Here is a 122,432-nt window from a genome sequence, read left to right as displayed (position 1 = left end):
TGAAATTCTGCTGAAGAAAGTACCCTATATTTCACCGGAGTGAAACAACAGACTTATTTATTCTAGCATAATACAATTCGGCTCCCCAAAACCATCTCATAAATAACTTAAAGACATCCGGTACGATGGTTAGTAAGTTTCAAGTACTTCTTATTATCTCGAACAAAGGATTAAATGCCTTCCTTCCGCCGAAAGTAATCCCATTGCGAAGTTCGAGCACAATGTTCCACGCAAACACAGCCCATAAGCCGCGTTCGCGAAAGGACGGCGAAGAAACGCGCAAGCTACCTAGCAGCAGCAACAGTAACAGAAGCAACGGAAAAGCAGTAGCCGTGCTGGGTTTGGTGAAATGAGAGGATTATTTCCGCCATCACGGCCATTGTGCTGTGCAAACTGATACAGTAATTTAGCGTCGTCGTTTGCAATGCCAAGCACACACACACAAAAAAACGGCTCGTCTTTCGACGAAAACTGTCCGCGTGGGACGGCTGGGAAACACCCCGTGCTCGGAAGTGTTTGTTCGTGAAAAACGGGGACAAAAAGTAAGACACCACCAAAAGCTTGGCATTCTGCGTGCAGCGCGAGCGCGCGAGGGCATCGTAAACGGCCATTAGTGTCGCGTAATTTGAGCAACCGTGGCACGTGTCCGCGCGGTGCAATTGTTGCCACGTGATCCGGGTTCGAAAAACGGGCTTCAGGAGATCCGTTCGCTCACGTCCGAGGCGGAAAAGCGACTGATTCAGCGCGCTGCCCAAGGAAGCGCGAGACAATTTTTCGCGCGATACGACACGCTGGTATCATAATTACGGCAAAAAAACAAGATATTGCATCGTTTCGTAGCGCGTGCAACATGCGATGCAAGTGGGTTTCGTTTCAGTAAGTAACGCCAAAAACCTTCGCGATGATTTGGGTCATTCGCGATATAATGACCCACCGAGGTTTTAGGGGGTGTGCTTTTTATGGCACAATTTTTTTTTCACGTTCCATCCGCGTCGGCAACGAGTTCCGTTTGGCAGCTGTGGTGCTAGAGACGTTTTCTTTGAGCATGTCTTCTCAAGCGACAGTGGAAGCCAACTATTTGCGCGACCTTTTATCCGGGCACTTTACCGGAAAGACAGTGAAAGTTTTCCAATTTTAAATCAAATAAGAACCCCCTTTCTCTCACTTTTTCTCTCTGTTCGGATCGTTTGCCCACGGATCTACTTAGCTTGAGCCGGCTTCTAGAGCGCTCCTACAGGATTGCTTGACAACTTTCGTGCTGGGAACGGAGAGTTTCGTTCGCTTTTCTTTCGGCTTTATTTTTGGGTCCACTCATTCCCGGAAGCTTAGTCAACAGTCCTGGAGAGCGCCGTGGAAAACAATGCGCGAAGAAACGAGCGAGGTGTCGTTTTTGGAAAGAAACGTTCGACAGCGAGCTTTCTCAGACCAACCGCCCTATAGGTAAGCATTCGAAATAACCAACTTCCGAGCGGCCTTTAAAATGTAACCAATAAGTTGCAGTTGCAAGAAAGACGAGCGCCCGAGACGAATGGTAAACCAAACTCAAACCGGTTTATCTACTGCCGTGCCATTTCGTGTTGCTGCGCGCAAGCAATTTAATCCAACGATCAACAATTTGTCAGCCTTTTTGTGTTGCATTTGTGGCGCCGATGGAAGTCGTATATCAATTAAGCATTTATACGGTACCGTGGCGTGTTCGTTATCACGTGTCATACCCGGGATTGGGTGATAAGAAGGTGCCTTCGAAATGTGCGTCACCTCACACCAGACAACCGGTACATTGGGCAATAAAAAAAAAGAATCAAGTGCTTTCCCACTCACGAGAGCGAAGAACAAATTGACGGCACTTAACAAACGCCTAATGACTGGAGCGCCCAGCCCCGGAGTGACATTTTATTTCGGCTTTTTATTTTCGGCAAGCGAGTTTCGGCGCTAATTCGATTGCCGCCAAGCGGATGTTGAAACCGGAAAAAGCTTCGCCCCCCGTAGGGTGTGAAGACGCCGTGCCGTTCCAGAAGCACCGAAGCTTACCGGTCGGTGGCAGTATGGTGAGAGTTTTTATGGCACGCGTTACGTGCTCGCAATTGAGCGTCTAATACTGTTCGCGCGAGATCGTGTGTTTGATTTTTTTTCGCATGCACGCGATCCGTGGGCGATGAAGCTAACCATTTTCGACAATCCCTATCGTGGCAATCATGTTCGGAAAGATACGTTCCCACTTAACTGTTAGCTATGGCTTTATTTGTGCAAGTGCTTGAAGGCAAAGCAACTGCGAGCTGAAGCGAGTTGTTCAAGACAAACACAATTAACGAGCAGTCCGTTGGCATTGCGCCAAAAAGGAATTTAAACCCCGTCCCGGTAAGGGATTAGTTTTGCGGCGAGAAAAAAAAAACATCCACTTTCTTCCCCAGGGTACGCTAGAAAGAATGTCTTTTTTGAAGGAGATTCGTGAGTATTGCTCGCTCACCATCTCCCGAGATAAAGATAGTTTTTTCTTCAATTTTTAAAAACGACTACTATTTATTGCAAAAAGCTAAGAGGTCGTTCAAATATCGCATGCAACATGTAACACGCTCAAAGGAAGCAACAACGGCGCATTGCTGCGTAGGGAAATTGTCGTCCTGAATCACTGGTAATGTCTTCAGATTAGAATCGTTAGAGCCAATCATCATGCAAATAACCGCCCATAAAATGGCTCGATTTGTTGGCAGAAGAGCATACGAAGTCCGTTGTCTAGATCGCTCTCTCGCCCGTCTCTTATAACAGCTGCAAGCTGAGAGATATATATATTCTTTCCACCCCAAAAACCCCCGTTCAACGGTCTGTGAAGTCACATCAGATTAATGGAGGCAAGACTGGGGATGATTTGTGCTCGTGTTATTGCTCGTTTCCCATCGAATTCCTTTCGCTTTCACCGTTCTTCTGCTTCATTTGTCAATGGAATGAACGCGCCCGAAAAGGGTTGATAACTTTCGGTTAAGAACGAACGAAAAAAGAGAAAAAAGGACGAAAGAACGGGACACTTGGGGAGAGGATTTCCCTTGACATAGTTCTATCGGCAGTTGGAAAAGCCAGTCAGCTCTAACCGTACATCGTCCTTGCGGCTTTGCAACCACGTATGGGTGTTTGTTGTGCGAGCCAAAGGAAATGCCTTTCCCGCCAAGTCCCCTTTTGGGTCCCTTCCTGCCATTATTATTCCCCCCTTTCGCTCCCCGAAACGTGCCACGACCACCACGAGCGTTTGCTTTTGATCTTGGCCCGTGAGCACGCCGTCTACGTTTCGCTTTCAACGCCAAACGCCACGCTGAAACTGATCCAGAGATTTTCCCCGACTGCTTTGATGAGATAATCTTCTCGGTTGAGGAGTTTTCCTTCCTTTTTAAACGTCAAAATTGTTATTCCAAGGATTAGTTTGTGTGTGTGTGTGTGCCTTTGTGTTTGTTTGGCAACATTGTGGCAACATCGGTTGCGTGATGGCCTGTCCTGTCTGGAAAAGGACGAGTTTGGATGTTATTTCCTGATTTTGCTCAAGATATTAGGCGATGTGACGGCGCTTCCATGCCAGGCGGCTGGTCCGTCGCAGGATTAGCTAATTTCATCTAATTTGTTTTTCGAGACGTGAATGATAATTTCATGTCAAGCAAGTGGAGATGAAAATTGTAATTGATCATTTCGAAGATGATTCGTTTCTCTTCCATTGCTACATTCCCAGTTGCTACCGCCGCGGCGGCAGGACGAATGATAAATAATCGACAAATAAAGACCGGCATCACAAACGGGAGTCTGCCGCGAAGCAATCAGCTTGGAAAACAAGTTTCCACTTTCCCAAAGGAAATAAAGGAGGACCGAAACGAATAACGTTCCATTTTTCATCCCCCTCTCACCAGCCACCAGCCTTGCCATCCTTTATCAGGATGTCTTCCACCTTCGAGTGACCCTTCCAATGGAATGGAGAAGGAACTCGTCTCTCGGATCGGCTTGGAGTAAGATTTATACGCTTCAACCATTTCTTGGGCGCACTTGGGTTGAAGAAAGAGTGTCCCTGCGTGGTTTTTCTGCACTGTCCGGACCGAGGCCACGGGTCATTCGATAACCGCGGTGGAAAACTTTGTCACCGGTTGCGAGGAAAAGTGGCTATTAAGAAAGCAAAACCGGATGCAGTGGCGAAACAAAACGGCGACTAAAATAGTGGTATAATTTATGGCCACCCTCACCCGGCATTACTTCATTGTGCGAACGGTTGATTGATTTTGGTCCATTTTTTAGCTGACGAGCGGCTCAGAAATTGCGTCCCCTTTGGTCCTCATTTGGTGGCACGAGCCGTAACGCGAGTGAGTAGGGCAGAGTGAGAAAAATGAGTAATAAACCCAGCGGTTGATTTATTCATGGTCATGTTTTTCAATCGCTGTTTTATGGGCTCACTACGCACGGGGGGCAGAACCCCGTGGGGTGAGAAAACGCATAAATTTGCAATGTATTCAAATATTTGCATAATAAACAAGCCACTTCAAACGAGCGCTTCGCTGACGTCAATCGGATGCTGCAATTTCGAAAGCTCACGTACCAGCCGGTTTGAAGTGATGCGTCCCGCTGACCCTTCAGGATTGCAGGATACGTCTGCGGAACAGGACATCATGCCGAGCGGACCCAAAAGGCCTCGATGGCTCTTGTGGGCGGAATTCGGTGTGGAAACACGCGAAAGTGTATTACATTAATTCCGAATTGGTGCAATGCTTCAATTTGACTGCATTATTTGCTTCCTTGCCGTACCGATGGCCATCATGTTACAAATTAACGAGCATTCGTTCTTTGATCGTGCCCATTTTAATTGCTTTAGCCATCGTTCGCCTTGCCATAAGTGGGCTTACTTGGTATAAGTATGTTGGCCATCGAAATTTGATGTTTAAATTGAATGCATTGCGTATTGAAGAATACTTTGTGTGAATTGCATTCACGCACAGATAGAACTCTCATCTGATCTGATAAGATTGAGTGATATTTAAAGTCACTTTCATTATTTGTTCTCTCAACACTCTACGTTTGAATGGTGAGTACAAATAAATTACAGCCGTTAATGAGTTTGAAAACAATGCCCCTCTCGAAAAGCTGTGTCAAAGAAATTAAAAATAATGCGCGACACGTTTCGCTTGCGTTGCTATCACGGCCGCGTTTGAATCAAGTCCATAATCTTTTTTTTAAAGTGGCTCCCGCAGCGAAATTAGCGTACGCTTGATTGGTGGAGATTATGGTTATGTCAAATTAAAACTTCCTTCCCGACAACCCCTACGCGCGCGATTGCGGCTCGCGAAGTAAGCGAAATTAGCTTTTTTGCTCGGTAAAACCTCCAACCAGACAGCGAGAGGCCACGTCCTGTCACGGAAAGCTACCAAAAATGGGAAGTTTATTATAACGAAGCGTCACCTTACGCTGGCCCCCGCTTGTCAAACGTTCGGTCGGCCGTTCGGTTGATGTCCCTTCCGGTTGGGATCCATCCGAAGACAGCTCTGAGGCTGACAGTTTTCCACAAAAAGGAGGCAGTGTATGTGAGAGAGAGAGAGCGAGAAGAGCCTTGTCATAAAAATGCCAACACCACGGGCGCCCGCGAGGCATTCCGTGCAGCGGAAATGGAGCGAGAATTAATACTCCCGCTATCCGGTTTTGGTGCGCCATCGGTAAGGGGGCTATATATTTTTCACCCACCCTTCACAGCCCACCCAAGCGATGGTGGCTTACATTTTACGTTCCTTGGCGCCTGCGCTAACCCCGAGACCGGTGCTTCGAAGCTGTCGGCTGTCGCGACCCATCCTTCAAAGCGCGTCCGCGTCTGTTTGGTTTATTGTTTCCAAAATTTGAATCAAAGAAAACCCTCGGAACGCCCACACGGACGGCTTCTCAACCACCCACAACGAGGTCTGTTGACGTAAGGAAAACGAACACGTGGAAAATGTATATATATTTATTGTCAAACTGTCCCGTGTCAGCCAATTTCGCCCGGATCACCTGCCGATCTCGCACCGTGTGCAAATAGAGGCGGAATATTAATGGGGATCGCTGAAGGATGTCAACGCGGCGTAGGGACACAATTTACAATTTGTAATTTATTACCGTTTTCAGTGGCGGTAAGCGATGAGAACCGGGTCGTGCGGATGTCCTACAAACAAGGCGTGACGCATGCTGCGATGGTGCGTTCAGAAAACTTGGTTGCTTTTATCGAAAACTGTCATTCCACCGCGAAGAGCCTTTTCAGGTTGTTCGTGTGTTTTTAGGGGCGCTTTTTACCACAAAGGTTTTCTAATAGGGATTGAAAATCACATGAATCGCCCGGTTCGGCGAGCCAGCCACCAATAAAGAGACCAGACGAACATTCTTCGCACAAAACTTTCCGCCCCGAAACACGCCCGCAAACAACTTCGTAAACATTTATCCCTCTCGGTTGTCGCCGTTTTAAATTGTCGTCTGTCGCGTGAGTAATCTCTTTTCCGCCCATTTCCACGGCAACGGATCACACGCCGGGCTGGCAGTTGCAACGGTCCATTGCGAAAGCGTAATGAGGAGACGCCGGCACGAAAGTATGCGAAATGAAAACGCCCCGACGCGCCCGAAAGTTATGCGAGATAAATGTGCCAAATTTCCGTAATCGTAAATTAAGCGTGGGGTGATAAAACTGTACCTTTATTGGATGATTTAAAGTTCGTCGAGCATTCGGCAGTAAAACGGCATTAAAGCCCGGCGGAAAATTGTCTCCCTAGTGCCGTTGGGCCTTACGGGTGGGATGCGTGCGTGTATGGAGACGAGACAAAAGCAAACAAAAGTAAAGCTGCAAAATTCCACCTAGACCTTGCCATTCCTGCACTGGGGAGAGTCCAGTCAAAAAGTCAGGCGATGCGGCGACAGACGGTATCGGAGACGGAATCGGGTAGAGCACACCATAAACTGGTCTGATTACAGTGGTGCGATTATCTGGAACCGTTTCGTAATCCAGAGAATTGAAACCAATTGCTCGTGGTCTGTTTGTTTGTCTCCGGGGGAGCCCTAAGCCGTGTGTGAGAATATACGGATCGGTCATCGTACGTGAGAGTGTTCCGGGAAAGCCACAGATTCGACCGAGGAAAGCATCACCATCGGGATGCGGTGTGTGTGTATGTGCTTCTCATTCCGCACACTTACAATAAATAATGCTGCTCGCTTTGTACTGAGAACCATCCCTGGTTCCTCCTGGAGAACGATTTGAAGTAATAGCTCTTTGGGAAGCAGTTACAAAGTACGTTCGTGCGCTCGACTAATCCCACTCTGACCCCTAATCCGGTGGAAATTGTGCACCGAGAGTAAATAAAGCTCAATTGGTTGATTGCACAGGCGAGCACCGAACAAGCTCCAATCATTTCCGGTATTACCGGTTCTAAGCGCGTGGCTTCGATGCTTAATTTTCCACGACGAATGACAACAGGCAAACGTCGAATCGCAAAATGCCCAAGGCACAAGCCCTCTCGTGCGCCGATATCAGTCGCGTTGCTTACAGACAGAGTATTTTATGATTTACGAACGGTAATAGATGCATTTCCGATGCATTCTCGATGCATTCACAACGACTTTTACGAAGGGGCGTATTGGGCGAGTGCAACAATGTCGCGTGCAATGAATTCGAAACACGACGTCGATTTAGCAGCCCGGGAGGCGGAGGAATCAATTTTCCCCATAAATGGTGAAATTTGTGCACAAGCGTGTCGTAATGAATGCAATTTTTCAATCGCACGAGCGGCCGTATATATATTGTAAGAAAACAGCAATCAAATCCGAGGAGCCGCAGAGAAAATCACGAATAAAAATGTGCGCTCGATTGAGGTTTGGGATTTATTTTTAAACCACGCAAATCGATTTCCAACCGATGCACGTGGCAGGAACCGATACGAAGGCCACATTGTCACGTACATCACGTATAGGTTTGCGAGGGAGAGCCGTTAGAAGATCGATCGTTGATTCAAGAACACGACGCTACGACAACCCCAACCGGGGATTCATTTGCCTTCGTTGAGGGTGTGTGAGCGATTCTTGTTTTTTTTTATCTAGCTTATTTTGTATCTATGTGATCAATTTGTAGCTAACCCAGGGTTGTTATGTAACGCTATGGATTCATCAAGTCGAGGAAATGATATCCAATCTCGTACTGATGCACTGACACAGGCCTTGCTTTTGAAACTACCCAGGAGATAGATCACTGGGACTTATCTAAAATAGCTCGTGCTCATCTTGCGTGTAATCATTTCAAGTGCTATTGCTGCGAGAAAACATTTTTTTTTAATTATGCAAGGTTAACTTCCACCTTGCTTCAAGCTGATTTCAATTTCTACAACTACCAGTCATGAGTTTACTCGCTTATTAATTAGCAACACCCATTTGAAGGCACAGTTCCGCTTTACCAAAATCGATATAATGCATCAGATTTCAGTATGCTCGCCCGCACATTTGGCATCGCAAACAGCCTCTCCTTTAATTAGAAAATCGCTTCTAATACGTCCGGCAAACAGCACCGGGCGGCACCCCAACAAGCCCATTACTTATTAAAACCGTTGTTTATACGGTTGGTTTGTGGTGTCACACTGGAAATGATTCATGCTCAGGATACGATGGGCTTCACTTGCACTGGCCACGGTCACCAAAAGTGTGTGCGGTTGTCGCAAACGGTATGACCGAACCAGCGGCCAGATTAGCGATCTAAATCGGTCCCAGCTGTGATTGCATTACGCGCCACAATTTGACCGTATCCGGTCGGTTTGTTAGAAGTCGTTTCATTTGTCCGTTTATCGTTGAATCTGTTCCGCGTGCCAGCTTGCCACCGGGGCGGTTATGGATTTTTATTCTCGCAGATTTTATCCGCAACGCAAGAGGCGGAATAAAAATGTGTTTTAACTTCAAAATTTCAACTTTAATTTTTTCCAAACTCATAAAGTATAAGCCTCAAATTGCCCATTATCATCGAGCTGATTATTTATTCAGTGGTGCTCGTGTATGAGCTTTTCTACTTGGCAGTAACCTGTAACGACCTTCCGTGCTTTTCGACACCTGCCACACCTGCTGTCATTATCATGTGCTTAGTGTGCGTGTCGCGAATCTAGCACGCTTCAAAAACAAAGACCGGACCTAAGTAATAGCGATTTTGCAGTACTAACGACTACACGATTAGACGGGTCTTTTGCACTAAAACGGCATGCTTGGAAGACTACCCGTATCGTCTTACTAACACACACCCGCTCGCTCTCAACAGCCCTGAAAAGGCATAGCAGACGGCCTTCTCACTAACGTCGTTTTGCCAAACTCACCTTGATCGCGTTTGCAGCCTCCAAATGTCTCTCGAAGGGGCCAACCAGCTGGCAGACGATCAGCACCGTTTCAGCTCGCCTCGGGTGACTTTCCAACCGGGAATCTCCGGCAACTCACGCAGCTGAACCGGTTCGCAGTACGTGGGGTTTTCTGTTTGTTTGTTTATTTGTTTGCAACACTTACGCGTGCCGTTACCGCGTAACGCCCGGCAGGGGCTCTTGGGAAGCGCGGGTTAACAAAAACAACTGCTCACTTCCGCACGTTCGCACTCGCCGTCGGAGTCGAAAGGGCCACCGCACTCTCAAATGGTGGCAATAATCGCGACCTAATCAGTATGAACCGCGTGGTTGGAGGCCGCAACGAGCTTTGAACGAGGGAACGTCAGTGGCACGGAACAACTGAGTGAATTGCGGAATCATTCGATGCCGATATTACGCTTATCAGCTAAGTGTCTAGTCGGTGGTTGGCTGGCGACGGTCTGACTCGATGGGGTTACGTTAGCCGATGAGCACAATAGTCGTTTGGTGTGGTTCAGTTGATCACACAAACAACGCCCGGTGGAAGATTTATGTATGCAGCCGATCTACGAGAATCCATGGGCATGATCGAGACACGATCGCGAAGGACTCGAAGGAGGAGCACGAAGAAAAAAAAAGATCCACACACAATCACACTCCCGAAGGGCGATAAAACAGCTGGTAAAATGCACGTACTCCTTCTCTGTGTCTTTCTATTCGTTGGTGGTGCTGAATGTATCACAGATCACTCTTGAAACACTAAGCTAGGCGAAAACGGTTTAATCAGACAGTCCCTCCTGCAACCGATCGTGGTGTTTCCGTGGCACTTCACTAACTGTCACTTTGAGCGTTGAAAAAGGTTAGTTTCACTTTCTAACACAACCGTTAACGGTCGGCAAAGCGATTGTGGAGACAAACAACCGGACCGGCCTGTTGTCGTCGAAAGCCCAAAGCGTTGTGGAATGTGGGTGTCTATTAACGACGACAACTGAACAGAGGTTTACGAGTCTGCTGCCAGCAGGTAGAGAGACCGAAAGATAGCTAGACAACGATGGGGACAGGTGCGGCCAAAGGCCGTTCGAAAACGCCGATATGCAAGTAAATGCACGTGCGCATCGGTTGACAGTCCGGAGGTGAGTGTTTGTCACCACACACTCGTGGGAACCGAATCGCGAACCGGTTGATGACCCGCACGTGGGGATTTTCCTGACCGTCGGGTGAATTGCACTTGACCGCGAGAAATAAGCTGCTGAGGTTGCTGGTGCTGGTGCTGGCGCTGCTGCTGCTGCTGCTGCTGCTGGTGTACCGAGCCGGACGAAGGCGTGCAGTCGAATGCTGGCTTCGTCTGTTGCGCGATTCGTTCTTATCACGAACGATACGGTGTGCCGAGTTGGCTCAAAACGAGGTGAACTATTTGATCCGCTTGCTCTCGGGCTATCTCACGCACTTCAACTGCTGCTTTCTGGCCAGCCAAACCATGCTCATACTCAACTCACTACGGGTTAGGCGCTAGCGTGAGGTATATCAGTGTCACGGTCACGAACGGCTCACCGAGTGGAGTAAAAGCTTTCCACTTCGGGTGCGTACGGTCGCAATCTCACAGCCTCCAGGGATGGGGTTTCTCACAGAGGCGAGCTGTAGCTTTGTTCGCCCGGCATCAACTCACCAGCTCGAGTGAACCAGCTGCACGGGGGTTTGTCGTTGCGTTTTGCTAGGCGGGAAGCGGTTGTTTCGCGAGAATGCACTTTTGCCCCTAAAAGTATGCAACCGCATGACATCTCACGACGGGTTGCTGCATTTTAGGGAAGCTGCGTTAAACCTAGTAGTCGCTAAAACTGAAACACTAATCACACTGCAAAACTAAACATCGTGCCAACAACGACCACATGGACGCGTCTGGCGTACCATTTGGGATGTCATTTTCTCTTCCCTCACGAGGACGAGCTATCGCCGTTGTGGACCATGCGCAGCTAGCAATTGCTCCCTTTTTATCTCACGCTCTCGCTCGTTCTCTCGCGCGTCCGCAAGAGGAAAATTGTTGATCGTGCCTGAGTCATCGTCAGCATCGTTTAATCGAACCGCTTCCACCGTCACGTGTTTATTCGTGGATAGCATAAGTACTCGCTCCGTTTCCTCTGTCTTTCTCGTTCGCACTCGCATCGGCATCGGCTCGCAAGGAAACCTCGTGTCTTGCAGCATCCGACAGGGATCGAGATTTCCCTTTGATTTACCCGTCCCCCGTGCTCTGGTACGTTCCTGCTCAGCACGATGCTTTCTGCTGCATGCGCTCGACGGAAGCTGGGAGCGAAATTTATGCTTATGTTGTTCGTCGGTGCTATTAGCCGACCGGCGGTTCCTCTTGCTGCCGGGTTTTTGGGCTAAAAATAAGCGAATAAAAATACACCCCGGGCTCACGGGGTGCGTTCGTCGGTTACGTGTCGTGGTGTGCCGTGGTCGTAGCACGACCCATTATGCTCCTGTTTGCCTGGCCGTTGCCACCGAAGGGCTGGTAAAAATTTTCCCACACCAATCGAACGGCGAACGAAGTCGTCCCCCGGGGAGGGCTTTCAATCCGTTCACGGGAGCGACAGAGCTGACGGGTTGGTGGAGGGTTTTGTTTGCCGTTGGAAGGAAAAGGGATGTCTGGCCAAGGACGACGGTAATTTATGTTTATTCTCAAGGACACCGTTATCCCGCTGGGTGGTGTTTGTAGTTGTTTAAAAAGTGGGGTTGTTTACGTCACGGAAACCGAAAACTCCCGAATTGTCTGCGCGTGAGCTTTGAGGACGATAATGAATTGGCTATTGAAAGCGGGATCTTTCCTTTTACTGGCAAAGTTTTGCGTGAGCTGAGCCCATGAAATGATTGTATTTGTTTCTTACTGACGTTTTGCTACGCCTCATTGATACTACACACAATTCCATTTTCCTCGTCCTTCCGTTTTCTTTTTAACGCTAACCTTTGAAGTCAGCGATAGACATCGCGCATAAAAGCGTTCAAACGTGTATCAATTTAGCTGATTTAAAAAGCTCATTATTATAAGAGAAGTTTATTACCACGCAACGAAAACGCAAGCCAATTACAACGAGGGTCGTCATAAACCTACCCATACTGTTCCTATCGGCAACAAAAACCCCAAAAGAAGTTATTTTATCACCATTCCCCAACACATGGTGCTTTAGCTTCACGCATGGTGCGAAAACACTTCGCTGAATTCGAGGCGCGAGTATGAATGGCACCAGCATCTGCCCATTACGAAGCTCCATTATGTTGTTACGCCGGGAAAGAAATGAACAAATCGCGCACCAGCAGCCTTCGAGGGATCGATTCACGACCGAAAGGAGACACGACATGATGTACCATGCCCCGTACGCGCGTTCGGAAAAGCTGTTGAGCATCCTCGGTTTACGAGCGTCCATAAATCTCGTCATCGCCCTCATTCATCCGGTCTGTTTTGGCAGCTTATTGGAAGCATTTCACTCTATATGGTAGTATATATTTGTACCCCGTGGTACCCGCCGATCGGATCAGACTCGTAAGCTGTGATTTTGACAATGACACTCGAAGTAAGCACTCTCTTCACAAACGTAATTCGATCAGAAATGCGTGCTCCAAGGCCAGTGGCAAGTGCTGTACCTTTAGGAGGCGTTTTTATTTCTTTTCTTTTCTTACTCAAACGTGTCTTGAAAAATTTGCATGAACGAATAACAAACTGCACGACGGCGTAAAATAAACATGATTGTATTTTGCTCTTATTTCCATTTCCCCTTACACTCTGATTTGCTCATTTTTCACTGCAACATGACAGAGCATCTGATAACCTTTCCCCAAGAAGCAAAAGCATTTCCCAATAGGGAGCTTTTTCTATTTTTGGACGAGAAGTTTTGCGCGCGGAAATCCCGCCACCCTCTTAACGTAAAGTAGCTTTCTTAGGGTGGGTGCGCTTGTTGGCTGTGCATTCCGCTGGATATTCATCTCGGCCAGCGTACGTGTGTTGGTATCGTAAAAAGCGTGGTTGCTTCTTTTGAATTTGCGAGTTTATTTTTCCACCCACTCGTCGCTCTCAAACGGGCGCTCTTAATCGAAAGCTTTTGCACCCTCGCACTCGCAACGAGCCAGAGCGGACGTGTGGTTTCCCCGCCACTAATCAACGCTTGTACAGCGTATATAGCGTATTTTCTCTCGTCCAACATCGCTACCAGGAGCGCAGGGCCGGCGCCCATCACCGGCTGCAAGCGATAAGCAACGAAGCGGCAAGCTTCGACACACGAACAGAAATACAAGAAAAAAAAACATTCGTCCCACGTGACGCCAGCATTCAAGCGCGCACGAGCGTAGCTGGTAGTGAGACAAACGCGGTGAGACGTGAACCCGACCTCACTGAGCAAAGGTTTTCACGCCGTCACCATGGAAACGCGTCCACGTTGGGTTGAGGCACGCGAGCGACCAACGATGACGAACGGCCTTCTCAACCGGACGCGTAAACAATGCGATAGACGGAGTTGACGATTAAACGCCTGCTTGGAGCCATTTTTGGTGAATTATGGAAAATCATTTGATACATCTTTTTGACAGCACGTGTTTCATTGCGCCATTTGAAACATTTTTGCCGGCGTCACATTACCGGGAGCATAATTTAGCAGGTAATATATTCCAATTGCCGCGTTGATTTACGCGCCACGTAGAAAGTAAACGAAGCAATTAGATTGACCCATACGTCACCGTGGTTAGAAAATCCACGAGGAAAAAAAACGAGACCCCATCGGAGGCTTACGTGAAATGTGACGGCCCTCGCGTTCGGTTGGTTGCAGCTGCGTGAAGCCTTTGCGTAAGCGTGTGTGCTATCGCCCCCTCACCCGGAAAGTGACACTGTAATACAAAGAAACCGCGACCGCGCAGGAAAGTGATGAGGAAAGTGTAAAAACGCAAAGAAAAGGCCCCGCTACCGGAGAGATAAAAGGAAAAGCTCGCCAACGGCTTGCGGGGACCGAGCCGGGCAATTAGCTCGCCCATAGTTACTGCCCCACTAATCCGCAACGGGGCATCAGCTGCACCTTCACCGGACCCCAATCGTAGTGCCGTAACTACCCACTGCGCTTTGACAGCATATGATCAGCCGGTTTGTGGAAAAGGCATGATGACTGTGGAGTTGGTGCGCATCATCAGACCCCGGAATTGGAGCTCGGACCGGCTAGTTAGCTGGCGCAGGCCACACTTTAGCGAACTCCGGAGCGACGCCATACACGGTCAACCGACCGGTCATCACGTTGGGTCTCACAATAATCACGGTTGCGAGAGATTGATTTGTGGTTCGAGATAAAACGAGCATGCGATCCGTTGGACGGAAGGGAACTTTGCAAAGGCATGGCACAAAAAAAAAAGCATCATCTCCCCGGTTTTCCTCACTAACGCTCACAGCGGGTCGCGAGGGAAATGCTATCGTGTGCCCTTATCAGGATCTATAACTACGCGCCCCTGCCGTCCATTTGCGTCCATTTCTACACCTTTACCACCTTCGTTCCAGTCCCCATTGTAATTCTCTCACCCTGGCCACCACACACCCGGGGGGCAATTTATTTTCTCACGTCAAGCCACCCCCGTCCACTAGCGGGGCGAATTCTTACGATCGACGCTCGGTGATCCTGCGCGCGAGAGCGCAAAGAAACCGCACTATCAACCGCAGGTGGCCAATCCCTAGTGCGGTCTTTTCGACCGGCGGGTGGCGCGAGGCTGACGATAATGATGATGTACCCTCTTTTTTATTTAATTTTCCACCCCTCTTTAATGTGCCGTTGTAAAACTTAATAGTTTACGATGTTGGGATTCATTTCATTTTCCGCGGCGGCTTTTCTGGGGGGGCCCAAGGTCTGTGTGTGTGTTTTTTTTTGCTTCGCTTTCGCTCGGCCATCCACCGTTTGCCGAGCCCCTAATTGGTTGTGGATGTTTGCGCGGCGTAAAGTGCGAGAAACCAAGAAGGGAGGTGGGCCGAGACCGCGCCGAGATGACCCCTTTAAAAGGCAGGGGAAGGGAAGAATCAAACCGAGAAAATCTTAATCATCCTCCCCAATGATGGAGTATTGGATCAAAAAATGTTTATTGCTCAATGGAGACGCCCGAAATGAAGTCATCGTTTGGTTCAGATCGTCCCACGGGTCTTAGATCTCCAGCTAAGCAGCCGGTGATATGTTGCAATGAGTTAAATTGCATCGTTTTTTTTTAGGGTAAACTATCGTCAAAGCTCATTTGGCAAGCCTTATTGACCGCCTTATCGAAGGGCACGCGTAACCACCGAAAGGAGGCTGATGTAACTCGCATTAATGCGCCTCTTCAAGAGGGGGCTTATGATTCACTTTCACGTGATGCCTCCCGCGTTGGCTAATTTCGTTCCGTTGCGTTTTGTGTGTCGACACAGGGGTGTGAACTGGCCAGGTGGAGGGGGGGCACTCGGGTCGGTCTAATAACACGCGGATCTAACTCATCAACACACTCATACGTGCGTGCGAGCTAGCGCAAGATGAACGAAGCCTCATCTTATTTGCACAGCGTGTAGGCTCCGGTTAGTGAAAGATAGAGAGAGAGAGATAAAGAAAGAGAGAGAGAGACTCTAGGGCTGGTAGCAGCAACAGTAGCTAAACAAGTACACGATCAACGCCATGTTTTGCACCGTGGCCGTGACCATGTGAAACAATGCGCCTTCCGACCCACACTAGAAGGTGTTCCCTACAAATCGCACACGCGGCGCCTCACGGCTAATTGGCCGGGAATGTACTAATGGCGCATGATTGTAGTTACATTCCCGACCCACCCGTTCCCGGCCAGCGGGAAAGAGAGGACCCAAGCAGTGCCTGGGACTCGTGGCTTCGACAAACGGTACATTTGTCTTGTTTGCATTCACATTCCCCTACGAGCAGCGGTGAGGTTCGGTTCGTCGCTTTAAACTGTCGGTTTCTTATCTTTCCTGCGGAACATTCCCTGTTCGTTGGCTTCACACTTCCATCTCAACCTCCCCTCCAAAAACACGCAAGCATTTTTGGGGGACCTTGCAAAATAATCAAAAAAAAGTACACAAAAAAGGGTGGCCACCATCTTGCTCGTTGTCTGCCGCTTCTTCATTAGCAGCACCGAGGTCTGAGAAGAAGAAAAAAAAACACTCAAAAAACCCCCCCGCCACGGGTACGAAAGGTGAGGGAAAACAACACCGAAACGGCCGCATTTCGGAGGTCAGAAGCTGCCCGACCGTACGCCGGTGTGGACGTGAGTAGTCGTGGGGTCGTTGCGTCTGGTGGTGGGATTCAGTGTGAAACGTAAACGCGCAGGACGCGCAGAAGTGTCGTGCGCAATTCGAGCGTGAAAGTGTGAAAAAAAAGGGTAAACAAACAGAAGCGAGTCACAGGACACGCGTGAAATATGATCGTTTTTGGTTAAAAACGACGCGAAAAAGCAACCATTTTTGCTGTGCCGGAGAGAGCGTGTCAAACGGATGCGAACGTAACGTTAGTGTGCGTGTGGAGTGCTGCTGGGACGGAAACCTCGAATGGAGGCAGTTCTCACGTTATCTTGCGTCACGCTGGAAGATCGCAGCATTATCGTTCAATTAGCGGAAGCGTAGGTTGGATCGATTTCGATAGTGATCGCTAGAATGACCTTCACCGTGGGGTGCGGGAGTGAGAGCGAGCTTGTGTGTGAAAGAGAGATGCTTTTGGTGCTGGATACGGTGGAAATGATAAGCTGCCGGTGTATGGGCGCAGTGTGAGCGATCGGTCGTGCCAAGTGCCGAACGTAGCGAAGATAAACGACGACGACGACGACGTGCAGACAGCTGTCAAAGATAACCGGAACTGTCCGGGACGTGTCGTGGCCGGTCTGCATTTATCTCGTGTGCGGGCGTAGTGTTCCTGTTGTTTGTTTACTCGCGGTGATCGTACGTGTGCATTTCCCTCCCGAAGGGCCACAAGCTGCTTTTGTTAAGTGTCGTGACCGCCGTTGGTGCGTTTTAGAGTGCGTTTTCCGTTGGTTGGGAACGGGTCACCGTAGAGTTCCGAAAGATGCTGCGTTGTGATGAGTGAGATTGCTGATGAGTGAGTGCGCTTAGTACGATACGATCGCGGCTCGTGAGACAAGGACGGAAGAATGACAAAAGGAAGGAACTCCGGCATCCGGTCTCGCATTGTGTGCTCCACTTTTTTTTCCCCTTCAGCCAGTTAGCGGTCACCTGCCAGAAGAGGTCTCACACCGCGAGACCGACGTCTGGCCGGTTTCATGATCCGGCGAAGGTTGCGACCCCCGACACGGCGCGAAATGGAAATTCGGTCGGCCTCTGGTCGGAAAAAGCCACCTCCCACCCTTCTCCTTTCGTAAGGCCACGCCGCCTTTCCTTGAGCGCAATTTGTCCGCGTCGTGGCGAGTGAATGTAGCGGCAAGATCTTACCACGGCTCATTATTGCATTTAGGTGGAGTCGGCGGTCTCTCTCTCTCTCTGTCTCTCTTTTTCTCGATCTTTCTGTCTCTCTTTATTCCTCGCACGATCGTGTGCCGGAGCTTGCGCGAAATAAGATCATCTTGATCGTTTTTGTTGTTGCTGTTGTTGTTGTTGTGCGATTTCTTTTATTGAGCTCCGTTTTTCCGTCCCGGTGATGTTACGTTTATTTTTTTCCGCAACCGCCCCCGGGCTGCTGTTGCGTTTGTGGGTGGTGGTGGGTGGGTTTCTCTTTCTTTCCAAACTCACCCGCCCAACCCGAGGGAGGGTGGTGGCGATTTAGCAGCTCCCATTTTTCATGCTCGTGACGAAAACGTGAGAAAATTGCTAATCGCCCAGGTCTGGGCTCTGGTCCGTCCCTGAAAGTGCATTCGCCAAAGCCGTTTCGCGGGTGCTGGCAGAATAAGGGCGAAGAATCGCCACCAGTGCCTCCCGTGGGTTGGAAGTGGCATTAGTGAAATCGTTAAATCAGTCGGGCTCATTGGCCACAGACTGAAGTGGCTCGTATAGGGGTAGTTAATGTCAACCGGTCGGTTAAGGTGGACGCATCGGAGGAGTCGTTCGTCGAACTCCCCGTTTCGAAGGGCCGTTAAATTCCATAGCCGGCCTCGCGCTCTCATTACACGGCCACACGGTGTTCGGTGCGCTATGCGTGGAGGAATGTTGCGTAGTGTTAGGTGTATGTGCGTGTGTGCGTGTGTGTCTGGTTTCTTTACCCACGCTTTCAATTTGGAACGCCAGCTGATCAACGGTTCCTTTGCTACCAGCAACTCGAAAGCGGCTTCTTCGGCCAACGGTGTCAACAGGCGGCTTTAGTAGAACAATTGCTGTTGTGCACCGTTCGTGACATTGATAATCCCGCGTGAAACAATGTGCTGTGTGATTGTGGTTTAGGGAAGAGCTTTACGCGTGCCAAAAAGGGCCAAGAATACTAAGGCGAACGTGCTCGATTGTGGTCCTCGCAGTAGGTTTATGTGATATTGTTTAAAATAAAAAGCTCCAGCTTGTTGCGCGCGGCCCTCTGCTCCAGGAAGTTGGAGCTTTGAATAACTACGGCTGGAACGAAGATAAATGGAACAGCAAACGTATGCTAAATAACGCCTTTAAATGCCCTCAACAGCAGCCAACGACCGAACGACACCGAAAAAAGATGACTTCCCTGTGCAAAAAGCCAACGAAAAGTGCCCCACACGAATCGACGCAGTGCAGTGACATTTTTTGCGGTTAACAACGTGCCCAAACGTGCTTAAATTCATTCCGGCCGACATCGCGTCGCATTTACGGCGAAAAAATGCTAATCGAACTGTCCAAGTTCAGTGATAAACTGCGCCAGTATAGGCTGATTCTGGAGAAGCTGACCGCCGAACAAAATGACTACCAGCGGCGCCGGGAAAAGTTAAGGTAGGTGGCAAATATTCATTCCGCTTCTATTGCAATCGGGCGGTGGTCGAGATTGGAGCATGCTTGGTTTCTACTTGTTTTTTTTGTTGGGGAAAGGAGAACCCAAAATGCGGCCTTTCCATCGTGTGAGGAAAACCCGTCGCTTAAAGTTTGCTCCACCGTTCAAAAACGAACACCCGAAGCTCGACGTTCACCAACGCCGTCATCGTTTTGCGCCTATTGGTATGCAAAGTGCACGACACCATCGTCGATGAAACCGCCAGCGAATGTGCCGGGGTTTCGGTGCATCTATCGATTTATGCTGCGAACGGGCGCATCCCGTTCCGTGGACTGTTTGATGGGACGTGACGGGGCGAGGAAGATTTATGAGCTTCTGGTCAAATCGTGACTTCCGCTGAACGCTTGATGGAGTTCCGGTGGGGGATGATATTTAAGCACTCGATTGCTTAATGTTCCAAAGCCACAAGTTTCTCATCGGAACAGATTTGATGGATGATTTTTTTTGCTTTCGTTCAGATTAATTCTGTTCGCGTTGACGTTGAACTTTGAACTACTGATCGAAAGAGTACATTAATGTGAGAGTAAGAGTATACTAAACCTGCCTTAATGCGTGGTTTGATTCAAAATGCTCGAGACTTACTTTAAGAAATCAAAAATATCTCTTACACTAACGTTTCCATACTATATTTATCACATATTCCTGCTCGCATGATACCCCGTTCCCCATCCAATCAATCAACATATCAAGATATGCCTGCCAATTACACGGTTGACTGCGTTTGCTTTTTCTCTATCTCCACGGCCAGCCTATCGTAATCGCATCTACGCTGCCCGTTGGCAAAGTGTCATAACGTGTGCAAAAAAAAATCCCCACATTTCGTTCCATCGTTTCCCTTTCTTTCACTGTCCCTGGTTGCCTTCAAATGGAAATGTACCCTACTTATTATTATTATGAGTTATGTCGTGTTACACGATTGAGAGACGAACATTTATACCTTTCCCAGCAACAGGCTATCAATTTTCGACTGTCTTTCGCCCGAATTGGTCCTTTCCCGTTGCCCAAAAACAGGTGCCCGCATGCAATCACCAAGCTGCTCCCAGTTTCAACCGCCAAATCATGCCCAAAACTCACCCACCTGCCTGCCGGCTTTGGCACCACATTCCGTGCAGTCCTTTCGCCGACCACTTTCGCTCATTTCCAATCCCAATTAAAAGCGAAAGGGACTGCCCAAACGCGATCGAATGGCACCGGTGGCGGCGTGTGGCCCCGGCGTTTGTCGCAGTGACATGCGATTTAGAGGGCCCCTTCCGAAAACAAAACACACACTCTCATCGGAGAAGCATGATCCGAAGGAAAGTATGAAAAGAGAGAAAGATCCATTTATGTGGTCCCACTTCCCTGGGCAAGCCATCGATAGCCTGCGATCGGTGGCAGCCCATTAACGGTTCAATCAAAACCCGCCCCAAACGGAGCGATTGTTTTTTTTTGGGAAGGAGGCAAAAACAACCCTACGCCCTCTTCTCATCGCCCGAGGGCACTCATTCGGAAGAAACAGATTGACGCAACCGACGGCCCTAACCCTCAACCCCTTTGTGGGGTTAAGCTGGGACCCAGGGTGCCTCGTGAATCTTGCGCCAGAAAGAGAGCATCGTCACCAACCAGGTGGCAGGTAAAAGCTACTTTCAGCTCGATCGACCAACCCGCAAGATGGATCAGCGAGTTTGTCCACTGCGTCACCGATGCGGTGGTTTAAATCATGCACCGAAACGGTAACGGTGCCAACATCGACATCAGTCGCCGAGTTCCGACCGTCGGGAGAAGTTGTTCCGCGTGTTTGGTTGAATTTTTGCACCTTCTTGCCTTCGCAACTGGAGGAAGTTATCGCGAGGCGCGCTTGAAACCCGATATTGTTGTGTGTGGAACTAATTGGTACGTTCGCGGGCCTCCATTTTTCCCGAGCACCCCAATTCTCGCGAAGATGGTTCTTCTCGTACGCCCCACCCCATGGTGGAGGTGTTAAAATATGGCGTGTTAGTTTGTGCCGAGGTGCTGAAACATGGCCACAAAGGTGATAGTGTTGGTGCAGGAGTTGCTGTTGCTGGTGATAATGTGCAATCACGAAACGCCAACAGATAAGCGCAGGTGGAGCGGTGGGAGTAGCCCCCAAACCGAGCCTGTCGAGACATTGAACGAGGTGTTCCGGGGGTTCGTTCCGTTTCGCGTGCCAACGTACGGTTTCAGTACACCAGTCGCTTGTGGGCGTTTGAGGAGGCCTTTCAGGTGCAGGATCACTGTAGCGACTCCGTGTGCTTCAGTCTGTATCGGGTTACAAGCGTTCTCGCTTGATTTGGTTCTACCTCGTGAGGTGCGATCGTATGTGATCTTCTGGTGTGGCTTTCGAGCGATCATCCATTTGTGTTAAGATAGCTTAAACTGCAAAAAAGCACTTGCAATCATTTTCCTTAAATCGAGTGGCCTATTCTCATGTGCTCGAACAAGAGACGTAATCGACGCGACATTATCATGTGATCGTCTCGCTAACGCAATGTGTACGACCTCGAATGCAACCACCTGACGTCGTGGAGGGTTGAAGCGGTGTAACGTTTTGTTAGGGGTAGATTCATTATCACGGCCTGGCACTCGGTGCCGAAGGGGTGCTTAAACAATGCGCCAAAGCGAGCAAATATCACGTGCCGGATACTGAGGAGAGATCTGCGAGTGTAGTGCGGTTGTTATCAGCGAGAATCTGGAACATCAGATGAGCTTGTAGCGGGTGTGTTCGTTTGGCGTTTCGACTCATAAGAGCCAGTTCGGGTGAAGAAACTTCTGAGTGGAAAGATCGCGGTTCAAAAACGCTTCCGAACGTGTGTTAGAGGCGTTCAACATACTTTGTTGCAGGTTTATAGGCGTAACATTGACATTGGAAATATTATCTCTTTCGTCATCAGAAGTGCATTGTACAATGATATCATTTACATGCGTTAAATGAGTCATATGTTTTTGAGGATTCTTTTGCGCATCTGTATTTTGAAATTATTCTAGCAAGGTTTATAGAACTTTTAATGTTTCCTAATCACATTAAGAAACACATTGGATCAATGTCAAAATGCACCTACGTACATAAAGGTACGCTTTCTCCTAACCTTATCTCTGCATTCTTTCATATGGATCAAGTAATCGATAATTTGATAATAGTGATAACTGATTGCACTTCATTCTTAAAAGCGCTACATTGAGTGACATCATGCACCATGTCATATTTGATATATACGTTTATGGGTTTTACATTTCCGTTATCACGGCACTTCCCGATAATCTAAGTACATTCAATGAAATACTTGAATGATATCACGCCCTTATCTTTATTCAATCGGATGCCACACGATTGAGAATTCATGTGAAGTGCAGTGATAGTGGACAGGCAGAGCAGAGAGATAAAAGAAGATTTTTTTACCTTATGGACGTTAATTAAAAAAATAAATTGAATGCTTTTGTATTGTATTTTGTGTGAAATCGAAAATCGTTCACATGAAACCTTAGGACTCAATCCAAGCAACCCAGTTGGTTGATGACAAAAACGCGACCCTACATGACGCCATCGCACACAGCCTACCCATTGTGGTCGCGCAAATCGAAGCAAACCGTGGTCGGTCAATTTCAACACCCTTCTTTGCCAAAAATGTCTCGCGATTGTACTTTTTGTGTTTCTCCAAAAGAGTTACGTATTAATTAAACCGTGTGAGCGTTGATAGAGGACGATCGATAGCGCGCCTTCATGCCAGTGGGAACGCGATTTGCCCACCCCTATTCCCAGCGATGACACCCACTGATTGTCCGCTTTGCTTTTGATCAGCACCATCATCTGCACCCTGCGTGCGTGTGAACAGATTCGTCTAGGAAGGGATACGAGCCTCACCAACATCGTAATCGTAAGCATCGAACCGAAAAGATCGGTGCAAAATGGACAATTAATGTGAAAGTGATGAGACGGCTACTTGTGCGAAATTTTCCCACTCCTTGCGGGAATCAGGCCCACGTTCGCCTACTATGAGACCCGCGTAGTGCATCCGGTGAGACAGTTGGGAATCGGATCCATCTCGGTTTCTCCAAAGCTCGCCAAAGGTGCCAGTGATACGCGGTGAAGGACAATCTCTACGGATACCATAGCCACCGGTTGGAATGTCACCGGCGGACCTGTTTCTGAACAGTCCGGGCCTGCCAGGGTCAACGATGAAGCTAACGCCCGGCGTCGGTTTGACGCTGCTGATCGGGCTCACCGGCAGCATCTTTCTCGTCGCTCAAAGTCATCGATTGTGGCGCAGGTATGCGGGATCAGGTTACGGGATCTGGTGTTGTGTGGGCACGGAATGTATCATCTGATTTTGTATATTTATGCCCGGTGCGTTATGAAATATCGCGTCGCCTCGCATCCAAGGAGCCATTGTATTTCGTCCATCGCCACAGGGTTTACACCCGTTAGTTTGAAGGCTAGGCACCTGTGTAATGCAGCTGCAGCATTGCATTTCGGTGACCCATTGTTCGGATGCTAAAATGCAGGGTAATTGATCGGAATCTGCCCAAATGTTTATTCAACAGCCGCAGTTATGAAAGTGAGGTCAGCACAAGGACAAGCGAAACCAAAACGCATAGCTATCCCGTCGTTTTGTGGCAATATTGCTACCCTGAGACACTTACTTTGAGATACTTTTGGCCTCTGTTATTGTCTCCGAAAGACAATACATTAGAATGCCTCGGGAGATATATTTTATCCTTCAACACCTTTTTTTCAACTCTCATCAAAATATTGTTTCCCTTTTTGGTTTTGTTTGTTTTGTAAAACGTCCTACTCTCTCGTAATATTTTCCTTTTTGCAATTATTGTTTGTATCGCCTTGCCACGTGCCCTAAAAGCATCACACAATCAGCCCTGCCGCCAAAACCAAAAACAATCATGACCTTCACCAACAGCGAGCCGTTGAATTGTATGCAGTGTTGTGTATTTTTTAAACTCTGCTCGCAATAATTTGTTGTGGGGAAAAAAAATATTTAAAAAAAAACAATACACCACCGATGTAGTGGTAGCACTGGTCCAGCATTTCGGCCACACAATGGCCCACCTCCCTGTCCGGCACGAAAAGCGGAAGTAAATGCTAACGCTCCCGCCACCGGCTGCGTGCATAGGGAATTGGTTTCGCTCTCACCGGTGTGTGTGCGTGGTACGCATTAGCGCTGTATGCGTACTCGTCGTCACACATGAAATGAGCCGTCCGCTAGGGGTTGATCTCACATTTTCATCCCCCCTCTCCTTTCCCGTTTTCGACAAATTCTTCCTCGCCGATCGACGGCACCCATCGGCCGTATCATGTCGCTGGGGTTGCGAAAGGAAAGCGGAGAGTTTCGCAACACGCTGTTGCGCTTGTATTCTCTCCCGGCTTCCAAAGGGGGTGGCGTTCGCTAGCCCCCGATGCAGTAAGACGAAGAAACAGCTGCTCGACGATATGGTACAGTTTTAATTGTGCCATTGATTAGCCGCTTTCAAATCGTGTTTTCATCGCGTATCGTATGTTCTGCGATCGTTGTGGTTTGCTTTGGGGAGGAAAAAACACAAGCAACGCACTCTCGCGCCTCATTTGAGTGGTGAAAGAAGGCAAGAATTGAAGATCATCTCGTCGATCCCAAGCGTGCGTGCAGGCGCGTGTGTGTTTCCCGGCTCGATCGTTGACGGACTTTCCGCTTTGCGCGCATTCTGTTCCGGTTTTTTTTAGGGGTAGACGACCACACCACAGGAAGTACCGATCGTGGTGCGATCGCGCAAACGGTAGAACGTGTGAGGTGTATTCTTTTCGTGAGAAAACAAGAGAGAAGGGGGAAAAAAGGCACCTACACAGTTTTCCAAGCCCATTTGTTCTAAGCTCCATGCAGCCTTTATGCTGGGCAAACCGAGGATCGGGAGGACTGCACGAACTTGGCGCACAATGTGCATGTGTCGTGGTGGAACTGTTCCCTTCTTCCGATCCGGAACAACACCACCGGCTGATATCCACCAGGTGCGCCCGAAAGAGAAGGAAACGAAGCGTACAAACGCACCATGAAACGGCTAGGGGACACGGTAAGGGGACGCAGCACCGATGCGATATGCGGGAGGCATGAAAATTATTCACAACCGGCGAGGGGAGAGAGAGAGAGAGAGAGAGAGAGAGAGAGAGAGAGAGTGAAAAACAGCAGAGGAAAAAGCGGCAACGCAAGCGGCCAACCGTTTTCGGGATGACCATGTGGACCGCTGGGCGAACCGCGACCGAGGTTCGTCGCTTATACCACCGAGCCGCCGTAGCAGTCTCCAGCAGGCGTTCGTTTCATACGCAGCATCGCACCGTACGCGCAGCGTTTAATTAAATCGGTCTGTTTTTCGTTCCGAGTGCACGTGTGTGCGTGTCTCGTTTAAGTGTATGGTGCCGTTTGTTAGGAAAATTTGCTACTTGTTTAGGGAAAATAATCACAACCATTTGAGGAAAAATTTTAAGTGCATTTTATTTGAATGAAAATTGCAAACCCCAACCAAACCTTGGCAAGTGGGTGTGTGTCGATGTACAAACCAGCTCGGTGTAACGCATGAAAAGGTACACACACGGTGCAGATGCAGCACTGGTGCAAAGTGTGGTGGTGAAGAAGAAGAAAAAAAAGGAAGCAGAATCGTTCCCCGATGCAAACCCGTGAATGATGTGCTCGAAAGGTGTTCTCAACCTGGGATTGTTGGTGTAAGCGCCGCCCAACTACCGTAGCTACAGCGTGTGCCCTCATATGATCAGTGTATTTAGTAGATTGCATTAACTGTCACCTCACGGCCGACGATCGTAGTAAGCTGTAGTGACGTTCGGTCGTCCCGGTAACGGTTTTACCGCGCTTTCGTAGTTGTATCGAGTGTGCACACTAATTTTAGCGTAGCCATATTTTTAGTGTAGCATTCCAGACGGTGGTGATCCGCCGATCCTCAGCCGCTCCTGCGAGACGTATAGGTAGTGATTTGCGATTAATTTCATCCTCCCCCACCCTGCTCATGTAAAATTCCAGCAATTGACCCGGGGCTCGATGGCAACCGCCATCGGAAAGGATCTGCAATTACCATGCGTGTGAGCCATGGACGCGGAAATCGTGCTGCGTAACGGTGTTGTTAGGTGCCAAGTTCAACGGCATGGGCCAACGAGCGTCAATCGGCCACCGAGAAGGGTTTGTCGTGGCGGAAATGGACTTTTACCCATTTGGTTTCCTAGTTGATTGGTCACCGGTGGAGGGCGAACGATGAAAATGGCAGTGCAATTGAGCCGTTCGATGGCTAGCAGGGGAATGGTAAAAGAAAGAAAGAACCCCATAGCCCGGAAAGGTGTTGTGCGAGACTATTCGGACCCTTTTTTGCCCATCGACGCGTGGAAACGTTTGGAATATTAGCCAACGTCCAAAATTGGAGGTTCCTCTGTCAGCCACGTTATGCACGCGAGCATTTTCAGCACGTACGATGGATTCGTATGGATGATCAATCAATTTTACGATCGTACTGATTAGTGAGAGAGACAGGGAAACATACTCGCATATGCTAATGATGCGATGAAATGGAAGAAGTGAGAGAACATCGACTGCGGATGGAGAATGTCTAGCCAATAGGAAACTCTTTCCATTTATGCACATCAGCAATTCGTCACCATTTCGTCACAATCGAGAAATGCATATTAACCGCCGGATAAATGGTTTCCGTCAGTCAAAACGCATCTACTGCGGAAGGAAATTGTCTACCGTCTCTTTTTATTTCACTCGTGGCTTCACAAAACATATACCTTCATATAAATGCACGTGTTGCAAGAAATAAATAACACCAGACACTACTCCTTTTACCAATTCATTAGATAAATTTATATTTACTATCAATTATTAACACATGTTTCATTTTGTTTCGTTTGTATCACGCAATCTCGATAAAACGCCTCGGTATTTTCCACCGTACGTCGCTAAACTAATGCAATCGATTTTTCAGCACCGAAACGGCTAATCACTTCAACGTTTTTATCGTATTTTTCTCGGTCTACTTTTTTTCTCGTTTGATGTCCTTGTTTAATCGCGTGCACGGGTTTGTTTTTCTCTTCTTTTTTGTGCGATGCAACCGACCTTTATTCCATGGTGCATTTCAAACCGTGTTGTCATGGCACCGGACGTGGTACATTTTTACACGCTCTCACTCACTCTACTTCGATGGGTTCCGTTTAGTCACAGCACACTGGTATCGGTGAACAAAAAAAGCCTGTCTTGTTTTATGTTATCTTGTTATTACATTTTTGAGCTCGCACTGATAGTGCTTGTTGCTGCAAAAAAAGGAAGCCCTCTCATCTCGCATTTAATTAGCTGGTGCTATTATCGTAAATCATCGATAAAGTATTCTTTTTTATCATTCTACCCTTCTCATGCATCGAGCATGTGTTTGCGTAGGATATAATGCACTTTTCCTACCGCCCGAGTCCCACCCACTGCCATCCTCTGTATGTGGTTTCTCTCAATTGAAAGCGATGGATTAACGATGCATTGTGACGATGATGGTGTGGTTGATGCTGAATGATTCAATTCTCTCGAGCTAAGCCAACGCACGGCTATCTCGTAGCGGCAGCATGCATAACAGTCCAGCTCTCTCCATCCAGACCGGTGATGGCCACCGAACGCGTATTATATTATTCCCGCTTGAATAGCGCGCGGCGATTACCTTGTTCCACGTGATAACATAACCATCGGGGAAGAGGTTCCATTTTTTTTAAACCGAGCATTATGACCCCATTTCGTTTATTACGTAGCATTTGAAGCACTTTCTAGTAGCGCAATCATTTTGTACAACTTACAATAAATACCATAGCCTATCGTATCTAACCTTTTTACCACCGGTAGAAGTCGTATTTCCTAATAAACGCCCTTTTTCCTATATTGCACTTCGGGTTCGATTCCATTCCACTAAACGCTAGCAGCAAAAGCTGTGTCCTTCACTGTGTGACCGCTCAACAGTCCGTCACTGTAGACGCTTCTTTAGCTAACTCACGAAAGTTTCACATTGCGTTGGAAACCCCCACTCCCCACCGGTGGGAGGGATAATTTCGGCTTTGTCTCAAGGCCGTCCCCGATTGATCGAAGATGAAACGCCACTGCGAAATCGATCGCAATTCAGAGCGCAACACGATCGGTGCCAGTGGTTTGTTCGTTTTCTTCCGTTGCCTCACGAGTCGAATCGCCTGCCGACCCCATTGTCGCTGCTGAAGATGAGGATTCGGAAGGACTTTCAGCCTCACCCGCAGGTTGATTGTCGCCAAACGAGCCCGTTTGAGTGGAGGCCGTCCTGCCGGTTTCGTGCGCATCTCCACCCGCGAAGGACGTCAGAGCGAGCAGCTTGATGAACACGACCTCGGCGGCACAAAGCATGAACAGAAACATAAACACCGCTATGTTGGCCTGCGGTTGATGTGGCTGGCCAGCCTGCGATAGACCCTTCACACCACCGATGGCAGGTGGCGGCTCGAGCAGCGTGGTCAACGTCTGCACCATGAGCATCGAGAGCACCATTCTGGACGTGGACGTGTGTGTCGGTGGTCGGTTCGCTTGATAGACCGTCAATTGCACATTTCCGCTATCAACAACGGGGCGCGTGTGTGGTTTTTGCTGGCACCAGTCGGCCCAGTCGGCCCAGGCGGCCCAGGCGGCCCTTTGCGTCTTATCACTCGCACGCACAAACGAACCCCAAAACGCGGTCGAAGCGAAACTAAAGCGTATTTGCATACGAAACGGTACGAGCTCAACCGTCTCGGGGGGTCGGAACTATGATGAGTTTCTGCCACTTTTCCAAACCGCGACAACTTTCTTATTCTGCGCGGTAGCCTTCGCTTGACACCGTTAAATTAATCACTGTCCCGTGTTGTTTTACGCTCTCTATTTCCTTCTGGCAAGCGTTAAACTGTTCAATGTACGAACGCCAGCAACGTTGACGCGTGAAGCGCTCGCTCGCGAGTTGCGTACGTTTCGTGGCGCGCGTACAATTGGAACTGGTCGCGTTCGGTCGATCGCTGGCCCGGTCCGGTCTACGCGATCGCGCGGTTTTTCGAGCCGTTGCGCGATTCCGCGTAACCACACCGCATCGTGTCCCCACCACGACCACCGGAACGCGACCCCGGACCCCTGGGGTCTGGCGAGTAACGACCACTTTTGCCCGTTGGCGTAAACGAGAGAAGCCAAATCGAAAGTAAAAGCGGCCTATTATCAGCTGGTAAAATGCAGCCAGCCGGCTTCGTGCACGAGATGCAGTTCACTCCCGATGCTGCACGCTACGTAATGTGGTCGAAGCATTATGCTGCACTTGGACCCGTTTATCCTTGCCGATCGTTTCCTTCTCGCCGTTACGTAACACGTGTGTTCTACGATTGATCTTCTCTTTTTTCTCACAGTAGGATGTTTGTTTAGTTGATCGCAGTATCGTTGTTTGCATTATGCGTTAGTGAGCTAACGATCCAACCAAATAATTGGCTATAAAAATAAGTTACCTCATATTTGTGCTGAATATGGGCGTAGAAATGAAACCCATAAAACTTTAGCCCTGCTAGCAAAACCGATAACATCTCGCCTTCCTCTCTGATGGGCTGTTTCTTGGTGCGGTGGGAAGCTAAATGGATTTAAAATACCGTCCTTGCGGAACACATAAATCACTGCTTTCCATGCAAACCGCAGGTTTCCCCATTACTGTAACTAATGAGCGTCTTCGTCGGCTCCCTCCTTAGTGAGCGATGAAAACTTTACACTCCCGAACACGGTCCACCCAACTTCTAAACAATTGTGCCACCGATGGGAGGGCGTTTTTGCTGTGAAAATTGATTGCATCTTAGCATAAGGGATGTGTTTGATTGATACGGCATGTGGGAGGGAGCTCATAATCCGCCGCTTGTAGCACGGGATAATGTGCTGTTAAACGTTCAATTAATCTTTCACGGTGCGGGATTCGATACAGGAAGTCCAGCAAGGTGGAAAGTGGCTCATTTACCGGCGACTTTCTTTACCCAAGTGGTAGCATTGGCCGAGAAAAACTTCCTCCACTCACAGAAAATAGTGCAGGTCGGGTGCGTTTGCTGTTGTGCATCAACGAAAAAGCTCCGAGGTTTTGACGAATCAAGCCCGCAAAGCGATACAAACTAATGAGCTTTCGCAAGGAGAAATAAACAACGGGTTGATGAACGATGATTTATTTCATACATCTTTTATCCTCCCCCTAGTACATCATCGTTTTATCGCTTGACCCGTGTGCATCGTTTCAGATTTCGTTATTAACACATTTGATACGCTTTTTTAAGGTGCTGACAGGCCTCACCTTCCTCTATTTCGGTCCAATCCGGTCGACCGTTTGCCCAACGCGAGAGAAGGTGAAGAAATTTTACCCAACCACCGCGACACGCCAGCTTGATTAAGCTTGCAACACCGGCCGGTCTGCGATAGCTATGGCTACTTGGATGGTGATATAACCTCCGCGTGGTGTCCCCGTATATGGGTTCGTGATTCTCGGCCTACTGATCGTTCGAGTGTCACGCAGGTGACAACTCACACCGTAGACGGACGTGCGACACTCACTGTTTACGTGCCGATCGGAACGCCATTGGGAACCGCCTCCGTTTGGTGTTGAGGGAGCTAATGCCCTGGACGGAATTAATGCCACCAGGAATTAATGAACCGGCGCCCGGGAAACCGCCAGTAAAGTGCAACTGCCACCCCGATGCATGGCTAATTAATTGCGCGCATGTGTTTGGTTGAGTTGGTTTGCGGATAAAAGTGAAATGTCACTCCAGGGTGAGCTTAGCGTGCCCGATCGCGTCGGGGAAAGAATGCCGGGCTATAACTTAAACGAATTAGCTTTAACCCCCAGAGAGGACACAGCGCGGTGCAGCTCTCGGATGAATGCATTAATTCGATTTGACGATGTGGTTGACTTTTATTAGGTCGCATTTCGTGTGTGGGGGATTTTTCGCAGTCGATTAGAGTTTCTGATAAATGCGCTTAGTTCCATCCGTGTATGATGAGCCCCCTTTTTGGTATTGGTGTGGATTTTTTATTTCACTTAGCTAATCAACTGCTCTGTTTTTCGCTTTTTTTCTTATTCCCACAGTAAACTCAGCCAACGACGGCGTTCTTCGCGGAAGCCCGATGTGGTAGAGTGTTACATGTGCAACGCAAACATCGAGCTCGAAAGTACAGACAGGTAAGTCGTAGTCTAGGTTCCTACGAAACGAAACGGAACCGGCCACCAGTCGTCCTGGCCAAATTAATCCGCTTCTAACACCGGTACCGCCATCCCTCCAGCTTCGCAACATGCCGTGGTTGCGAAAGAATGGTCTGCCGAGGCGAAAACTGCTGCCAGTGGGTGGAATCGATCGGTATCTGGGAATGCACCGGTTGTCAATCGAACCGCGTTATCCAGCAGAAGGCGGGCGAATGGTTGCTGAATCAGTTGACCACGCGGCTCCAGCAGCCCGGTCCGGTGGAGCTGAAGCAGGGCAATCTACTCGGTCTCGGGTTGGGTAAGCACCAGCTTTTCTTCATCCGTCCCTTTCACCTTCACGTGGTGTATGCTCTTATTGTGGCATTGTCGTTTTTTTTCTTGTTTTTTTCTCCCCCCCCCCCCCCCCCTTCATGAGTGCAGACACCGATGACGCTCGCAGCACGTCCAGCTCGTCGGTTTCAGTCAATCAACGCATTAAGGTGCGAGAATTCATCGAAGAGCTGCTGTCGAGTATGCTGCACGGCCCGCTAGACGACGTGTCCGTTGGGCAGCTGATGAAGCACGAAAGCTGTAAGTACCCCAGTACACGGCCACCCAACGCAGATGTTGGAGGCCCGATTGGAAAGTAAATTGCAAAACGTGTCTGCACCGCGAACGAAAGCTCAAAAAGCGGCTCATTCCGTGGGGGAATGTACTGGGGATTGCCTAACCAAAGGCGCTCATGCCTGGGCGCCTCCATTCACCGTTTCAGAGCGCATGCAGAGCAAAACGTTGCTGTGCCGTTTTTCCTTAACGTTTCAGCATCTCCATTTTGGACACCTTTTTTTTGTTTGTTTTTGGTTCACCCTACAGATATAAGACTTTTTCGCAAGTTCCACACACGTTTGAGCAGGTGTCTGTACAATCTTGAACTTTCGATCCATCACTCACTAATGTCGGGTAAGCGCCGTCACAGATCAACGAAAAAACCAATACAACCTATGTAGAACTATCTCAGAGGATTTCCCGATCACACGTAGTATCTACCAGCACCCATCGCAAGTGTCAGCATTTTGTCTTCTTTTTCCAATAATTGCATGTCTCATGCGTGACTATAAGCCGTGTAGAACGGTTCGCACACCTGTTTGCTTTCTCTAGAGTTTTGTGTTCCACACCAAACGTTTTCACTCGAAACTGCACCGTACTTTCCTGTTTGTTTGTTTTCTTTAATCTATCCGCACGCTACTCGAATGCAAATGATTTCCACACCAATTACTCTCGATCCGTTATCAACCTCGAGCGCCCTCGAACGTCCTTCGATCGGTGTCTGGTTGCTATCGTTTCCTCCATTTCCTTTCGTTTGATACAAAGTGCAATTTTTCTCGTTACCTCGCTGCACCAAAGCCGATCTTTATCGCAACCAGCGTGCGCTTGAACTTGAGTGCAATTTACGCCGCGCTTGGTGTTCGCTCCTGAAGCCGGCGGGTGTTATAATTGATTACTTTATATGCCCCACACTGCCAGCGCATTTGCCTTGACCGAGAGCGTGCCCGAGGGGCGCCTCGTGCCAACGGAACGATTGAGGGCAATTTTCCCAGCCTCGCTATAACGCTGACCTTTGCCCGGCCGTCAGTACGGTGTGCTGCGTGGAATCTGCCCAAAGAGGTCCGGTGTGATACCGTTCACTTCCGGTGGTCGGTACGCGTGATCATAAATTACTGTGGCAAAAATGTGTCAACTCTGGTGGCGTCGAGAGCACGCGACAAGAAGGAAACTGCGCAAGGACGAACGAACTAGATGCCACCGGAAAAGCACTGCCCACCGGACAAAAAAGCACTGTTCTAGTGGGGATACGAAAAAGCACGCGAATGGAAGCTTCATTCACGAGCGCTCAGGAATTCACGTGCTAACGGCCGCGTTGATTGTGGTATCGGATATGGGGAGTGACAACAAAAAAATGCCAACGGAGCCCGAACGAGGTACGAATTGGAGCACAAAATCCGTTGGAATTCGTTGATGAATAGACGTCCTTTTGGAGGACGAAAGGCCAAAGCTCCCGCAGTTTGTCGTGGGCGCGAAACATGAAAACGATTCATCATTACGGTCCGGACACGTGTCACATCGTGTCACGTTAGCGCGTCCGAGCTGAAACGCCGCAGAGAGCATCAGCCCCAAATAGCCGGGTTGCAATCACATTCCATCAATGTCGAATGAAATAATTGCACGACAGGCTAGCTAAAGGATGTAAAGCTTCCAACGCCGAAAAAGTCCCCGTTCCTCGCTTGGCTTAAACACAAACGAGAGCATATGGTTTTTTCAACGTTTTTTTCCCGTCAATCGGGCCAAAATCCTGCTTTCAAATGAATTCAAGATTCAGGTGAGTCTGCAACGTTCCTCATCGGATTTCGCATTAAAGCGGACTCAACGTTTGTGTGACTCCTCGCTGACGCAGCTCTCGGCATGATTATTCACCGATTTCGCTGCCGTTGTTGACTCATCGCAGACTGATTCCCATCACGTACGGCTCTGGGTGTGCCACATCTTCCCGGCATACAATCAAGTTTTACTCAGAGGGAGCCGTTTTTTTAATCGTTTAACGGTCGTTTTTTGGTAGGAACCTGTTCTTGAACCACACCGCCCGGGCTGTGTTCCAATTGTTATCGCGAACAAAGCAAAGGAAATCGGTTTCATTATCAGCATAAATGGTGATTGAAAAAATCACTATTTTTCTCCAACCACCTTCTTCACTCTCTCTCTCTCTCTCTCTCTCTCCCACTGTCTCCGTTTTACCCCCCAAATTCGGTGGAATATTTATCATGACAGTCTCGATTTTGGCGACGGATATAAGCTGCTGGCGCGACCTAATCTAACAACAAAGCCCTCCCCGGTGGACCAAAAACTGACACGAACCTTCACTGAACGTCAAAAGGCGTTCACTCATCCACCAATCGATTGATAACGCGAAGAAGGTTAGCTTGGAATGTGCACGAACACCGCTGGTCGTCCCTTACCTGGCGTTGAGCGTGCTTGAGGTGTGTTGGGGCGCTGATAAGCGCCACACAGTGCTGTGACGACGACGATGATGATAAGCGCAATTTGGTGGAGGAAAAACAAAACGCAACACCAGAGGGTGGTTCCTCCAGCGCTGGAAGCCGTCATCACGTGGATCGTGAACGATGCCGCATTACAGCTAGTTATCCAATTTGACAACCGGGCTTTATTTTAGGGGGTGGGTTGAATTTTGTCCGAGAAGGGTGAACTCGCACACAACGCGAGAGCACACAAATCAATTCGCGTGGATTTTTTTCCCTGTACCTTCAAAAATTATGCTCACAATCTCCCTCTCCGATGTATGTTGCGCAATTCCCGCGATCGCGCCCCAGCTTCCTTCTTAACCAACGACCAACCAAACGCGCGCATCGACGTTCAAAGCAAGTGTCGATAAGTGTCAAAACCGTTGGTCGCACGGTTTTTAAAAGCTCTACCATCTCTCGAAGAAGCCCAGCTCCGGCGGGAACTTGTGTCACCTTTCGCCTCGCGCCGTGTTTACCGAAGCGATCGTCGCAAACACGTCTTTTGCATAATCAAACGGAAAGATGGCAAGCCCCGTCCCGGAGCCCGGGATGAAACCGCCCGTGTCCTTCTTAAGGTCGTCGTGCGATCGCCCGGAACAATGATGCTGCTGCTTACCAGCAAACCACCAGCAAGCCAACATATCGCACGAGGTTGAAGCTTACTTGCCCGGTGGCTCATGATCAGCGAGAGCGATCACTCAGCTCTCTTTGCGAGTAGATCGAAACCCACTCAAGGTACGCTCGTGATCGTGTGAGCGCTTGTGGCACTTAACCTGTGTTTCCCGCGAGCCCAAGGACGGAGCCTTCCGAGACCCTCACTCTCTCTCTCTCTCTCATTCTCACTGCACGCGCGGACAGGTGCCACACGCCCCTTCCACCTTACGGAGGTTGGAACCTCACGCATGACGCGAGAGAAAAACCGCGAGGTTCGCCGCTGGCTGCCCATCGAGGGTCGGTTCAGTTTCTGAACGGGGCGCGCACGATAACGGTCGCGGTCGACGACGACGACGACGGTTCGCGGCTCGAACACGGTCGAAAAAAAAAGGGCAAATAAACCAATCTGGTCGCGATCTGGTGACCAAGCCGGCTGGAAGGAGTTAGCGTTGTTTGCCGATTGTAAGTGCCCGTGTGCCTGTTCATCGAGAACGCTGTGCCGTATCGAGGGCTTGCTGGTCTCGGGGTGTTCTGATAACAGCGATCTAACGTGTGCTATAAGTGGCACAAGAGAAGCAATCGCGTGTGCGGGTGTTAAGTGAATTCCGGTGGAACATAACGTAATGCGGTCGGTTAGTGTTTGGAGCGCGATAAGAATGCTTCAAGCGGCAGGCCAACTACCGAAACGTACACACACAAACCGTGGGAAACCAAATTGCGGGAATCGAAGGACATCGGGTGTCTGAGCGAGTGCCCGAAAGTCCCAGTAACGCACCAGGGTGTATGGTGGGCTCCTGAAGGACACCAGCTCGTCTGCGTGCTCTAGTTGCACCGGCAAGGATTTACACTGGACTCATGAAATCGATTCAGCTCGTGGACGATTACGAACCTGTACGCGATGTGCATGTAACCGAGGAATGGGCCTCCCGACTGCGAAACCGGAATCATAAATCCTTCAGGGTTGCCTCGCACGCTCGCGCGCGCTCGCTCTGCAACCGAGAACCGGCGAATCATCGTAAATCGACGGCACCGTTGGTTTGGCCGTAAATTGACGCGATTGCTGTTTTGATTGATTGTCCGGGTGAGGGGTTCGAGTAGCGGCTATCACCTGCCACCCCATTGATATAACGCCACCCCAACGAGCGCCCCGGGAATCCAGCGCTGATAGTGAGGTGTTTTGGTTGTTTTTTTTTTTTGGTTTTGCTCAAACAAATCCAAATAAATGAATCACATCCTGGCGATGGGGATGCACTTTCATGCCACCAAACGACAGCCACGACGCCATGTTTGCTAGCCACAACGCGACGTCCGTTTCTCCACCCTCTATTACCGGTTGTAAAGTGGGCTTTTTACAATCCATCCTCACCCCAAATGGTGTGTGTTTCTTCACGCCTTCAATTTCATCAATCGCGTTCGGTCGCCGTAACGCACGGTGTGATACGTGCGTTGGATCATCCCGGGACCCGAATCGCCCTCCGTCTAGACGGCTTTATTAATCCCAATTAGTGACCGGTCAGTGGTCAGTTCGCCAGCGATGCGAAACGCGGTGGAAAGTGGCCACGCACGGGTCGAAAAAGTTACAACCCGGTGCGGTCGAAATCGAACCGAAATCGAAACACCAAACAAGCCATGAATAAGTCATAACGCGCCCGGGTATTAAACACCATCCCCTTGCGGTCGAAGTGGGGCGCATCTCTCCAAAGGATGCCCTTATCAGCTCGGTGGTTGCGCCGGTTGCATTGCTTTTGCTTTTTCCGCGTTCTGAAGTCCCACCGTTCGCTCGCATTAACAAGTTTAACCAATCACACCCCATTAATATTGGTATTAGCTGCCTTTCGTTTTCGGTCGCATCGGCGTGCGTGCTTTCCCCCTGGCCGGTCTCGTAAGCGGTCGGAAAAGCTACCATTCACTTCCGCTTTTCCGCTTATCGCTCGGGCGTGCTGTTGGGCGTGTGTCGTATTGTTTTTTGTTTTGTTTTACTCCTGCTACCCTGCAGTGCCACCTGCTGCCGGTAGGGAATTAATTTGATCGTGGCACGAGCGTTGATGCGGTTCAATTACTACACGAGCCGCTGTCGTATCGCGCTTGGTCCGGCCCGGAATTGAATGGGTTCTTTTGCGAAGAGCACCTGCAAGAACCGTTTCATGAAATATTCACGAAGCTCGCTCATCGTCAGCCGTGGGGCTGGTGTTAGAAACATTAATCAACAGTGCCCACTCGTCGTCGCGTTGAACCGATGAATGGGATGGGAAAGTTTGATTTATTGCGAAGGCTAGAGCGGTAGAGTGATGCCAATGGAAGCCGCTGAAATAATTCATTTATCGTGTTGCTTTCTGACAATTATAGTTTAAAATTCGTTCCAAGAAACGAGCAAGCTTGCGGTGGGGGATTAATTAAGACGAATATCGTCCATGTACCCTCAAAAAACAGCGTTACGATCTGGGATCACATTTATCTGCTGAAGGTTCCCTAATAAAGTTTGATTTCATGAACAGTCGGCTTTGAGGCTTAAAGTTTCTATTTGTCCTTGCCGAAAGGGACAATCTTTTGATCCATTCGTGATACCGAACAAATGCTACTGTTCCCAAATACACCTTCCCCCTCCTAATCCCATGTGGCAAGTGGATTTTATTTTATCTGCATTGTAGGGACGGGATAAAAAGAGCAGATTTAATCTTATCACCCCACCACCGAATCGAAGCCACGCTTATCTCCATCAAGCGCCGCGAGGGGCTTCTTTCAACGGAACTGGGTGAGGTTGGTGCGATTTAACCTTCCCCCGCAAATCGGCTGGAATTGAATTCTTCCCTTCGGTGCGGTTTGGCGACTTACGCGAACACCCCTCGCAATCAACCCCAAAACGGAACGAAATCGGGAACACACGGTGGGAGCATTCCCAGCCAATGAATGACAATGAAACTTTTCCAATAATCGGACCTCGGGGGCGGGAAAACGACACGCGGGGCACGATTTCCGGGTGAAACCCGCCCAAAACGCGTGGTCTGGAGCATTTGGCGAGCGTGGTGTGGAAAATTTAATTAAGTTGTGCGCACCGTGGGGAAAACAATTTTCACGCCACCGCGGGAGTGTGCGCCACCGCGGTGGGTGTGTGGGAAAATCTTAGATCGATGCCTTTTCACTGGGAAGGATACCGACCTGGATGAGGTGGACGGTTTCGAGGGAAATGACTTTTCGAAGAAATGGCGTAGCCTACTAGATTTTTGTGACGGCAGCAACGCTCCGTGACTCGCGAGTGCAATCGTTCTGTGTATGAGTGAGGGCTTCATCCTTGGCGCCCGTGGCTTAGAACGGAATCGATCCCCGAATCAAAGCAACCACAGTGCATCCGAGTCGTGTTTGGTAGCGTTCATTCGCTGATTAATTCAATTCCTTCACCAGCAGCATCCGGGAAAGGAAGCGAACGAGTTAGTGTTAGTTTAGTTGTGTACGGAAACGATATATAACCAGCCTCGAAATGGATAGCTGCAGCTGTTCGTACCTAAGTTGCTATCTGTTAGCCGCAGTCGCCTCTTACGTGGCCGTTTACATCATCCAAGTTGTGCTAGGTAAGCCCCCGCGTCAAAGTCCGTTTTGATCTTAAGCGACAAAAGCTATGAGTTCTTGAAAAAAGCTTACGTTAAGCATTGGTTGCGTTGATTTACCAACGAGTTGACCTAGAGAAAACGGTGGCCTTTTTTTACGGTGTTGTTAGGAGAATTTTCACGATTGGCCTTCAGCTTTCCATCGTTTTCATCTATCGCAATATTATTTAAACCGCTTACCGATGTCACCATCGTGTGGTGAAAATTACACGTTTGTCGCATTTAAAACCATTTGGCACGGTTTCCGTTAGCTTTGTTTCGGAAGAAAAAGACCCCCATGCGCAATAACACGCCCCGAATTGATACGTGAAACCCGGTAAAGGACACGCTAATTTCAGCGCCGAAACAACTCGACTGAAATCGCTATCGCTGTGCCACACGAGTTCGCGCGTTGAGAGGCGAGCTTTATTTTCTGGTGAAATAAACAACATCACCATTTACGGGCAACATAAATGGTGGCGTGCACCGTGGCAGATAGTTCTGATAGCGCGTGAAGGACGGTAAGCTTACGGACCGCGGCCGTTTATTATGAAAATGCAGCACGCTCAACAACGGCAGAGTGCATCGAAATGGCAATCGTTCGCTGGCAAAATACAGCCACCCGGTGAAAGATGCGTTTATCTGGGGTGAATTTAAAACAAGGCCCGATGGCGCAATGTGCGACACGCGTTAGGTAACAGCCAGGAAGCGAAGGGAACGCGTATCCTTTCCGCATGTTGCCGATGGTAGATTGCATTCGTTTTCCTTTCCTCGCTCGCAAATGGAAAGTAAAACCGAGATGCGATGACGTGCCAACATTATGGACGTCTTCACGCCGCCAGTGGCCAAACCATCTCAATCAATTACAAACCGTGCGACAGCATAATGTGAAAGATGCACGGGCGATGCTTTCTCTTGGCGTTTGAAGAGGGACCGATACACGTTTACAAAAAGAAGCTGTGCGAATGTGTTACCTTCTGTATTTACACGAGGCAATGAGTCAGAGTATAGTAGCACTCAAAGAGATTCCCATCATGGGATATTATTAGGGGATCTTCTTGTAATGCAGGGATGTCCGTCTGAAATTCCTACACCCCACGAGAATGTTTACGCCATCAGTGAGACATCAATCAATTAAAATACCCGACTTGTTTGTTAAAGTAAAATCGCCCTTCAACAAAGCTTAACGAAGGATCTAAATTCAAGATATAAATTTATTAGCTAGTGTTTAAATTAATTCAATTTTATGGATCCTTACACACGTTTTTAAAAGTTTGTTGAGCTGTGTATCATAATTACCATTTTTATCAGTATTTGTCAACCCGATATCTAAACACTGCCCGGTAGCATCCAATCAGATCGCACGTAACCGAGCTTTAAAGATTTCGTTCGTGAAACTCGATAAAAATTCCGACCATCCGTGTTTGAACCAAAACGCACGAACGTCATCGCTTATCGCCTAAAGCTATCAGGAAGGCGCCACCGTTTTAACAAAACCTTGCCCTCGGTAAGCCACCGGAGATTAGACCCCAGCGGTCCGCGAGTTTGGGCCGGATGAACTTGACACCGCAACATCGCGATTACGTTCGCCGGTGGCTCACCTTTCGCTCTTCAATTTCGCGACCTTCGTGCCCTTCACGCGCCACACGATCTGCCACCCTATGGGCCGGTCTCCATTTGCATCTTGCTGCGTTTGCTGCAACCGCAATCGGCGGGTGCTGCACCGGAGCGAATCGAAATTAATTTCAGCGTCCTTCTCCCTTTTCTCAACCTCACCTCTGGCGCTGGTCAGGGAAACAGGTTCCGATCGAAGGACGAAGGACATTCAAGGACGTCACGTTAACCGTCAAAGCGGTGCATCGAGTGCTGCCGCATTGAAGCCCAAAATGCACTTGCGGCTGATTCGATTCCGCAAACGCAATCGGCGCCCGTTTTTCCCGTTCGACTTCATTTGTGGTTACCGCATCGCTTTTTGCTGGGCTTGGGATTCGCCGCGATCGGTAAATGAAGATCGCATTTTCTTTCCGTTCCGCTAGGCGTGAAATCGGTGTGCGATTGATTTAGCCTTCCTCCCTCGCCTATGCAAATGTGGCAGTGGCTACGCCTCTCCATTCACCAGAAAAGGACACAAAGCAGATGGCACATGCACCAGCCAGCCATGTGGAAAACACGCAATTTTGGATTCGTTTTCAAACGGTCCTTCCTTGGCGGGGTACACCGCTTCACCGTCGGTAGCTCCACGCAAACGGTCAATGATAATTTGCGTGATCAATCGAAACCAACGACCGGAGGTTTAACTGACCAAGGCGACCAGCTCCAGCGTAAGAAGGTGAAAAACTCGACCGAACTCGAGCAGGGGGTGTGTTTTTCTTCGCTTTTCACTAATGGCGTGCAGCTCGCCGGAACGCTGGTTCCTCGTTGTTTCGTGTGTCAGTCTTTTTTTCTGGAGCGTTGTCTTTCCGTAGGTCGTGTCGTTTCTTGTTTTCGGTTTCTGTTTTGTTTCACCGCGATGCTCTTTACGTTTGTTTGCCAATTTTTTTGTTTGTTTGTTCCATTCCACTAGCTACAAGTTGCAGATTTTTTTTTGTTTGCCTCTTTGGTTCACATCAAAATGGAATCAATTCGTAATCTTTACCTGTTTGTTGCTTTTTTTTATTCTCTACAGACCCGCTGGTTGTTGGATCTTGCTTTCTTTGAGTACAAACGTTGCTTGAGCGTTGAAAGTACCACTTAGGCATATCAGTGTACAATTTACTGCCATGATGCGACATTTAGAGCCACTGCCTGTCAGTGGCATTAATTTTTCAACCAAGGACACGTTACCAATAACATGCATCTGTGCCCGGTTGCAAAAGAAATGTGCATTTATCAGCGGACGTGAGAAAATGCACACTTTTTTTGTCGATGCCATTTAGTGAAAATCCCAATTGAAAGCAGGAAGCTGTTTAATTGAAATGAGTGTAACAATTGCTACAAACCATCGCGAGTATGAGCGTGTTTATACAAACCATTTATTCCTTTGCCTTCGGATGTTTGCTTTGCGTCATTTGCTTCTTTTTTTCTTCACACAACCAGCGCCATTGACGTAATTTTATCATCTTAAAATACGCACACGCATACACTCGCTATGAATAAGAATGGTTGTTGAACAAAAAATACCCCACAAAAGAGTTTTGACAACTGGGAGTGTTTTTTATCGAGATATAAAACCGAGCACACATCGCTCAAGAGCTGCCCGGCGACCGAGTCGAGCGTAGAATGCTAATTAAAGCAACATCTCGCATCATCGGGCAACATCATCAGGACGCTCAGCAAGCGCGTGGTTGAGAACTAAAGGGACGCAATGCATGGGGGGGGAGTCGATTCCAATCAAGGATTGCACGTCGCCATCTTGACCTCGACCATCACGATAATTGCATGTACTCGGGCGCAAAACGTAACGAGTTTAAAATGGCCTAGCCTGATCGACGTGCCGGCCCTAAGCGGCTGGATTAAGCGATTGAAGCCGCCAGGGGTAAATCTGCATGTCACTCGCACGCGGCCAATGCACATTAGTGCTGACCTCTCCGCTTGTCTTGCCAGCGACTTTAACATTAGACGCACTGAAGGACGGAGCTAAAAAGGGGAGAAAAAATAGGAGCACAACAAACCTCCCGTATGTCGGGGAGGTTCGAGTGCCTCAAGAGCACCTGAGATGCGTCCACGCGCGTGAAACGTGTACTCTAAGCAGCCTCATCCATCTCAACCGCTGAGTGTGAAATTATTAATTGCATCCCATTATGGCACGTGTCTCTACGACAACTTCTCTCCCACCAGCTTTTTCCAGAGCGCTAGGTTGCTCTATCTTTGACGCACTGTACGCAAACTTTTCTCGTTTTTCCTTCTCCTTGTGTTTCGGTAATTATCGCTAGCGCATGGTTTTGTTCGTCTCTGTCTTGTTTCCTTCTTTTCGCTGCTTCCACAGCGATCTGTCTTTCTTTCTTCGGGTCGAAACCGACTATTGCATTCTCACCCGCAGCAGCAGAAGCTAATCGATTTGTCGTTTTTCTTTTTATGTATGCCCGCCTATTTTCACCCCGTTTCGATGCACGGACCCTCGACCACTAGATCTACCGCTATGGGAAGGTCAACAGCAGCATCACAGCCCGAGCGATCAGCACTTCGAGCTGAAGCGACTGATTCAGAAGATCCTGGAGGAGATCGCCAAGCTGCCGGAGCTGCTGAACCACAGTGGCCTTCCGCTACGGCCGGAAGAACATTTGCCGTACTTCGATCCGAAGAAGTACGAACAACTGTTAGCCACTGCGGTGTTAAATAAGGTAAGGTTCCTTCCACTCTCGCTGCCGCAGCAAAGCTCGAAGATGGCACGCGGCAAGATTACCCTGACCCGGGGGCGGATTATCCTTCGCGCTACCTAGTGACATAATTGATTTGCCAAACTCCTTCGACGAAGGTGCGATAAGGCGGTCACCGGCGCTTGCTCGTGGTGATTCAGTCCGGTTCAGCTGCGATGGTAAAGAACGTCCGCGTAACCCACATCACGCGTCAGTTCGGTCAGTTCTGCAAGCCAACCGAGAGCGTCATGTGCAGGTTGTCGTGAGCATCGCCTGTTGTCCGTCCATTCCCCAGGATCACTCATGGTGCACCATGTGGTGCTTTGAGACAACGAAATCGAACTATACCACAGACAGGTGCTACCGTCGTCGTCGGTTACACTTGTGAGGATTCCTTCCTCGCCGGTGCTCGTGACCCGGCTTTACGGAAACTCGACAATTCTACCCATTCTCTAGGGTCTATCAGTACGAGCTGGAGCTCCCAGCGGAACTTCAGAGTAGTCAGTTTGTAACCTGCCACACTGAAGGTAGTCGTTGGTCGGCATGTCCGAAGAATAAAAACGCCCGCCTAGTTGGACACAAAACAAGTGAGCATAGGCAATCATCACGCGCTTGTTAGCGATATATATCGCCGGTGTCTTTGACGTGTTTCCGGGGAATCGATTGATAGTCGTTATCTTGGAACGAAACGCCAACTCGGGTCCATGCTGGCTTCTCCACTGACGGGATCTTAGTCGCTAGTTCTGACGGTAGCGAGTGAAGTTTGAAGAGTACGATCGAACGGAAGTTAATTACAAAACCCGTTCTGGAAAGGAGTACCCGTCAACCGGTTCTAAGTGTTCTAAGCCCTCAGGTGTAGAATTTGTTTCCCTGCAGCCCCATCAGACAGCAATGCTCGGTGTCATTACGGTTATCATCGGTGTGGTCTATCTGTACTTTGTGATCGAATACTTTCTTCTCGCCCCAGGTGGTGGACGACTATCGGAATCCGAAAAACTTCACTAACAGCGGCGACGTGGCCGGAAAGTCGACTGGTGTCGCCACACCGTTTGGTGCGGTTGATATCAACCACAATCAGCTGACCGAAACAGGTGAGTTTTTTTGTTTGCGTCGCGAACGATCGCGAGTTCCTGTTGCATATCGAATCCTCTGCTTCGGATGGCGCGCATTGAACGGGATCGAGATTCGATCCTTCCCCGGAGGGTCCTGTCTGTTGTGTGGTTGTGAAAGGTTGTGCATTCCTAGCCTTGTGTTCCTTTGTTTGTTCGGCTTGCCATGCGAAAACGCACATTCTTTTACTGTTTGAGTAGTTCCTTGATATCGGACTTCTCGATCGGATCGTCCGCTTATCGCGAGGAGCTTGTTTTGCTGTGTCGCCAACTGCTTACAGTGTTTTCTACTTTCCACTCGGCCTCAGATAACTAGGTACAGTTTTATGGTTGAACTTTCGTTTAGTGCGAGCCTCCTGAAACGAATTTTGATAGGTTCTTCCATGAAATTGACCGAAACAATGCGTAAAACGACTGAAAATCTGATCCAATTATACAACTTTCTGTTTCACTTTCGGCAGCCGGCCCTTCTTGAGCTCACTAGACAGGACCCGGTTGTTGGCGGGTTTCAAGTTTTCAGTTTTTAATTTTTTAACCTCCATAAAACGCGAACCACACGAAACCTTCGCGACGTTTTGTCAGAAGGATTAAGACTGCTTAGACAAACTGTTATGAACTTTAATCTGTGAGACTCGGGAGCCTTCGGAAAGCTCAATCTACTGGCGCCCCGGGTGATTACGGTGGTGGTTCGATTGTTTTAAAATTGACCACATGGAGAAGACGGTGGCATAACAAGCCCTCGAAGTCATCGCCAAGGAACGTAGAAATAATTGCATTAATGCAAGGTGACCAGCCCTGTTCTTCTTGTTCGAAATGTGCCGCTCAACCTGCTGCCGGTGTGTACGAACGAAGGAGCAATGTTTTTGGGTAATGCAATTAGCAATCGCCCCCATCGGTGCAGGGCGTGTGTCCGGTGCAAGTGTGTCCTGCGTCTTGTGTTGTTTTGTTTCGTTTGTTGTGATTTACTCGATTTGCCCGATCGGCTGCCATCGTAAGAGTGACATTTAAATAGAACTTGTCCGCTCGAAGACGCCCTTGAACGTTTACTGAGAAAGGCTTCGAGAAAGTCGCGTTCCCTGGCACGCCGTCGGGTGCACTTCCGCCGAAGGTCAAACTCCCGGAGTTCGAGGATAGGATAGCCGTAAGGCTATTTGCACTTATTTTTGCAACACCTACCGCTAATGCTTCCATTCGCGTGTCGTATGACAAACGGCTGTTACATGACTTTGTCTCGTTTTTCTGTTCATTTTCCATACGCACCCTTTTTTTCCCATTGGCTCTGGCGTTGTAGCTGGTAACCACCGTGGTTTGCTGAGCGAAGAAACCCTCAGACAGATGTCCTTAGCGGTAAGTAGCAAACACGGGAGAGGGCTCTAAATTGCGCCTCGGCAACGTACCAATATTGGTTTCCGTATTCGCTCGATCAGGCTGACGACGTGCACCCACACGAAGGCGTCAGCTACGGTGCCACCGGCGATCGGAGGCTTTCCGACACGGACGAGTCCTATCTGAGTGATTACATCCAACGGCACAAGGTGCCCCTGCCTGATCTATCCGACACCACCGGTTCTGGTTCTGGTGCCGAGGACGACGATCTGCAGTCGCTCAAATCGAACGCCACCGATGGTACGTGGGAGGAAAACTGGCTGTTTCGCAAGCGACAACTGAAAACGACCGAATCCTCGATCGCAATGCTCGTGCCGTCACCGACGGAGGAAGTGAAAGCGCTGATTGGTGATAAGAATGCTGACGAAATCAGTGATCTCTCGGAGGCCGGCTCCGATTGTGAGGGATACGAATCAGACGGTCAGCTGAATGCCGGCAAGGACAGTTCCCGGGACGAGGATCATCCCGAAGGAGCCTCGAGTAGCAAAGAGACGAGCGAGGGCATTTCGTCCTCATCTAAGACGCAAGATTTACTAGACGAGCACCTGCCGCCGGATAGTCTGGTGTCGATCAACTCATTACCGGTTAATGAAGAGATCCTGTCGGAAGCCAAAAACAGCCTCCTGCTCAGTGAGCAATCGACACCAAATCACACAACCGCCGGTATCAGGCTGGTTGATGACCTGATCAGTATGGAACCGGTCGGAGAAAAGGTCGAAACTACCAATCCTGCCCTGACAAATCCTTTCCTGGTTGATGTGTTCGAACCGAACAATGGCGTCATTACCGATGACGTGAAGTTACTCCAGCGTACCGAAGCCGGTGACAGTCGGTAAGTGAGACGGTCGACGCCACAAATCGATAATACAACACATACGCACACGCAACATAGTTCCCCTGCTTGCAAACAGCTTCATCCTGCTAACACTTTGCATGTATGTAGCCTCTGTAAATGTCCTGAGATTTTTGTGCCTGCTTGTCAACAGTACAGATTGTAAAATCCTTTTGTGAAACACACATTACGACTGTCCTCATGAAAGAATAAGTGTGTCTAATGCCCTGTTCGTTTGTCCTTTCTTCTGCAGCTCCGTCACAGAAACCCACAACGCCGGCGGCTACGGAGACCGAAAAGAAGTCCCAATAGATCGAGGTAAGTCATCCCGCCCGGCAGAAATCTTACAGTTTACCATAACCCTTCGCTCGACTAGCAGATCCAGTGTACTAGCAACCCCACCTAAGAGTAACCCTCCGAACAAGAACCCCCTGTAGGGTATTAACCGTACACCTGACACCTGCATTGTTCATTTTGCTTCCACCTTCGTTTTTCTTGCCCCGATAAACCCAAAATGCACCACACGGCACGGTATGGATCGGCACACTAACACGGCTCTCAAACCAAACGAACCCCTATTCCTAACCATGTCTTCCTCAGCACCACCGCACCATACGCATTCGAATGTTTCTCCATCAAATCCCGTAGCAGATAGTGTAGTAATCGTAGCGGATAGTGTAGTGGATAGCCAACCTGGTAGCGGTGCTAGTGATAGTGATGTAACCGACGACATCGTCGATAGAAGGAATACTAACAGACCTGAGTGTTTACGAACGGAAGAGCTGCAATTGCTGATGCTGGAAACTCTGCCACTAGTGGGTTCGCCGGAGCAGGAGGTCCAATCGCCTCACCCGACGATGCTTTCCTTCACGGACGTGTTCGATCAGTTGGCGAGGACCTCACCACTGATGGCCATCTCCGAGGAGCAGCCACCGGCAGTACTCCTAGAAGCAGCCAATACTGCTCGCTTCAACTTGGAAGCGTTTGAGAACGATTTCGTGAGACCGGAAGGTCCTCCGGGAATCATCGCCGTTACCGAGCAGATGGAAGCATACTGTGAGCAACTAAAAGGGCTGCTAGTCGGTCCTGATCTGGATACTGGAGAATTGGAACCAACAGAAAATGCTTCGATCATGGAAGAGGCCATGTTTTCGACGACAAGCGGCATGCCTTCAGAACAGCACAGTGATGATCATGAAACGATTTCCAAATCAACTGACACTCCCGATGCATGCCAGCGTGAGCAAACTTCCACTCCGGTAGCATCAGAAAACGATACGATCGAGGCCTTACATGCGAGGACAACAAGCATACCAACAGAAGAAGACGATAATGTACATGAAACGGTTTCCAAATACCCTGAATCATTCGATGAACAAGAGAAATGCGAAGGCATGCAAGATTCTGAACCACCACCGTTAGATAGCTCAATTTTGATCAACAATTCGATGCATGAAATCAAAGAAGCTGACCCCTCGCAGGGTGATAACATGTCTACAGAACAGGACGAGGATGACGATCAAACTATTTCAGAAATGGTGGAGATATCTGTGGAGCAAACAGCTTGCCAGAGCATGCATGCTTTTAAATCGATACCGTCTGATTCGAATGAAGAAAAGCTCGATCTTTCGCTAGACGATTGCGTTCCAACAGAACAGAACGATACGAACAATGTAACGATTTCTAAATTGCAAGAGACATCCGATGAACAGATAGCAAGTCACAATGAGCAAGGGTTCAAACCGGACTTGCAAGCTGATGAGGAGTTTGAAGCGATTTCTGAATCGGCGGAGGCCCTCAATGAGCTGGGAGTGTACCAAAATGAGACCCAGCACGTCGACGAGGATCTCACGCAGGTGAAACAGATTCCATGCACGGACCCTACGGTATCAATGCTTTGCGAAACGGACGATACTGTCCTAATCGACGACATAACTCTATCTGATAGTTTGTTGGAAGAAGGCTCAGATGAGTCTTCCGCATCGGGACCATCAGCAAGTGATTTCATCGTTGAAAAAGGCGAGATACCTTCAATGACTATCATGGAACAACCAGAGTGCTATAGCGAAAATACCGCGCAGGTAGTAGAACAAGAAGAGAATGATCATGTCGTCATCGAATTCACACAAACAGAAGATCATCCTTGCAAGGATCATACGAATGACGAACTACTCTTACAAACAGCAGAAAGTGTTGACAATCTGAACCTCATCGAATGTGCAGAAGAAGTGGTAGCAGTATTTGAAGAACCGGTGGCTTTTCCAGATACAAGCTTCGAGTTGAGCGAATCACCAGAGGCGTTGCGAGTGTCCTCACCAAATCCCGCACATCACATCGTGACCGTCCAGCACACACCATCTGCTGAACAACCCGCTTCCACGGTGACTAACGACGCCGATGATTCATCAACCGCGGCGACGTGCTCAGGCAGCGACGAGACAATGCTGGCATCGATGGAATCCCAGGCAGAGTCCAAGATCGAGGACACCAGCATGCCATTTAGCGACACAGAGCTTCCCTCCCTTTCATCGCCATTAACATCGTTTTCTAGCCACACACTCACTACCACCCTTAACAATAGCATCTCAACTAACCTCACGGGACGGGCCTCGTCACCTAGCATTGGCACTAACCCCCCGAATAGCCATCTTTTCGTAAGCGAATCTTTGCTAGACGTCCTAGCGCCCGCCAATGCCACCGCTGATTGTTCGATCGTTGCAGCACAAAAAGAACCCGAACAGCAGCTTAGCTGCGATGCTGGTGATCACGCGCTCCTGCAAGGCTCTGGGGATGAACAGACACAAGACACGTCTTTGGATGTACCGGATAACTTGATACCAGGTAAGTCGATACGCTCAGTTGGCGTTTTAGTTCCTTTGTTGGAGGAGATCCTTACCGTCTTTGGGTCTGTGTCTTTGTGCGTAGGATCCATTGCAGAGCGAGAGCATCTGAAGTGGCGTAATGCCAAACCGATCGCGAACAATCCGTACTCTCCGGACGCCCTGCAACGCCGGTTGTCGGAAAAAAGCCGACCAACCAGTATGATCGAGATCGATCGTCTGGTGCGTAAGGAGACCGCTCCAGCAGCCGTCGCCGGTGTACTCTTGGACGACTCTGATCCTCCGAGAGAACCCACGGACTCTGGGACGGAAAACGATCGCTCCCTGCAATCGGTCATCGGTGGTGCGCTATTGGAGAAGAAAAAGTAAGTTGAAATCCCACTGATCTGCCCTTGCGATGGTGCATTAATCACCTTTCTCACACGAATCATCATCCAAGGATTGGGCGAGAGTACTACATCAACGATCCTGAGCGGCTGCGAACGACCGGTGGGTCGGTAAAACAAACACTTGGGCTGACGCAGCAACAGCAGCAGCTATCGCATAGCACCGATGATGAGAAAGTGAGTCACCAAACCTATTACCATCTACCGACCGATTCCTACATCATGGAGCGGTTTCTGAACAACGGTCCGGCTTCCAGTGTGCGTTCACCGGTGGGTCGGTCACCTTCTACGCGCTCCAATCGAAGTCTACCACAGAATGAAGCAGGCCAACAGGGTGGCTCAGCAGCCCATCGGGCGGCTTCGGTTGATTTGGGCTATCAAACCAAAACGCCTTCGGCCGCGGGGAGCGATACGGCGGTCGATATTCCTGCGCATATCATCGCGCAGTTTGAGCAGGAAACGCTTCACAGCGATTACAAACGGGACAGCTTCCGAGCTCGGCATGCCACCACGCGCCAGTTCGTGCTGAATCCCATCTTCGATGAGCAGGTTTCTCCGGGTGTGACTGAAGCGCAGGAACGCTCGGTTCGATCGCTACCCCGAAAGTCCTCTCGGTCTGGTTCGGGCGATCCTGATCCTTTACTGGCGGATGCTCGGACTCGTCCGGGACCCGTCGCGGAAACTGTCTTTACCAACCTTTGCACGTTGCGTCGCAGTACGAGCGTGAAAAACCGAATCGAGCAGTTTTCCGCTTTTCCCGTCATTCGGCGGACGGACAGCTACCGATCGACCCTGAGCAAATGAGCTGACTTAGGCGATCGCGCTGGGGAACGGTATCGGTGCAATACTAGCCTTCAAGCGAAACAGTGCCAACGAAACCAAAACAAGTACACACGTGCGCCTGGCAAGGGTGTTGAGTATCCTTGCCGTGTTGTGCGCGCGATGCGGATCAGACACAGTGATCCTATATTTTAAATGGAGTGGCAGAGTGCATGGGATTGCAGTAGATGTATTTTAGAAACCATCGATAGAGATTATAACCACTAGCGGATGATTAGTTCATAAGATGGGTGACCGTGATCGAGTGATCGCGTGTCGCATCGTAAAACAAATACACAATATCATCATAGCCCATTACGCTCCATTACGTTCCGTTACATTGTGGTGCTCGTATCGAACAGTTGCAGCATGTTGTCGTGTCCTTTGTCCTTTTGTTCGTTCCGTTCCGTGTATGTTGGTTGATGATTGCTAGCTGAAAAAAAAAGGATGGCCATCTATTTCGGCATGGTGTTTCGGTGTAGTGGCGAAGAGTTTCTATTTTCAGTACAGGTAAAAACGGCAGAACACCTTCAAATCCTACTCACGCAGACGTACACTGACACAGGACACAGGCACAAAAAACACATACTCAAAGACTCAGAGAACACAATGAGATTACAGGCGGTAGAAGGAGGATCGGCAGGAGCGCCCCACGATATCGGCTTGAATGTTCTTTTTTCACCAAAAGTCCCCACGGGGGTAAGTTTTCATTCCGACGACGCCGTCCATCGTCCAGATCAGTGTTTTGGGGGGATCACTTATTCTGGGAGCGGTCAGGAGCGACCAGTAACATACGGTGGTGTACGGTTTTCATTTGCCCAATCGCTTAGCAAACATTACGTCCATTAGAAGCGCATCAAGCATCCGAGGTGGTAGCAATAGATTGGGTTCAAAATGATCGCCCCACGATGGGATCGGCGCATCGAAAAAGCTCGTGGGCTGGTTATTGTAGTGGTGCAAGGCTGACATAGACTAGAGTTCATAAGTGCATCATCATCTTTCATGAGAGCTCAGGCGAGGTGAAACCATGTAACGACACTAATGACGGGGAGCATTATCACATCTACACCATCACTAGCAATCACCATCCAACATATCGGTAACGAACACTCGGCATCATTGGGCATGTTTTAGGTGTAACAGTTCCCCAGCATAGGCTGACGCAGTTACGGAACCATGCTTCATCGATAACTACCCCTTTATTTTTGCCAGTAGTACTAACCCACGGAACTTTGAAGATGCGGAAATGCACGCATCAAGGAATCGTGCAAAAGTGCGGTTATTGTTGTTTTGGTGATCCAAGAATGACGATTCCTCGATACTGCTTCTGAGATATGTTAGTGCATGTTAAGGCGGGTAACATGTGTCACTAACAATCGAACAAACGTGAAAATTGTTAGCCGTGGAGCCGGCTTCAAACTAATATACCTTACTTTACCGTCTCAATAGATCGATAGACTTCTACCGCATACTAACCGGTGTGTGGTAACATTGTACTTGCGCCCTTCTCATAGCTGTTTGTGGTCATCTTGCACGAGACTGATATACTCTTGGCTTTTCCCTACAGTCGCTTATGCTTGGACGCAACCTCGACGACGGTCATGTCCTGCTCCAGATCACATCCGATCCGAACAGCGCCCTCTACCGGTCGAGCAGCTTCGGCAAGCAACGTAACCCCAACTCGGAGGACATCTTTGTGGCGCGACCCATCCAGGTGACGGCCGATGATCCGATCCTGAAAAAGGGCACCAAGGTGAACTACCTCAGCACGGCAGCCAGAGAGATCTTTCTCGTCCCGCTCGAACCGGAACCAAACGGCTCGCTGATGAGCTCATCCTCCGAGCTGAGCGTTCACTCGCCAACCTCGCCATCCGCACGACCGGAACAAGACAGTCTGACGTACAGCGAAGATTCGGATGTGACGCGTATCTACGATCTGACCACGGGAGAGTCAAAGGTGGTTCGAGCTGGTGAAGCGATCACCGTCCAGCGAAAATCGAGCGTAGCGGATCCGGAAATGTGTGATACAATTCTCCAAATCTTACCTCAGCTTGCGAGCCCAGTAAAGCCAGTGCCACCGTCAGTTAGCGCTAGTCCAGTGCCAGTGAATATCGCCTCACCCACACACGCAGCCAGTGAGCAGTCATCAGGAGCGGATGGTCGAGGATACCTCCGTCCGGCTCCATTCCCAGTGAAGCCTCTCTCGCCGGATACGATTAAGTTCTTTGCGCCGAAGCGGAAACTTAGCTTTACCGGTAGCACCAGCAGTTTAGCCGGTGGAGATTCGAAGAATGCCAGTGAGCAGGGTACAACCCACGTGCTTCCATCGATGCACGCCTCATTTCATATCGATTTCCCGGCGTCGCGTACACCCATGGGCAGTGATTTTTCCATCATCGAGAAGGACGTGATCGGAATGCTGCCGTCGGTGAAGGAGCTGGCCAAGTGCTACAGTGGCAGCACGAGTGACATCTCGACAATGCCACCAAAACCACTCTACAAACCACGGGTAAGTAGTGGTAGCGAAATTAGAGTTCCCGCTGTGGTATTGCGATGTTGTGTTGCCGTTGACTTTAGTTTATCATAGTCTATTGAATGGAAGAGAACGGTACGGTCGTGTGAACACAGTTCTGTAGACGTTCTAGGCGTCGTCTAGATCGGTTTGACTCGCTTTTCGGACATTTTGTTTTCTCTTGCAATTGCTTTTATTTTATTTTTGATTTTTACTTTATTTACGGTGATGATGATGATGATGATGATGGTGATGATGGTGTGGATGGCAAAATAGGTCAAGCTTAGAAAGGTAATGTACAGTCATGCGTGTGAAAACGCCACCTAGTCTTGTAACCATTGTTCGTGCATGTATGTGTTGGATAGTATACTACATCCTATCGATCTAGTACATCGAGTCGCATTGAAAGAACTCACAAATTTCAATTGTTAAAAAAAAACGAACACAACAACTCATGAATTAGCGAAACCTCAGCTCATCAACGTACTTGTGCCTCTAATTTTCCCGATCAGAAACAAATCAAACCGCCACATTCACACGCACTGCTGACGGGCGTTTTCAGCATGTTCATTAAACTAATTAAAATCCGCAGTAGTTTACAGCACGACCTAACAAAAATACACCCAACTACACCTCCCGATAAACGAACATCACACCTTCGTGTTGGTTTTCATTGTGATCACTTCTTCATCTGCGGTTGCTTGCAAAACCTTCCTGCCGACGTTTTGTTAATAGACCTTTGTTTTCTGCTCTCCGCTTCGCTTCCATCCCTGGCCGGTGCTTCTGCAGGACTTTGTTCGCCAATCGACGGACGTGCTGAACGAGGAAAGCTCCGATGGGTTGCCAAACGGGATCTCCAAAGGACAGCGACAGTACAGCAGTACGAGCAACATTGCGGTGCGAGATGAAATCCGTGAAATACGCAAGCTCAACCTTGAGGCGTACAAGCAGTCAACGTTCTACCCGATGGCCCCCGGCCACAGCATAACCGCCCGCAGTTTGTCCAAGCAGATCCGTGAGCATAAGTACGTGGTCGACCGGATGAGCTGCTCCGGTGGGGCATACTTTCGGCAATAGTAGTTGTAGTCGTTGTTAGTAGTAGCATTAGTAGTAGCGATAGTACTCTTAGTTGTAGCGCAGCCTAATACTCCTGTGCCTTGCACGCTAGGCACCGGCGAATGGCCGATTAGGCGATCTTCTATTCTTTCCACTTTGCTTCTACGATTTTTTTTTGTTTTTCGGCAAACAGGAACAACGTCACCGACGATCACAAGGGGGGCCATCAGGACGACCCGCTAGCCGTTAGCGCTAGCCCCGGTGTCGGTGGTCTCGGTGATGGCGGTGGCGAGGGCATTATTGATGGTATTGGCAATGGAGGTGACGGGGGTGGCCACACGTCTCCGGAGCGCCCTAGCAGTCCCGTTTTTCAGCCAGGACACCTGAAGAGTAGCATAGAGTTTTTCGAAAGCCTCAGGAAGCAACCGTAAACAACGGAGCGACGGCAGGCGCACGTCCAGGCAACAGACGGCAAACCTGGCAAATACGGCAGGGGATTACAGTAGCACGGAACAAACTCGCGGATTTGAGAGGGATCTCGGCTCCTCTCGAGTCGTTGTGCCATTGCGTTGTGTCGCAGAGCGGAAAATAATGGGTGCATGAGTGGGTGGAAAAGTGGGTCGAAAAGGACGAAGATATTTCAAAAACACATCCTCAATAGCCAGCCGGTGACGGGAATCACTCAACCCGTCGAAATTTCACATAGTCATCGTCCATGCCAAGAACACCCATCCCAGTCACATTTCGTATCGGTTAGCTTTAGGGTAGGCAGGGAGCTCATCTGGGGTTGCGATCGTGCTCAGTCCTCAAACTGCCGGGGTGTAAGACGCTTCGGATTAATTTATTATCGGCCATTGGTTCAAAACGCTTCAGGGTCCATATTATTCATTCTACGGCGCATGTTTTAACATACCATTTGTGGCATTATTTGCAGTTGTTATTTTCTTTTTACATTTTCTTTTCCGTTTTCTCTTTACGGGACTTGCATTTGCTTTTTATACTTTTCATTGCTCATATTTTTTGTTGTTGTTCCTGCATTTTCCTACGGAGCTTCTAGTACGGAACGAAAGACATTCGTTCATGCTTTTCATTTAAACTTAAAAAAGAGAAAATTAAGGATTTGATGGAAAATAAAGCAAGAAAACACAGCCCAGTGGAATCCACTAGCGATGTAAACATCCGATTGTCTAAGTGAATTGGACTATTTATTTATTTTAAAATTGATTGACCAGTCGGGTCCGTTGAGAGAGGCACGCGCTCTACCGAACGTCGAACAATGAATACTGAACAGTGAACAACAGCCCTAGAGGAAATCCCGAATACTGCTCTAGTAATATCGCACCGCATGAGGTTTTGTATGGTGTGTCGCCATTTGCGACGATGTGGCTCGAGCTTGGCTTAACCTCGGTTGCGGTTCAGTCGTTGCATGAAGCAAGCACGGAAGGAATTCAGTCGTACATCGATTTCGCCTTCTTCGAGCTAAAATAAAACATAGAACAACGTTCGTTAATGTTAAGACTGGGGAGCTTGAGGATAGACTATTTTTGGTACCTCGTCAAACTTATAAATCTCCTGATAGCAGGACGGCGAGATGCATTCCCGAACGCATCGCGTTCTTTCGATTCCGTCTAGTATCGTGCATCGATTGCTTTGATCGCAGGCAGACTCATATTCGCGAAAAGTGAGTTCCTAGGGCAAAAGCAACATTAAGCATACTTGTGTTTCATGAAAAGAAACATAAAACAAGCTAGCAATAGCACGGTGCTGTTTGCGACCGTTCAAATACTCACATTTTTGCTGGTTTCCTTGAAATCGTACTCAGGGAACTGGAACACAACCTTGTTAATGTCAGAGGCCCGCGCGACAACGAGGGCGACACCAAGCACTAGCATAGATTTCACCGAGGCAGGATGGGGCATGATTTGGCAGAGTTTTCCTGTATGTCGCTCGTTTGCAATAAGACAAAATCGACAGCCTCGGGTCAATAACTTTTGATTCACGAGCGTTTGTTTACTATTTGCCGCACCAGAACAATAGGCACAGGCCTACCTTGACTACCGATATAAGGCGCATGTGCACAGAAATGTTTGTTGAATTCAAAGTAGTTGCTGAGGAATGCATGAATGCTTGTAGAAATGTGTTTTATTGAAAACTGAGCAAACTTTGATCGTACTATTTAGAAAGAACTCCACGTGCTAGTAGACACGTGTTTGTTGAGTAAAATTTGCATGGAGGCGCCCAGTCCATACTATTTTGTGAATCAAGTTACATTCATTTTTTGCAATCAACTTGAAAAATGTTTATTGGAATAATTGTTCTCATACGTTTATCGATACATCGACAAATAATTTAAGTTATTTCCATGATATAAAGCTTTAAATCACTAGCTGCAAATAATGCAGATCTCCTCAGCTATCGTACAATCATTAGGCACCACGTCAAACGCAGCTGTCAAATTGTTGACACCTACGAAACACCGGGACGTACAGACAACAACAAAACATTGTATAATCGTGGTGCGTGGTTTTATCGCTACAAATTAGTTGATGATTGCTCAAAATGCTTCAACACCGGCACGTTAAAGGTAGGATCGAATCAGAACACATCTGTTGTTTAGCATAAGCTCATCGTTATTTATTTCCTTCCGGTAGGAGTTGCATCTCTCGCGCGTAGCTTCAGCCGTATCGCTCTCAAAGATGGATCCCCCCGTACGATGGTACCGCTTGCTGTACTGAAAAACACGACCTGCTTGGAAAATGCCACCACCCATCTGCAATCCGACCCGATGTGCATTAGACTGAATCAATTCCGGTCCTCGATTGGAAGCGTAGAAATTGGTAACAGCATTCGAAGGTCCCCGCTGATACCGTTGAAAGAAATCATCGACATTCCGCTGGTGTCACGAATCATCGAAGCTCCTGTACAGCGCCCCGACACGCTAGCACCTATAGGAGATAATCTAACGTTGATTCCGACGTTGGACCTCCCTACCGGGACCGTTTCGCCAGATGAGAACGGTAAACAAGCAGCACGGCTGATAGTCATCCGGAGACGCAAAATGCGTAAGCATAAGCTGAAGAAGCTTCGCAAACGCATGAAGTTCGAGTGGTTAAAGGTAAGGTGGAACAGTGTACGGGAAGCGTTTAACGATCGTAGTATTAAATTGCATTTGTTTTGTGCATTTCCTTACAGATACGACAAAGGCGAGAACTTAAGAAGGAGAAACTCTTCCAAGCCGAGCTCATAAATCAGATCAAAGATGCGGAAAAGTTTTCCGCCGAAGCGTACGTTGCTAACAAGCTGCGGCAGGCGACGGAAGTTCCGTTTCCCCGTTTTTGGAAAGGCAAGCGGTTGCCGCAGTTCCTTATCAAACAAAAATTAGGCATGGAATAGCCGGCGCCCTTATGGCAGTAGTATAGTGGATTAAGTATTTCATACGTGAAATATCAAGCATTGTGTCCCATCCCATATGTTGGTTTGAGTAAAAAAAAAGAATTGTTTTATCGTTACACTCTGAAGCATGCTAAAGTAATGTTGAATTATCACCATGTAAGAATGAAAATGCCACTCTACCAACCAGGCCCGAGATAGCTACGTTACCGATAAAATCGATGCTCCATCTAGGTAGAAGCTTATCAACAGTGCTCCATCGCATAAGCAAATCTGTTACCTTACAACGTTCGATCGATAAAATGCATCGAAATGCACATTTTTTCATTCGAAACGAACGCACCCTCCAATCAACAGTACAAAACAAAACCGCGATACATAACTACGTATCTGTGGATATAAACGATGCGGTCTTACGTCAACCCGTTTTCGAGGATAAACAAAGCCCGGATGCAACGCGCGCGCTTTCTAATTAGCCTCAGTCAACCCATAACGCGATTGATCGCACGTGGTACACAGTTTAATACAGTTGGTAATCGCAGCGAGCAAATCATGGCCCTTCTACCGGCGGCATCGAGTGAGCTGATCGTAAAACACGCCCAATACGTTCGCGTGCATGAGCAAGCGATTGAAAAGCTAGCCGACCGGGTGATCCGCGGAATCAAGGACAAAGAAATCGACATCGAAAACTTCTCCCAACACGAGCACCATCCGACGGCGAAGGATCCGAACGCAGCCAATTGGATATTCCTCATCGATGCGCTTAACTTCTGCTTCTGGACACCGGGCACCGATGCAACGAAATGGAAAGTGGACGGCCAAACCGGGTACTTCGCGCTGTGTGCTGCCATAAACCGCGCCATTCGTGAAGGGATCGACATCACGAATCCGGCATTCTACTCCACGATCACGCTCGAGCAGCTCGAGTCGATCATGCGGTCCGATACGGAGGACACCAAAGCACCACTGCTGGAGGAAAGGGTGCGTTGTTTGCACGAGGCGGGACGTGTGCTGCTGGACCGATACGAGGGAAAGTTTGAAAATTGTGTCCGCACTTGTGCCGGCTCGGCGCTAACGCTGCTTCAACGCATCGTGGAGGATTTTCCCTGTTTCCGTGATGAAGCCGTGCTGGCATACGATGGCTCCGAAACGCGAGTGTCCTTTTACAAGCGTGCGCAAATTCTCGTCGGTGATCTGTGGGCCTGTTTCCGTGGACAGGGACTGGGACGGTTTGAGGATATCGACGCGATCACGATGTTCGCCGACTATCGTGTGCCGCAGGTTCTGGTACACTTTGGCGCAATGGCGTACAACGACGATCTGATGGCTTTGCTGAAGGAGGACAAGTTGCTGGAGTTTGGGAGCCGCGAGGAGATGGAGATACGTGGAGCTTCCATTTACGTCGTGGAGCATTTGAAGGCGTTAGTGCGGTTGAAGCTGAGCAAACATCATCCCGATGTGGCGCCGGCGCGCGTAAATGCCATCCTGTTGGACCATTTCTTGTGGGATTACCGCCGGAAGCACGCGGCCGAGTTGGAGTATATTCCGTTCCACAAAACGATCAGCATTTACTATTAATTTGGTCGCTGCTCACAGTCTAATGCCATTCAATCATCACATGCGGTGCTCTCGTAGTAAACGTTCAGTCGAAAGAAATATAGCGCTACGATGCGTTCAGAAACATACTTTTATGACTTTCAGCTAAAATAATTATTTATTCGCGTTTGTATGACCAACACTTTGTAATATAGAACTCATTTGCCACCATGCATTGCAATAAACGGTACAAAAAGTATGCTAAACCAATTTATTCTCCTGTAACCAACGATGAATTACATTACATTAAAAGCTAATAAACTTCAGCATTCATTATCATATCATTTTCTGTGCTCAAAATTGCTTATTTACTTATTTATCCGACTTATTTACTTAATTAACCGTTATCGTCGTCCTACGCAAGAAAAAACGAACCCGCACGCGATCAAAAGTCGTCGACAGCCGAAAAATAATCACCCCTCATCGCACGACATTGTATCCGCAAAAGTAACAGGAGACCATGCCCGCGAGAGGTTGCACAGCGTTCGATCCAACTCGCCAAATTCGGCTTCAAAAAACGCCTCTCACAGTATGAAATGTTCACGCAAAAGTAACAGGAGAGCATGTCAGCAGGCGTCGTTCGATCCAACTCGTGTTTCCAACAAATTTCAAGCCAGCTTGAAAACGTAAACAATGTTCTTCAAAACAAACACCAAAACAAAACAATACATCCAGGCGTAGTTGTTATTTGTGATATTGCAACGGGAAACTTACCTGCAAAAGCGAATTCTTTTTGTATTAATTTATTACACGTGAAGCAATTAAAGAAGCAAAACATATTTCGTTTGGAATGTTCCTATCATCATCACCATCATCGTTATTATTTGTTTGTAATCGTTCCATCGTTATAGCAATTCATTGGGCTGTGCTCCGTTTGATTTACAGCCTACAATTTTCACCTGGAACTACGCTTTATTTACACGAAATATAACATATGAATAACAAAAAAAAGGACTACTTTTTGCATGATTTTCGCATCCGGCATCGGTTCTCTTATATGCGTGGAACTCCACCTGCCCGGCTTTCGCTAGCAACGATATTTAACATACATATATTTGCAAGCGCTGGCGCGCTTATCTCAATAATTATACTCATTTGGAATAAGGATCTTGTGTATGCGCGTGTGTGGGGGGGGCTTTGCTTATGGAATAGTTTAAAGAATTTTTAATATTTCATCAACGTACGGTTTTAGCAACCCCCACCTCCTGACTTCTATCGGCTAATATCAGCAGGAGGTGCTAGATTTAGAATGTCCCTATCCTATACATCAACTGTATGATTCTGCGATCGTGTACCTCTTCTGGGGGGGTTTTATTATCTTCGTCGGTGTATGTTGTACGTTTTGGGGTAAGTAGAATGACATCTAGAATGTTTGTGGATGGTCCTTTTCCTAGTTTTCTAGCGCATAATCGCGCTACATCATTCTTCTCGTAGCTCCCGCAAGGATAACGGTCGACAACAATTGGCAATCATGCCCAAAAGCGAACATCTCCGCAGGGCTGCACATATACTGAGTACAACGATTCACAACAAAAATAGAAACTGTGCTTTTTCGCACAGGACAACGGACATCTGCTTCCGCGGACACGGTAGGATTACGTTTTGTTTGTTCCTTTCTCGACGACTTGTTTGTTTCTGCTGGCAACGATTGTAACACGAGATAATACTTTGATCCGAAGGGGAGGAAGCTTGCGTGCGGATTCTCCTCTTCGCACGTAACCCTTCCGAAACTCGCGAACGGAAGTGACGATCGTGTGGCTTTCGTTCACGAGTTTCACACCAAACCAGCCAACGTTGGGATATTTCGTTTCGCCCGTAAGTTGTTACTACTGGTGCCCTACTGCACCTAATATGGACGCCTTCGTAATGGATCTTGCAATTCGCGGTTCCCACATTTCCGGCACAACAAGCCGCGGGGATTCCGGATTGTGCTCGTTTTTCGAGTAATAAACACTTAAGCCGCACGAAAAAGGTGTTGTTAGATTGCATCGGAACTAAAATAGTACAATCGTACGTACGTTGGCTTCTTTCTACAATTACGCAATAGTCAATACAACTCATCAATATAATAAGCAACATAATAGCGTATCGATTTTGAATGCAATGGAAAACGGTGTATACGATGGAGGCGGATGGTGTTTTGTTTCCACCAAACAGGAATACACAGGAAATAGTGCGTGTGTGAGAGTGATACTTTAGGAGAGAAAAAAAAATCATAAAATAAAAGGGACCAAAAGGAGGAAAAATTGAATGTTAACCAAACAGCAAGTGCTGTTCAATCAAAGAGCAGCTAAGCAGGAACAGAATGGAAAGAAGATATCGGTTGATGAAAAAGGGCCCTAAAGCGCTAACCTTCGTACGCTTAAACCTTTGTTTCGACCATGTCGACGTTTAGCTTATAGTATACGTAAGGAAAGTATTCCGATTGTCCGAAGCCAAGCCCAGGAATATCGACGTTCTGAAACGGGAAAAAAATAGTGTCATACAATGAACGCAAGCGTTTGTATTAACGACATTTCACTTACATCCGCATTTCCACCGGACGATGCTGCCGATCCGTCCAGATGGCCGTACAGCTGCTGGAGTACGTCACGGAGACGCTTTGTGCTTTTCTTGCTCGGATGGATAAGGATGGCTTGGAAATTGACTGGTAGTCCGTATCTGCCGCGAAACAAATGTGTAATCACTCTCGTTAAAATTTCCAACATTTTCCGTGTTCTCAAGAACAACCTACCTGAGCACCGACTCGACGAATACACGCAGTGCCTTCACATGAACCCAGGCGCAGAAGCACTCGCTAAAGTTGACTTTCAACCATCTAACCAGCGGACCCTGTACGGTAAAAACGCAAATATGATTATCAAACATCCGTTCGCCTTCATTCCGCGTTGGTACTTACGAACTGCTTCTTCTTGTCTGTGACAAGCTTCGTGATTTCGTTTTTGCCGGCAGCCAGCTCCTCCTCATTGTAAACAAACTCACGCACGACAAACTTGCGCTCGCGGGCGTGCAGCTTAAATTCGTCCACTACCTTCTTGAATAGGGTGACCGTGCACAGTGCATAATCTGAATCCTGCGTGATCGTCTGCGACGAACGGGGCACGATCATGTCGGTGATCTTTTCATAGTTCGCAACCCAGTCAGTCATGTTCATTCTATAGATGAGGAAAAATAGATACAATTAGGCTAATAATCGCACGCCTTAAATGATCTTTTATGCTTACTTCGGCACGATAACGAGCAGCGTGGTTAAGTACTCGGAATCCAGTATGAAGTGTTCCTTCTTCACCAGATCCGCCAAATTGCGAGTCAACAAACTGCCACTGGAACGAGCAACATAAGCATTTGTTACATATTGTTGTGCGGGGGAAAAAAGGGGTCCAAAGTTGTTGATCTCGCATGCTACTTACGTTTGCTTCTTCTCCAGATTCTGAAGGTTGCCCTTCAGATTGTTGTACGCGGCCGATTTCGTCTTCAGATCAGCGTCGATTTGTCCGACTTGTTTGGAAATGATGTCCGCAATGTTGCGCAGCGATTGCTTCGTCGGATACTTGGCCAAATCCCACTGGAAGCGGGTGATGTACGAGGTCAGGTCATCTAAAAGCGACAGGGTAACACCATTCGGGCGGAATCGCCAAATGAAAATAAAAACCAAAGCAATTATTGGTAATGCACACATATCTTCCGTCGCATCCCATTTAATACTGTGTCAGTGCTTTGGAAAGATCGATCGATATGAAATAATCCCGCAAACAAAACAATAACGTATAGTCCAAACACAAATTAGAGAAGATGCAAAATACATGGCGTGTGCTGCCGGAAATATGCATCAAACAGATTCGTTCGTTACTAAAAAGATTCATTCTACAAAATGTACAGTAAAACAAAGCAGCAAATTTTGAGGAAAAACATCTTCAAAGCGAGGGACAACAGTAGCTTATGTAGTAGAACATTTTGTTGTTGTTGTTGAAATTCAAATGTTTATGTATCTTTGATCGAATGCTGGCAAGTTTGTAAAGAGCAGAAGCTTGATTTTATATATGCATAATCAAAATTTAATCAAACCGTTCAATTGTGTTCAAATCGCTACACTAAGACGGAAACGTATCGCATATTTGTAACTAACTTTTACGTTCCAATTACAGATCTAGCTAAAAACGAATCAAACGTATAGATATTTGAAGGAAGAAAATATAGTTACTGGGAGCAATGCATTTGGAGGTGAGGGCTAGTAAAGGATGTATACAGAATATGCCGGTGGAAGCGTGCTGGAATAAAGATATAAATCATTACAGAGAGGCGAAAGATAGATGAAAATACGTAAGTCAGATGAAATTAACAAGCGATAAAGTACACGTACATCCGTTCCACCAGAAAAAGGTACGGCGAAACTGGGACAATTTAAATGCGGATTCCATGTTGTAAACCATACTGCATGAAAAGAAATGCAAACGAAAAATTACACGATCCTAAAGAATACGAAACATGTGAGTGACTGCAGAGTGCTGTGAGGACATTACTGGACCATTGTGAACTGAGTGGAAAACACACGTTCGTGGAAAAGGAAAGAATGAAGAAAAAAACAAACATATAAGATGGTAGAAAGATTGGGAAAAGGGTGGAATCGATTGCAGCAAACATGGCGATGATCATATCCTGAAACGAGCAGCGATTGGAATCAGATTAAAAAAGGGGAGAGAAAAAACTTTAAAATACAAAAAGAGCGACAGTAGAAACGAGTAACAAACCGACAACTAGAGATTGCGGGACACCTGGGACACGTGTGCGAGCGCACAAAGTATACATAGCACGAACAGAATGGGCACGGGCACAAGCGTTTTTGTGCGGGATTCCACGTGGAGTGAGAAGCTGTCTAGGATAGTCAACGCTAGGCCAGTGATGGTGACCAACACGACATACTAACGGCTATTTGGAGGGGTATAAAAGGAGGACAAAACGAACGACCAAATTAAGGCAGCAAAAATAATAACAAACGCAACACAGTAGAGCAGCTAGAAGAAAGTGTGTGTTTGTGAATTTGCTTCAAAACAACGCCATATTTATGTGGACCAGGTTAGCCTGACCTGGATTGATGACCGCTGACACCGATGGTTGCGGTAGCTCTTTTGCCGTCCTCGTCTTTCCGTTCGCACGCAAACCATTGGGCGATGGAATCCCTGCTGGAGGACATGCGGACGGATCCCGCACAACCTCGCCACGGCCGTAAATCTCCGAATCACCGTCCTGTTCGGGACACGAGGTTCGGTTCTGTCGTCTGACGGTCGTTTTACCACCGCAACAGCTACTGCTGACGGGTGACATGCGTAATCCCATCCCGGTTGGATGATCGGGACTGTGGCCGCCAAACAGGTGACTGGACGAGCGACTCCTTTCGATTGCAAGGAGCGAGGAGCGAAGGAGAATGGAGTTTTACACCTTGGCATAAGAACGGTTAGCGTTTAAGATGGACAATGGATACTGAAACAGATGTTACCACTGATAACCATCCAAATGAGACATCGAGACAACTAGTACTATGCGTTCAATGGAAACGTGAGAAAGGAGCTCGATGGAAAACTCCCGGATGCAACATTCAGTGGCACAAAACAAAATCTGGCTGACATCAAATCCACGCCAGGATACATGTTACATGTAAGGAATGCTATGAAAAAATGCACACAAATCAACAATAGACCAATTCAAATGGTGATCTCTGCTGGATGATGATAGTTAAGCGTACACAAAAACACGTGATACTCATATGCATAATGATACATGAAACTGTAACAAATGTCGATCTATAGAAACTCCGTTAAATGTACATCCATGAGATGGAAAAAAAACATGACACACACATCTGGGTGATGGAATTTGCCACACTAAACACAATGCTTGGTAAAGATATGCTTACGAAATTTAACAGAAAATTTTAAATGGCTCGATGAATTGTATTTTTTTTGACGCACACATCCCAATCATATGTTCCTCTGGCCCGGTCGAATGACACACGGATCGCAATGATACACAGGTGAGATCAACGTACAAACATACATGGGGTGTGTGATTGAACGACATAAACAGCCGGGTTTAAACATCCAAGACACAGGACACGCAAGTAGAACCGAACGGACTTGATAGTCCCGGCAAGCAGCCGAGAAGCAGAGCCGATACCTGGACTTTTTCTGCGAATGTTTCCGCCGAGGAAACCAACGCCACTCAAACCCGGACTCTTCGTGCGCATGATCCGTCTCCGGTGCGCTATATCGTCCATCGTCAGGTGGCCTTCCGGTTGAAATCAATCCACCGATTCCGAACTGATGGCTGCTGTTGCTGCCTTTCCGGCCCTTACTTCGTTCGTTGGGGCTTCGGGGAGAACGGGGTGGCTTCAAGCAAAGCTTGCGATCTGGCTTATTGCGATTAGCGAAGGATCCGCAATCGTCGTCGGGCGGTTCACAGGTCACAGAGCAAACCGCTCCGTAATCGTACACCTGACACACTACGGTCGGTGGTGTGGTCGGTGTAGTCGGGGTCGACGGTACGGGGCAAGTACACACTAGTCCCAACTCGTCGTGTATCACACTGGTGGTAGAATTTTTTCGTTGCTCCACCGAACAGGCCGAAGAGGAAGAATTTGTTACGCTTCCATGACGAGAGAACCTCTCTTCGTTGCAACTGTGGCCGACAGAATATTTACGATGGGTGTCGCACGATTGCGCAGCGGCCGGTTCCGAGGCCGTTAAGTGTTTATTGTCTTCGCACGAAAGATGCTCTGTGTCTGCCGGCGTACCGGCGCCGGATTCATCATCCGATGATTCTATACCTTTCCCCGGAACCATGATCCATGTTTCGTCGAATAGATGTGTTTATATTATGCATGTGAATATGTTCATTTGTGTGCAGAAAGTGTCAATTATTGGTTTGTTGAAATGAAACATAGTTAGGGGGAGCGAATGTCGTGGGAGTAACAAAAATGGGAGTTTTAACGGAAGAAAAGCATAAATATGCAAACCGTTCAGATATGGGTATAGCTAAGCCAAACACTCTTCAGTAGCCAAAAACCAAATCTGTTTGTTAGTCGAACAAGATTAAATAAAAAAAATTAGTACTGAAAACAACAAAACATCGTGACAAAAAATGCAACTTTTAGTTAGCAATTGCTAAACCAAATCAACTTAAAATAATTGGCTAATCGATAAGAAAAGCCATGCGAGAAAAAGAGCACTTGAGGCGCCTTACAGCGTGCTCCTGTGGCAAGTGAATGAAAATGCTCGCTAAATCAAATCAAAAAAACTACGCAAATCTGTCTCTAATCTTTTCGATTGATAAAGAACCTCATAACTAAACATAGGAATGGTAGCCTGTGCTTCGAACGACAATTGATCGTGTTGATTACTTTTTGCTTGCTGCGTTACTGTAATGCGCTACTCTACTGTCGTTGTCCAAAATGCGAAACATTAATGTATTCTCGCGGATAATACGTCTAAGAAACTGCGGTTTCAAATATGTAGATACGAAATAACAATTCAACTTTCTTCGTTACTCACTGTTGTTGGCCTGCAGGTTCTCGTACAGCTTGTCGCGTTGATCCTCCAACACGTCGCCGAGATAGGCGGCGATCTTGCGCGTTGTCTGCTCGACGTAGGCATCCAGCTTGCCCAGATCATCGGACAACCCGACCAACTGATCGAGCGTTCCCACCTAAAAGCAAAACGGAAGAGCGTTTTGATTGCCAGACTTCTGCCACATGGTACATGGCGAACTTTGCCGACGCCATACCTTCAGATCCGGAATGTGAAACTTGAAGTTTTCACACAGATTGTTCTGCTTGCTGGTGACATTGTTCATCGTTTCCCAGGTCTGCTGACATGTCTTGTCGCCCGGTGCAGATATAAGCCAATACTCGGACATTTTGGATGCTTATTCGATGTTGCTGTGGATCTGTAAAACAAAAGCAAAACTTATTAGCAAGCAGGGTTCAGCTGCAAGGAAGGCTTTCTCCGAACGCTACACAACAGAATTGATTCCCATTTTTGATAATCAAGTAAACATTATCATCACACGCAGACCCAGAATCAGTCCCTTGACATTCGCATGTTTCTGAGGCAACTTCTACAAGATTGATTTGCTTTGGATCGATGGCAAGAAAATCGATACTGCTTCGGAGGCATTAGGCAGGAGCGTCTTCTCCAGTCATCAGAACCTTCACGCATCCCGTCGAATCCTTCCGGTCGATGCATAGATCGCCACTTATGCAATGTTCTACGCTGTTGACGATTTAAAGTCTCGCTACACGGGACCCGTGCAGCCGCCAGTGTATGATGCGACACACCGATACGAACGGTGAGCCGAGCGAAAGAGATGGCGAGCGCGCGGAGCGAAAAAATGGTCAGCTGTTTTGAAATGATAAGTCACATGACATCTACCTTTTCCTACACCGTCGTAGAAAACTCAAAATGCACTACAATTTCGATGCATACGATAAACGGATCATTTTAACATCCCGTTCTTGTAGGACGATCCTGCCGCTCGGTTTCTCTTCCACACTTTCTTGTTCTCTTCACGTACAAAAGGATACCAAGGATTCCATGAATGCTGAGAAGAGCGAGTATCGTTATCGATTTTCACTAGCCCTGCATCGTATACACTTTTACTTTTTGCCATTATTCAGCATCCCGATAAAAGACCGTCACATAACGAGCGTTTTCCGGCTAGATTTGCTTTCCACTATCACACTCCATCGGGATTTTTCTCGGCAAAACCATTCCAGTACAACATTCATCGCGGCAGCCACCTGAAAGCACCAACGAAGCAATGGACTCACCGTGTTCAACGATAAATTTCACCCCGCTCGCAGTGCTCCCCTAGCTGTGCAGTCGAAATGGCCCCAAATGCAGCCCAACAATCCTAGTGACCCACGAAAAACGGTGGCCAACGGCAATAATCCGGGAAACAGGGACTCTGGAATCCTATCGAACGGCAGCAGGCAGCAGAACAATATTCACCATTACCATATTATTCACGTGATTGCAAGCCTCTATCTCGCTCTGACATACTGACCGTTTGGCTTGCCATCTCATCTTCACTGTTTTTATTCGACCGACTGTCAAACGCGCTAGCTTGAAATTTTCTGACAGGTTACAATTTTCTGGAAAATCATAGGGTGGCATAATGGTTTCGTATTGATTTTTAAAATAGTATATTTAAGATCAAAATTAGTATACTACTTTTTTCAACATTTTCCAAAACTTTTTTTGCAAGAGCAATTTATGCAAACTTCATGTTTAGGGATTTTGCCATCCCTTTCAGTCCTATCCGAACATAATTTCTGCTCATCGCACATCCATAAACGATTCATGGTCTATGGTTTGCCGCCATACATTTATGCTTCCGTTAATTATGCATTACATTTGACTTTTCCATCTACTAATTTGCTTAATTGCGCATAGCACATTTGAATATTAAAGTAAGTATATCAACTGATGGCTTCTTCGCTCATCTTGGAAGTCGGTTAAATATGAATTAGCGGAGGTGATGAAACAAAAAAAGCTCGTGAATTGTTGGCCTTGAAGTGATCATTAGGCGATTAAATTGCAGTAAAAAATCATGCAACCACCTCAAAGAGGTCATAAGAGACTCAACGTCTCTGAGCCAACAGTTCAAAAAACATGCATTAAATATCGTGATCGAAGATATCGAACGCTTACGTAAAGTTCCCTGTTATCGTTCTGGACAGCGAAAGACTGCCAATAAATCTTAAATGTTGTTGGGCAACGATGCACTACGGGCAAACAGTCGGTGCACTAGCTAAATTTGGGTCATTAAAATACCCAACACTTCAGCAAGGCCCACCGGGTCGATCACCGGGTTCTTTGGTGTCCTGCTGGGCATTTTATGGTCTCGAGTACCAAAGTCAACACAGTGGAACACGAGCTGATAAACATGAAACCTATCTTATTAGGTTAGATTATGGGGCAGGTCACATTCGTTCTTGTTATAAAATGCCCCCAACGGATGTTTAGGAATGCGAGTCACCAGTTTCTAGAGTGTGGAAGCAGTACACCATTGGCCACAAATAGTACGATGGCGAACTGTAGAATTCAAACAGTCCTCCTACTTGCGGCTGCAGTTCTCGTTTGGTGTACCATCTCCATCGCAGGGTTAGATAATGGGCTGGCTCGAAGACCACCGATGGGATGGATGAGCTGGGAAAGATATCGTTGTATTACGGACTGCAAAAAGTATCCCGATGAGTGCATCAGTGAAAAGTTGTTCAAAAGAATGGCCGATTTAATGGTGTCCGAAGGATATCGGGACGCTGGCTACGAGTACGTGAACATCGACGACTGCTGGATGGCTGACGAACGAGATGCTAACGGTGTGCTGCAACCGAATAAGGAACGATTCCCAAATGGAATCAAACATTTAGCCGACTATGTGAGATAAAGCTATTTACGCTGAGCTTGAAGGACCATTTTCGACCATGGTTTTCGTTTTTGTCCGTAGATCCATGAACGAGGGCTCAAGTTTGGAATCTACCAGGACATTGGCACCAAAACCTGTGCCGGATACCCCGGTATGGTGGGTTACTTCGAGTTAGATGCGCAAACGTTCGCCGACTGGGACGTTGACTTCATCAAAATTGATGGCTGTTACGCGGACGTCGAGCTCATGGTAGACGGTAAGATGTGTCCAATACCTTTCACTTTAAACTGATTTTAACGTGAAAATTGCTCCCCAATTACCCACCCAACAGATTACATCAAGTTTGGCGAATACATGAACAAAACTGGCCGCCCAATACTGTACTCGTGCTCGTGGCCTGCGTACCAAGAGTACAACGGCATCATCGTAAGTGAAGCGATAGATTTTCGACCGATTCGACCATCACCCGCTAGCGAAATGTGACCTTTTCTTCTATTTTTTGTCTTTGGGTTTTCCATTACGACAGCCCGATTACGAGCAGTTAAAGGAAACCTGCAACATGTGGCGCAATTGGGGCGATATCGAGGACTCGCATCAGTCGGTGGTGGAGATTACGAAATACTTTTCAGACCATCAGAACAGAATCGTACCACATTCTGGACCGGGTCACTGGAATGATCCCGATACGGTAAGGCAGGAAAATTGTCGATCTTTCATGCCGTCGTTTCAAAATGACTCACATTCCGACAGCTCATTTTGGGAAATTATGGTCTGAGCTATGATCAAAGCAAATCTCAACTGGCCGTGTGGACGGTAATGGCGGCTCCACTGCTGATATCGAATGATCTGGCCAAAGTACAACCGGAAATAAGAGAGCTGCTACTGAACAAGGCGATCATTAAGGTGAACCAAGATCCCCTGGGCATTCAGGGAAGGCTGGTGAAGAAAATCAACAAAATAGAGGTACGAAAGGTGACGGGGTTTTTCTTTAGCAAACCACACCAACCAGCGCTTCCTGCTTCCCCTTGTATCAATATTTTTAAGATCTGGAAACGACCCATTATGCCCCGCGTGGGTCACGAGCTGACGCAAGTTATTGCGTTCGTCTCACGGCGTGCCGATGGTGCGCCATACTCCGTAATCGTGAAGCTTCAAGAAGATGTCGGCCTGAGCAACAGCACCATCGTCAAGGGCTACAAAGTTTACGTAAGTTTATGGAAATATATCCACCCTCCCATCGCTCGAAGACCCCATTGGGCAAGGGTTTTCTCTATCCGTATCTATCCCCCATCAATAGGATCTGTTTGACCCGAAGACCGCGCCATTGTTGCTGCGCTCGAGCAGTTCCTTCGAAACCCGCATCAACCCATCCGGGGCCAACCTTTACCGCTTCGTTCCCCAGTACGGCACGGACTTTATCCGCTTCTGATCTGCTGCGTTAGCGGAATGGACCGCATAGGACAGAGACTGAGAGGGCAGTGAGCAGGAATGCACTTGAAAATATAAACAAAAATTATATCCCAGTTATACTGGCGCGAAACGTATCACATCTGGCTGCGTGGTTCCATGCGCGCGGGTTTTCTACCACTGCCAGCGCCAAGGTCAGGGTGAAGAACGTCCATTGCCACATCCCCTTCGAAACCCGTTAACTTCCGTACGTTCCTGAGCCGGTTCGTGTGGTCAGATTTCGTTGCTTGAGTACATTTCTTTCCCCACCATGTGGGGTTTAATTTTCCGCACACTTATCACGGGGTGGAGAAGCTGCTAGGTAATAGCGCACCCGAGTAATCAGACTGCATAAATTAAGCCATTTTCACGCATCCGTTCCGTTCGCGTGCGCTAAAGCGGGAATTCTCAGCTCACCGGATCGGGCTGGGGGTGGGGGGGGGGGGGGATACAGCAAAATTGATTGCAATTAAATCGCCACATACACACGCCCGCGAGCACCCACCACGTGTAACCGTTATAAATGGCGCGAAGAAGATGCAACTACGTGCTCCAAATCGGACACACCCACGCACCCAACCCATATGGCCCATTTAAAACCCGGGAATGATCGAATTCCGCAGTTTGAATGTGCGCGAACGTTTGCGCAGAATAAAACCCGGTGGAAAATGAACAATTTTACCGAATAACCGGCAGGATGGTGATGGCCAACCACTCAATGGGGCAAAAGAAAATGGCTTTCGTGGGCACGTCCGGTATGTGTGTGTGTGTTTCGTAACACCTCTCTTACCACACGCGGAGATTATGGGAAAAACCATAGCAGGCTCTGGCATGGCGCCTCCGTCCAACAAAGCGACCAATCCCCTCGGAGGTGTGCTCAAATTTATGCTCCACGCACACTAGATGACACACTTTTACCCTATCGCAACCGCCTAGAGCCGGATTTGAATTGAGTTGAATTTCTCCATTGATATCACCACACGTGGCTCGGCGGCGTTGGGCATTGACTGAATGCAGGCCACCCAGCCTGGTCGGTGAGGTTCCAATGCATTTTAAATTGGGGAGGAAAAGAGTGCATCTAAGATTGGGGTGATATTTTTGGCCACTCGATGCCTCCCAACGGCTTGATTTAATGATAAACAAATCCAAAGCGTACTTCCCTTACGAGTGGTCCTCAGAAGCGGAACCACGTGGCGCTGAAGGTTATTGCTTGCACGAAAAGAAACGGACCAAACTAAGTGCATAACGCTCGAGATAAAGAAGCAGCAAAGCGTACGGAAATACGCTTCCCAGCGCATGTGTATTTGAAGCCATGACAACGCAGAATGCGAGCTACGCTTTAGCGGCCGATTTTGGGTTTTATGTACGCCTCAATTCGATCGTGCCTTCTCCATCGCCTTTATGACCGTTTCAGATCGAGGTCTTCGCATCGCTACACGTATGACCGATGGGATGATGTTTGAACGTTGAGACGTTATGTAATTGTGAGCCACATGACGGAACCATCACGGGGTTTCGACGGTGTAAAGATGGGCGTTACCGGGTAAACTTTGCGTCGGTGACAATGTCCCACCGTTTTTGGTGGGGTTTTTGGATCCCATCAAGGCTCGGTCCATTCGCTCAAGGCGAGACGTTGCTTACGAAATATGAACCCCGGACAAATCATGCGTGTCTGCGTCAATTGTACATTGGGTGGCCTCTCACTGGGCACGCGTAAATAACAGCCACAGTGTCTAGAAAACAAGTGTAGCTGTTGCAAAACATTAGAAAAGTGCCAGTTCGCAACGCGTTGCAATACGGTTGTAACTGCGATAGCGCAAAGCGAAGAAAAAAGAAACCCATCGAGATAAGCGATCTTCGTTAAGCATATTGTCGCGACGGATTAAATGCTGCAATCCGTTCCACCAGCTTGAAAATGATCCGCACATCGAACGGAAATGTACTTGATGCGTGATAAAAATCACGTGGTCGCATGTTCCACCAAACTCTCTCTCTCTCTCTGTCTACTGGCTTGGTTTCGCTATCTCTAGCGTTACTCACAGACTCACCATTCGGTATGTTTGAATGAAAATTCCTTTCCCCACTGGCGGTCAAAGTCCAAGACATCACCCAAGATGGGTGGGAAGGTGCTTGAGTGGGTGACGAATGGGAAGGGAACCGTTCAACACACACACACACGAACCCGGTAGTCTGCTTGACGTCCACCAGCTCCATGCCAGCAGAAACCACTTAATGGACTTTTACGTGAACTATGTAAACCATTGGTTTCCATTGGGCACGTACCATTTAGCGAGTTTTTTTTTGACACCTAAAAATCGCTGTGAACCTGTTCAAGGTTAACCAGTTGGAAAAACGTAGAATGAAAAAGGAGAAATGGCTATGATAGTTTAAGCGTATCTTGCTCAGTAGAGTAAGACATGCACTTTAGCGTGTTAGTTAAATAAAAATTCATTTCTCTGCCCTCACCTCACGGGACAGAGGGTCAAATACGCCATCCGGAATCGCATATTCCGATACTACGATAAACGTCGAACAGGAATGTGGCTATCGTTCCCGTACCGATCAGATAGCGTTATTCTGCGAAACCGAAAAACGACCCAACCAAAAAAAAAAGAAAGGAACATCCCACCGTTGGGTCACCGGAACCGGTCTCGTAATAGACGCCGCTGCGACAAAAACCAGTTCCCGAAAAGCATCTCCCTGACGCCTGATCTTCGCGCGTGTGCGATCGATCTCGCATTGATTACGTGGCAGAAGCGAGCCACGGAGTGACCAGTCTTCGAGCTGGTCCATCATCGCCGGAATGTGACGGGAATCAACGTTAACGCATCGCTATCCAACCTCCCTTAAGCCGACCTTCGGACCAATGGTTTTCCTTCATTATCAAAGCAGTGATAACTAACGCGTCGAGATTTTACACAATTCACCATACATTTTGTCTTGATACTTTCATAGCATAAAAAAGAAATAAATCAATAAACGTATTACAGTAACACCTACCGCTCCGGCAGCAAGCCAGGGGACAAACAGATAAACGATCGTCTGATTATTGTTTCTTTTTCCTTTTCGTTTTGTTCTAGCTATCTAACTAAACCACTAAAAATCCGGCAGCTATAAACCCTACCAAACTGAGCTCCTGCATTGTTTAACAAACTCCGTCGATCGATCGTCGCTCGGCGATCTCGATCGCAGAAAAGCTTAAGTAAAAACAAATAAAAAAGAGTAAAGAAACCAATGTGAAGTAGTTTCGAGGACAGTGTTCGCCACGAGCGGCGAATGGTTGGTACGCTTGGTCTGGTCTGCCTTCGGCTGCCAGCCCGGCCGTGGTCATGGTGCATGGTCGCTCAGGAAGCAGGCTGTTCCGGTGGGACGCGCTCGTACGTCCGCCGGTGCATCGAATCGACCGACTTTAGGTAGTAGGTGCCCGGAAACAGCACGTCCACGGAACCGCTCGGTTCGTACGGTGCTGCGTGATTGTTCTTCTCTCGCACCTCCATCAGCTTGGTGAACTCCGTCGGATCCACCTTGTTCCGGCGATCGAGCAACGGTTGAACATAGTTAAGGTGGCGCTTAAATTCGGTCAACCGCTCCCGATCCGTGGTGAGACTGATCGAGTACATCGAGGACGCCAGCCCGGACCCGTACGAGAACACACCGATCCGCTTTCCGAGCAGCTCGCTCACGTCCGACCCGATCAGCAGCGATACGAGGCAGCTGTACACGGACGGTGTGTACATGTTACCGACCTGGCTGGCCAGGTGCAGCGAGCGCTTCGTTTTGGCCGCAAACACCGGCGCGTACTGCGTCATGAACGCTTTCTCCACGTCGCGATCGAAGTACGTATCCTCGAGGCGCACGTTCGCGAACTGCTCGAAACCCGGGAAGAGTGTGGCACGTCGCTCCGCGGGTGTGGCCACGAAATCGTTCAAACCGAGCCGAGCAAGCGATTTCTGCACCAGCTTACAGTACGGGCTGTGGAAGATGAACGCATCGAAGGTGTCGAGTGTGACGGGGGCCACCATGTCCGGGTGGCGTTGGGCGAACTTCTGCCGGTACAGCCGGTAGCACGAATCAAGGGCACTTAGGTAGCACTGGATCGAGAGCTTCCCGTCCACGACGGGGTATTCCGAGCCAAGGTCGGGTTTGTAGAAATCGTACGCATGCTTCATGTAGCTCGCACGCAAGCCACGTTCGAATCGGAGTGGTGCGTTTGGTCCCACCAGCATGGCCACAGCGCCAGCTCCACCGGTCGGGCGAGCAGATCCTTGCGCGTACACGGCGATGTCCCCGCACACAACCAGCGCGTATCGCCCATCCCAGCTGGAAGACTCGACCCAGTTGATCGCGTTCAGCAGAGCGGCCGTTCCACCGTAGCACGCGTTGGTCGTATCGATGCCCTCGAGATCGGTTACACCTTCCGGTTCGAATAGCTGCATCAGCACGGACTTTACACTCTTCGATTTGTCCACGATCGTCTCGGTACCGACCTCGAGCCGGCCGATCTTCGTCAAAGGCACCTTAAGACGATCGAGCAGGTTACGGGCCACGGTCAGGCACAGTGAGTTGATGTCCTCCCGGTCGGAGCAGAACCCCATCCGGTGCTGACCCAACCCGACCGTGTACTTGCCGGCTGACGCACCATCGAACGCTTCCAGCTCCGTCTGATCGACGAACTGTGACGGGAAGACGATCTCCAGCCCCAAGATGCCCACATCCTCCGGCCACTGGCCCTGTCCGGTGACGGTGCTCATCCTTACGGTGTGGTGTCTCGCGGGAAACTGGCTGCTAGCGTGTGGTGAACGAACTTTCTCCTCCTCGGCCGCGGTGGAAACGAATGGCCCAACCGATCGAGCTTTCTTTTCTTCTCCTCGCACGATTTCACGGACCACCGTGCAGCGCCCGAGACGACTTTCCTTCGCTTTTCGCTCGTCGTTCGTCCCCCCTTTTTTTCCTGCTGCTACTGCTGCTGCTTTGCCCCGTGGGGGATGTTTAACGGAGACGCTTTTCTTTCGGCGATCGCTCTCCCCTCGGGCCTGGTGTTGTTTTACGGTGGCCAAAAGAAAGAAACCACGGTGTATGTGAGTCTGTCTCGCGCAAGAAACCCCGTTAGTTGCGTAGCTTTTGTGGGTCACTGCCGGAAACCGGAATTCGTCGGGTAATTTCGGTCACTCGAACGAGAAGTAAATGCAGCGCGCAGACAGACCACGTTACATAATCCACGTGGAAAGGGCTGACGAGATCGACTTAAAACACACGAATTTACGCTTCACAATCGCCGACAGGATGGACAAGAGATCCTTCGCACACACGACACGGACAATGGCCAATGGTTTGCGGCCAGCGATAAATCACAAAAACAGTTATGTCATCGATATCGTAATTGTCGACGATACCGAACAGGTGATACGCATCAACGATCAACGTGTGGAGTTTGGTTTCCAGGGAGACGATGAGTCGACCCGAAACCCGGCTGTAAAGTCGTGAAATACCTGCGGCAGACAGTTGCTAACCTTACGTCCGGTTTCGGCAGCGTTGCGAGACCAAATGACGGGCCTCGCTGGAGGATCTCGCGCTACGGCGTTCTCCTTCGGGCGGGTGGGATGGGCGGGAGCAGAAAACAAGTTTTCTCCGCCGGATGATCGTGGAAGATGATGACGGCAGTAGCGTGTCCAGCCTAGTTTACCTTTAAAAAACTCTGCAACCCCACCATACCACCACCGGTGTCCACGAACCGATGAACAATGCGGTCACTTCACGTACTTTCTCGCCGGTGCGTTGCGTTTCATCTTCTTCACTTTTACACCGGATCTGAGCTAAACACGGGCCCTATCTCAGTGATACACGCATCTTTTTCGAGTACTTGTTCAGGCGCATCCTTTATGTGCTCATTTTGAATCGAAATATTTACAAATAAACCATTTTTAATCGAAAATTTGCACGCCTCGCTACGACAATACCGGCCAAAACAATTTCACACACGTACACAATCGAATAAGCTCTGACTTTTCCAGTGTCAAATTGGGTAACGTCAACTCACCATGCGCTCTTTGGAAGTGTGGAACATTTACCATCGAAAATAGAACATTTGTTACTCGTTGAAGGTAAATCGACTTAATCGTTGAAGGTGAATCAATCCTTTATTAGTTTTGCTTATTTATTACGTTTAAATTACCAATAATTCCACGTTATTGAATGATTTCCAAATTCCACGTTATTGAATGGTTTCCAAATGATTTCTCCTGGGGTGAGAGCAGCCCTGTAGCTGATGTCAAAACATATGAGAGAAGATGAGAAATCATAGTGAGATTACAGTGAGGTGAGCTAAAGTGAGAGTTAATAGTGAGCTGTAATAGTGATACAACGAGACGAAGTGAGCTGTAATAGTGATACAACGAGACGAAGTGAGCTGTAGTGAGTGAGTTTAAATTTAAAATATTAAAGAGGGTTATTTTATAATTATACGTAAAGAAAGGATGTATGATTTAATCACAATGATTTCAATTATCATTGGAAATTTTTCCTGACTTTTCACAATAACCAAGAGGCCCCTTTTGGTAGTGAAAATGAGTGATTTGAATTATGGGAAAGAGAGAACTTGTTCAAAAACCATTAATGTTTTTGAGGAAATTGGGAAGTTTTTGTAAGGACAATGCATCAATATGTTAAGCAAGACGATTAGTATTGGTCTTAAGCCGTCTCTTGATTACAAAGGATCGTTTGAATTTCAGAAACTACAGAATGCACTTCGTTCTTTATCGCAAAACATGGTGCCGTTTATCCTCATGCACATAATTTTGGATAGGCTTACGATAAGGATCTTTATTTAGGTGTTTAACTAAACCTATAATCTAATTTTACATAATATCATACATTATTGGTTTGTATAAAAGTACATAAATGCTAAATATCAAGTATTAGCGTAGCGGCTATTTCAACTTAACCACGTGTTGCATGAACCATCACATGAACGGATCCGAAGGAGGTCGATTCAAGCCGAAGGATGGATTCATTTAGGGGAAAATGTCCTTATGTTTTGAGCGTTGTTTTACACGTAACAACTCACGTTTCAACAAATGGACAATAAAAATTTTAGTATTAATAATAATATAGTAGTAAAGGCAAGTATTAATAATAATATAGTAGTAAAGGCAGTTCTTGCTTTAATTCTGCAATTTAACGATTAAAATTCGACTGTAGATTTCGCACGGTATAAACTTGTTTTGCTGTTGATATATTGATTGATATTGAGGTGGAATTAGAAGGATTTTATTCCATAAACTGTACTATAGGGTTATTCAATATAAAGGTTTATTTATAGGGTTTTACTATGCCCAGCACCGTAGAAACCCAGATTCGAAATAGTTCCGTGTGATTGGAAATGGTAATCCGATGATTTTATGCTTTAGCCTTAATCCCAGCAAAATGGTAGCACAACATTCAACAAGCCGTTGTGTCGCGTAGCGGAAAATGGTTCATGACCGCCGTTTGGTGCCTGCGCCATAGTGCGTCTACGGCGTGCCAAACCCCGAAGCCGCTCGGTGGAAAAACGAACACGGCATTTCAAAATCGCCTCTCGATGCGTGCGGATGTGTGCTGCGGCCGCAGCGTCACCGGTTTGAAAGCTTACGGCGCGCGTCTCCGACGACGAGAGTTTTTCCCGGTCGTAACCCGGCTCGGGTCGTAACCATCAGCTCGCGGCCCGGTGCCGTTTTTGAAGGACGAGAGTACGAGAGTAGAGCAACAACAACAAAAAAAATCACCCAAAAGACATCCTCCCCATCATCCCAACAAACGCACAAACATAGCACACACAGTTCCAGTTTCGAAGGGGGCAGAAACTTTTCTGATCGAGTTAGCTGCTCCGTGGTGCGCATCGACCGGAAAGCCCCCGGTGTTATTTACTTACGAACGAGTGCGAAATAATAAGTTACCTTTAAAGAAGAGGAAAAGCAAGAGAGAGAAAAAAAACCACACACACACACAAACGGCGGAAATGTGTCACGGGCCGGGAAGAAAACCCGCCCGAAACAGGTGAACCTCGTGGTGTTTTCCACCAGGATCAGTGCGCCGAACGGAACCCGCCCCGGAAGGGATTTATGCGGACGCGGACGAGTGTCGAAAAATATTCCCGAAACAAAAGCGCGCCCAAACTCGGCAAACAAAAAAAACGGAACGGACGGAAAAAAAGGGCGCCGGTGTTGCTGAATTTCATTTCAGTTGTACCCGATGAAACACACCGTGCGCGAGGAATACGCTTTTCCGGGACGCTTTTCCGGTCCGCATCTACAGTTTCGACGCTCGAGTGTGCCACTGAATATTTCATCACCTTCGGCAGCTCCGGCCAAGTGGCTTTGTGAGACGTGAGTGTGTGTTTGTTAGTCCTTTTTTTCGGGGAAAGTGTGTGAAACATTGTGCGCTAAGCTTCGCACCACCGTCAGTGAATTCCGTGCCCAAGCGTAGTGAAAAAGCGTTTAAAAAGTGATCGCGCGTCAACACGCCGAACCGGACCACGTGCACCGAGAACAGCTGTTCGTGTGGCAAGCATCCGTACGTTGCTACGCTCGTTGGCCAGTGCCCTGTAGGAAATCGCACGATCCGAGGCACAAAACAACCCGCCGGATCGTGATAATAGGTCACCGCCGCGGTCGTGCGGGGGAGCGATCGCTCGCCGAAAAAAAAACCACCCACTATCAGGGCCACGGGCCTTCGGCATCATGTTCTTCTTTCTGTTCTTCGCATCCGATGGATGCAAAAAAGTGTGTCACATTTTATCGCAACTCGTCGCCGCCTGCCTCCGGAAGTACCGCAGCGGGGGCGCCAACGGTCAGTGGATAGGGGTGAAAGTGTAGGCGAGCAGTTTGGGGTGCCGGGAGGGGGGAGGCAGGCAAAAAGAAAAAAAAGAAAGGGAACCGACAGCGCACCACCACCAGCGGTCAGTAGCGTTTTAGACTTGCCTGGTGGAGGTGCCTGGTGTCTGAAAGGAACCGTGGAATTGGGTGTGTGTGTTAGTGTTGGAGCCTGTTGGCGGTCACAGGACGAAAGTGATCGTGTATGTGTGTATGTGTGTGTGTCCACCTGGGGGTGTAAAAGTTCGCGGCTTTCCATTTTATGCTCGTGAACCACCGGCCGGTTCGTGCCTGAGTGTGTGCTGTGCGCGTTTGACAGGAAGTGGCAAAGATCGTCCTTCACGAGAAGCGGTCCTAGCTCAAGCCCCAGCCAGAGTGGTTGTAGTGCCCCCCCCCCTAGGTCGTCGGCCATGATCGTGACCGTCCGGAGGTGGCCAAGGACCCGACCCAGCGCGTGATAAAAACGCGCTTCTTACGGTGGCGAGAACCGGGCCCACCCCAGGAGGGTTTGGCTTCTTTGGTGGTTTCAAACAGTGAATAGAACTAAAAGTTATAAAAAATACATACGCGTAAAAGGGGTCTCAGGAAGTGCGAGCAGGAGTGAGAGTGTGAGTGCAAAAAAAAAAAAATAACAGCCCAATCTAACGAGTAACTCGATCACGACCACCACTCGAGGGCCTCGGCGCAGTGTGTAAGTTTCGCATTTTTATGATTCCATTTTATTATTGGGAGGGACTCGAGTGGGAGCATTCCGGTGGGGAGGAGGGCCATTTTTTTCTACTTCTTCTTCTTCCTTTTCTTGTTCCAACTTTCGCGTTCTCGTGCCACTCCATCGGGTGGTGCGCTTGCAAGCGAGCTTTATTCGCAAACCCCTAGCTGACTGGCTGGCTCGTGTTCGCTTCATCGTCGCTAAAAGGCTCTCAGCCCACCGAGGCACGTACGCGTCCGTCCTAAGGACACTCTAAGCTTGTGTGTGTATGTATGTGTGCATGCACTGGTGGAAATGAAAATTTCATTAGCCGGAACGCGAACGCGACGGCCCTTTGCCGGTGGAGTAGTAAAAGTAGCGAAATTCCATGGCCTGCTTCTCGACTTTTCAAGGGCTTTAATTTTCATAATGCCCGGTGACATTGGATCGCTTAGCTTCGAGTAGGCCGTGGGCCGCCGCCAGGCGTTTGCGTTTAATCCCCATTAGACTGCCCTACCGGATGGGTATTGAAAGCCGCCAGTAAATCTCTGTCTCTCTCTAGCCCCGAAAGATGCTCCCGTTCGATTCCGGAAGGATGGGGCGCCTTTTTTCGAGGGCGAAGGGCACGATCTGCGGACGTAATTAGATTGACAGGCCCCGCAGGACGTTTTCATCTGCAATCGAGATGGATTTAGCGCACGAAGGGATTAGGATGATTGTACCGGATGTTTTGGGTTTTTTTTTGTCCTTTTTTTCTTGATCAGCTCCACATGTATGTGCTCCACTTATATGTGCTGCGTGTGATGTGGTGGCAATCTTCTTTTCGTTGTTGTATTCCTCCTTTCCAATCACACGCTAGCTCAGCTGCCACTGGCAGTTGTAACGCGATAAGGGGCTGCTTCCATCCACCGGAAAAAGGGCGTTTGTTTGCGTCTTGAAAACACCATCACAAATCAACGCATTACCTCCCGCGTGGTGATCCATCGTCCTTTGGCTTTCCACCGGTGGCAGAATATCGACGTGCGGCCCTTGCCAAAAGCCTTGCGTGAGCTGTTTTCGCGTTACTGCTTACACGTCGATTATCGGCCGGTATGCGTTTGTTTGCGCCAGGCCAGGTCTTATCTTCGTCCTGCCGCGCTTATTAGCGGGCTTCGTGTTACCGTTTTCGGGATTCCTGCCAGCTCTCGCTCGGTCCCGGTGCGATTAATCATGGTTAAGAATCGCACCGGAAGGACATCGCATTGAGGGCGCGATTGTGTAAGAGCCGTGAGTGATGGTCCACGTCCACGTGGCAACGCTGAGTGGTTCTTACGATAAGAGTCCTGCGGATGCTGCGGAAACGATAGAATGGAAGAAAAAACTTAGCACAGAAGCAAAAAGCGGCCTGCAGACTGGCTCGAAGGCAATCGACGGTTACACGGTGAAGTCAAATAGAAATTTATGGCATATTTTCTTTCTGCGCGTGTGTGCTTCGATTTTCCGCAAGGAGTCTGTGCCAAACGACTATGCCTCCTGGTGGTGGTGGTGGTGTTGGCCACTGCGACACTAATCGAACCGGAAGCCATCGAACAGGCTCGGGTACGGCCCGGAGGGATTAAGGCGCTATCCAGGATCAGCGGAATCTCCTCGCTGTCACCCACGCCACCATTGCCCTGCGGGACATTAGTCGGGGGTGGGGCCAGTGGGATTTCAAAGTTTCAGGTCCCCGTTTGCGCACCCGTTTTGGAGCGTACGTTAGTGAAAAAAGAAATTGGAGAAAGGCGATAGAGTGGTCGGGCCTATCGTTGGACTTGCGCTGGCTTGCGGGTTGGTTTGTTGGATATTAGCGCCAGGGTTCTCGCAAAAAAAAAGGCGCCCGGGCGAAAAACGGGCCATTGTTCTTATCACTCGTACCCTATCGGGTGACGGGAGCCGGGAAATGGGACGGGATTAGGGAGAGAGAGCCACTCGAGGGCCACTTCGCGAAAAGAAAGCACACCCACCTCCCGCGCGTCGTGACGACGAAACGCACGCAGCAAGATAAGCAGACGGGGTGGTTTTGTTTTTTTTTTTTTTTGGAAGGCGATTTCGGGTTTTGTTTTCTTTCTCTTCTTTCCCGGCTTCTTTGGCTTCTCGAAAACGGGAACCGGAAGAAGCGCGAGAGGGTGCTGCAAAATGGCACTTTATCTAACGTTATAATCTTGTTGAGCTAAATTAGCTTCGTTAGCCGTAATCGCCCACCACTCTCTCTCTCTCTCTCTCTAATACGGTCGTGAATCGGGTGGCCCGATCGGGGTTAGCGTGGGGTTGCTTTCCTTTTTCTTTTTCTAATTTTTTTTCTCCGTTGCTTTTTTTCCACTCGCCTACTTTGACGGCCGGTCCACTTTCCAGCAGATTTCGATTTCGTTCGCAGTTCCGCGCTTTTGCGTGTGGGTATTTTTGTGTTCGCCTTTTGGCTCGCCGTTTGTTTCCTTGCGCAAAAAAAAAATGGAGCGCGAAAGTGGATTTAGAGAGTAAATAAGTTACTCCCATCAACGGGGGGTGCGCGTGCCGTGCCATTCCTGGCAGTCGGCAAACAAATGGTCGCCCGGTAAATGGTCCATTAAATAGTCTGCAAAACCAATGACTCAATTTGTTGCTGATGTTTCGTTACGGGGAACTCGCCACCCTGTGTCGCTTTTATCCGCGCTGTTCAGGTGCGATTCGGAGAATTTTGGGTGAAAGTTTTTGGGCGTAAGAAACGTAACGATGGGTGATTCGGGAAAATGGTTTTAATGCCGATTCCGGCTCCAATTATGGTAGCGCAATTGTTACGCTGAAAGTGCGTTATTTGGGCCACGTTTTGGTTGGCTTTCGAGCGTGCGCGCGCGCTTAAGCAGAAATATGAATGCCGTTTCCACGAAACCCCAAAGCCCCCAGCATAGCTCGGGGGAAAAACATTCACATTGTTTTCTAATTAATTGCATTACGTTCATCGCGACGCCATTTCGGAAGCGTAAATGAAGCACGCGCGTGTACGATGCCGTTCGCAATCCGATCGCACAATCTTTCGCCCGGCGCCCAACTGCCAGGACCGATTCCAGGACACAATTTCCATCGCGACGCAATTTCACCTAAACGCAATCGATGGGAGGCTTTTTCCGGTTCACTGATGTGCGTCGAATTCCACACGGTGCGTCGGATTTGCGCGTCTACTTCGCGCGTCTGTCAATCATGGCGCTTCTGGCGTTTCGATAACTGCGGAAAAGCGGAAGAGTGTGAGCAAAAAAAAAACCGAACAAACAGACAAAAAATAGACCGAGTGATGCCCGTTTAAATGCAAACACGCAACATGTGCACTTCCGGGCTGCAGGCTGGTGCTGGTTTGCTAGCACCCGGCTTCCGGTGACGTGGTGCGTGTGACTCGAACCCGACGGAAGCAGCGAATCCGCTCTAATCATGCATTCCGGCGTCAGGCATTCAGGATGCCGGGGATGGGGGAGCGGCTGTTTGCTGGGAATGCATTTCGCGCCTTCGTTCAAAGCAAAAGGAAATAGAGGCAGAACAACAAGCGAAAAAAAATGGCAAGTAAAACTACTGCACCCCCGGCAGCATCCAATCGTGTGGCCTGGTTCTTCAGTTCTTCCACATCGAACCACGAATCGCTAACGGGGATGGCATTGTTTCGCGTGCTCTCATCGGTTTTTTTCGCATTTTTTTTTTTGTTTGTTTCAAAACACCCACCCACACATGGCGGGAATATCGATTCGTGGCCAAAAGTACAGGGTCAGCAACGATAAAAAGAGAGAAAAAACCCTAAACAAAACGAGCTGAAAATCAAAAAGGATGTGCGAACCGAAAACTACGCCTCCTCTCTCGATCGTAATCCTTTCTACGATACGATAGCGCGTGGGAGCGATTTTCGATCGAGTTGAGTCACGGGGCACGTTTTTCATTTACCGGTGCCCGCGTCGGTCACACCTTTCCCGAGCACTCACACCATGCCACCAGGTGAAGATCCTTCGATACGGTGAACAAGATTAAAAGCAACCGAACGCGGGCCGTTGCGCTGGACGCCGTTGGAATATGAAATTCATTGTTATACGCCGGCCACGTCGTGCGTTGGGTGGAATGCCGTGTTCGAAACCCCTTGTGTTATAGCGTACACTAGGTGACAAGAGAAATACAATAAAAAAAAAACAACTGGCCACGGAATGTGTGAGAACGCAGAAAGAAAACACGGCCTTTTTTTGTTTAGAACAGCACCGTGAACCCGGTAAGAAACACCCAAAGCAAGCGATCCATCTTTTGATCATTACCACCTTCGGTGGGAGAACACGAGGCATAAAGCACAAAACTTCCCACCTTCATGCGCCAACACAATCGAGTAAAATGAAAAGAGCCCGGAATGAGTCGTGCAAATCAATTTTCCAAACGCCGTTCCGAACGAAGCAATCAAATTTCACTCAACATGGAGACGCCTGGTCGTTTGTACGACCGGTGGGCGATCGGTTCGGTCCGATTCGCCACCTGATACCCGGTACGCAAAGGGGGCGTTGGTTTTGCGCGCTCACCGTTCGGCCTTGTTTCATTCATCCACCGGCTGCGTGATGTATTGTGGAGCCCCGTTGAACCATATTTCATTCTGCATTATTCAAGCGGCAAGCATTTCGACTTCCGCTTGGATTTCAATTTCCCCGGTGCGCTTAAGCGGTGCCCTTCGTGTGGGCGCCCGTGTGGGTTGGGGAAGCAAAAAAAATAATAAAAAGGGGTAAGAAAGCAGAAAAAGGGGTAGAAAAAAAAACGCCCACCCGTGGCCGAGACACACGGGACCGAAACGAACATCCTGGCTGCATCGTCCGGAATCTGGCTCTCTCCTCTGCCACCGGTGCCGTCGGTAACAATGTTTCGCAATGCATATATGATCCGGCTTGTAGGACGAATGTTAAGTTTTCGTCCACCCAAAAACCGCCCGCGCAACTGGCGAGGAGGCGGCATAAAAATGAGAAAAAGAAAGGGGGTAATCTTGTCACGGCGTATCGCCCGGTCGGTTCCCACGCCGGAGGTTTATCTACCGCAAGACAGCGATCGCATATGCATATCGCACCAGCATAGGAACGGGACCAGCAGACGGGCGCGGGTTTTAGACGAAATATAATACAACCAAGAGCAAAAAAATGGCGGAATGTTTACGAGCTCGTGTATTCATGCCGGTGCCGGATCAGGATGGAAGCCTGTCGGGGGCTTTTTCTTTGGAAACCCTCTCCCCAGATGCGAGTGTAGAACCATATCGGAGCCATCGGGCCGAACTTCACTTTGCACTCAAACGAGCTTTCATAACTCAGCCCACGGATGCTTGCTGCACATACACGTGCTCGTCAAACGTGGCGCAAGCGGAAAGAAATGACGAAAAAAAAAACATAATCCAAAGCCAACCGGAACGCATTTGCATGCATCCGTGCTGGCGTGAAGCCTGAGGGACCTCGATTCTTCTGGGGGGGGGGGGGGGGATCTGCCATCGGTTACTGGCACTTTCCTGACCGCAAGCAAAAATCCCCCGACCGGAAGTCAAATGCCACAGTAACTAAGAACACAACAGGAAATCCCTCTCTCGCTAGCTCTCTCTCTCGCTCGTTTATTTTTCGGGAATGTGGCCGTGTCTCGAAAAAAAGAGCAAAAATAGGGGCGCATTCGTGCTGAGCGAAACGTGTGACGCGTGTGTTGCATACGGGAAATGAGATTTACATTCCACCCGCGCATCCGGTACCCGCCGCGCGGGTGGGTGAAAGGATAACTAAACGTCACCAGGATTCGCGCACCGAGGGGACAGGCGTCCGTGCCGTGCAGCTTATAGCGGCAAATGATGACGATAAGCGGAAAATTGGATCGACATGCTGCAGTTCGCTCAGCATGGGAGATGGGATGTCCTGAAGCACGCCATGCTGGTGTATGATAAGCGAAGCAAAATATCAACTGGTGGAAAGCGTTCTTGCCGTGAGCTGGCTTAAAAACGAGCTTAAAAAAGCTCCTCAACAAGGCAAGAAGTCTTCCTTTTTTAAGCGCTATCAAGCTCGGGATAGGCACAAAGTCGCCATCGGCCCCGGGCGGTTTAAATAGAACCGTTTTGCTGGGCGTCCAATTACCGGCAACAGCCCCTGCCCGCACCGGAAATCGTGCTTGATTACGATAATTTGTGGGCCAATTAATGCCGATTGCCTTAATAAGCAGGAACGAGGGTTTCCATCTGCTGTGTATTTTTTTTGCTGTCCCTCATTTCGTTCAACGCAATACGAGACGTGTAATGAAAGCCGGGGAAAAAAAGTGAGAGTGGAATATAATATGCGTCCTCTTTCATGTTTTTTTTTATTCTGATGTTTCGTAAAAGAAACCTTCCCACTGTCGGGCCGGTTTTCTTGCGGCAAGATATTTGAGCTTTCGTGTGAACAGACGGAAGGCAAAAAACACAAGCAGCTTTCATTACGAAGGATATTGCTAATGAATCGGGCAAAACGGACTGAACGTACTCCCGCACACAAACACAAAAATCGAGCAGCTTCAGTTGAGCAACAGCTCAATGACCTCGGACCCGCGCCGAGGTAACGACTACCGGTTCCTACCTACCACCCACCACCGAAGGACGAATTGAGTAAATAAAATAATCAAAAACCGCACCGTCAGCATACGGCTCGTGGCTTGGAATACATTCATCAATCATCAGCCCCCCGAGTGGCGGCTTGGGGTTTGGATTTTCTTCACCCCACCCCCTCCCTCTCTCCTCCTCCCCCTCTCACAACTCATCCTCCCAAAAAAAAACCACGCGAAGAAACCACACGATGTATTCATGAATATCCACCGTACCCAGACATCCCAACCATCCCGGCATGTGGTGCAGAGCAATTCATAGAAAATTCATTTCCCTCAACCTTCGCGCCACCGGGGGTGGAACGATTACGCCACCACCACCACGCCAGGGTCAGGGAGAATTATCAACTCGCCGAATTCGAGCTCACGGTACGGTACGGGCGTCGAAGGCGCCTCGGTGGCTTGCGCGATGAAAGCTCGAGCTGATAAAATGCGGAACGCAAGAACGAAAATAAGCCGGCGTAAGAAAAGCAAACGATATGATGAGCGCATTGGGAATATAATTTCGCTTCGCCGGATGTGGGGGCGCGCGTGGGCCGCTGCGTTTGTCACCCGGGAGCGAGCTGATGGTGGAAACGCGAGCGGGTTCGGGGTGTCGGTTCGTGGAAGGATCGAATGAGCCGACCCTGGCATGGTCGAGGAGATGGTTGGCTATTGCTGCACGCTGGCTGTCTGGAGTAGAGGATTATGATTAGCTTAACCGGGTGTGCCTGGTTGAGTCAGACCGTCTGGGGTGGGTTCAGACCGTTCGAGCGTCAGTCGGTGCCCGCCGAGCTGGCTGCAGTGTGACCGTGTGATGAGTTTTGGCGCAAATTTGAACCCGCTCGCTGGACGAGATGGCCGTCCGGTGGAAGGATCACGCCAAACCGTTGGCAAATAATCGAAATTCAATGTATCGATGAATTTTCATGCGGAAATAATCGAGCAAAGCCTTTTCGGATTGGGTTTTCGGATAGCTCGAACACGTTCTCGAGAAATATTTCCTACTGGGGTTGGTTTGTTGCTGCGTGGAAAATGTATTTGGTTTTCATCTTTTTTATCCCCTGTTTTTATCCGGAACTAGGTGAGTTTGTGACATCCGTGGGAGCGACGGGCGCAAATTCTATTACATCATTCCTTATGCACAGTTTGACTTTTTTTTAGGTTTTTTTTTTAAATTGTTGACCATTTCAGCTCCTACAATATTTTATATGCACATTTTATTCCAAATATTTGTTTGTGACAACCATTTCCCAACGCTTACTGCGATTGCACTCACCCTGGCCGAAAATTCTTCTGTCAAATCCAAGTAGCCATTCCACCCAACGGGTTTATGTCATTAATTCTCTCGATAAACCCACCCCACCCTAGAAGGCGAGGTGAAAAATATGTAATCATGCCGCTAACAAAGTTCCACCGCTCGTTTGTATTTGCAGGAAATTGAAATGTCAATCGTGATAACCCCGAGCGCACCCGAGCATCATTTGCAACGCTGCGACGTGAACGCGTGTTTTCACTGGTGTTAGTTTTTCCACCCACACCCACTCGCACCGACCCACGCCTCCCCCCTCTCTTCGACGATGGAGCGCGTCGAACCGAAACCATCGAAAGTGGATTCCCGCAAGTCATCTCCATCCGCCGGCGGTCGGCCAACGTCATCCAACGGTGCAATGGCCACGCAAACGGGTGGTAAAGCTAGATCGAAACCGAAACCTGCGAAGGGTTCCGGCCACTGGCAGGCACTGGCTAAATCGGGTGAACTGACGCACGGAAGGACCACGCTTACCCTGGGCCATGGGTGCGTCCTGCTGGCGGTACTACTCGTCGGCATGTTCGGGCTTTCGGCAAGCCTGCTCGCTTACGTCGACCGCCGATTGCCACCGGTTGACGCTGGTCAAACGGTACCCAGCGGGGACGAACTGCGACACCAGGTTGAGGCGATCGTGCGCGAGTACTGGACGAGCAACATCGATAGGTTCAGTGCGGATCTGCTGGCGCACGTGGGACAACCCGAACTTAGGTGAGTCACCGAAGAAACGAAAAAAAAAATAATAAACCCTGCAAAGGAAAATCGGCCGGGAAATCGAATCCGAGCGAGCGATAGAATCCCAACGATCTCCCGCGTGGTAAAGCCGATTAAATGGTCCATTTAGTGGTGAAAAACAGCGCCTGTGCGAAGGGTGCGCCATTTTTTGGTCAAACTACTTCCTCCCCTAGGAGCCGTTTCGGGTGTCCCGCTGGGTTTGGTCGCCACCGCAGGACACGCGATTATTCATAGGATATTTCGATCCCCTCCGGAACCCGGGCCACCAGCCCAAAATGGTGCTGCCACACAGTGCTCATCGTATTTACACAAGCGCGATCGGTAATAAAATGGCGGCTTACTGAGCCGGCACACCGTTACGGGGGAAGCTTTTCTGGCGAGGGAATATTGCCAAATATTGCCAAAAAAAAAAACCAAAGAGGCCAGGGGCCATGCAAGCGGGGTGCAAATGTAATCGCGTGCCAATGGAACGATACGATTTTGAAAAGGGGGGGAAAAAGACTGGCTTTGCTGGGTCGGGAGTGCAAGGGCAAGCTACCAAAAGCTGCCCAAAAATACACCCAAAAACCGGCGCTCGAACGGACGGGCTAGGAAATCGCCCCGTTATTGCCGCTATAAAGTGCAGTAGTTTATTTGAAAGCGTATTACTTCGCGTTTAATAGGAGTGGAATAGAGGCGAGAAAAAAAATATGTAGAGAAGGAAAAAGAATGCGATCGTTTGCTGCACAGCGCACAAACAACGCTCCAACGGAATTGGTACAAACGATTATTGCTAGAGCTCGCTCCCAAATGGGGACGCGGCGTATCGTAATTATGATACGCGCAAAATGGCGTGCAGGGAAATGGCACGTGGTGGCAAAAACCATCTCTCCCCACCGAAACGTGCGTGGCTGTGTGATGGGTCTTTAATCACACAAACACACACACCAAACCCGGCCAACCCGGGATGTGGATTTCCGGTTTTCGTTCCGCGTTTGCAAATGGGAATTTTAACTCCAATCCGCTCGATGGAATTATTAGGCGCAAATCAATACACAACCGGACCAGACGGTGCACAATTATCGGTAAGTGAAACTGAGATTTAGCCCTTTCCCGATCGAATGCGAAGACTAATGAACGCGTTTCGCGTACCGCCGTGGCCGAGGACCATGTGCAAGGACTGGACCAACCAGCGCTTGGAACGCCTCTCGGGAACGAACGTAAAGGAATCAATGTTCGCTCGGGCATAATTCTATTGCCCAGCTGGCGTACCAGGGGCAGTTTGATGCACAAGCAACGCAAATGACCCCGGGATAGGGCTGGGGTGGTTTTTCCGGGAACCAGGCAGCTTGGGCAGCTTGGGCAGGGTTACTCGCCGAGTGCTCGGTACTCGGTACTTTTGTGAACGGAACACCGGATTATGCCGGAATTATGCTTTATGATCGGGTCGAGATTTTGTGGGGGGGGAGAGGTTTTGTCCTTCCACCCCCACCCACCGAGATTTACCGGCCTTATTCGTCGAGGAAGCTATTCGAACAAAAGGAGCCTAATCCGATCCCGGGGAGGGCGAGCTTGCAGGATAATCCGTGCGCAAGGCATGCAAAAGGGGCTCGATTTACATTCTCGTGCTGCATCGGGCCGTTTTTGGCGTGCGGTTTTTGTGTCCCTGCACACGTGCGCCTGTGTGTGTGTGTTGTGTGGTTTTGATAAATGCCTTAACGTTGCACAAGCGCACCTGCGAACCCCGGCGTGTATGCGTGCATGTGTGGATGGCGTCTTTTGCGACTTCAACCATGCAACCTCTCAAAGGACATTCCGTGAGCCGCAAAAAGGATCCGGGGAAACTTTTGTCGCCGGCCTGCACCTTCCACCAATTTCCCGACGCACATGCTCGCTCGCTTACATCATCCGGTAATGTTTGGTTGTAATTTCTTTAAATCACTACCAGATGTGGTCGGCCGAGAAGTTTCCCTGGCGATGGTGCAGAGAGACAGAGAGAGAGAGAGAGAAGGCTTACCTTTGCACCGGTACGCTTGCAAAGAGCACCTTCTCTGTGGTGGGCTGTATAGTTGTTTAATAACCAACGATCATGCCAACAAACCAGCCGCTGCTGCCGTTGATGATGATGATGATGATGATGATAGGCCGCGCCTGAAGCGAGTTCCGTCTCACGTAACATGAGCCACACCACACCTACGCTAGCTTGAAAAGGCGGGAAGTAAATTGCAGTGTAATGCAATCTGGCTTACCGCGCACGAAGGCACGTTTTCGTGTTATGAAAACCACTGGCAGCCGGAAGCCATTTTAATGTTATCACTTCCAAATGCACACACTCTCTCCTCGGCAGAAGGGGCACGGGTTTTTGGGGCTAATGAGGCACCGGGCACCGGGCTTCTTGCGCTTGCACCGTGGCACGCGTGGAACGCGATTGCATCCTTAAGCCGCACGCTGCGCCCCGTTTGCCGTGGGAAAAGTTTACTTTGCATGGTGCAAATTTACCGCTCGCTCGAAAAAGTGTGCGCCCCTAAAACGGCAAATCGAGCATGCAGCAAGAGCAAATGTTTGCTCGAAGTAAAACGCTTCAGCGTTTTGAGCAATTTGGATTTGAGTTGGGGTACCGTTGGGGCGGAATATTAATTCCGTATGAATTTCAAAATTCGTACGTGCCCTCGCGATTACTCACAACGCAAAAACCCCGGGAGCTGGGTAACCATTTATGGTAACTTCGAATTCAATCCCACCCCCACCACCTTTTTGTAACGAGTCAATAAAAGAAGCGAAATTTACGACGGATTTGTGACGTTTCTCTCTCTCTCTTTCTCTCTCTCTCTCTATCTCTCTCTCTCTCTCTCGTTTTATCCTTGGCTCGATTCAATTCCGAAATTGTCTCCAATTTCCTTAAGCCATGCCGGCGTTCGGAAAGGCGCGAGGGAAAAGATTAACCCGACCCGGGCAAACCTTTTTTTTGGGCGGTGGGGGTGGTTTCTCTTCCGCCCACCCACCCCACCCACCATAACCGCCTGCGAGATAGGCTTCTTTAGATTTTCATTTCGTCGAGCTTTTAAAACAAGTTCTCGTGTTTTTGTTGTGGCTGTTGTTGTTCGGTCGATCGTAAAAAAAAAAGAATCCCACCTTCTTGCGCTTTTAAGTTGGCAGATGGCTCATCTTTCCATCTCGCACAGAGATACGCAACGTGCAAGAAGAAAGAGAAAAAGCAACGCGCCCCACTGCTGTCGGCGAGATTTCCCATCAAAAATGGGGCACATTTTGATGCCGGCGTGCGAGAGCAGTGGGTGGGCAATAAATTTCGCTTTATGCGGCAAGGTGTTGAGCCGTACCCGGGGTGATTAAAATTTTTTGATAGCCACATGCCCCAAACGACCGCCCGATGGTTCTTAGGTCGCGTTTTTCGCACATGCGGTGCGTGGGTGGAAGTGTAGGTGGCACAACATAACAAAAAAACAGGCAGACGAAGAGTCCATAACGGTGGCATGCATAAATTATGATCGTTTCAAATTGACTACGTTAATCATGGCGAGACATTGCCTAGCCGAGGATCGTTTGTTATGGTTAAGCGGTGGGTGGGTTTAGCCACGCAATCAAGAGCGGTAGAAGATGCAAGAAAAAGCGATTAAATTGAGGGTGATAAAAATGTCGTCACGTAACGGAGTCAGAAAATCGGCACATTCTATCCGGCTCATTGGGACGTGCGGGTGTTCGTCGCTCTCAGAAAATATTGTCTCAAAATAGCCAACCTTATGTTTGTGTTTAATTTTTCTTTCTTTGTGTTTATTCCACGCGATTTAATTCCTTTTCTTCCAGCACGTCATTGCCTTACATAGTAGCGAATCAGAGAGTACAAAACGAACGCAAGCAACCGTTCCGGGAGGGACCGGGCCGACCCAGGCGCGATCTTACCAAGTTCGACGATAATCTCGTACCGGATCAGGAAGGTAGGTTCTTTTAACAGCGTCGTAGCTGCCGAAGCTGCCTGCTAATTGTCCTTTCCGTCTCACTCACACCAACAGGGCCCCGGGTGGAGTTCTTCAACCCGAAGATGCGATCGGAACTCGAGAAGAGGGACGCCGAGATCATCAAAAAGACGGGCCAAAAGGGTGCCGCCCCGGGCGGTGACAGCTGGGTTTGGTTGACGAGCTACTCTCGCATACCGGTAGGTTTTGTGTTCCAGATTCTGTGTCCCGTGTGTCCTAGGGCTGGTTCGGATTTCCCAGATTCTCCCGCAGGGTGGGCGATGGGCGTTTGGAATGGATCCGAAGCCGTCAGTTTGATCGTTCGACTTTTCGTCTCCCGGCGATGTGGAGGACCTCCGTGTCGCTATGCGAAATATGAGCTGAATCCTTCACACACACACACACACACACACACACACACACACACACACACACACACTGCGGCCATGTTCGTCCTTCTGGGCACTGTGTCTGATGGCCTCACCAGGAGGGAGCTCGATATATTTTCCACTTTTATCGATCGTTTTAACCGCCGTTTCAAGCCCAAGGGAGGGAGAAAAGAATAAAAAAAACACACACACACACAGATTTTTATCAGGCGCTGTTCGATCAGTTGCGGTTGGGGTGGGGTGTAGGGACCCCCCACCGATGACGTGGCTTCCGATGGGGGTTTCCGGATTGATGCGATATGGATTGCTGTGTGGGTTTGCGCGCAACCCATCCTTCCCGTACGCCACTTTATTGCATTTTACTGCTTCCGGCTTCCGGTGATTGCGAAAAGTGCAATTCTCCCTGCTCGCGGGGGGAGGTGGATTTTTATGCCACCCTCCCCACTTTGGTTATACGATCGCCATGGGAATATTGGAGGCAGATTGAAGCGTGCTCCTTCTCCCACCGTGTGTGTGTGTTTGGTTATTTTTATATCCCTTTTTAAAAGCCGATCATACCGACATAGCCCGTCATTGGGTGGAAAATAAAACGAACCTGACGCGTAAACGTTAACCCTCGGGCTAATAAAAAGACCGGAATCACCCACCGTTCCGTGCGGCCCTTCTGGTGGTTTGCGTCATCATTATTCCAATCCGCCCGCACGCTCATAGAGAAACTCCTATGACACTTTTCTCACCAACGTCGCCTTTTTGGTGCATTTTTGTTGTTCCTCTTGTTTCCAGTTCGATGCCATCACCGGGTTCTGCCGAGCGACGAAGGAGTACTGCCCACCAGGACCACCGGGGCTGCCAGGAATCCCGGGTCCAAAGGGTAACCGCGGTGACCCGGGTCTACCAGGACCCCACGGAGTTGACGGTCGGGAAGGAAAACCGGGTCCACGTGGTCCTAAGGGTGAAATCGGTTACCCAGGCAACCCTGGGCTGGATGGACGCGACGGTGTGCCAGGTGAACCGGGACTAGACGGTGTGCCAGGTCGAGCTGGAGCCGATGGGATCCCTGGTAAAGATGGGAAGGATGGCATTCCCGGAATCGACGGACGGAACGGCATCGACGGGAAGGATGGTAAGCGTAGGCGTTGGGTTTTCGAACGCGTCATGACTTATCGCTAACTGGGTTTCCCTTCATTTCCCATCGTGCAGGACTTGCCGGACCGATCGGACCACTGGGACCACCAGGACAGCTTGGTCCACGAGGTAAGCGAACACGGAACGCTCCCACGCGTTCGCTGTAATGACCGCAAACGGGACACAACAGGGTCTGTACATGGTAATTACGACGATCGGGGCGATTGGGGTCGTGTTTTCGTGCGAGCATCGTAATTACCACACGCGTTCGGTTTGTACGACAAATACCACGAGCACGCGGATTCAAGACCAATCTCGCCCAGGGACGTTTACTGGGCAACTTGGGGCTGGCAGATTTCTCGCCTCGCGGCTCCTGCGTGGACCAACGTTATCGAATTAATTATCACAGCTGTTTGCCAAGCTTCTCATGCGAAGAAGCCAGTGTAAAGGATCCTGTGGCAGGTTCCATTGCGAGGGAGCTCGTAAGACCTTCTCCGCAAGACAGGCATGGGTGGAATTGAAAGCAAAAGCTAGCCAGTGTGTGTTGCGAAACAAAATTTCCATTACTTGAAATTAATCTCGCCTGCAGCCGCTATTAATCTGCTCGCGAAATGCCTCCAACAAGCACGGTCCCTTTGAGTGCGGTCCTTGGTTGGTGCATTCATTCGCCGGTGTTTATTTAAACCTCGCTTCCGTGAAGCGAACACATCCCGACGTCGTTCTTTAGATCTCGATCCGAAAGCGCCACTAGGCAATTGATCTTTGCTTTTCCGCCGGAATGCACGGTGGGAAGGCGAAAGTTTCGAATTGATTAAATGTTTGCCATGCATCTCCATGCCGCTCCAGACGGTGCATGTTGCTCTTTAGGGAACTTCAGGCGTCCTTGGTCTCCCGTCTTATTGCGCGCCGGAAACCGTCTCGACGGTGCTGCGGAAAATCGCACGAGCTTGGGAAGTGGATTTCCATTCCCCGAAATTACGAGCCATTTCTCAGCTCGTGATTATGTTTTCACAGCGGCCCGTGGCAGCGCGCGTACAATTCGTGCAAGACGGTGGTTTCGTTTTCTCGCTCGAACGGAGACGTTCAATGTATTGGGCGATTGCCGGTTTGATTGATGTTTTACAGACGTCATCGTCAAACGGGGAGCTTCGGAACTGGTGGTGCAACTTCATCCGCGAACGGGAAGCGGATATACCTTCTAGCACCCTTTTGGGGGGGTAGCTTCGTTTCGGGTGGGTAACCTATTAACGAAGAACTCGTGACGGCACTTGAGAGTGTCGTTTCGAGCGTGAAACTCGCAACCGACGGTGTAAATCCGCTCGAATGCTTCACAGCAGCCACGATCCAATGGGATCCTTTGTTTGCACGCAGGTATCCAATAGCGGGAATGCCGTGTACCGGATTCCCCAGAGGGCAAACATCATTACAGCCCGGTTTCGGAGAGGACATCCTTTTGCCGGCAAAGCGAATCAATCTTGCAACGGGACCGCTCACATGATCGTGTACTATCCTTTTTCTCTCTCTCTCTCTCTCTCTCTCTGCTGGGCAGGAATCTCCGGACCAAAAGGCAAACAGGGCCGACCAGGAACGAATGGAACGCCCGGCACGCCCGGCATCAACGCGTGGAAGGTGAAGGTGAACGATACCTTCTCGAACGAACTGCTCGTGCCACCGTCGATCGCCGGTGCCGGAACAGTGGAAGCCCTGCGGCCCATCATCGTGCACGAAGGGACACACCTGCGGTTGCGATGCGCTGCCACCGGTACACCACGGCCACACGTCGAGTGGCGCCGAGCGGATGGAAAAACCATCTCAAACGGTGCCTGGGAGGGTAGGTTAAAGCGTCCTGGCAGGATTTCTTTTTTTTTTTCTATTGCACTCACTCGAAGGGCAGCCACGGTACTGGCCATGACAATGGCGCGAGTTAATAGCATTTACCCATGCCAATAATGGCGCTCTCGGTGGAGAAGGCCATTTGGGCCCGCCATGAGCATGACTTCATCGTGGCTGAGCTCGAGAACTGGTTCACGGGGCTTAACGGTTCACCGCGGTGAAAAAGTTGCCATGCCCACACGGAACGCGGACCATCTTTTCATCCCATTTACCCCGCGGCATCGGTAGCCATTGAAATGGTTTTCATTTTCCTTTTTTTTTTCTAATCTCTCTCTCTCTCACTTGCTCCATTTTCCCAGCGACCTCGATGGCCGGACATACGCTCAACATCACGAAAATCAATCGCGTGCACATGGGCGCGTACCAGTGCCTGGCGGACAATGGCATCTCCCCACCGGCGAACCAGACGTTCAACATCGAAGTGCATTGTAAGTGTCCGGTGGGTGTATGTGTGTGTGCCGCTGAATCGAGAGGAAAATCCAAAAACGGATGGGTCCCAAAGTCGCTACCACGGTTGCTCTGGCAACCTGTGGTATGACTCGTCGATCGGTTTGCTTTGATCGGTGCACGAGAACAAGAAAATCGCTTTTCCTTCATTTCATGAGCACCACGTTCGGTGGAAAAAGTCGCCAGGATCTTACCATCCTTAAGGGGCTAGCTTGCTCTTGTTCTCTCACTCTCTCTCTCCCTCTCCCTCTTTCTCGCCGCTGTGAAAAGCAAACACTTGAGTCTCGATTCGTGCCTCGAAGCGGAGTGAACCTGTTTACCATCGGGAACTATTGAATTGCTATCGGGAAAAGTGCCTTCCCTGGGATGGGGAAAAAAAATGCTCACCCACAGCAACATGTGTTCCCGGTGCCAATTGCTGTCGATAAAACTATGGGCATCGCACCGGTAAGCGTTCGGCCATTGTGCGGATTAGGAAACTTTCCGCGCCACGATGGCACGACGGGACCCAACGCCCCCATTTCGATATGAATATTCATGGCCCACCGAGCGCACCCGGTTTACGTTGGAATAACATTAAACGGCCATGGCGTGTGTGTGATTTTACTCGTTTTCTTTTTTTTTCTCTTTCTGTTTCGCCCTTCTAGTCGCTCCGTTGATACGCGTCCGGAACCAAATGGCGTACGCCATGAACGGCTCGACGGTGACGTTCATCTGTGAGGTAAGTTCCACCTTATTTTCCGGTGCGGTGTGTTTGCGCTCGTTCCGCACTTCCGCCATTTCGATTGGCCCAGCAAAATGGGGCCTGCGGTTGGACGGGTGACGGTGACGGTGAAATTTTCATCAGTTGATTGATTCGGCAACGCAGAATCGTCTCGCCTGCAGGGCTCGTGAAATATGTTCCCAACCCACAAACTCACGCTCTCACCCAGCCACCCAGACGCCCACTTGCGACAATAAAAGCGCTCCTTTTTCTCCCACTCTGGAACCTGGAACGGGAGGGCCGTGTTTCATCATGCCTTAAGTGAGCGCAATCCAGTCGGAACCGTTTTCGATACATTAAAGGCTTTGTGGCCGGGCCCGGGAGGTTGGTTCGGGTCTTTGTTCCCACATTCCGCCACCCCATTTTTTGGGAGGATTAGGTGCTTGAGGAGGCGGCTTAAATTACGTAACATAAATTTCGGCCTTCTTTGGCCGTGTAATATTTTTCATACGCGACGAAACCAACCGACCCGGAGGTGTCACCGATGTCTGGCGGCATACCCTCTGTCTCGCCAGCTGGAATTGCGCCATTTTCCGCAAACCGGGCTGGAGTGGTTGCGGCATTTTTTTTTTCGTGTCCTGTCGTTTCGTCTCTTTTTTTACACTTTCTCTCTCTCTCTCTCCTTTACCCCATCCCGGACTATGGCAACCGCAAATTGATTCGCTGTCATAAATCTTATTAAAGCTTTTCACCCACCGTTCGTGCCGCCACGTGGAGTGGCGCACGTATTGCGTGGTTTTATTGTCGAGCGTTGTCCCTTTTTTTTTTGCTCCTTCTCTCAGCCAACTCTCCCTCTCGAAACCGAATCGTGGTTCGTCCCTTCCCTCCCACCCCTCGGCCAACCCGGTACGTGCAATGAACTCATAAATCTAAATTGAATCTCCGCCAAACGCACGGGACGGATGGACCCGTTCAAATAACGCGCGCGGCGGGCAGTGGAAATTAAGATAAAGCAGCAGGTGGTTCGCAGGTTCCACTTTTCGACCACAGGGACCAAGGGCCGGGCAGCGCGTGTCCTGCAAGGGATCGTTGCCTTTTTGTGCTGCTGCTGTTTTTTTTTCTCTTGTCGGAGACGCCCGTTGCCATGGGGATTTTCGTGAAGGAAGCTCCACCGGTCGAGTAGGCAATGGCTCGAACAGAGCGTTTCCCGGTCAGCGAGGTGGTCAAGCAAAATGAAGCACAACTCCACTACCCTCGGGTTGGGTTTAAAGAGCTTCAAGGTGATTCAGGCAATATTTTGCCTTTTCATTCATGGATTTTCCAAAAAAAAACACCCTTCAAACGTGGTGAGCCATCGAACCCTTCGATGGGATGATGGGAACGGATTGAATCCGACGACTCGATAGTCCTTTTTTTCCTTTCCCATGCTGGTCGTTAAAGCTGAATCCTGCTAGGATACAACCGTCGTGTTGTTATTATTCATTCGCACCGCATTATCAGCCCGTAATGCTGTCCCCTGGTGGTGCACACGTGCGATTGCACATGTTCGATAGCGGTGAATAGCCGCACCGAGTTATTAACATTCCTGCACCGCGTGCGCTTGTATAATTACAGATTGAGGCGTTCCCGGAGGCCGTGAAGTACTGGGAACGGTTCCCTGGAGGGCGGCTGCTCGAGCCCGGTGATAAATTCCAGATGGAAACCCTTTACGACGGGTAAGTGTTTAAGTTGGGAAAGGCTCTCACAGGGGCGGGATGTAGAACAAACGCCGGACCGATCGATACGAACATGGTGTCCTTCCGAGTACGAACAAAATAAAAAAAAACAAAAGCTGGAAAGATAAACTGAAACGCTCCGGACCTGATCAAGCCCCCGGTGTGCGCTTGTCTGGAAGTCTCGTGTGGCTCACGAGATGACTTCATGAATTCGAACACAGCTACCGGAAGAAGGAGGCAAACGACACGCAGAAGCCAAACCGGGTGGCTTCGGGCTCGGGAAGTCCTGGCCCGCAAAAACCACCCGCTCGAGCCGTGTCGGAATTTAAAGCGGAACTTTCTTACATTCCGCACCGCGTGTAACATGTTTCTCTCTTCTCTCCCCGGTGCATCCTTTGGCCGCGGTCCGTTGTGGGAGGAAACGGGTGAAAACTATTCTCCTGCACCACCACGATCGTGCCGTCCCTGTGCCATGTCGCAGTTCGAAGAATGCTGTTCGAAGGACATTTCCCTTTCGTTTTCCTCCTGTACACGACGTTTCGTGGCGCTTTTGTGTGCATGTGAGTGTTGCTGCTGCTGCAGTTCGTTCCTCTTTTAGCCCACGGGTATGAGAGATGGAAATTTCTTTCACCCCCGTTTTGCCCACCGCAATGGGTTCGTTGGATGGCTCTTTTTTTTTGCTCCCCTTCAGGTAGAAGAACTTTCCACCGTGTCTGCGCACACCGGCCAATGGGTAGAACCGAAGAAGCAAAGGCGCATGCAAGCGTAATAAAAATGCGCCAGCAGAAAGTTGTCTCCGCCCGGCGGTTGTTTGTGTTTGCAAGTTTAATTAGTAAATTTTCCGGAGATTTCCCGCCACTCCTTGAACGCGTAGTTGAAGGCGGTAGTTTGTCAATTGAAATGTTAATCATGAGCTACCGCTGGCGGATGCAACAATGAGCTAATGTAGCACTTTGTAACGTCTTGGTTGTCAATTGCTACTTTTGGTGGCACAAGTTACACCATTGATATTGGTCTGAAATTACACACTTTAAAAGTACGACGCAAACTTTCGTTCTTGCATTACTTTCGTGAGCACAATACACGGTTTAACACAGGCATGTATCGCAAAAAAAGAGACATGCTTGTTTAATTAAAACAAGGAATGTGAATGCGAGCCTGGAACGAGGAAGTTTTCCACTCGAGCAGTTGCTTGTTTTCATCGGTTGGGATTAGAGTTTTTCCGGTCTTTCTCTCTCTCTCTCGCACTGAGGATCGTTTTGTTGTTGTTATTCCTCCCTCTTCCGTTTGATTCCGTCAGCGAGCGCTAACAGCTCAGCTGTCGCCTAAAACGTGTTAAACGAGACCTGAAATTAGTAATTGGATTTCGTGCCACCCAACCCCCGGGAATTGGTTCCGCGGAATTCGCTGCGGGTGGGGTGGCGTAGTGCAGATGTCAATTCGCTCGACTTCCGGCTCGAGTGCAGCGTTGGGTAAAGCATGCTCAAAAAAAAATATCGCCCACTTTCATTTCAAAACCACCACCACTACCACCACGACGGAAGGTACAAATCGGTCATGCGGTTGAACATCACCAACATCCGGCCGGGCGATTTCGGTGAGTATCACTGCGTGGCGAAGAACGAACTCGGCATGACCGAGGCCGAATTCCACCTGATGGAGCACTCGCCGTTCATCATCCGGCCGCCGGGCTCGACTGACATTAACGTGTACGGCACAAAGCCACCGGAGAAGGAATCGTACGAGGACATCTGTGGCCCACCAACGACCTGCCCCGAGTGTCCGGATCCAAGGTAGGTCGGTGTGGGACAGCTGAATGGCTCTCTGCCCATCTCCTGGAAACCGGAAGCAGCTCCCAGGACACAAATGTTAATTTGCGGCCGTGCGTCTTTCGCAGGGACTTCAAATGCAAGGACACGATCGTGTCGCTGTACGACCTGGTCGGTAACCTGGAAATCAAACCCATCGGGAACGTGAGCTTCACCGGGCTGCCGAACAGGACGACGGGTGAGTAATTGGCTGCTCAATTATGATTCGGTTTCGCTTTCGCCTGGAAGCGTACCCCGTTTGGTTTCGAGTGCCACCGACACGATAGTAGACATGCGCAAAAAAAAAAAAAATAATCGCATCTGTAACGAGATGCAACGAGGCCGGTGTTCGATGGGACTCGTCAGGATCGTTTCGCATGTGTGTTCCCAACAGCCGGGAAAATTCCCCCCCGCTCCAGCACGCATGGCTTCGTAGAAGAAAATCAAAAAGGCCAAAGCACGACCCGGTTGGATTAGGAATCGCACCGTAGCTAGATAATTAGCAGCAAATTAGTGCCGAGTGTCTGAGCTCACGGTCGCTTTTGCTGAACCGTTGCAGATTGTGTCCTGTACGCCGTCGGCAAACCGGTCTACCACAAATACACCGAGCAGCTGTACGGGTCCTGGCTGAAGGATCCCGCCGCCCGGAACGACGCGATGGAGAAGAAGCTGTGGGCCACGAGGGAAAACGACACCAATCGGCTGTTCGAGTTCACCAACAAGACCACGTACCGGAACAGCGTGGCCACCAAGACGTACCGGTTGGAGCGTCCCTTTAGGGTAGGTAGCCGTGAAAGCGAGCTTTTCCAGCTTCGAAGTTGTCGCTAAATGAGTTGCTATGGTGCGGGGTCTTCGCAAAGGTGTGTAGTGATAATTCGTATTTTGGTGGTGTCACTAAAGTTGTGCCGTTCGCCAATCAGAGTAGGTATTTCGAACGAGTCCTTTGCTTGGTGCTCAGTTTCGTTTCCATAGGGACATTCTCATTTGCGAATGCACCGCGAACGAGCATTCCCAGCGATGTGTAAAGAATAATGTAATTAAGCTCGGATAGCAACAACGGATTCATGATGAATCCATGCATCACATTGAACGTGAACGAAGTGCAATTCAATATCGTTGCATAAATCATACACACACCCCGCCCGACATAATCCGTTCATCATGGCCGCCTGTGACCTGCGGTTGTAAAAAAAGGTAAAGCTCATGAAAATTCGCATCCTTTCACTCTCCCTCTCCGTTACCAGGGCAACGCACATGTCGTGTACAATGGATCGTTTTACTACAACGAACGGAACTCGCCCCGGATCATCAAGTACGATCTGAACGTGGAGCGGCAAACAGGTGAGTGAGACGCGACATGTTGCAGTTTAACCACCGGGATTGCAAGCCGTAAGCCATATTTTAAAAGCCACATATTTGGTCACGATGACAATGGCTTTTGCTTTTCCTACCCCCTTGAACCCGATCACTGACCAATGTAACGAGAGAGAAAATCTCCCCCACAGCGATGATCGAGCTGGAAGGCGTCACGACGAACGGTTCCAATTATCTCTACACCACGGAAATTAATTACATGGACTTCAACGTGGACGATAATGGACTGTGGGTGATCTACGGGACGCCCGATTCGAACAACACAATGGTTGTCAAGGTGAGAAAGATTAATCTTCCACCGGGGATGGGGCCATTTTTGGTTTGGTTGCAAAAGCCTTCCCTTTACTTTCCCCATTCGCTGGCGGTTCTTTATCGTGACGCTGTGATTTTTCCCTGTTTTTATTTGTTTGTTGCTCGTGCAGTTGAACGAAAACAACCTGACGGTGCAGTACGGGTGGAACATTAGCGTAAATCATCACAAGGTGGGCGAGATGTTCATCGTGTGCGGTGTCCTGTACGCGATCGATTCCGTGACCGAGCGGAACACGAAGATCCGGCTCGCCCTCGACCTCTACCACAGCAAGCTGCTGGACGTGAGCCTCGCCTTCACGAACCCGTTCCGCAAGACGACAACGGTGGGGTACAATTTCAAAAACAAGGTAAGACAACCGGTCGAGGTTGGGGTGCTTTTCTTTCCTGATTTTCTCGCAGCAGCTAATTGGATGGTGGGTGGGGGGGGGGGAGGGGAGGAGGGAAGAGGGTGAGAGAACTCCGGGAAAGTCACGCTCCCACCCCAAGCGGACGACAAAAAGTTTACCATCGGAACCGAAACGGGTTCGGGATTGGATGGGCCGAAGTATGGGGAACAGCAGGATCTATAATTAATGAGACAATCAGTTACACTAACCTTCCTGGGGTGATGTTTTCGAGAAGCGAGGCTAGTTTTGTTTGCCGTTGTTTGATGTTTTGGGCTGCCCGTTTTGGGGTGGAGCTCGGAAAATGACCTGACTATCGTCACAAATGGCTGCGAGTGCTGTGTCGCAACAGAGAAAGAATGGCCTCAAATTAGATGTTGCCTTTGTGAAGCCATTGAACCGAGTTGTCTATAATTTCCCTAAACGCCAGTTTGTCGCATGCACTTACCGGTGCATCGTCCGGTGCATCGCGTGCAGCAGGCACCTTGAGTAAATGCCTTTCGATGGATTGCATTACTTATTTACATCCCGGAATGGTACGTCGGTCGGGTTGTGCAGTGATTTAAGCAACAACAGCCGGACTGAATCGTTCCAGTTGTTTCTTCTCCTTCGATAATTCACTGCCCAGCCTAACAGTCGGTCTTCTAAGGCGAAACGTACTACCTCCAGGATGAGGACAGGAAACACCGGTCGCGCGGTTGGACGTGCTCGGAACTCGGCTGCTCTCCTGGGGAAATTAATTTCCTTAGATCAACAACTTTTCTTTGCATCTATGGGAAATCAAATTAAATTGCTTCCCTCGACCGGTGGCACCGCCGTCATCGTTCGTCCAGTTTTGGTCCTCGGCTTGGTGGCGCTCCTCACATGCTCCACCGAAGTAGGTCAACAGCACAGGAGCCCTTTCACGCGCTCTCACTCTCTCTCTCTCTCTCGCATCCTGGTCTCAGGCTGATCTAAACCAGTTCGGGGTGCGAGAAACTCCCCGGCAAAACGCCGGCGTGAGTAGCCTAATCAAATATTGAACTTCAAGGAGCTGAACTTGCGCTTTCCGAAAGGGAAATAAATATACATGCGCCGTGTCCTGCCAGCTCGGATGCCGCTAACGAGTGTCTTCAAGCTTCCTGACGGGCGGTTTTTTTTTCCTTTCTTTCTCTCTCCATACACTCCTCCACCCACAGGAGCTGTACACGTGGGACCGGGGCAATCAGTTGACCTACCCGATACGGTACCACGAGATCGGCTACAACACAACCGCGACGGAGAAGGCGGACGATGGGCTGAACCCGCAGATGCAGACCGGATACGACATCTTCAGCGATCACGAGACCGAGACGGAGGACGCACCGTAAGGCGTAAGGGTGAGTAGACGACGTGGGTTCCCCCTTTTTCCCGGCAGCCATCGTCAAGCGGCCGTGCGCTGAAGGAACATCTTCAAAACGTCGGCTCTTTTGCTGTGCTTTTGCTTCACCCCGGGGAGGTGTGGTCCCTCGGAGACGATGGCTTTTCTTCGTTCTACATCGACTTCGACTTTCACGTGGCAAATTCTTCCTTCGCTACAGAAAGGGGGAGGTTTGATCTGCAGGAAGTTAGCGGTGTGGCAGGAAAAGCGCAGGACCCTTGACGCAGGATAGAGAGAGAGAGAGAGAGAGACCACACACCATGTTTACAGAGAAACCGGAAAGGGAATTGACAAGACATATTTTTAAATGTTCGTATACACGCATACACTTATATACAGTGCCGGTGGAGGAATAAAAAATGCCGGTAGATCGGTGAAAAAAGGATAAAAAGGATAACAAGATCGGCAGATCAAAGCGATGATGCATTCAACAGTGCGCAAGAAGTAGCTGACAACACAAAAAAAAACAAAAACAACATCAACCACAAAAAAAGCAAAAGGTGCGATGAAAGAGAACTAGGACTTGAAGTTTTTTTCTAACAAACAGACATGCTGATGGAATGACATGCAAATTGATGCCATGTATTGAGGTAATGCACGAGAATGGTGTAATATAAAAATTATCAAAAAACAAACAAACAATCAAACAAAAAGGAGTCACTTTAAACTCGCAAAACGGGATAGCAAACGTGTGCTTTTGTGTAGGGGTTTTTTTTTGCTCGGAGGGGATGATCCTGAAAGAAATCCTGCGTTCACGTATTGGGCTGTGTGTGTGTGTGTGTGTGTGAGAGTAAAACTACTTTTCAATATTACATTTGTAACCCAAAAACGCGTAGTAGGCTGGGAAGCCTTTCGACGGCTCGGGCACGTCCTTTTCGTCCTTGTCGGGTGGGAAAGCAGCGCAAAAAAAGGGCGGCAAGGGCCCACCCGCGTTACATATTAATAACGAAAGCCTCTTGTCTGTGGTCCAGCGGGCGCTGGCTTTCCGGGCCGGGAGGTTTTCCCACCCACCGGTGATGATACGCTTGCGGTTTGAGCTCTAAACCGTTGTTCGGGTTGCGTGCGTGCCCCGGCCTATTGGCCGCTTTGATGCCCGTTTGTTGGGTGCTAGTGCCATTAATAACGTGGACGCACTGCCACGCTGGTGAAGGTCACGTGTGCGTGTGTGCTAGGTTGCGGTTTGGAAGCCACATGAGGCGGCGCTTTTTGGTTCATCTCCTTGTTCGCTCGCTGATGGGCAAAACGATCTATGATCCTGCGCACGTGTGGGTGGATTTTAATTAGGATGAGCGAAGCAACTTCCCAAAACACTAGGAACATGGGACTGCATATTGATGCTTACATGATCGATCGATAAGCGTTCGGATGAGACAGAAGTAATCCTCTTAGAGACTTTCCTCGCCGGCCAAAAAAAAAAAAAGCTCCCCCAAGAAGCGTCGAATGCAACATAAGCTATCTAGGGTGAGATAAATGTTGGCTATATTTACGGGTTGAGCTCTTGGGAACGCTTTCCATCGGCATCCTAAGCACAATTGATGTGCGTTGGAAGCGCTCGGTAAATTGCGCCGATTAATCAAAATCCCGGCGCGTGATTGTTTCGACCAGCAGGGAACACAGCCGCGGAAACTGTTCGCTCGCAGATCACGCCGATGACTTTCCACTATTGCCCCTCGCCGGATCAATTATGTTTGTAATTAATTTTAGGCAATCAATTTAACTTTATCATCAATTGTACCGCGCGAACTGAATGATTCCTCGTGCTCGGGTTTCCCGGTACCGGCCACGAAACCGTAATGAGTTTTTAAATCATCCTCGCCCGAAACGATCGCCTCCTCTCCCTCTCCCGCTCCGGGTGGGTGGCTCGATTTACGTTGACGTTGAGTTTCGCCGAAGTGGTCCGCCAGGCCATCTTCAACCTGGCACACTTTTGCCGGAGATAATGCTTTTCCATGCCCGCCGGCGGTCGGACGCTATTGACTTAACGCCTTGGATTTCTGCAATCTGTTCCGGCCGGCGAAGGGAAGGGAATTTGGCCACCCGGAGAATCGAGGCAAGATTAATTGATGGGCTGATACTTGACACCGAACGCTGGGCACTGATGGGATGGGAGATCTTTTGAGCAATTCCGCACCAAATCCTGCATCCGCTCGTGCTCTGGAAGCACGATCGAGGTTGGCTTTCTCTACCGATCTGGCTGTCTCTTTCGCGCGAGCTTTCGGTCGACCGGAGTGAAGCCGGAAGTTGAAGGGCTCTTATTGACAGATTGATAAATGACTCGACGCCAATCCCGGGTGAAATTCACGGAAGCCCGTTCGCGGTGTCTCAGGCTACAAACATTCGCTAATACTCTTCATCCGGGTGCTTGGGCTATTAACTGGCGCACAGCACGGGCCGAAAGCGCATTGGTTGGGATTGAGAGGGGTGGGTGGGGGCCCAAAAAAAAAAGCTCCTCCAACCCATCAGGAGTGCCGCAGTACGGAAGACTTTAATTTATCGTCACCGTCCGGTTGAGCAGAAGTAAGTGGCCGAGTTTTCAAACCTCGTGCCATGATGCCAGCATGATAAATGTCGCGTTCATTGCCATCGATGACATCGAGATGGTGTTGCGCTAGTTCCTGGCTAGTTCCTAGTGCCGGTGTGCTGCAAAGAAGAGCGCAAACAAACGATGAAACATGATGCCAAACTATTATGGAGCGTACAAATTTTCCCCAAAGCTCACTCCCGGCAAGCCGATGATAAATCGAGCACGCTTTTAAAGTGTGTCCTCGTAACAGTTCTTAACGAGCTGCTTGCGAGTGAGTCTGTCACCCAACGTCCCACCACCACCCATCAGGGAGGGAGGGTTTTAAGAGCCAGATCTCGAATGTCTCACTTCATGGCGCTACACGAACGCCACCACCCCCATTATTATAGTTCCCGCTGGCTGTCCAGATTTGCTCGCTTGTGTTTATTCTTTACGTTTCATTCTCTTAACATAATTGTGCTTTAGAAATGGTTCCGAGGTTGGGAAGACCAGCCAAAATACCACCGAGAAGAATCCGTATCGCAGAAGATCCTGCCGAGGGTTTTGAGGTTATTTTTCATTGCTGCTGCTGCTGCTGCTGCTGCTGCTGCTGCTGCTGCTGCTGTCGGCAGGACACAACAAAAAAAACCGTCAGCCCGTTGTTCCACAGAAAGGACGCACTTTCGAGTGACATTGTTGTAACATATGTTTCGCGTGGGTGGGTGAAAGTTGAGCTTACGCTGCAGTACGTTCCCTACAGCGGGCAGAAGAAATAGAACAAAATGCCGTTGATTCAGCAGGCAGATGGCCGGTGCCGAGTGAGCGACCTGCAGCTCGGTGAAACATTACAAGTACAAATGCTCGCTGAGATAATAAACCATTTTGCGGTTTCGGGTGAATGGTGGTCCGATTTGTCCGAATCGTCGTCGTCCCTTTTTATTTTGGTGGGGTTTCGGTGTCTTTTTTCTTCACGTCCAACTTGCGCGCTACGCCCGACGTGGTAGACTCGAGACTACAGTGATTGGATGTGAACGGAAAAGTTAATATTAACTTCATATTACAACCACTTGCGTTTGACCTTTCCAGTGGTGGGTGGTGGGTGCAAAAGGTTCGTTCAATTAAACTTACTGCTGACACAGTCACACAACGGTTTCCTGTGTAACTTTCCAAAGGAGAAGGACGCTTTCTTTTCTGCTTGCTTGCTATCCTTGCTATCAGCACGCTTTTATCTTGCACTCGCAGGAAACGCTACATCACCGAAACGCCATGATCGCCAAAATGTTTGTGTTATTGCTGAAGGTCCGCTTAAAGGTCAAACTCAATTTGCAAACCTTGGATCACAAATTATGCAATCGGTTTAGATTAAGGATGCCATGAATATTTAAACTCGTGCTCTTTCGTGTGCTCGATCAAGACAGGTCCTGGTTTTTGAGGGCCGCATGGAAAATCTCTTGGGGAGGTGAACGAGCGAAGGCATGTAACTGCAGATTGAAAGAGAGAGAGAGAGAGAGCCTCCCCAAAAAACTACTCCATCGACGTCTAGCCAGAGAAATCTCGAGACGTAAATTCTGGCAAAGCTGCTGTGACCTTTCGCTACTTAGCAAAACAGTGTTACGTAAAGTCGCCGCGCGCTTGTTTGATCTCGAGCGTCTAGTTCCCGGAAAGACTCGTTCGTCTTCGTCCAAAAGGGATCCGGTTGCAGATTAGTGCAGGGCAAGCGGAAGCCATCGCAACAGCTCATTAATACCGCGCCTATCGGTACGAACATCACGTACGGCAATTAACCATACGATATGGGAAATTTTCCGCCCCCAACTGCGGCTGGTGTACATTTAGGCTAGCAGGAAACCGCTCCGCCTTTTGACGAAGGGCACGAATCACCGGACCGTAACCGGAAACAAGCAAGATTGATTCGACGAAAAATGGCCAAATTTATGTTTCTTTTGTGCACGGTCAGAACGTGCCGTTGTACCGCACTCGGTATTAGTTTTATTAGAGCATGAGGTCGGGCTGCCGTGTGTGGGTGTGCCATCGAAGCTTTCCGAATGCACGTCATGCACTCGCCGCTACTGTACTGTAGCACAAAAAGTTGAAGCAAAACCGAAGGGTGAGCCGAGACAGAGGAAAAAATAATAGAGTCCTGCGTATCCTTCCGACGTATCCTCAAAGTTTTCGTCGAGTGCCCTGAAGTACGCTGGAAATGCAGTTCCACTTCGTTATATATCGATGCCAAACGGTCGAATCGGCAGGGAAAGAACACGTGCAGGACGAAACATCTCGTGCCGCGTCGCAAGCGAAGACGTGTGTGATGTTGCATTTTGTGTGTTCAGTTTTTTTTTGTCATGCCATTGCTCGCAATGGAAAACCCTTTCTATTGACAATTCGTTACGCGCCACTGAAGCAGAAGGTGCTGGTGAACAAATCCGTCGAATAGCGCACGCGTTCGGATGCTCGAAAGGGAAACATCCCTGAGCCACTTCTAAAATCGAGAAGCTCTAAGAAAGCAGCGCCACTTAAAACTGCAAGCATTTCTCCGTTTCCCGTTTCCGAACGCAATCATTTCCTATACGGGCACTAGCACGAATTGGCAGCAATTGGCGTAGTTTCTAACTTTCTCAATCCTAATTTTGACACGCTTTTCCGAAGCCCCTTTTCGTCCTTTTGCCAACCAGCAGTGCGAGTTGAGGAACGCTTTTAATACCCTTCGCTCGCTTGCAACAAGCGGCATAACTATATTGCAACGAGCCGCGCGCAATGGCGTGTTCAAATAAACGTGAACGCTGGAATATAGGCCGCTTCAACTATTGTGCTGATTGTGGGGGCGAACCGCTCGAACTATTCCGTGTGCGTGTTTGTGTTCCTTCGATACGCCAGTGCGCATCAAACGCCCAACGCCTAGCGCGATCGAGTGCCCGACTTTCGGTCACGTTGGCAAATAATCCACCGTTGATTGGCAATTTAAAGTTTAAAGTACCGCAGTCGCATATTTCGATGGCCGATTGGCGATTTTTGGGTTGGGTGCCGACGGAAGCAAGCTCGTCAAAGAGTGATCAAGCCATGGGGCCGGTCGGTGCGATTTGACCGTTTTAATGACTTGCAATCCCTAGATCCTGCTCACTATCAATAATCCGAGGCTGAGCGGTCCTTAATTAGGTCCGCATGGAGTGAAGCTTTCATAATTTACGTTCATTTGTGCTTTTCGTGACGAGTTATGTGTTGAAAGTGGTGTTTAACACGCTACGCAGCTCACCGATTCTGATTTCTCTTGGCAACAAATAAAAAAGTCAAACGCAGTGAGACGTCCCAAATTATTTTACCAGACGCAATCTGTTTGTCAAGCTTTCCGTTTGTGACTCGAAAAAAAAAATTAAACACGTTTGGCTGCACCCAGCGTGTCCTTGTCCGGCGAGGTTATTTATTGAGTGCAAAAAAAAACAAGCTCATAATTAATGCACGCCCGAAAGTTTACCTTAATTGAGAGTGAAGAAACGCAATCAGCTGACAACGGTAAATGGGAAGTTTGAACATCGAAGAGACTCTCCACCCCCAGGAGCAAATCCCGGGGGCCGATGCGGGTTGTGGGCGTTGGTGGGAGAGCCAAAGTAAGAAAAGTTTCCCAGACAATGTAGCACCTTTTCGGCTGACGTGGAGATGAATTTAGAGCATTAATAATGGAGCGTTTTCTTTTTATCTGTTTCGCGTAGGGAGCCGCCTTAAGACAGTGAACGTTAAGGAGGCACCAGGAACGCTGAAAAAGTCGCAATTATTTAAAAATTCATTCCTGACGCCCGAAACGAACGATGGCTACAAATGAGACTCGCGTATGGCAGCTGCTGTAACGAACAGGACGAGTTGAGGTGGAACAACTTTTACCTCGTTATTATCGAGGTGGGCACGGCGGCGATGAGATATGACAAATGAAACGTAATTTTGCGCATTTTGCTGGCTTACATTTTACAAAGTTATACTGATGGCTGATGTTACAGTTTTTCAAAAGCCCTCTCAACTTTCATCTTCGTGATCAATACGACTGGCGTACTGGCGTAAGATCTCCTTCTCATGCTTCGCAAGATATCAAAGCTTGAAAGTTTGTCTGAATGCGACTAAAGAATACTCTGGCCGCTTTAGAAATGTGTTTTCTCTGCACCGCCAAACATAGCCGAGCTCGTTGCCATGGAAATGGCACGACCACCGCAGTGCCCTTTGACATTTTGATACACTTTACGGCGCGGAATGGTCCCGAGATTGTCATTCCGGCAAGATGAAACTTCAAAGAGGCTGTGTGCATCAGGCGCGTCGAGTTATTCCTTTCATTAACAAAGTAGGCGAGCGATGGTTTTGTCCGTGATAATGTGCATGCACATCGGTTTCACCATCAAAACGGGAAATTCACTCTAGCGAATAGTTGTGTTTTTTGTCGTCCATGCCGCAACATTTGCATAGCGATGAAAAACAGCTTTCAAATTAGTGGCGCAAATTATGGTGTACATATTTTCCGAAGCGTAAACGCTGCAATGAATAATGCCCATCGGAAAAGTCACTCCCCATCGTTCATTATCTAAAACATAATCCTCGCGAAGCCAAACTAATTGGCGGAGCTCGGAAAAATAAATGCACGAGCCTTTGAAAAACAAGTACGCTCTCATTAAAATCGGCATGGTGCATGTGCAATCAACTGACGATTTCGCTGATAACATCAATCGCATTCCGTGTCGGATTACATTTTCCAGCGAAGGGCTTAGGACCAACATAAAAAACAATTGCCTGTGCATGCAAACAAAAAAATATATATGTAACTATGGTCGCAAATCCTTTGAAAACCCACCGGAGCAATCGTTTTGCATCGACATGAGTGCATCAATTTCATCAGAACCTTAAATGCAAGGCCTCGTAGCGCTGTTGTTGAGCGGCAGATTTTGTCATCGATTGCGCTACCAAAACCGGCTATAATAACAGGAGAGCATGCATCAAGGAGGCTGCACCTAGCTGGTACCTTGGGCAAGCGATCTCGAAGGTCACTCCAAGGATGCTCTCGCTCCCACACATTGCAAATTTGATTACTTTCTCCCTCTAATGTTATCAGCACATATCGTCGATCACTCTAGCACGTGATAATCTGCAACCCATCTTATTTACCTTGGATCTCATTGCTCTAAGCATACTATGAGATAGCCGTATCGATCTTGGTGGTCATAAGTTGTGAGATTTAAATAGAACTTATGTTGTTTTTCCGCTGAAAAGTATAATTATGAACGTAAAACAAAGAAGAAAACTGTATGCGACTAATTTCTGTGATGGAATTCAATATTCTCGCTAGCTTTGAATATCTTTTTCGTACGACATCAGATGATATTACACCGTGAAGAAATGCAGTGTCCTTTTGTCGTACGCGTCAGTTCATAGTGCGGTTAGACCAATCACGTCGCTCGAGAACATTCATCGAGGAGGCTGCACGCTCCTGATACTATCGATGATCCTGCTTATGTGCTTACGCACCCACGTGCCATATGGAAAATAATCATTTTTAATTGCCTTCAAGTTATATTTTATCACCAGTGCCAAATGTGCCTTCGCCACAGACGGTGACCATGCGCTTGAATATTCCGGAAATTCATGAACATGTGCGTCAAAGAAGTAGTGCGCACATGATCTTGCTTTTCTGCTCACGCGCCCACGATCCATACGCGAAATAATTATTTTTAATTGCAATCCAAAAAAATTATACCAGCAGTGCCAAATGTGCCTTCGTGCTGGACAGAGTGACTGCGCGCTTGGATATTTCGCAAATATCCCAAAAAAGTCCCCAAAAACGGCCCGATTTTGATGGATTCTGGCTTCGTTAGTACCGAGAGAGCATGCGTCAAGGAGGCTGCACCTAGCTGATACCTTGGGCAAGCGATCTCGATGGTCACTCCAGGGATGCTCTCGCTCCCACGCATTGGCAAATATGATTGCTTTCTCGCTCTAATGTTATCAGCACATATCGTCGATCACTCTAGCACGTGATAATCTGCAACCCATCTTATTTACCTTCGATCTCATTGCTCTAAGCACACTATGAGATAGCCGTATCGATCTTGGTGGTCATAAGTTGTGAGATTTAAATAGAACTTATGTTGTTTTTCGGCTTAAGAGTATAATTATGAACGTAAAACAAAGAAGAAAACTGTATGCGAGTAATTTCTGTGATGGAATTCAATATTCTCGCTAGCTTTGAATATCTTTTTCGTACGACATCAGATGATATTACACCGTGAAGAAATGCAGTGTCCTTTTGTCGTACGCGTCAGTTCATAGTGCGGTTAGACCAATCACGTCGCTCGAGAACATTCATCGAGGAGGCTGCACGCTCCTGATACTATCAATGATCCTGCTTATGTGCTTACGCACCCACGTGCCATATGGAAAATAATCATTTTTAATTGCCTTCAAGTTATATTTTATCAGCAGTGCCAAATGTGCCTTCGCCACAGACGGTGACCATGCGCTTGAATATTCCGGAAATTCATGAACATGTGCGTCAAAGAAGTAGTGCGCGCATGATCTTGCTTTTCTGCTCACGCGCCCACGATCCATACGCGAAATAATTATTTTTAATTGCAATCCAAAAAAATCATACCAGCAGTGCCAAATGAGCCTTCGTGCTGGACAGAGTGACTGCGTGCTTGGATATTTCGCAAATATCCCAAAAAAGTCCCCAAAAAGACCCCAAAAACGGCCCGATTTTGATGGATTCTGGCTTCGTTAGTACCGAGAGAGCATGCGTCAAGGAGGCTGCACCTAGCTGATACCTTGGGCAAGCCATCTCGATGGTCACTCCAGGGATGCTCTCGCTCCCACGCATTGGCAAATATGATTGCTTTCTCGCTCTAATGTTATCAGCACATATCGTCGATCACTCTAGCACGTGATAATCTGCAACCCATCTTATTTACCTTCGATCTCATTGCTCTAAGCACACTATGAGATGGCCGTATCGATCTTGGTGGTCATAAGTTGTGAGATTTAAATAGAACTTATGTTGTTTTTCCGCTTAAAAGTATAATTATGAACGTAAAACAAAGAAGAAAACTGTATGCGACTAATTTCTGTGATGGAATTCAATATTCTCGCTAGCTTTGAATGTTTGTTTTGTACGACACCAGATGATATTACACCGTGAAGAAATGCAGTGTCCTTTTGTCGTACGCGTCAGTTCATAGTGCGGTTAGACCAATCACGTCGCTCGAGAACATTCATCGAGGAGACTGCACGCTCCTGATACTATCGATGATCCTGCTTATGTGCTTACGCACCCACGTGCCATATGGAAAATAATCATTTTTAATTGCCTTCAAGTTATATTTTATCAGCAGTGCCAAATGTGCCTTCGCCACAGACGGTGACCATGCGCTTGAATATTCCGGAAATTCATGAACATGTGCGTCAAAGAAGTAGTGCGCGCATGATCTTGCTTTTCTGCTCACGCGCCCACGATCCATACGCGAAATAATTATTTTTAATTGCAATCCAAAAAAATCATACCAGCAGTGCCAAATGTGCCTTCGTGCTGGACAGAGTGACTGCGTGCTTGGATATTTCGCAAATATCCCAAAAACGTCCCCAAAAAGACCCCAAAAACGGCCCGATTTTGATGGATTCTGGCTTCGTTAGTACCGAGAGAGCATGCGTCAAGGAGGCTGCACCTAGCTGATACCTTGGGCAAGCGATCTCGATGGTCACTCCAGGGTTGCTCTCGCTCCCACGCATTGGCAAATATGATATGCTTTCTCGCTCTAATGTTATCGACACATATCGCCGATCACTCTAGCACGTGATAATCTGCAACCCATCTTATTTACCTTGGATCTCATTGCTCTAAGCACACTATGAGATAGCCGTATCGATCTTGGTGGTCATAAGTTGTGAGATTTAAATAAAACTTATGTTGTTTTTCCGCTTGAAAGTATAATTATGAACGTAAAACAAAGAAGAAAACTGTATGCGACTAATTTCTGTGATGGAATTCAATATTCTCGCTAGCTTTGAATATCTTTTTCGTACGACATCAGATGATATTACACCGTGAAGAAATGCAGTGTCCGTTTGTCGTGCGCGTCAGTTCATAGTGCGGTTAGACCAATCACGTCGCTCGAGAACATTCATCGAGGAGGCTGCACGCTCCTGATACTATCGATGATCCTGCTTATGTGCTTACGCACCCACGTGCCATATGGAAAATAATCATTTTTAATTGCCTTCAAGTTATATTTTATCAGCAGTGCCAAATGTGCCTTCGCCAAGGACGGTGACCATGCGCTTGAATATTCCGGAAATACATGAACATGTGCGTCAAGAAAGTAGTGCGCGCATGATCTTGCTTTTCTGCTCACGCGTCCACGATCCATACGCGAAATAATTATTGTTAATTGCAATCCAAAAAAATCATACCAGCAGTGCCAAATGAGCCTCCGTGCTGGACAGAGTGACTGCGTGCTTGGATATTTCGCAAATATCCCAAAAAAGTCCCCAAAAAGACCCCAAAAACGGCCCGATTTTGATGGATTCTGGCTTCGTTAGTACCGAGAGAGCATGCGTCAAGGAGGCTGCACCTAGCTGATACCTTGGGCAAGCGATCTCGAAGGTCACTACAGGGATGCTCTCGCTCCCACGCATTGGCAAATATGATTGCTTTCTCGCTCTAATGTTATCAGCACATATCGTCGATCACTCTAGCACGTGATAATCTGCAACCCATCTTATTTACCTTGGATCTCATTGCTCTAAGCACACTATGAGATAGCCGTATCGATCTTGGTGGTCATAAGTTGTGAGATTTAAATAGAACTTATGTTGTTTTTCCGCTTGAAAGTATAATTATGAACGTAAAACAAAGAAGAAAACTGTATGCGAGTAATTTCTGTGATGGAATTCAATATTCTCGCTAGCTTTAAATACCTTTTTTGTACGACACCAGATGATATTACACTGTAAAGAAATGCAGTGTCCTTTTGTCGTGCGCGTCAGTTCATAGTGCGGTTAGACCAATCACGTCGCTCGAGAACATCCATCGAGGAGGCTGTACGCTCCTGATACTAGCGATGGTCCTGCTTATGTGCTTACGCACCCACGTGCCATATGCCAAATGATAATTTTTAATTGCCTTCAAGTTATATTTTATCACCAGTGCCAAATGTGCCTTCGCCATAGACGGTGACCATGCGCTTGAATATTCCGGAAATACATGAACATGTGCGTCAAGGAAGTAGTGCGCGCATGATCTTGCTTTTCTGCTCACGCGCCCACGATCCATGCGCGAAATAATTATTTTTAATTGCAATCCAAAAAAATCATACCAGCAGTGCCAAATGAGCCTCCGTGCTGGACAGAGTGACTGCGTGCTTGGATATTTCGCAAATATCCCAAAAAAGTCCCCAAAAAGACCCCAAAAACGGCCCGATTTTGATGGATTCTGGCTTCGTTAGTACCGAGAGAGCATGCGTCAAGGAGGCTGCACCTAGCTGATACCTTGGGCAAGCGATCTCGATGGTCACTCCAGGGATGCTCTCGCTCCCACGCATTGGCAAATATGATTGCTTTCTCGCTCTAATGTTATCAGCACATATCGTCGATCACTCTAGCACGTGATAATCTGCAACCCATCTTATTTACCTTCGATCTCATTGCTCTAAGCACACTATGAGATAGCCGTATCGATCTTGGTGGTCATAAGTTGTGAGATTTAAATAGAACTTATGTTGTTTTTCGGCTTAAGAGTATAATTATGAACGTAAAACAAAGAAGAAAACTGTATGCGAGTAATTTCTGTGATGGAATTCAATATTCTCGCTAGCTTTGAATATCTTTTTCGTACGACATCAGATGATATTACACCGTGAAGAAATGCAGTGTCCTTTTGTCGTACGCGTCAGTTCATAGTGCGGTTAGACCAATCACGTCGCTCGAGAACATTCATCGAGGAGGCTGCACGCTCCTGATACTATCGATGATCCTGCTTATGTGCTTACGCACCCACGTGCCATATGGAAAATAATCATTTTTAATTGCCTTCAAGTTATATTTTATCACCAGTGCCAAATGTGCCTTCGCCACAGACGGTGACCATGCGCTTGAATATTCCGGAAATTCATGAACATGTGCGTCAAAGAAGTAGTGCGCACATGATCTTGCTTTTCTGCTCACGCGCCCACGATCCATACGCGAAATAATTATTTTTAATTGCAATCCAAAAAAATTATACCAGCAGTGCCAAATGTGCCTTCGTGCTGGACAGAGTGACTGCGCGCTTGGATATTTCGCAAATATCCCAAAAAAGTCCCCAAAAAGACCCCAAAAACGGCCCGATTTTGATGGATTCTGGCTTCGTTAGTACCGAGAGAGCATGCGTCAAGGAGGCTGCACCTAGCTGATACCTTGGGCAAGCGATCTCGATGGTCACTCCAGGGATGCTCTCGCTCCCACGCATTGGCAAATATGATTGCTTTCTCGCTCTAATGTTATCGGCACATATCGCCGATCACTCTAGCACGTGATAATCTGCAACCCATCTTATTTACCTTGGATCTCATTGCTCTAAGCACACTATGAGATAGCCGTATCGATCTTGGTGGTCATAAGTTGTGAGATTTAAATAGAACTTATGTTGTTTTTCCGCTTAAAAGTATAATTATGAACGTAAAACAAAGAAGAAAACTGTATGCGACTAATTTCTGTGATGGAATTCAATATTCTCGCTAGCTTTGTATAACTTTTTTGTACGATACCAGATGATATTACACCGTGAAGAAATGCAGTGTCCTTTTGTCGTGCGCGTCAGTCCATAGTGCGGCTAAACCAATCACGTCGCTCGAGAACATTCATCGAGGAGGCTGCACGCTCCTGATACTATCGATGATCCTGCTTATGTGCTTACGCACCCACGTGCCATATGGAAAATAATCATTTTTAATTGCCTTCAAGTTATATTTTATCACCAGTGCCAAATGTGCCTTCGCCACAGACGGTGACCATGCGCTTGAATATTCCGGAAATTCATGAACATGTGCGTCAAAGAAGTAGTGCGCACATGATCTTGCTTTTCTGCTCACGCGCCCACGATCCATACGCGAAATAATTATTTTTAATTGCAATCCAAAAAAATTATACCAGCAGTGCCAAATGTGCCTTCGTGCTGGACAGAGTGACTGCGCGCTTGGATATTTCGCAAATATCCCAAAAAAGTCCCCAAAAACGGCCCGATTTTGATGGATTCTGGCTTCGTTAGTACCGAGAGAGCATGCGTCAAGGAGGCTGCACCTAGCTGATACCTTGGGCAAGCGATCTCGATGGTCACTCCAGGGATGCTCTCGCTCCCACGCATTGCAAATTTGATTACTTTCTCTCTCTAATGTTATCAGCACATATCGTCGATCACTCTAGCACGTGATAATCTGCAACCCATCTTATTTACCTTGGATCTCATTGCTCTAAGCACACTATGAGATAGCCGTATCGATCTTGGTGGTCATAAGTTGTGAGATTTAAATAGAACTTATGTTGTTTTTCCGCTTGAAAGTATAATTATGAACGTAAAACAAAGAAGAAAACTGTATGCGACTAATTTCTGTGATGGAATTCAATATTCTCGCTAGCTTTGAATATCTTTTTCGTACGACATCAGATGATATTACACCGTGAAGAAATGCAGTGTCCGTTTGTCGTGCGCGTCAGTTCATAGTGCGGTTAGACCAATCACGTCGCTCGAGAACATTCATCGAGGAGGCTGCACGCTCCTGATACTATCGATGATCCTGCTTATGTGCTTACGCACCCACGTGCCATATGGAAAATAATCATTTTTAATTGCCTTCAAGTTATATTTTATCAGCAGTGCCAAATGTGCCTTCGCCACAGACGGTGATCATGCGCTTGAATATTCCGAAAATACATGAACATGTGCGTCAAGGAAGTAGTGCGCGCATGATCTTGCTTTTCTGCTCACGCACCCACGATTCATACGCGAAATAATTATTTTTAATTGCAATCCAAAAAAATCATACCAGCAGTGCCAAATGAGCCTCCGTGCTGGACAGAGTGACTGCGTGCTTGGATATTTCGCAAATATCCCAAAAAAGTCCCCAAAAACGGCCCGATTTTGATGGATTCTGGCTTCGTTAGTACCGAGAGAGCATGCGTCAAGGAGGCTGCACCTAGCTGATACCTTGGGCAAGCGATCTCGATGGTCACTCCAGGGATGCTCTCGCTCCCACGCATTGCAAATTTGATTACTTTCTCTCTCTAATGTTATCAGCACATATCGTCGATCACTCTAGCACGTGATAATCTGCAACCCATCTTATTTACCTTCGATCTCATTGCTCTAAGCACACTATGAGATAGCCGTATCGATCTTGGTGGTCATAAGTTGTGTGATTTAAATAGAACTTATGTTGTTTTTCCGCTTAAAAGTATAATTATGAACGTAAAACAAAGAAGAAAACTGTATGCGAGTAATTTCTGTGATGGAATTCAATATTCCTGCTAACTTTGAATGTTTGTTTTGTACGACACCAGATGATATTACACCGTGAAGAAATGCAGTGTCCTTTTGTCGTGCGCGTCAGTCCATAGTGCGGTTAGACCAATCACGTCGCTCGAGAACATTCATCGAGGAGGCTGCACGCTCCTGATACTATCGATGATCCTGCTTATGTGCTTACGCACCCACGTGCCATATGCCAAATGATAATTTTTAATTGCCTTCAAGTTATATTTTACCAGCAGTGCCAAATGTGCCTTCGCCAAGGACGGTGACCATGCGCTTGAATATTCCGGAAATACATGAACATGTGCGTCAAGAAAGTAGTGCGCGCATGATCTTGCTTTTCTGCTCACGCGTCCACGATCCATACGCGAAATAATTATTGTTAATTGCAATCCAAAAAAATCATACCAGCAGTGCCAAATGAGCCTCCGTGCTGGACAGAGTGACTGCGTGCTTGGATATTTCGCAAATATCCCAAAAAAGTCCCCAAAAAGACCCCAAAAACGGCCCGATTTTGATGGATTCTGGCTTCGTTAGTACCGAGAGAGCATGCGTCAAGGAGGCTGCACCTAGCTGATACCTTGGGCAAGCGATCTCGAAGGTCACTACAGGGATGCTCTCGCTCCCACGCATTGGCAAATATGATTGCTTTCTCGCTCTAATGTTATCAGCACATATCGTCGATCACTCTAGCACGTGATAATCTGCAACCCATCTTATTTACCTTGGATCTCATTGCTCTAAGCACACTATGAGATAGCCGTATCGATCTTGGTGGTCATAAGTTGTGAGATTTAAATAGAACTTATGTTGTTTTTCCGCTTGAAAGTATAATTATGAACGTAAAACAAAGAAGAAAACTGTATGCGAGTAATTTCTGTGATGGAATTCAATATTCTCGCTAGCTTTAAATACCTTTTTTGTACGACACCAGATGATATTACACTGTAAAGAAATGCAGTGTCCTTTTGTCGTGCGCGTCAGTTCATAGTGCGGTTAGACCAATCACGTCGCTCGAGAACATCCATCGAGGAGGCTGTACGCTCCTGATACTAGCGATGGTCCTGCTTATGTGCTTACGCACCCACGTGCCATATGCCAAATGATAATTTTTAATTGCCTTCAAGTTATATTTTATCACCAGTGCCAAATGTGCCTTCGCCATAGACGGTGACCATGCGCTTGAATATTCCGGAAATACATGAACATGTGCGTCAAGGAAGTAGTGCGCGCATGATCTTGCTTTTCTGCTCACGCGCCCACGATCCATGCGCGAAATAATTATTTTTAATTGCAATCCAAAAAAATTATACCAGCAGTGCCAAATGAGCCTCCGTGCTGGACAGAGTGACTGCGTGCTTGGATATTTCGCAAATATCCCAAAAACGTCCCCAAAAAGACCCCAAAAACGGCCCGATTTTGATGGATTCTGGCTTCGTTAGTACCGAGAGAGCATGCGTCAAGGAGGCTGCACCTAGCTGATACCTTGGGCAAGCGATCTCGATGGTCACTCCAGAGATGCTCTCGCTCCCACGCATTGGCAAATATGATTGCTTTCTCGCTCTAATGTTATCGGCACATATCGTCGATCACTCTAGCACGTGATAATCTGCAACCCATCTTATTTACCTTGGATCTCATTGCTCTAAGCACACTATGAGATAGCCGTATCGATCTTGGTGGTCATAAGTTGTGAGATTTAAATAGAACTTATGTTGTTTTCCGCTTAAAAGTATAATTATGAACGTAAAACAAAGAAGAAAACTGTATGCGAGTAATTTCTGTGATGGAATTCAATATTCTCGCTAGCTTTGAATATCTTTTTCGTACGACATCAGATGATATTACACCGTGAAGAAATGCAGTGTCCTTTTGTCGTGCGCGTCAGTCCATAGTGCGGTTAGACCAATCACGTCGCTCGAGAACATTCATCGAGGAGGCTGCACGCTCCTGATACTATCGATGATCCTGCTTATGTGCTTACGCACCCACGTGCCATATGGAAAATAATCATTTTTAATTGCCTTCAAGTTATATTTTATCACCAGTGCCAAATGTGCCTTCGCCACAGACGGTGACCATGCGCTTGAATATTCCGGAAATACATGAACATGTGCGTCAAGGAAGTAGTGCGCGCATGATCCTGCTTTTCTGCTCACGCGCCCACGATCCATACGCGAAATAATTATTTTTATTTGCAATCCAAAAAAATCATACCAGCAGTGCCAAATGTGCCTTCGTGCTGGACAGAGTGACTGCGTGCTTGGATATTTCGCAAATATCCCAAAAACGTCCCCAAAAAGACCCCAAAAACGGCCCGATTTTGATGGATTCTGGCTTCGTTAGTACCGAGAGAGCATGCGTCAGGGAGGCTGCACCTAGCTGATACCTTGGGCAAGCGATCTCGATGGTCACTCTAGAGATGCTCTCGCTCCCACGCATTGGCAAATATGATTGCTTTCTCGCTCTAATGTTATCGGCACATATCGTCGATCACTCTAGCACGTGATAATCTGCAACCCATCTTATTTACCTTGGATCTCATTGCTCTAAGCACACTATGAGATAGCCGTATCGATCTTGGTGGTCATAAGTTGTGAGATTTAAATAGAACTTATGTTGTTTTCCGCTTAAAAGTATAATTATGAACGTAAAACAAAGAAGAAAACTGTATGCGAGTAATTTCTGTGATGGAATTCAATATTCTCGCTAGCTTTGAATATCTTTTTCGTACGACATCAGATGATATTACACCGTGAAGAAATGCAGTGTCCTTTTGTCGTGCGCGTCAGTCCATAGTGCGGTTAGACCAATCACGTCGCTCGAGAACATTCATCGAGGAGGCT

The 122,432-nt window shown here is 48.4% G+C and overlaps 8 protein-coding genes across 9 annotated transcripts; 5 read left to right on the top strand and 3 right to left on the bottom strand.

The window, feature by feature from the left end:
* The first annotated feature begins 23,392 nt into the window (after positions 1-23,392).
* LOC128724714 (uncharacterized) lies at positions 23,393-55,094 on the top strand. The gene is made up of 17 exons (XM_053818436.1): positions 23,393-23,535; positions 31,376-31,468; positions 31,570-31,787; positions 31,910-32,059; positions 32,342-32,428; positions 42,885-43,096; positions 44,079-44,202; positions 45,512-45,567; positions 45,648-46,438; positions 46,692-46,756; positions 47,219-49,279; positions 49,364-49,643; positions 49,718-49,841; positions 52,051-52,992; positions 53,272-53,286; positions 53,785-54,020; positions 54,245-55,094. The coding sequence occupies exons 1-17, from the start codon at positions 23,393-23,395 to the stop codon at positions 54,480-54,482; spliced, it is 5,835 nt and encodes a 1,944-aa protein (XP_053674411.1). The 3' UTR covers positions 54,483-55,094.
* A 265-nt stretch (positions 55,095-55,359) lies between these two features.
* Positions 55,360-55,946, bottom strand: LOC128723282 (uncharacterized). Its single transcript, XM_053817006.1, has 3 exons — positions 55,842-55,946; positions 55,603-55,740; positions 55,360-55,530 (listed from the first exon to the last, which is right to left on the bottom strand). The coding sequence occupies exons 1-3, from the start codon at positions 55,941-55,943 to the stop codon at positions 55,450-55,452; spliced, it is 321 nt and encodes a 106-aa protein (XP_053672981.1). The 5' UTR covers positions 55,944-55,946; the 3' UTR covers positions 55,360-55,449.
* Positions 55,947-56,539: 593 nt separating this feature from the next.
* On the top strand, positions 56,540-57,509 carry LOC128723281 (uncharacterized). Its single transcript, XM_053817005.1, has 3 exons — positions 56,540-56,635; positions 56,703-57,166; positions 57,244-57,509. Exons 1-3 carry the CDS (start codon positions 56,611-56,613, stop codon positions 57,442-57,444), a joined length of 690 nt encoding a protein of 229 aa, XP_053672980.1. The 5' UTR covers positions 56,540-56,610; the 3' UTR covers positions 57,445-57,509.
* Positions 57,510-57,940: 431 nt separating this feature from the next.
* On the top strand, positions 57,941-59,221 carry LOC128723280 (queuosine salvage protein). The gene has a single exon (XM_053817004.1). The coding sequence runs from the start codon at positions 57,994-57,996 to the stop codon at positions 59,017-59,019; it is 1,026 nt and encodes a 341-aa protein (XP_053672979.1). The 5' UTR covers positions 57,941-57,993; the 3' UTR covers positions 59,020-59,221.
* Positions 59,222-59,906: 685 nt separating this feature from the next.
* Positions 59,907-76,488, bottom strand: LOC128723279 (V-type proton ATPase subunit C). Of its 2 annotated transcripts, none has more exons than XM_053817002.1 (9): positions 76,416-76,488; positions 66,814-66,975; positions 66,582-66,735; positions 62,448-62,634; positions 62,262-62,360; positions 61,937-62,192; positions 61,772-61,869; positions 61,563-61,698; positions 59,907-61,495 (listed from the first exon to the last, which is right to left on the bottom strand). In XM_053817002.1, the coding sequence occupies exons 2-9, from the start codon at positions 66,943-66,945 to the stop codon at positions 61,400-61,402; spliced, it is 1,158 nt and encodes a 385-aa protein (XP_053672977.1). In that variant the 5' UTR covers positions 66,946-66,975; positions 76,416-76,488; the 3' UTR covers positions 59,907-61,399. The 2 variants fall into 2 exon arrangements, with proteins under 2 accessions (XP_053672977.1, XP_053672976.1); XM_053817001.1 differs by lacking the exon at positions 76,416-76,488 and adding an exon at positions 67,859-68,028.
* On the top strand, positions 69,118-70,888 carry LOC128724713 (alpha-N-acetylgalactosaminidase). The gene is made up of 7 exons (XM_053818435.1): positions 69,118-69,471; positions 69,541-69,715; positions 69,791-69,885; positions 69,986-70,147; positions 70,210-70,422; positions 70,504-70,665; positions 70,757-70,888. Exons 1-7 carry the CDS (start codon positions 69,118-69,120, stop codon positions 70,886-70,888), a joined length of 1,293 nt encoding a protein of 430 aa, XP_053674410.1.
* LOC128724712 (hydroxymethylglutaryl-CoA synthase 1) lies at positions 73,812-81,423 on the bottom strand. The gene is made up of 2 exons (XM_053818434.1): positions 81,405-81,423; positions 73,812-75,871 (listed from the first exon to the last, which is right to left on the bottom strand). The coding sequence occupies exons 1-2, from the start codon at positions 81,421-81,423 to the stop codon at positions 74,250-74,252; spliced, it is 1,641 nt and encodes a 546-aa protein (XP_053674409.1). The 3' UTR covers positions 73,812-74,249.
* A 7,175-nt stretch (positions 81,424-88,598) lies between these two features.
* On the top strand, positions 88,599-105,234 carry LOC128722881 (uncharacterized). Its single transcript, XM_053816565.1, has 16 exons — positions 88,599-89,038; positions 92,864-92,994; positions 93,070-93,212; positions 94,185-94,524; positions 94,602-94,655; positions 96,076-96,357; positions 96,719-96,847; positions 97,514-97,587; positions 99,184-99,284; positions 100,829-101,077; positions 101,182-101,291; positions 101,652-101,872; positions 102,337-102,433; positions 102,598-102,743; positions 102,889-103,125; positions 104,340-105,234. The coding sequence occupies exons 1-16, from the start codon at positions 88,599-88,601 to the stop codon at positions 104,508-104,510; spliced, it is 2,925 nt and encodes a 974-aa protein (XP_053672540.1). The 3' UTR covers positions 104,511-105,234.
* Positions 105,235-122,432: the final 17,198 nt, after the last annotated feature.

The sequence above is a fragment of the Anopheles nili genome, chromosome 3 (genome assembly GCF_943737925.1).
Source record: "Anopheles nili chromosome 3, idAnoNiliSN_F5_01, whole genome shotgun sequence".
Classification (NCBI taxonomy): Eukaryota; Metazoa; Arthropoda; class Insecta; order Diptera; family Culicidae; genus Anopheles; species Anopheles nili.
This window is presented reverse-complemented; position numbering and strand designations above follow the sequence as displayed.

Bases quoted from the DNA above. Each gene is read 5' to 3' on its own strand.
- LOC128724713 (XM_053818435.1), top strand. From the start codon at position 69,118: ATGGCGAACTGTAGAATTCAAACAGTCCTCCTACTTGCGGCTGCAGTT. The intron at 69,886-69,985 runs GTAAGTGAAGCG...CCATTACGACAG, and splicing joins AAGAGTACAACGGCATCATC to CCCGATTACGAGCAGTTAAA. The intron at 70,423-70,503 runs GTACGAAAGGTG...AATATTTTTAAG, and splicing joins AGAAAATCAACAAAATAGAG to ATCTGGAAACGACCCATTAT.
- LOC128724714 (XM_053818436.1), top strand. From the start codon at position 23,393: ATGTCACCGGCGGACCTGTTTCTGAACAGTCCGGGCCTGCCAGGGTCA. The intron at 23,536-31,375 runs GTATGCGGGATC...TTATTCCCACAG, and splicing joins AGTCATCGATTGTGGCGCAG to TAAACTCAGCCAACGACGGC. The intron at 44,203-45,511 runs GTGAGTTTTTTT...CTGGCGTTGTAG, and splicing joins CAATCAGCTGACCGAAACAG to CTGGTAACCACCGTGGTTTG.
- LOC128723279 (XM_053817002.1), bottom strand. From the start codon at position 66,945: ATGTCCGAGTATTGGCTTATATCTGCACCGGGCGACAAGACATGTCAG. The intron at 61,870-61,936 runs GTAAGTACCAAC...TTTACCGTACAG, and splicing joins CAGACAAGAAGAAGCAGTTC to GGTCCGCTGGTTAGATGGTT. The intron at 61,496-61,562 runs GTAAGTGAAATG...TTCCCGTTTCAG, and splicing joins CGTCCGGTGGAAATGCGGAT to AACGTCGATATTCCTGGGCT.
- LOC128723282 (XM_053817006.1), bottom strand. From the start codon at position 55,943: ATGCTAGTGCTTGGTGTCGCCCTCGTTGTCGCGCGGGCCTCTGACATT. The intron at 55,741-55,841 runs GTGAGTATTTGA...CTTTTGCCCTAG, and splicing joins TCAAGGAAACCAGCAAAAAT to GAACTCACTTTTCGCGAATA. The intron at 55,531-55,602 runs GTACCAAAAATA...GTTTTATTTTAG, and splicing joins AGATTTATAAGTTTGACGAG to CTCGAAGAAGGCGAAATCGA.
- LOC128722881 (XM_053816565.1), top strand. From the start codon at position 88,599: ATGGAGCGCGTCGAACCGAAACCATCGAAAGTGGATTCCCGCAAGTCA. The intron at 97,588-99,183 runs GTAAGTTCCACC...GTATAATTACAG, and splicing joins CGGTGACGTTCATCTGTGAG to ATTGAGGCGTTCCCGGAGGC. The intron at 99,285-100,828 runs GTAAGTGTTTAA...CCACGACGGAAG, and splicing joins ATGGAAACCCTTTACGACGG to GTACAAATCGGTCATGCGGT.
- LOC128723280 (XM_053817004.1), top strand. From the start codon at position 57,994: ATGGCCCTTCTACCGGCGGCATCGAGTGAGCTGATCGTAAAACACGCC.
- LOC128723281 (XM_053817005.1), top strand. From the start codon at position 56,611: ATGCTTCAACACCGGCACGTTAAAG. The intron at 56,636-56,702 runs GTAGGATCGAAT...TCCTTCCGGTAG, and splicing joins TCAACACCGGCACGTTAAAG to GAGTTGCATCTCTCGCGCGT. The intron at 57,167-57,243 runs GTAAGGTGGAAC...ATTTCCTTACAG, and splicing joins TGAAGTTCGAGTGGTTAAAG to ATACGACAAAGGCGAGAACT.